This window comes from Malania oleifera, chromosome 11, assembly GCF_029873635.1.
Source record: "Malania oleifera isolate guangnan ecotype guangnan chromosome 11, ASM2987363v1, whole genome shotgun sequence".
Classification (NCBI taxonomy): Eukaryota; Viridiplantae; Streptophyta; class Magnoliopsida; order Santalales; family Ximeniaceae; genus Malania; species Malania oleifera.
Window position 1 is genome coordinate 74037317 of NC_080427.1, and position 144179 is coordinate 74181495.

At 37.5% G+C, this 144179-nt stretch overlaps 1 long non-coding RNA gene across 1 annotated transcript; it reads left to right on the top strand.

The window, feature by feature from the left end:
• The first annotated feature begins 104889 nt into the window (after positions 1-104889).
• Positions 104890-105666, top strand: LOC131168696 (uncharacterized). Its single transcript, XR_009140389.1, has 2 exons — positions 104890-105334; positions 105419-105666. It is a non-coding gene; the product is annotated as an uncharacterized LOC131168696 (long non-coding RNA).
• Positions 105667-144179: the final 38513 nt, after the last annotated feature.

A 144179-nucleotide genomic window follows, 5' to 3' on the forward strand; every position in this document is an offset into this window, starting at 1 on the left:
GGAGAAGCTGAGAGGTTTTGGGAAATAAGGAAATCCAAGGCTTGTCAACGAGGCCACCGCTGCGTCGACGAACTATTTACGTTAATTCGTCGATGAGGATGGCACCTCGTCGACGAGGTTGGCCGAGTCAAAGGTGCTATAAATATCCATTTGAGTTGCTTATAAGTTAAGATATCAATTTCCCTCTCTCTCTCTAAGAACTCGAACTCCACTCTCTCTCTCTCTTTAGATTTCTTCACCGTTTGTTGTTAGAATCAACGATCCGACATTACTACGAGGATTAGGGAAGGATTCTCTTCGAGATTTGTGGAACGGATCTTCGTTTTGAGCATTTTCGGTATTTGACCCAAAATTGAGGCAAGACTCGATTTTCTTTTGTGTTTTGGTAGTTCTATAGAGAATGGAATTGTAAGTATGTTTTGTACTGTGATTTATAGGTTTTGGGAACTCGGTTCGCTGTTTAGAAGCTGTAAAGTTCAGGTTTGGATTTTTGGGGAAAGGTAAAGGGATTATGTTTATATCAGTTATTTTCGAAATCAAATTCGATAGAACTATGGTTCACAGTTGTGTGTGTGTTTTGACTACTCATTTGGGGAAATCTAATGGGTGGAAATTATGAGATTTTCATGTTACAATTTTAGGAAAAAGGGGGCATTGGGTTGCATCTCTGGTTTCGTTAGAAAGCCGTGGATATATTGTGATATATATTGTGTTATGGAGATGGTCGTGCCTTGACTTATTTAAATTGTATGTTTTCGGAAAATCATGATTTTTAGATTACAAAATGGGTGTGGATTGAATTGTTTTATGAACATGCGTAAGTTGTGATTTTGTGAAATGAGATATAGGAACGGGGTTTTGAATTGTTCCAGATTGTGAAAAAGTGTGCGGCTGTATATCCGAGGGTGTGAAATACCACTTGCCATTGACAAGAGTGTCCGACTCTATATCCGAAGGCGTGAAATACTACCTATCCAGCTGATCACCGAAGGGTGTGGATCCACCAATTGTACTAGTACGATGCCATGGGATCCTGGGGCTACGCCATGTGCTGAGGATGCCATGTAATGCAAGTCGGCTTTGGGCAGAAGGGTGTGATGACATTGGGTTACTTGATCATATGTGTGTGTGTGATGAGCACTATACTGGAACTATTTTGTGAAAATATTGGAACTGTATTGAACTGTTTATGTTTTATATCATGATAACACTCAAATACCACACACCGATATAACCTGGATCTGCCTTACTGAGAGGTGTCTCACCTCTATCGTACGTACATGTTTTCAAGTCCTTCAAGTAACCGAAACTAGCGTCTTTATATTGGGAGCGTAGTGGTCGGTGTACTGTGTTAAGTACTTATGTAAGTACTAGGACTGTAACAGGGTTGTCGTTTTGGGTATGTGTTGGCACCCTGGGTTATGTATTGGTATTTTGGAGCTTAGAATCTATTTGTGCAGACTCTGGTATGATCCAATGTATGTATAGAAAGAACATTTTCTGCTGCATATATGTCATGTATGTGAACGTGTATAGGGTGTACAGGAACCCCACAGGGTCAGACCCTCATTCATTATTGTATCATTGGTGTTTTGTATGATACAAGGACAGGTTAGGTTAGTACATAACACCCTATGTCCCATTACCGGGTTCAGGGCGTGACAAGGCAACTCCCAAAGGACCCAGTGTAATAGAAATCAACCTCATGTCCCGAATAAAGACCCTTCTCAAAATTAAAATCCTAATTCCCATTTTTGATAGGTCAGTCCATTAAAAATGTCAAAAAGATTGGTTTGGGTTTGAGTATTGTAAGTTTTTAGTCTAAGTCAAGATTTTCCATATAAAGTTTCTTCGTTTTTAAAACAAGTTGTTAGGCTCTTTTAGTTGCAAAATTAATCACTATCTCTAGTTGAGTCCCCATGAATAGTTAAAAACCAATTTCCCTTAGGTTAGGTATTAGGGTTCGAATCTTAAAATCCCAAAAGTTGACTCCTGTTGAACTGAGGTTCTTCAACTTGGTTGATATCAAAATTAGGATTGAGTCCCGCAGTTCCAAAATTGATCTGCTTATGCAAAAAGGGGTCAATGTCAAAATTAAAAATAAAGTCACATTTCATTACGTAAAGGGGGGTAAGGGAAGCATGTGCAAGAGTTTTACAATGGAATTCAGAATACAAGAAATAAAATGCAAAATACAGGAAAAAACATATAGGGAAACAAACTGAAAAATACAAAAAAAGAAAAAGTGTACAAAGAAATGAAATAGTGCAAAGTCACCTAGGGGTACATACATGCAAGAATTATAAAAAAAAAAGTAAATATAGGAAATGAAACATGCCCTTCAATCCCTACCAACCACCTGGGAGCATCTCTCAAAGCCATCCATTCTCTAGTTGCCACCTTGCTAAACCATGGATCTCTAGGCTCACCTACGCACAAGAAGCAATAAAATTAGTTAATGGGAATTTCAAAAAATAAGAAACAAAAAGCCAATCACACGTGCAAAGTTTGTTAAAAAAATATATATTCCCCGCCAGCGCATGTAATTCTGTTAAGAGAAGAAAATTGGTGCTAAATTGAGTCCTGAGACTCCTTATAAATAGGGAGTCTTGCATTGTAGTTAGGACGAAGAGAATAGTATTAGAAATACCTAGCCAAATTGAGAGAAAAATCAGAGAGCTATAGTAGAAAAGTTCTGCAAGAATTTGGAGAGAAAAGTGAGAATTGGAGAACCTCTAGAGAAGGAAACTCTGCTTAATTTCAGAGAGTATAGAAGAAGAAAGGGAAAGCCGAGGAGCAGAGAGAAGCCAAAGCAGACACCCAAACTAGATACCAGAAAATACTGGCTCAGACCTACCCACCGAAGAAGAAGACCAGAGGAGCACAAGACCTTAGGTAAATCTCCTTTCCCTATCCTAATTCTGAGATATTAAATTGTGCCAGGCAGTGTACTGTGTGTGTATGAATGCAGGTAGTTCCCTTCTTTTTTAGGTTCTCGAACTTGAGCTCAGACCCGAACTGAGATTTGGGTCCCCTGGACCTTGAACCGAACCCGTGGAACTAGATCCTGACCTCCGACCCAAGTCTCTAACCCGAATCAGGGTTCAGATCTTCGGATCTGAACCTAAACCCTTTTAACCCATGCCCGACTCAAGTCCCAAATCCTAAACTGCACTAATGAGTTGAGCCAGATCCAAGAAGCCTAGTTCCCATTTTAGAGTAACCAAACCCATAGCCCTTTTTAAAACAACTGTCCCTTTAAAAAAAAAAAAAAAAAACCTCAACCCATTTTGTTAAATCCCTCAAGCCCATAACTAATTTTAATCCTCAAGGCCACCTGTGTTTTTAAAACTAGCCCGAACCTGCTTTTAAACCAAGCCCATTGAAATTATTTTAAACGAGGCCTCACATGCTTTCGAAAATTATCTCGGGTCCGTTTCTCAAAATCCAACCCATCCAATTTTTTAAAAAAAATTTACCCCAGGCCCACTGTAAGATTTTGAACTTGAGGCCCAAATCCCATTTTAAAACAAACTCGAGGCCCAACCTTTAAAAAAAAAATTTTCCCCAAGCCCATTTAATTTTAACCTCCTCAAGCCCAAACAAACCCCAGGTCCATCAAACCCACTAGACCCCATGCATGCCCTTTCACACATGCCCACAAGCATGCAACACACTTGGGTAATCCGAGTCATTCAACTCCTCGAGTTGACTCATGCGAGTCAACCCAGGTATCCCTCTCTTAGAGAAGGCAAATCAACCCACCTTCAACATTAAACCTGAAACTCGAAATCCCTCTACCCTAATCCCAACCTGAAATCCCAACAATAATCGCATTCATTTCATCACAAAAATCAAAAGAAAAATATCCAAATTATCATCTCAATTTTTCAGGTCGCATTTAAAAATAAATAAATAAACCAATATGTTTTTTGAACATCTTTTTCATGGAGTGTGAAAAAATTTCCTTGAGGTGCGCCCCAATCATCCCCCCATGTGCTCACTGTTCGCCTTTAGCTCCATCGAAGGGATCCAAGGCGGATTGGATCCGGCCATGAGATTCTGAGAGGAGAAGACCAAGTGGAATCTCAGTTCGAGACGAGATCATGGAGAGGCTTGAGGTTTTCATGAGAAAAATCAAAAGGGAATCTAGGGTTTTCTAAATCATTGCAAGTCAAGAACGAAATGGATTAGGCTTTTCGGTTCGTGTTTAGCTAAGAAGGAGAGAAGAAAAAGAAAAAAAAATAAGTTGGAACAGGAACTAAGGATTTAGGACTTGATCTTTGTTTACAAAAAAAGGGGCGACCATTGGTGATCGTCGCGAAGGAGCTGCTTAATGGCCAGAACATGATGGTTGTGCGGGGTGAGGAGACCTGTCTCTCTAGCGGCCTTGTCCTTTAGAAGATAAAGCACAAAGCTACAACGTTGATGAGGCTAAGGCCTCGGTTGTAGAGGAGCAAAGAGAAGAACGCGTTGGCAAGGCTAGGGATTTTAGTCCTAGGGACAGAGAAGGGAAAGAGATGAGAGAGAGTGCCTCAAGAGAAGAGAAATTAAAATGAGGGGGAAATGAAAATTCTCGGTTTAAGTATGTCATGCCTCGAATCTAAGGATGGTGACACATGGATCGCCTATCCTCCACACAATTAAAGGGTGACGTGTCTCCCTTTGAAGCCGAACGATTTGTGCTTTCAGGGAATGGTTAGGATGTCGCCATGACAGTAATATGAGGCACCCCCAGCTGCTCCATCCCCAAGCTGACACGTGGCTATGGCCTTGACCAAGCCTAAAATGGTTGACCCTTCCTTGGACTAATTTTTCAACGAACTAGTTTGGGTCCTCTAAACCGGTATGAAATTAGTTTATCCATTTTATTATATTTTTTTTTATTTAATATTTTAACTTTTTAAAAATTCACAAAAATTCTTTAAAAAAAATTTCAGAAAAATCACAAAAAAAAAAAAAAATATAGGAGGAAAGTTTCAACAAAATAAAATACTTTTGGTTTATTTTCTTACTTTCTTTCATATTATAAGCTTACTTTTAAATTCTAGAAAATGATAAAAATCATAAAAATCAAGAAATACACATAAAAAATTCACAAAAATGTTTTTGCAACTAAAAATTGTTTTTGCATTAAGAAAAATCATAAAAAAAAGGAAAAGATCAGAGAAATGTTTTCAAGCCCACTTGTCATCATTTTTGCCTTAATTCTCTTTTCCTTATTTAAATTGCTCAAAACATGGGGAAAAGTACTACAAATCGTTATTAAAATTCAGGAAAATTATAGAAAAATATAAAAAATATTTTTAGATTGGAAACTCATCTTTTGCAAATTTTTCATCCCCAAATATACTCCAAAAACCTCCTGGAATACTATTTTTCACACTAAGAAAATTCTATAAAAATTTTAAAAATCTCTAGAGCGTATTTTTATAACTATTTTCTCTATTTTCTAATCCCAATGATTTCAAAGGGAGACATGAGCTCTTCAAAGTACGATATGCCTCGGTTCTGATGGAATACTTCTATAGTAATTTGTTTTGTTCACTACTTCTCAATTTTTGAAAGGGGGTAATTTTAAAGGCTTATTAAATTTACTTTGGGATAATTCTTCGATTAATTGGGTACCGTTCATAAGAACGGGCGTGTAGGGGGTGCTTATACCTTCCCCTCATGTAACCGAACTCTTGAGTTCAACTCTAGTAACACAAATTGATTCTACCCATAACTGGGTAGTAATCATGTGTTCGAACCACAGTAAAAGGTTAAGGGAGACTCCATCACACCATGTTTTCCATGAAAATATCATTTTTAAAATTAGACATCATTTTCGTCCCAAGTTAGTGTCTGGAAACGTCACAACAGGTTGGCAACTTCGCTGGGGACGTTGAGAGTTGAGCCAGTAGTTAATCGAAAGTTATCCCAAAAATTAAATTTGATAAGCCTTTTGATAACTCCCACTTGTGCTTAATGTTGAATATGTGTTTGAATAAACTGTTAAAGCATGTATATAGGTTAAATATTTGAATATTTTATTCATGATAAGCATGTGATTAATTATGAATGATTATGAGTACTTCGTCATGCATGTGACTTCGTCATGCATGTGAGTAACTGTGAACATTTTGTTAAGCATGCGACTGGTTGTGAATACTTCAAGTTAAACACGTAATTATTTGTGAACACTTTGTCAAGCATGCAGCTAACTGTACATACTTTTTAAGCATGTGATTACTTATGGATATTTTTCTTGAGTAAACATGTGGATGAATGTGGGGCAGAGAGATTAGGTTAAAATTGAAGAAATTCACACACTCTCACACTCTACACCCAGGCCTTACCTATTAGGATTAGGTAAGAGTGTAATAATGTTTGCTCCTTCATAGCATAGCTTGATAGGACCCGCAAACCACTCCGCTTAGTGCGAGCTTGGTCTAGACCCCTATGGGGGAGGATTAAAGCTCAATCTAGGGACCTATCGTCAATAAGGAATAGAGCTCAACGACACATAATTATCCAGAATCCTTTGCTTAGGATATAGCCTCAGAAAAGCCTATGTAAAAACTTACCTCGGGTATGGGACAGAAGCTCCATACTTCACCATTGAGGTTTCACATTTGTACATATTGCTTTGAATTGTATATTGCTTCTTAATAACATGTTGCATTCATATAGGCATCCAATAATTTACCAAGGTTCCGGGAAAGATCCCTTTCTTTCATGGATGACACGAGGGTTTTCCAAGAGACTGAGCTTGTAGTGCAATTGTATTCCAAAGATCAGAAAAAGCGGTGGGATGATAGCATAAGCACAGAATCAGTGGTGAAGTTATCAACTAGAGTCAGCATTTACACCTGATCCAACCCTCTTGATGAATTGAAAGCCATCTGAAAGGGATGGACGTCTTAGTGCCGTTTGCAGTTCTCTCAATTATATGGTCATATCGGTTTCTTGCTGTATGTGTCAATGAATTTTTCAAATGATCAAAGCATTGATGGAATTCTGGAACCCCCCCATATGTGTGTTTTACCATGGATGGGGTAGACTTGACTCTCACAATCGAAGAATACACTTCACTGTTGCATTTGATGAAACAATGATCACCCTACCAAATATATGCTCCTAATCCTAGAACTTCTCTAGTGAGAGAGTTGTACAATGTCACTGGGGTCAAGACCCAAAGGACTATAAGAGATGATGAGAATATCACTTGGGAATTGTTGAAGGAATTAATAAAAAAAGAAGAAAACAATGAGGAGGCTCAATTGCATTTGTTTGCCCCTTGCCATATACGACATGGTCATATTTCTAAAAGAATTGGGAACCTTTGATTGAGACACTATTTCTTTCGTGGCATAAGTAAAGAATGGAGCTAACCTGACACTTGACATATTGGAAGAAACTTTTCAATCCAATCCCTCAACCATTGCAGAATCAAAGGCCATGAATGTTTAAAGTGTTGTGTTCCGCTGCTCTATGCTTGGTTCACTAGCCACTTGTCCAGTAGTCAAGGAGGATACCATGACATCTTCTCAACACTTTGAATCCCTCTCGCCAAATTTGAAAAAGCCAAATCGGATGAGCTATGTAGCAAGGCTAGCTGGAATGCAAAAATGCACAATCTGGTCAACTCAGGTTTCGTCTAGCAGGCACCATGGATGAACTATTCTAAGATGGTGTATCGGTGTGGAAACCTCTCGTGGGTCCCATTACTTGGCGTTAGGAATTGCATATGCACCCTTGGCAGTTAGGAGGCAGTTGGGAGTGTCTCAGTTCATACCTATGACTCACGGGTTGGCAGATTCAGACTTTGCGTATGAAATAGAAGGTGCCCAAAGTCAGTCTAGAAAGTTCATGGTGGCTTGGAAACATGTGCATTTAATGGGCCCAGGAGATGGAGTCATCTCGATTCAAGGAATTTATGAGGCTTGGTGGGTCAATCGGTTAAACCCTCAACTCAAAAGAGATTCAGGAGCTCTTTCCATTCATGCCGAACCGAGAAGATTTGTGTTTGAAACTACAAGAAGATCTACACCCAACAAAGGAAGGAACCAGGGAAGCCAAAATGGAGGGCCAGCAGACCAAGGAAGAGTTAGTCACCTCCTACCATAAAGAAATCAAGCGGTAGAAAGCCCGCTACATGCAATCTGAGGAGGAGGTAGTCGCTCAGAGGAAAGAAAGACAGGCACTTCGAGCAAAGCTTGATTAGAAATCTAGGGTGTTGGAAGATGCCAGGGCGGAAATTAAGGATAAATCCCTCTATATAGAGGAGATGGACAAACAATGGGATGAATAGAGGAATACATTCAATGAGGTACTAGATAAAATGGAACCATGTTTGGTGAAAGCTAGTTACTGGGAAGCCAAGTTCCGAGCTCTAAAACAAAATATGGCAAGTCTAGCACCTCAAAGCATGAAACTAGTTCAGGATGGCATAAGCTACTCAGCCAGGGGGAAGTCAGGAAACCTAAACTCCAAATATATTTAAATCATTTAGAGCTCTTGTATTTCAAGAGATGTTGTATGAAAATGTCCTTTCCAAAAGAGAGCAAAATCTATAATAATGACGATATCTCTCGAAAACCTTGGTTAAGTACAATAAGATGCATATGTTATTTTGTTTTTTTGTATATTGTCATGCACTAATTGCATCATTGCATAAGCATTTATCGCATGTCATACTCATATGCTGAAGAAGTGACCTTATGTGCAGGGGGAAAGGAGAAGAGTGACACCACTCCGCAAAAATTGAGGTGCTCACTCATCCCTACAATACTAGAAGAAAGACAAGGATCATGGCAGAACATGTGGAAAGCAAAATTATGGGTTTGGAATAGAGGCGGGAAGAGTTGAACGAAAAAATGAGCAAAATACTGGATTTTTTGTTAAATAAAGGAAAAGCGATGCAAGTACCAAATGAAGAAGAAAATTCGGATCCCACCAATCCTCCGAGGTTCACCCCTGTTTAGGGGCAGTCATTTGGACAGCTGCTAGTTGTTACAGAAGATCCACCACCAAACATGACCACATTCATCCCAACCACACCGTTCCTAGGGTTTCCAACGGTTGGAGTGGGTAGTTGCAAATATAGGGGCAAGCAAATTTGCAACCTAGCATCACTGTAACGTGCTCGAAGAATGACTAAGAGCCATTGAGGGGGCCCATGAATCCAGTTTCTTCAGCCCCGCAGACCTTTTCCTGGTACCAAAGATAGTGCTACCGCCGAAGTTCAAGGTACCAAACTTCAAAAACTTTAACGGGACTTGATGTCCACAAACCCATCTACGACTGTACTGTCAGGCAATGGCTGCTTACCGTGACGATAAGAAGTTGATGATGCATTGTTTTCAAAGTAGTCTAATTAGTGTAGCCATTAGATGGTACATCCATCAAGACAGAGCACAAATTCACACATTGAGAGATCTGGCCAGTGCCTTTATAGCCCAATACCGCCACGTGATGGAAATGGCACCAGACCGGATGACCCTGTAATCGATGGAGAAGAAACCTACGGAAACATTCAAGGAATATGCTTATAGATGGAGAGACATGGCTATCCAAGTGAACCCACCAGTAAATGACTAGGAAGCCATCTCTTTATTCGTGAGCATGCTAAAAGACCCTTGCTGCAGACATCTTCTAGGAGCAACTCCCCATGACTTCATGGATATTGTGGCCACCGAAGGAATGATTGAGACCACCATCAGGGTAGGCTAGGCCAAGAGTAGTAGCATTGAGGCTGGTCCTAGAAAAAAGTGGACCAACAAGAAGAAAGGAAAGGAAGCCCAAATGATCTGAGTGTAGTCTAATTAGGGAAATCGATACCCAAAAGGGCGGAACCAATGGCCTAAAAGAAATTTTGTAATGGAACCCATAGTGAACCAAGCAATGCATGCGGGTGCAAGGTCTAATTTTGTAGTTCTCGCACCCATGCCAGCTGGACAAAGCATGTCAGCCCATCTGAACTTGCAAACGTGTGCGGGGAATGTACCTAGAAACTGCCGGAGGGTGGATCCTATCCCCATGACTTATGTCAAGTTATTCCCATAGTTGTTGGAAATAGGGATGATATCTGCCATTCCCACGATTCCTATTACAAACCCTCCCCCACACTGGTAGGACCCCGAAACCCACTTTGCGTACCATGCCAATTCTCCTAGATATACTATTGATTGATGTTGGGCTTTCAGACATAAGGGGCAAGATCTTATGGACGTAGGCTGGCTGGCGTTCGTTGACAAGTAACCAAGAATCCAAAGGAATAGCAAGTTACTTGTCCAGATGGCACACTCTCTACGTGCCAAAATGAAAAAGGATTAGTTCAGAACTGTGTGACTTTAAGAGCCTTCCTATGAAAGCTGGTAGACGATAAATGTGTGGAAATTTTTTGTGTTAAGAAAGCCAACGAGATTTCGACTATCAGGGAAAATCAGTCTGAGCACCCCTAGTTCACAAACCGGTCATTCATTCCTAACATGAAAAAGACATGACAGGTGCCTAAGGCACCAACTCATCTAGTAATCTCTGCCCCCAGGCTATTTCCTTATCGAAGCAACTAGCTAGTGTTATGTAGATACAACTATGAAGCACATGTTGAGGGGGATACCAGCCATATGGTAGGAGTGAAGAGGATTATCCGAAGTGGAAGGGTATATACACTAGAGAACATGGGCTCAGGAAAGGCAGTGGAGCATAACATAAATGTATAAAAGCCATTTCCACCTCAGCAGGCAGAGGAATTCTTGAAAATAATCAAACATATTGAATACAACATTGTTGACTAGCTTAAGAAAATGCCCGCACACATCTCTATCTTGTCATTGTTGGTAATCTCATAATTCCACAGGGAGGCTTTGCTGAAAGTTCTTAACCAAGCTTATATCCCTCAAGACATTAGCATCAACTACTTCAATAATGTGATTAGGGGTCTCACTACTACCAATTATATCACATTTGCTAACGAGGAGATCCTAGCGGAAGGCCAAGGGCACAATCAAGCATTGCAGATTTCCATTAAATGTCGGGACCACATATTTGTGAGAGTACTAATAGATAATGGGTCATATCTAAATGTTATGCCAATGACAACCCTACAAAAATTGCCTATTAATCATTCCTACATGAGATAAAACTACTTGATCGTGCGGGCTTTTGATGGAACTCAAAGGGAATCGGTGAGGTCGATATAAATTCCCGTGCAACTTGAACCTATCAATTTTTATCTAACTTTTCAAATCATGGCCATTACGTCATCTTATAGTTATTTTTTGGGCAGGCCATGGATACATAACACTGGGGCAATTCCGTCGTCCTTGCATCAGTGGGTGAAATTTGTTGTGGAAGGAAAAATGGTATGTGTGCATGGGGATGCATATTTGATGGTGACCAAAACCTCTTCCACCCATTATGTGGAAGCTACTGAAGAAGTTCTCGAAGATTCATTCCGGGCCTCCGAAGTTATCAATGTCACTATGGTGATGGAGGGTTCTCTCGTTCCTAGGCCCCAGATCTCTTCTATGGGGTACAAGGTGGCCTCAGAAATGATCAGATTAGGATTTTGCCAAGGTAAGGGATTAGGCAAGCACCTTCAAGATACCCCGACTCCTTTGCTACTACAAGGGATGAAAGATCAGTATGGCCTCGGATACACTCCCACTCGTGCAGACCGAAAAAAGAAGGCGGCAGAAAATAAAGGGTAAAGAATGAAAAGGCTTATAGGGAAGGTGAATGCCATTTGGGAAACTAAAATCCCACCGATCAGTCACACTTTCAGAAAGTGTAGCCAAAAGAATCTTGAGGCAGAAATGAGGCATCTGGACATATTAGTTTTAGACTTGGAATACACTGAAGATGGCTCGAGCGGATAGGTTCGCCTTTTACCCACAGGAACCAAGTTGTAGAATTGGAATACTTTTGACTATCCAATTGATTTCACGTAATGATTTTATTTTCTTGGTTTTCAATTTTCTTCCCTTCTGTAATATGTGGACAATGTTAGTCCCAGATAGTTTTCTCAATTAATGAAATGAATTATGCTTTCCTTGACATCATTTGCATCTCAAATTCAATTATCAAAAAGGATGTTTGCTTTGATTTCATACAGGAATAGGGGAGATAGTAACACCAGTACCCATGAGCAAGAAATTGATATTAATTTCGAAAACATAGTCAAAAGAACCAAAATTGTAGATGAACTGAACTTATACCCCGAAATGGAAAGAATTTTGAAATCAGAAAAAAAAAAAAAAAAACCAACATTAACTAGTAGTGGCCTCACAGTTACAATAAATCTGGGAACTAAAGAAGAACCGAAACAAGTAAAAATTGGGGCACTTTTGAAGGGAAAAGAAAAGGACAAATTAGTTGAACTTCTAAAGGAATATCAGGATGTCTTTGCATGGTTATACCAAGATATGCCAGGTATGGACACATACTTGGTAACTCATAAGATACCCATTTACCAACTCATAAGATACCCATTTACCAACTCATAAGATACCCATTTACCCCAATTCTAAGCCAGTAAAGTAAAAGTTGAGGAGAATGCAGCTGAAAATGTTAATCAAGATAAAGGAGGAAGTGTGAAAGCAATTTGAGGCCGGGTTTTCGCAAGTAGCCCAATATCCTAAATGGATGGCCAATGTTGGTCCGATAATGAAAAAGAATGGGAAAGTGCAACTTTTTGTTGACTATTGGGACCTAAATAAAGTTAGCCCAAAAGACAATTTCCCACTTCCACACTTAGACGTGTTAGTAGACAATACAACAAGGCATGCTTTATTTTCACTCATGGATGGCTTCTCGGGATACAATCAGACTAAGATGGCCCTCAAGGACAAGGAAAAAACCACTTTCATCACATTGTGGGGAAACTTTTGTTATAAGGTTATGCCATTTGGATTGAAGAATATCGGGGCCACTTATCAAAGGACAATGGTAACCTTGTTCCATGACCTAATGCACAAAGAGATTGAGGTGCACATGGATGACATGATCGTGCAGTCACAGGGTGGAGGTGATCACACAACAAACTTGGAGAAGTTGTTTAAAAGACTGCGAAAATGTTGGTTGAATTTGAATCCAGAAAAGTGTACTTTTGGTGCTACTTCGGGAAAGTTGTTGGGGTTCATAGTGAGCGAAAAGGGGATGGAGGTGGACCCAAACAAGATAAAATCCATTCAAGAGATGCCCAACCCAAAATCCAAAAAGGTGGTTTGAAGTTTCTCAGGCACACTCAATTACATAGCTCAGTTCATATCCCAGCTAACCACCACTTGTCAACCCATCTTTAAGCTGCTAAGAAAAAATAACCCGAAGAAATGGAATGAAAAGTGTCAAAAGGCTTTCTAGAAAATAAAAGAGTACCTCCTAAACCCTCCGGTGCTAGTTCCCCCAGTACCCAGGAGGCCGCTTATACTCTATTTTACAATATCAGAGAACTCTATAGGTTTTAATAGGGGTAGCATGATAAGTTTGGAAGGAAAGAGCGAGCCATCTATTACCTAAGCAAGAAGTTCACAGAGTGTGAGTCTAAGTACTCTAATTTGGAAAAGACTTGTTGTGCTTTGGTCTGGTTGGTCAGCAGGCTGAGGTAATACACTTTGTATTACTTAACCTGGCTGATCACCAAGATGGACCCGATTAAGTATGTTTTTGAAAAACCAGCAGTGACAGGTCGGGTGGCACGGTGGCAGATGCTATTAACTGAACATGACATCACCTATGTGATGAGAAAAGCCATCAAGGGTAGCTCATTTGCAAAATATTTGGTGGATAGAGCTATTGAGGATTACCAGCCTATGGAATTTGATTTCCCAGATAAAGACATCAACTCTGTTGGAATTGGTGTATTCCCAAGAGGGAGTGAATTGAAAATTTAAAACATTCTCTTAGGTCAATTCAGATTCCTTAACTAGTATTGCATAAACCTAGGAACTTTTTATACAATCATAAACTCAATCAAATATTTAAACAATTAAATGCAAACATTCAAATTCTGAAATTTAAAGTGCAAAAAATAAAAGTAGACACAAGAAATGTTATCGGGGTTCATCCAATACTACCTACATCCCTGCCTCAGCTCCCAAGCATGAGGATTACCACTACTACTTTCTTAACGGGTGGAGTCGCACCGGTTACAACCAGGTCAAATTACCAAGGTTGACCTCAACCTTTACAACTTGATCCTTGCGGACTAGATCAATATTGCCTCATACCACGCCTAGAATACAACATATCAATATAAATTTTTGCCAACAATTCAAATGCTTCTACACAAGTAGATATGTACCACAATATACTCAATACAATTACAAATTGCACTTCTGTATGATATGAAAGTATAGGCTCAGTGAAGTCTAAATGTGACTACTCTCAAGATAATGTCAATATTATCAAGCAATATGTGAGAGTGGTGTGAGTATATCTTTGTGTTAAAAATGTGTATATCAATCACAAACAATAACCACAAAGAATTCAATAGCACACTCAGATATCTCTAGAAAAAATATTAAGTATAAAGCATACGAGATATTTGAAATCAAGCTTGTTTGAAAAGTATTTCACATAACACAAGAACAAGCCTCTAAGTATTTGCAATAATAATGCAAGATTCACAAGCTCTAGAGAGTATTCCCACTAAAGAATTATGAATTAAATCACAAGAGAACTCTCAAGCTCACTCTCAATAAAATCAACATCAAACAAATACAATGAGAGTGTGAGCTAATATGAAAATTCTCAATAATACTCTTACCAATAGATTTTAGCAAGTAGGATGAGTAAGAGATGAATTTTTTTCTTGTAAACGATAAAATATGGGTTTTGAAATTCAGAGAGTTTTGGCTAATGATATTTGCTAATCCCTCATTAATCTTTCCAAATGAACTGGTATATATAGACATTCATAAAATTATAACCGTTGAGGGACATAGGAGTTTTTTTAGAAAATATTAATGAAGGTTAAATAAAATTAATCTTGTTTTACTGCAGTTAAAAATGTTCAACCCGAGAGGTTTTGGTCTACCATATTCAAGGTTCGGTCGACCATATTGCTGAGTTTGATCAACTGTGGCCATTTTAAACTAGAGATATGGTCGACTGTATTAAGGCAATTTTGAATCGTTCGAGGTTCGGTCAACCAACGACAGGTTCGGTTGACCATTTTCTAAGGTTTGATCGACCAAGTCAATTTTGAATTAGTGGTTCGGTCAACCAGGTTGTTGCGAGTAAGTCATATGTTAGTTCAGTTGACTGTAGAGGGTAAGTTCATTTCAGAATGGTCGACCGAATAGTCAACATGTTGACTCTGGTAAGTTCAGTCGATCGAAGCTTCTATATAGCTTCGGGTTCGGTCGACTGAAACCCTTTCAAATTTTATTTTAAGTCAAATTCTTGCTAAAGTTTACCCTTGATGCACATGGTATGATTTTTAAGAAAGAGGGGATTTGTGCAAGTGATTGTGTAGGGACCTAGGGTCAATCTAAGGTCTAGGCATTTTAATTTAGCCTAAAAATCTAGCGTTGATTGATTGAAGGTCGACCAAAGTCTTTCCCATGGTCATTGAACTTTTAGTCCTATCATGCATGTGATGCAGATAATACAAACCATATTAAATATTACAGACCCAAAAGAATAAATGCAAATACAATAAAAAGAGAGGTCTTCAATCATTTGCTACTTCAGATGCAATATATGAATATGCTGGGAGTATGTGCTCTTTAAGGTCTTTCTCGCATCCATTTCACTTTCATGTGTATGTTCTAAAAGATTAACCTATTTAAGTATTTAGGCACACACATTAGTAACAAATGGTTTGTCATTATCAAAACCATGGATCGGACTCAAAAAGTCAACAGACTCGATAAGCCAAGAAGAAGGAGATCAAGTACGATGGACGATGTTGTTTGATGGAGCAATCAATGTGTGAGGACATGGAATAGGGGTCGTGCTCATATCGCCAGAAGGGAAGCATTACTCGATCGTGGCCAAACTTACTTTTCCCTGTACTAACAATATAGCCAAATGCGAGGCATGCGCATTAGGTTTGCAGGCTTCCATAGACCGAGGAATCAAGGAGTTGGCCGTAAAGGGAAACTCAACCATAGTTATTCACCAATTGATAGGAGAATGGGAGACCCGAGACTCCAAGTTGATACCCTATCGGGAATACGTCCAGGAGATAATTAAAAAGTTTGACCACATCAATTTTGCCCACTTACAAAGGGAAAATAATTTGATTCATGACACATTGGCCACATTAGCAACTCTGTTTAAATTTGAGTCAGGAGTAAAGGTTGAACCAATTCGTATAAGGGTGTAGTCGGAGCTAGCATATTGTGTATTGATGGAAGAAACTAATGGAAAGCCTTGGTTCCATGACATTAAGACCTTCATTAAAAAAAAATGAGTATCTCGAGGGGGCCTCTAACAATGGCCGAAAAACAATTAGGAGATTAACCATATATAGGATTCTTCTTGGACCGTGAAGTGTTGTACAAAAGAAATCATGACATGACTCTCTTACAATGTGTAGACGTACAGGTAGCCATATAGATTATGCAGGAGGTCCATGATGTAGTTTGTGGTACCCATGCCGGAGGTCACTGACTAGCTCAGAAAATCCTCGGGAGTGGATATTATTGGATGACCATAAAGAGGGACTTAGAATACACACGGAAGTGCCACAAATGTCAAGTTTACGAAGATCGCATACGAGTTCCGCCAGACCAGCTCCAAGACCTATTTGTGCCTTGGCCCTTCACAGCTTGTGGCATTGATGTGATTAGGCCAATTACAATGAAAGCCAGCAATGGGCACCGTTTCATCTTCATGGCCATTGATTATTTCACAAAGTGGGTGGAGGCAGCATCGTACTCCAGTGGTACCCAAAATGTAATTTGCCTCTTCATAAAGAGAGAGTTGATCTGCAGATACGTGATCCCAGAAAGAATAATCTCTGATAATGCCAAAAAACTTAACAATGAGATGATGATAAAGTTTTGTGGTTAATTTAATAAGAAAAAATGTGAGAGGTTGGGCGACCGAACCCTTTGTCTTCAAAACACATCGGGCGCCTGAACCGTGGACTGGTCAACATGTTGACCTGAGTTCGAATGAACACACTGACCACGGGCAACTGAACCACTGAGGTGACCCGTTCTCACCAACTTAGCCAACCAAACTTTATGTTCAAAATGGCCCCCGGCGACCGAACACTTGAGTTCAGTTAACCAAATGATAGACCAAAAAACCAAAACGCAGACAGAACGAAAATACTGAGGTTCAACCAACCGAGCTCTATTTGAAGCACCACCCAAACATTCAAAATTTGCTTTTTTAATTGAGTCTATTAGGACAACTTGTAGAGACCCGAACCCGTAAATAAGGAAAATATGTAAGAAACATAATAAAGGGGAGTTATACTGCAGGGTTCATCGATGAGGGCAGCAAGTCCATCGACGAAGTTCCTTCAGAGTCTCTTCGACAAAATCTAGAGCCTCGTCGACGAGGAAATACCGAGCGGGTTGAAGAAAATATCTAGAGTGGGCTCAGTGACGAAGGTATGGCTTCTTCGACAAATTGTGTGGCGAATTCGTCGATGAAGATGCCGCCTCGTCGACGAGTTTGACTCAGTCAAAAGCCCTATAAATATCCATTGTGGTTACTTAAAGGCTAAGTTTCTCCCAAAATCTCTCCCTCTCTCTCTAACCTGCGGTTTTCCTCTCTCTCTCTCTCTCTCTCTTTAAGATTCTTCGTCATTCGATGTCCGTTTCTAAAAACAGAGGTTCCTGCATGGATCAGAGGAGGAAGTTCTACAACTTTAGCAAATCGAATCATTGTTTTGAATATTTTTGGGTTTTCCCAAAAATTAAGCTAAGGATCTGATTCCGTTTTTGATTAAGCAGTTATATAGTAGTCTAGATTTCAGAGAAGTTATGTTCTGTGGTTTTTAGGTTTCGAGGATCCCGGGTTGTCGGTTTGGATCGTTTTCGTATGTGGTTTCGTTTTGGGTTTAAGGTGAGGGGAATTTTTTTACAACAGTACTTTTTGTAAAAATAAACCGCTAAAAAGTTAATTTATGCTTATATGTATGATTTAACTGTTTATTTGCTAAATTCCACTGGGTAGAAATGTCGGTTTTACTATTTTACGGTTTTTGGTAAAAATGAGGATTTTGGTAGATAATCTCCAAACTTTCCAAAACTTATTTAATTGCATTATTATTAATGTAGAAGATGCTAGAATCCTTAATTTTTCCATTTAAATGACGTTATGGAATTTTTATATGATATAGCAGGTTTTCCTTCAAACCAGTTGGATTTGTGTACTAAAATGGAAATGTTTGGATCTTTTATAATATTTGAATGAGTTATGGGAACTGGAATTCCATTTTTACTATACTGAAATTTGGAAAATAGGTGTCGGTTACATATCGTGCTTTCTACCTAAAAAGGGTAAACCGAGAGAGTGTGTGCCAATTTATACCCGAAGTGATTGAATGAGTTTGTGAAAATAATGGAGTTGCACAGGTTATTATGTTTTCATTATAAATTGTATATATGATAAATGGAAACACAGCTTGCTACCAAAGGATTTGAAATATACTTCAGCAAATGGAGTTGAAATACACTTCAGTGCGGGGGTTGAAAAATACTCCTAAATGCTCGGTTCTGTAGCTGGTAAGTACAGTGCAATTACACATGCAAATCAGTGTGGGTACATATGATAGTCGGCTTGCAGGAGTTTGTAATCACTAGTGAAATAATAGACCGAGGGAGGCAGTCAGACTATAGAATAGATTCTCGACAATGTCTGCACAAATAGGGCATGTTAGAGTCATCAGTGCACAACCCGTACCACGGGGTAAATAGGCATAATTATGTCATACCAAGATGGTCATTGTTCTAATATTCATATACATGATTTAAAGACTTTTATGGAAGAAATATATCGTATTTACATTATTATACCTGCTGCACCACAGTATTGAAAATGTTCATTATATGTACCGAATGTAATTGAAATAAGCATATGTAGTCACACACTTTTGTAATACTTTCCACCTTACTGAGAAGTGTCTCACCCCGTATCTAACCTTTGTTTTCGGGTCCATCAGGACATCAGTCCTAGTAGCTAGAGGGACTCAGGAGATGCTTTTGGGTTTAGTCTTCGTAAGTGTTCTAATCATGTATTAAACTTAGTTGGAGTTCCTTTTTGGAGGGTTGTAATAACAGATTATATTCAAAGTCTGGATAAATGTATTTGAGGATATAATAGTGAGCTCTGGTATAAGTCTAGTAGAAATCCCAATGAATGTTTATGTTTTTCCGCAATATTTACATTATAGATATGTATGATTTACACTCGTATGTCCCTATTTAGGGCGAGTTGTCTATGTATGTTTATCAGGTACAAGTATTTTGTATTTGAGTTAACGGTGCTGGTCCGTATAAAGGGCTGGGTTATTACCCGACCAAACCATGGTTCAGCCATCCGAAAACTCTCGGGTTGCTTATTTTTTACCGAGGTTAAAATTGGTTAAACGAGGTTATTTTTTTCTAATTGGCTTTTAAAAAATTCTAATAATGCCCTATGAGTCCTTATTTGTGCTGATTAGCAAGAAATTAGTGAAATCATTAGCAAAAGTCCTCTTAATCCCAAAAAGCTTATTTTGCCCAATCTTCTTTGAATCCTCTCATACACTCATTCTTTTGATAAATCCTAGTAATGTGAGAGTGCTTATTGTGCCATTGCTTTGTCATAGATTGCTTAAAACTCTTCATACTTTGATTATTGATTGTCATGGATTTTGGAGAGTTAAGCAAAGAGTTTACCCACAGATTTAATTTCATAAATCTAGTGTTTGGGAGAAACTCAATATTTTGTGGATCTTTGCATTGTTATTGCAAGATTCCTGTAGCTATATTTTTGTTGTGCAAAATATTTTATAAGCTCTAATTTTTCAAACAACTCTTGTGCTTATTTCATTGAGAAATATATTTTGAATTGGTTGGAATGGTTGATTAGCATCTTTGAAACCCTAATCCAATATTGAGATTTGATATATATTGTTTCAAAGAAATAGCTTGTTTATACACTCTTGAGCATATTTGTGATCATACTTTGCTTGAGCAATTTGACAAACCTCAACAACATTTTTGGTGTTGTGCTCTTTACTGCTTTATTGTGCATGCTTGGTTAAATTTCTAGTGTAGTTTAATTTTTACTAAAAATATATACTGATTTATTTTATACGCATTAGATTGACCTTAGGGTTGTGTAATACCCCTTTCCCTGAGGGACTCTCTTCCACACGCCCTCTGATTTTCACTAGTGTTAATTACACCTTCTGAAAATAGAGGATGCGCATCTATCTTCAGAACACTGATTGGAAGGTGTGGAGAGTTGTCTCTAGCAGTAATTACGTTCCTATGAAAACTAAGGGTACAATTAGAGTTCCTAAAACTGAGGAAGAATATAATGATGATGATATGAAAGTTGTTAGTTTAAATGCCACTGCTATGAATATTTTGTATTGTGGTCTTGATGTAAATGAATTTAATAGAGTTATGGCATGTTCATCTTCTAAAGAGATATGGGATAAGCTAAAGGTCACATATGAGGGTACTAGAGATGTAAAAGATAGTAGGATTGATATGTTGACCAGTGAGTATGAAGCATTTAGGATGAACACTAGTGAGTCCATTCAAAGCATGTACACTAGATTCACACACATCATTAATTTACTGCATGCATTAGGTAATACATATCCTACATATGAGATGATTAGTAAAGTCCTTAAAGGCTTGCCTCCTATTTGGGAAACTAAGGTTACCACCATTTCTAAGGGTAGAGACCTTAAGCCCATGACATTAGATGAGTTGATAGGTTCACTGATCACCTATGAATTAGCTATAAATAAGAGACTTAATAAACATAATAGGTTAAAAAGGGTGACTGCATTGAAAACTTCCACTAATACATCTAGTGAGTGCAGCGAACCTGATTCTAGAGATGATATGGCCATGCTAACTAGGAAATTCAGTAGATTCTTCAAGAAGAATAGTAAACCATACAAAAGGTATAGGGAGTCTGCATCTGAGGAGGGAGAGTCGAGTAAAAGAAAGAAGAAATCAAATGCTCCTACGTGCTATAAATGCAACAAGGTTAGACATATCAAGCCGGATTGTTCCTTACTGAAAAAGGAAGCTAGGAAAAAGAAGAAAGCCATGAAAGCGGGCACTTCGTGGGATAAACTAAGTAGCAGTGACTCAGACTCAGACCACAATGACTCAGGGGTTGTTAACTCGTGCTTGATGGCACATGATGATGAGGTATTGTCTTCCTACTCTTTGTCTCCATAAAATTCTTTTGATGATGCTTGTGATTCTGATAGCATGCCTACTTTTGGAGAATTGCAATTTAAATATATTAGTGTGTCTAAATTGTTGTATAAAATGACCAAGAAGGATGATGTTTTGAAAAAAAAATGCAAGAATTGGTCAAAATTATTTAAAATGGCAAAAAATTCTCATGTTTCGATTCTTAAAGAAAAAAATTTGAAAATTGATGAGCTTGAAAGAAAATTAGAGGATAGCTCCAAAATTGTTTTTAAATTTACCGAGGGCCAACGTAATTTTGAAAAACTACTTGGAGCCGAAAGAAACTCTCTTAGCAAAGAAGGGCTTGGTTTTAATGGTGTTGAAAATATTAGATGTCCTAATCTTTATTTGGGACATTTCACAAGTGAATCAAAATCTCAAATCCCACCTAAAGATTCAAGTTGTCGATTAAAATGTTTTAAATGCAAGCAAATCGGTCACATTCAATTTTATTGCCGACTTAGGAATAAACATGTAAAATTTAGAAAGGTGTGGGTAGTTAAGGGTGATCTAGTCACTAACCCCTATGGACCCTACAAAATTTGGGGACTAGCGTCAATTACTTAATCTATCTTGTAGGTGTGTTTGAGATTGTCTTCCTCAAAGGACAAGTGGTACCTAGATAGCAAGTGCTCACGACATATGACCGGCGATAAAGCGAAATTTGCATCCATCACTCCCAAGGATGGAGGGTACTTGACGTTTGTCGAAAATGCAAAGGGGCACATCATCGGAATAGGTAAGGTCGGTAAGGATCCTTCCCTAATTATTGATAATGCTCTATTAGTTGATGGATTAAAGCATAATTTGTTGAGCATTAGCCAATTGTCTGATAAAGGCTATAAGGTATCATTTGAAAATGATAAACGCTTAGTGGAAAGTAAATCAGATCATAAAATTCTTTTCACTGCAGATCGCCGTGAAAATGTATATACTACTACTTTTGATAATCTAACTTCACAACAAGTAACTTGTTTTTCTACAATAAATGAAACTAGTTGGTTATGGCATAGGTGCTTAGGACACACTAGCATGGACTTGTTGTCAAAACTAGTGATAAAAGACTTAGTGAAAGGCTTTCCTAAAACACCATTTGTGAAAGATAAAATTTGTGATGCATGTGAAATGGGTAAGCAAACAAAATCTAGTTTTAAGAAAAATAAATTTATATCTACCACTAGACCACTTGAAGTGTTTCACTTGGATTTATTTGGTCCTAACTCTATGCAAAGTCTAGGTGGAAAATCATATGTTTTTGTTATTGTTGATGACTATTCTGGGATCACATGGATGTTATTCCTCTCACATAAAAATGAATCACGTAAACAATTTACTAAGCTATCCAGAAGAATCCAAAATGAAAAAGGGTATAAGATAATTCACATAAGAAGTGATAGAGGCACCGAATTTAAAAATGATGGCATAGAAAACTATTGTGACCTAGAGGGTATATCACACAACTTTTCTGCACCTAGGATCCCTCAACAAAATAGCGTGGTAGAAAGAAAGAATAAGTCATTGAAGGAAATGGGTAGGACTATGCTGAATGAACATAAATTACCTAAATATTTCTGGGTTGAGACTATAAATATTGCATGTTATGTCATGAATAGGGTGTTAATTAGACTTTCACTTAATAAAACTCCATATAAATTGTGGAACAATCATAGACCTAATATTTCCTATTTTCATGTTTTTGATTGTAAATGCTTTGTATTTAGGGATAATGAGCATCTAGGGAAATTTGATTCTATATCTGATGAAGGCATTTTCCTAGGTTATTCTCTTAATAGTAAAGCATATAGAGTTTTCAATAAAAAAAACTTTAACTGTCATTGAATCCATTCATATTGTATTTGATGAATCTAATCCATTTTATAAGAAAGATGATGAACATGATATTGACATTAGAAAATGCTTAGACAAGCTATCTATTGAGAACAATGTGAATGAAAATTCAGAAATAAATGATAAATCATTTGAAGATAATCAAAATGAGAATGAAGTTCAGGAGTTGCCTAGGGATTGGAAATTTATTAGGAACCATCTTATAGATCAAATCATAGGTGAACCTTCCTGTGGTGTAGCCACAAGATCTTCCTTGAGATCTCTAGTGAGTCACTCTACTTTCTTGTCCCAAGAAGAAACTAAAAATTTTAAAGAAGTCATAGAAGATGAGTCTTGGGTGATGTCTATGAAAGAAGAACTTAATCAATTTGAAAGAAGCAAAGTGTGGGCCCTAGATCCTAGGCCTAATGATCATACAATTATTAAAATCAAATAGGTGTATAGAAATAAGAGGGATAAGAATGGGATAGTAACTAAGAATAAGGCTAGACTAGTTACCCAGGGTTATAATAAGGAAGAGGGGATAGCTTTTGATGAAACCTATGCTCCTGTTGCTAGAATGGAAGCCATTTGAATGCTACTTGCTTATGCTGCTTTTAAGAACTTTAAATTATATCAAATGGATGTTAAAAAGTACATTTCTTAATGGTTACATCAATGAAGAAGTGTATGTAGAACAACCATCTGGTTTTGAAAATCATAAATATCCAGATCATGTATATTGGTTGTCCAAAGCCTTGTATGGATTGAAACAAGCTCCTAGAGCTTGGTATGAGAGGCTTAGTGGTTTTGTACTGGAAAATGATTTTACCAGGGGCAAAATTGACACTACACTTTTCATCAAATCCAAAAATGATGATATGCTTATTGTTCAAATTTATGTTGATGATATCATTTTTGGAGCCACTAATGATGAGTTGTGCAATGAGTTTGCCAAATGCATGCAAAGTGAATTTGAAATGAGTATGATGATTGAACTTAGTTTCTTCTTAGGGCTGCAAATTAAACAAGCTAAGTATGAGACTTTCATTTGCCAATCTAAAGACATTAGGGACTTGTTAAAGAAATTTAATACGGAAGATAGTAAAATTCTTGGTACTCCTATGAGTTCTTCCATCAAACTTGATAAAGATGAGCAAAGAATCCCTGTTGATGTGAAATTGTATCATGGCATGATTGGAAGTCTTTTATATCTCATAGCTAGTTGGCCTGATATTATGTTTAGTGTGTGCATGTGTGCTAGGTTTCAGACCGCTCCTAAGGAGTCTCATTTATTAGCAGTTAAACAAATCCTTAGGTATCTAGTTGGAACCATAGAGTTAGGATTATGGTATCCTAAACATACAACTTTTGAGATTGTCAATTATACTGATGCAAACTTTGCCGGTAGTAAGGTTTATAGGAAGAGTACTAGCGACACTTGTCACTATTTAGGACAATCTCTGGTTTCTTGGTTCTCCAAGAAATAGAATTCAGTTGCCTTATCCGCAGTTGAAGCAGAATATATTGCGGCTGGTAGTTGTGCTCAAACTCTATATATAAAACAAGAACTTGTGGATTTTGGGTTGCACTACGATACAGTACCGATTAAATGTGACAATACTAGCGCAATCAATATCTCAAAGAATCCTATCTTACATTCACAAACTAAACATATTGAGATTAGACATCATTTCCTTCGTGATCATGTGCAGAAAGGGGATGTGACACTTGAGTTTGTGAGCATAAATGAACAATGGGTAGATATTTTCACTAAACCACTCCCAGAAGATAGGTTCATATAGATTAGACGTGAGCTAAGTCTAATGCATAGTAGGGATGCCTCCTAGATATTTGATAGATTGCATGAACTTAGGGGCAACTTTCTACCAATCTTAAGTCTAACAATTGATATAACAATTGATATCACTTTAAATTTTTCATTGGTTTAGACTTTATGAATTTGGTTGTGTTTTGAAATGCATAATCTTCATATCTATTGCATGATGATGATTGTATTTATGTTTTATGTCTTGATCATACTGGAATTTTAGGGTTAAGTAGTTGTGGACAAACTATTAATTTTTTTTAAAAAAAAAAAAAAACTCCAAGCAGGTAGTAGACACCCTATTTTTGCCTTAGCCAAATAGACCAAGGGGTTCCCTTTTATTATTTTATTATTATTAGTATTTTTATTATCGTTATTTTATTATTATTTTCTTATAATTATTTTTATTATTTATTATTATTAATTTACTATAATTATTCTGGATTATTATTACTATTATTTTTATTTATTTATTTTTACCTTATTATTATAATAATAATAATAATTATTATTACTATTATATTATTATTATTATTATTATTAGCATTAGTATCTTATTTTGGTTATTATTATATTTATTATCTTCATTTTTATTAGTAATGTTATCATTATTATTATTATTATTATTATTATTAATTTTTACCTTTAATATTAGTATTATTACTTTATTTTTATTAGTATAATTATTATTATTATTTTACTGATAGCATCGTTATTATTTTTATTTTTACTATAATTATTATTATTATTTACTATTAGTAGTAGTATTATTATTATTTATTATTATTATTACCTTATTGATGTCATTATTATTATTATCCTTATATTATTACTATAATAATAATTATTATTATTATTCCTATTTTCATTATTACCATAAGTATAAAAGCAAAAAATAAAAAATAAAATAAAATCAAAAAAGAAAGTTTTTTTTTTAGGGTTTTCAAATTTTTTTTTTATATAGGGGGGAGGCGCACAGAGGCAAAAGCACGGGCGGAGGCCAAGAACAAAAAAAAAAACTCGGTTTTGATTCCTTCTTCTTCTTCTTCTTCTTCTTCTTCTTCTTCTTCGATCTCCCTCATAGCCTCCATCCATCCCAGCCTCCCTCACAGCACACCCAAACTCCGGCCACCATTCATCCTCAGCCAACCACCAGATCCCCGAAGCCGCAGCGACTACAGCCACCGCCCAGCAGCCCCACAGCCTCCCTGACGCCCTCACGCACGTCAATGCCAGCTTCAGGGTCTCCACTGCTGCAGGCCTAGCATCACTCCACAGCAACTCCACGACCCTCGTCTCCGCAAGCCGCGAACGCTGCCATTGTACCCTCGTCGCCGTTGCCCTACGGCCACGGCTCTGTCAGTTCGGCGCCAAGCAGTAGTAGAAGCAGCAACTCCGGACAGCCCCGTCTTTGTCCCCATCAACTAGCAGATCACCGCAGCAGGCCACCCAACTCCGACAGCACCCCCAGTGGTCAACTCCCTGCCTCCAACTCTGCACACACTTGCACACAGCTTCCTTGCTAGGAGTTTCCCGCACCCGCACACACATACACACACACTCACAGGCACACACATGCATAGGCCTTTGTTTGTTTTGTTTTTTTTTTTTTATTTAATTTTGTTTATCTCATGGAACTGTGAAGATTTTCTTTTTTATGACCCTCTTATTTTGTTTTGTTTTGTCTTTTTATATATTATTAATTATTAATTCATTTGTTCTCTCTTTTTTTGTAGGATTTTTTTTTGGGACTTATTTCAATGTTCAAAGATTCTGTTCTCTTGATTTTATGGTATATATGTATATATATGGTGTTGTTTTCGTTATGTAAGTATCAAGTTTATATTTTTATTATTACGTTTACTTTTATTATTTATTTTGTCTGGTGCGTTTGGTTATATTTATCTCTATTATTATTTATGTTTAGCACGTAGATTGTTTCATGATTGTTTGGGTATTTTTAGTTTAGATTAATTTTCACATTAATATTGTCTAGGTTTTGTTTAACACTTAGATTATTTCATGACTGTTTGGGTATTTTTAGTTCAGATTATTGGGTATTTTTAGTTCAGATTATTTTTCACATTAATATTGTTTAGGTTTTGTTTAACATTTAGACTATTTCATGATTGTTTAGGTATTTTTAGTTCAGATTATTTTTCACATTAATATTGTTTAGGTTTTGTTTAAAACTTAGATTATTTTGTTTGGTTTTTTTTTTTTTAGCTTAGATTATTTTTCACATTAATATTGTTTATGTTTTGTTTAAGGTCTAGATTGTTTCATGATTGTTTGGTATTATCATTATGTTTGTATTTGGCATTTCTCATTATTATTTTAGTATATAGGGTATTATTTATTATGATATTTTAAGCATTTTTAGGATCTTAGCATATATGGTGTTTTTAGTATTTTAATATATTTAGTGATAGTATTATAGTATTTTTATTATGTTTACATGAGGTGATATTTATTATAGTATCTTTAGTATCTTAATATATATAGTATTATGGCATTTTATTATTTAACATATATAGTATTATGGTATTTTAATACCTATTTTGATATTTATAATATTTTAGTAGATATGTGTTATTATTAATATTATACGCATTGTGATAGTTTAATAACTTAACTTGTTATCCTATTCATATATATTAAAACCTCCCATACTAGTATTTTTCTATAAAAATTTTATATACAATTTCAAAATTTGAGAATGTATTTTCTTAGATATTTTCTTGATTTATATCCCTATGATTTTAATGCTAGGGTATTAGCCTTCAGGCTTCATGTACCTTTAAGCTCTGAGGGAATATATATGTATATATTATATTTATTTAGTTATTTATTTATTTTTCATGTGTATTTATAAATTTATAAAAGGAGTAATTTAAAGACTTTTTAAATTAACTTAGGGAGAATTCTAAATTAATTAGGTACCGTTCGTAAGAACGGGCGCGTAGGGGGTGCTCGTACCTTCCCCTCGCGTAACCGAACTCCTGACCCCAGCTCTGGTAATGTAGACCCACTCTACCTCTAACGGGGTAGTAATCATGTGTTCTAACCACACTAAAAGGTTAGTGGCGACTCTGACACTCCTTGTTTTCCTCGAAAATTTAAAATTGATTTTTATTTCGCCGCCAGGGGCACACGCGCTCCGAGACGTCGCGACAGCTTGGCGACTCCGCTGGGGAATCCACCTTTTAGTGAGTCGAGCCATTAATTAATTAGAAATTATCTCAAGTTCAAATGTAATAAATCTTTTAATTACTCCTTATTTTGTGAATATTGTAATTCGTAAATAACCTTGATTAATTGTAAATATTTTACTTCCATAATTCACAAACAACCGTAATTACTAAAAAATATTTTGTTTCCTAATTTTTTATTTATTTATTTATTTATGTTTTGAATATTAATTGTAGATATTTTGTTTCCAAATATTTTAAATAAGCATATTACTTGTAGATATCTTGAATAAGCATATTAATTATAAATATTTTGTATACTAATCGTAAATATTTTGTTTCCATATTTTTTTTTTAAGTAAGCATATTAATTAAAAATATTTTGCTTCCAAATTTTTTGAATAAACATATTAATTGCATATATTGTGTTTCCTTATCTTTTGAATAAATATATTAATTGTAGATATCTTGTTTCCATACTTTTAATAGCATGTGAATAAATGTGGGGATAGCGGGATTAGGTTAAATTTAAATTCACACACTCTCACGCTCTATACCCGGGCTTTACCTGCTAAGATTAGAAAGGAGTGTAATACCGTTTGTCCCCACGTGGCAGGGCTTGTGGGGACCTGCGAACCATTCCGTTCAATTTAAACTTTGTCCAAACCCCTTTTAGGTGAGGATGGAGGTTAGATTGGAAACCTTTGTATATAGGGATTAGAGCTTACCCACACATACTTGTCTATAGTCTTCCCTAACTAGGATAGAGCCATGAAGAACCTTGTATATACATACTTACCTTAGGTTGGGACAGGAGCCACATCCTACTCCACATATAGTATGTTGTATATATGTTGTGAGATACCTTATATTATACCATGCATTCTGCATCCATTTTAGACTTACATACTACTTAGCTAGTATTCTGAAAAAGCCCAATAATGAGACGATGACCCATCCTTTCAAAAATGAAGCACTTGGCCCAAGCATTTTAAAATATGGGTCAGCCCAATCCTTTTCAAATAACTCAAGCCCAATTCTTTAAAAACAAACTTGGGCCCGACATTTCCTAAGCAAAAACTTGGCCCAAGTTTGATTTTCAAAAGGGGTCAAACCCAAATTTCAAAAATGGGCTTCGGCCTTATTACCTAAAAATTCGGGCCAACATTTTTCAAATAATCCAAGCCCAATTCCTTTTCAACTAGGGCCTTAACCCATCATGAAATAGCTCGAAGCCTATATTTTAAAATACTTGAGGCCCAAGTGCACACTAAAAGTCCACAAGTCCACATTGAACGAATCCCCCAAGTTGACTAGCCTAGGTCAACCCCAACCTCAGAACATAATCTGACCCTTCATAGAATCTGAGGTACATGGACCATCATCACGGAAAGGAAAGGTTGAGGGAGAAATTGAATTGAAATCGTCACCCATCAATGGTCGTTTTAATCTTTGAAATGTTTCATTAGTGGAATTTTTCTAGAATCCTGGCTAAGTTGTCATTTAGGCCACATCATGTGCATGCACTTCATTTCATACATAGTCATGCACGATAGGTTGCATGCACACTCATATCTTTGTTTGTATATATAAGTGCACTAGTTGCATCCATACATAAACACCTATTGCATACCCTAATCATGCATCAAAACACATTCACTCATGCAGTACATAATTGTACATTTATGGTTCTAAAAAGAAATTTTTTGGTTTTCAGTTCCTAATCAAAGAGGTGGTTTGAGTAATATAAAGCAATAATTGAGACCACCACGCATCAGTATAATACCAGGCGAAGAGTGAGAGAAATGAGTGAACAATTGGAAAATAGAGTCCTGGGTCTAGAACAAGGACAAGAAGAGATAAATGATACGATAAGTAAGGTCCTGGAGTTACTGATGAACAAGGGAAAGGTAGTGCATGTTGATCCCAAAGTAGATGTGGACCCTGCTCATCCCCCAGGGTTCACCCCAGATCATGGACAAACATCAATTCCACCACCTGGTGTCATGGGGGGTCCACTGCCAAATATAACTCCTTTTATCCCTGTTGTGCCATCACAAGGGTTCCCAGTGGTAGGAACTCCTCCGTTTGTACCTTCTGATATGGGGATCAGCAAATCTGAGGTTGAGCGTCATTGTGACATATTGGAAGAGCGCTTGAAAGCAATGGAAGGATCTAATTCTTTCGATTCCATTAATCCAAATGACCTCTGCTTTGTGCCAAAAGTCACCCTGCCACCAAAGTTCAAAATGCCAGACTTTGAAAAGTTTGACGGGACCCGGTGCCCTCGAACACATTTAGTGATGTACTGCCAAGCAATGGTCGCTTACTCAGACGATGAAAAACTAATGATGCATTGTTTTCAAAGTAGTTTGACCGGGTCCATTATCCGTTGGTACATTCAGCAAGATAAGGCCCGGATCCGCACCTGGAAGGACTTGGCCAATGCCTTTATCACTCACTACCGCCATGTGATGGAAATGGCGCCTGATCGAATGACTCTACAAGAAATGGAAAAAAAATCTACCGAAACATTTAGAAAATATGCTTATAGGTGGAGAGATTTGTCGATCCAGGTGGACCCCCCGGTAAGTGACCGAGAAGCCATCTCTTTGTTCGTAAGTACATTAAAAGACCCCTACCGCACACATCTTCGGGGAGCAACTCCCCACGATTTTATCGATATTATGGCTGCAGGAGGAAGAATTGAAGGTGATATCAAGGCGGGCCTAATCAAGGATAGTGGCGCAGAAACTGGTTTAGGCAAAATGTGAACTAATAGGAAGAAGAAGGAAGAGGCACAAATGATATAGGGGTAGTTTAATTGGAAGAATCAGTACACCAGAGGTGGAAACCAATGGCCCAAGAGAAACTTTGGTTTTGAGCCCATGGTAAATCAAACGGTGCATACAAGCACAAGGCCCCAGATTGTTCACCTTGGTCCTACGTTCACCCCGCCGAATCAGCAAGCACAAGACAGGAACGTGACCAGAAACTTCCGAAGGGTGGACCCCATTCCCATGACATATGCCGAATTATTTCCTCAGCTGCGGGAAAGGAGGATGGTATCTGCAATCCCTGGGATGCCCATTGCAAACCCTCCTCCATAGTGGTATGATCCTGGGGTTCATTGTGAGTACCATGCTAACTCTCCCGGCCATACTATTGACCGTTGTTGGGCTTTCAAGCATAAGGTGCAATCGTTAAGAGATGCATGATGGTTAGCTTTTGATGACAAGCAACCAGGAGTCCAGGGGAATCCTTTGCCCAAACGCGAGGAAGGAAGTGGTTAACATATCAGGGAGGTTCCCAAATCAATGGTTTCAATTGTTATCCATAGAGGTTAAAGTGCTGGAGTAGTGACCTTTTGACTATCTAATCCTTTTCAATTGATGTTCTTTTGTTTTCCCCATTGTTATTTGCATTTTGTAATCCATGGACGCCTGTGTCGTGGAATATTTTCTATATTCAATAAAATGAATTATGCATTTAGTTATCTTACTTGCATTATGAGTCTAGTTGTCAAATACTGTTTGCTTATGTTTCATGCGGGAATAAGGAAAGTAATATTGCCAGTATTCACAAGCTAGAAAGAGCTGTTAATTTTGAAAATTCAACCCAAGAGGCGAAAGTAGAGAAGGATGAAACAATCATCAAATTCAGATGTTATGAAGAAGTATCTTACTTTCCAAGAAATTCAACGAAGCGGCTATGCTGTTTTGATAATTTCCTATCAATTCATCACTCATGTTTTGATCAAATGATGGATGGCCCTCTTTGGCTGACCAATTATCCCTAAAAGAACCCAAACAATGATTTACCATTTGTCAACCAAGTTGAACTTGAATGTTAAACCAGTTTTTTTCTTAAAAGTCAGATCACCAGAAATCTAACTGGGGCATGAGTACCTTAGTGTTTGACAAATCATTTGAGACAATAGTCATTACCAAAAGGATGACAGGCCATTGTTCTTCTACCCAAAAGAAAGTCAAAGAAGAAATCCCTTGCAAACCCTTTTTGAGCCTAAAAGATTCATTTCTTGATTAACCCGTCAAAGGATCACACCCCATACTGGCGGAGTTTTTAAAAGATTGGTCCCAATTGAAGTTCAAATGAAAATGAAGTCAAGATTCCTTTATAAAAGGAAAAGTGAAAGTTGCAGTAAAAGAAGGAAAAAAAGATTAAAAGAGAAAGAAAAAAAAAAGTAAAGCAGAAGGAAGAAGAAAGAAAAATAAAGGACATGACTCATATGTGATCATTGACTAGCAAATACCTGTGATAAGATTGATAAATTTTGAGCCTTATTCAAATCTTTCTTTCATTAACCCATACCCTTAGCCTACATTATAGTCCAAATGAAAGTCCTGATCAGATTGGTATACATTGTTGTCTTAAATGACTTGTTATACTCAATGTTGAGTCTGAACTACGTAATGACCTGATCCTGAAAAGGTACGTAGGCAGCTTGTTTAAATAACAAGTTCGGTCAACATCTTGCAAAACGCCTCAACTCGAACTGGGGGCATAAAACATTATTTGGGGTGGTATATTTGAGCCTTAGTTTCCCTTTTATTCTGAAATCCTACATCCCTAAGACTACGTTTCGTCCCAAGTCTTAGAGACCATCTTGAGATCAAAGCATGGGTTGATGGAATTGGGGTAGTTGAAGAGAATGACAGTCGTCTAGGCTAGGAAATCAACGTTATACGACTCTTGAATACTTGTATGAATTTTCTCCTATGATAGCATTGAAACATGGTAAAACATTTATTTTGTGCGGATGGCCTTTTGATTTAGCAAGTTGATGTCATAGTTGCATAATCATTCCTCGTTCCTTAAAAAATAAAAAAAAAAAAAAAAGAACCCTTCTTACTCTTTAAAGCGTTAAAAGAGGATTGATAGTCAAAGAGTTTCAAAATCACCAGTACTTTCTATGAAAAAGATACCTGTGGAGAAAGAGCAGCCTAATTGGGGTAAATGTTATATCAGAATCTGCTTATTCAAAAGAATCCAACAATAGAGTCAAGATTGGTGGCAGATGAATTTAATTGGGGCAAATTTCAAGCTGAGTCTCAGTAGGTCCCATTCAAGCGCCTTCTTATCAGATTGGAATATGAAATCAGAGTCAAGATCAGTTGTAGGTCCATTCAACTGGGGCAGATTTTGTGATTTTCATTTGAGCTGAGTTAATCACTTTCATAACTGGATGAATAAAGAAGATTAAGCCAAGATCAGTTACAGATCCATTCAAATATAGTAAGTTTCATGTAGAGACCAAAGATGAGGTCATTAATCACAAGCGCATTGGGAGAAAAGATTCATGCATTGTCATGCATTACCCCAAATTTCATGCATTGTCATACATCTTATGCATTGCCATGCATTTCACGTATTACCATACATCTTATGCATTGCCATACATTTCATGCATTGCCCTATATTTCACACATTACCACACATCTCATGCATTGCCATGCATTTCATGTATTACCATGCATCTCATGCATTGTCACGCATTTCACGCATTACCATACATCTCATGCATCGCTATTGTGCATTTAATACATTATACAAAAAATAAAAAATAAAAAAAATAAAAAATGCATACATATAATCACAAGTTAGTAACATGCATATCAATAGCAACATGTCACTGCATTATAAGTTAGCAACATGCATACATATAGCAACATATCATTGCATTCTAGCATCACAAACAGCAATAGAGCACCCTTCGCACTTGTCATAAGCTTTCAAATGATTATTTGACATCCTTGATGGAAAGATTCCTATTGTGTTTAATTCTAAGCTAGGGTAGCTGGCCCCAAGCACACATTGATTTACTTGGAAAATTGGGGCAAGTTGACCCCAGACACACATTGATTTATTTTGAAACTAGGGCAATAGATCCCAAAGACAAGGGGATTCATTCATTGACATTCGGACTTTACCCCAAGTGCATTTTCCAAATAGAGTAACAACTTTCCAAACTTTGCTTTCATACCTTGTTACTGGTTAAGGTGGCTCGGATCATCGTATCCGCTACTACTCGGATTCTTACATTCGAAGCAAGCCATCATTGTGTCTCATGGCTGGATTATCGTATCCCTACGGCTCGGATTCTTACATTCGAAGCAAGTCATCATTGTGTCCCATGGCTAGATCATCATATCCCTACGGCTCGGATTCTTACATTCGAAGCAAGCCATCATTGTGTCCCATGGCTGGATCATCGTATCTCTACGGCTCCGATTCTTACATTCAAAGCAAGGCATCATTGTATCCCATGGCTGGATCATCATATCCCTACGGCTCAGATTCTTACATTCGAAGCAAGCCATCATTGTGTCCAATGGCTGGATCATAGTATCCCTATAGCTCGAATTCTTACATTCGAAGCAAGCCATCATTGTGTCCCATGGCTGGATCATCGTATCCCTACAGCTCGGATTCTTACATTCGAAGCAAGCCATCATTGTGTCCCATGGCTGGATCATCGTATCCCTACGGCTCGGATTCTTACATTCGAAGCAAGTCATCATTATGTCCCATGGCTGGATCATCGTATCCCTACGGCTCGGATTCTTACATTCAAAGCAAGCGATCATTGTGTCCCATGGCTGGATCATAGTATCCCTATGGCTCAGATTCTTACATTCGAAGCAAGCCATCATTGTGTCCCATGGCTGGATCATCGTATCCCTACGGCTCGGATTCTTACATTCGAAGCAAGTCATCATTGTGTCCCATGGCTGGATCATCGTATCCCTACGGCTTGGATTCTTACATTCGAAGCAAACCATCATTGTGTCCCATGGCTGGATCATCGTATCCCTACGGCTCGGATTCTTACATTCGAAGCAAGCCATCATTGTGTCCCATGGCTGGATCGTCGTATCTCTACGGCTCGGATTCTTACATTAGAAGCAAGCCATCATTGTGTCCCATGGCTGGATCATCGTATCCCTATGGCTCAGATTCTTACATTCGTAGCAAGTCATCCCTGTGGATTCTTACATTCAGTACAAATCATCCCTGATCGGCAAAAGCAAACGATACCTGATTGAAAAGCCCGGACAGTTGTGTGGCTTGGCTAAAATAGGTGTCTTTTATCTTTGCAGGCTTGTTGCTGCAAAAAATGTAGGAGAGTTCTTGCCGTTACATTAAAGCAACAAAGCTTACAAAGCAGGCCAGCTGTAGACGCCCTATTTTTGCCTTAGCCAAATAGACCAAGGGGTTCCCTTTTATTATTTTATTATTATTAGTATTTTTATTATCGTTATTTTATTATTACTTTCTTATAATTATTTTTATTATTTATTATTATTAATTTACTATAATTATTCTGGATTATTATTACTATTATTTTTATTTATTTATTTTTACCTTATTATTATTATAATTATAATTATTATTATTATTATAATTATAATTATTATTATTATTATTATTATTATTAGCATTAGTATCTTATTTTGGCTATTATTATTTTTATTATCTTCATTTTTATTAGTAATGTTATCATTATTATTATTATTATTAATTTTTACCTTTAATATTAGTATTATTACTTTATTTTTATTAGTATAATTATTATTATTATTTTACTGTTAGTATCTTTATTATTTTTATTTTTACTATAATTATTATTATTTACTATTAGTAGTAATATTATTATTATTACCTTATTGATGTTATTATTATTATTATCATTATAGTATTACTATAATAATAATAATTATTATTATTATTTCTATTTTCATTATTACCATAAGTATAAAAGCAAAAAAATAATAATAATAAATAAAATAAAATAAAATCAAAAAAGGATGTTTTTTTTTTTAGGGTTTTCAATTTTTTTTTTTTTTTTATATAAGAGGGAGGGGCGCACAGAGGCAAAAGCACGGGCGGAGGCCAAGAACAAAAAAAAAACTCGGTTTTGATTCCTTCTTCTTCTTCTTCGATCTCCCTCATAGCCTCCATCCATCCCAACCTCCCTCACAGCACACCCAAACTCCGGCCACCTTTCATCTTCAGCCAACCACCAGATCCCCGAAGCCGCAGCGACTACAGCCACCGCCCAACAGCCCCACAGCCTCCTTGACGCCCTCACGCACGTCAATGCCAGCTTCAGGCTCTCCACTGCTGCCAGCCTAGCATCACTCCACAGCAACTCCACGACCCTCGTCTCTGCAAGCCGCAAACGCCGCCATTATACCCACATCGTCGCCGTTGCCCTACGGCCACGGCTCTGTCAGTCCAGCGCCAAGCAGCAGCAACTCTGGACAGCCTCGTCTTCGTCCCCACGAACCAGCAGACCACCGCAACAGGCCACCCAACTCCGGCAGCACCCCCGGTGGTCAACTCCCTGCCTCCAAATCTGCACACACTTGCACACAGCTTCCTTGCTGGGAGTTTCCTGCACCCGCACACACATACACACACACTCACAGGCACACACATGCATAGGCCTTTTTTTGTTTTGTTTTTTTTTTAATTATTTAATTTAGTTTATCTCATGGAACTGTGAAGATTTTCTTTTTTATGACCCTCTTATTTTGTTTTGTTTTTTCTTTTTATATATTATTAATTATTAATTCATTTGTTCTCCTTTTTTTTTGTAGGATTTTTTTTTTGGGCTTATTTCAATGTTCAAAGTTTGGATTTTGTTCTCTTGATTTTATGGTATATATGTATATATATGGTGTTGTTTTCGTTATGTAAGTATCAAGTTTATATTTTTATTATTACGTTTACTTTTATTATTTATTTTGTCTGGTGCGTTTGGTTATATTTATCTCTATTATTATTTATGTTTAGCATGTAGATTGTTTCATGATTGTTTGGGTATTTTTAGTTTAGATTAATTTTCACATTAATATTGTCTAGGTTTTGTTTAACACTTAGATTATTTCATGACTGTTTGGGTATTTTTAGTTCAGATTATTTTTCACATTAATATTGTTTAGGTTTTGTTTAACATTTAGATTATTTCATGATTGTTTAGGTATTTTTAGTTTAGATTATTTTTCCCATTAATATTGTTTAGGTTTTGTTTAAAACTTAGATTATTTTGTTTGGTTTTTTTTTTTTTAGTTTAGATTATTTTTCACATTAATATTGTTTATGTTTTGTTTAAGGTCTAGATTGTTTCATGATTGTTTGGTATTATCATTATGTTTTTATTTGGCATTTCTCATTATTATTTTAGTATATAGGGTATTATTTATTATGATATTTTAAGCATTTTTAGGATCTTAGCATATATGGTGTTTTTAGTATTTTAATATATTTAGTGATAGTATTATAGTATTTTTATTATGTTTACATGAGGTGATATTTATTATAGTATCTTTAGTATCTTAATATATATAGTATTATGGCATTTCATTACTTAACATATATAGTATTATGGTATTTTAATACCTATTTTGATATTTGTAATATTTTAGTAGATATGTGTTATTATTAGTATTATATGCATTGTGATAGTTTAATAACTTAACTTGTTATCCTATTCATATATATTAAACCTCCCATACTAGTATTTTTCTATAAAAATTTTATATACAATTTCAAAATTTGGGAGTGTATTTTCTTAGATATTTTCTTGATTTATATCCCTATGATTTTGATGCTAGGGTATTAGCCTTCGGGCTTCACGTACCTTTAAACTCTGAGGGAATATATATGTATATATTATATTTATTTAGTTATTTATTTATTTTTCATGTGTATTTATAAATTCATAAAAGGAGTAATTTAAAGACTTTTTAAATTAACTTAGGGATAATTCTAAATTAATTAGGTACCGTTCGTAAGAACGGGTGCGTAGGGGGTGCTCGTACCTTCCCCTCGCGTAACCGAACTCCTGATCCCAGCTCTGGTAATGTAGACCCACTCTACCCCTAACGGGGTAGTAATCATGTGCTAACCATACTAAAAGGTTAGTGGCGACTCCAACACCCCTTGTTTTCCCTGAAAATTTAAAATTGATTTTTATTTCTCCACCCAGGGCACACGCGCTCCGGGACGTCGCGACAGAGGTCATTTTTATACAGGTATTTTTGGAAAAATATCATATTTTCAAACGCCATGCTGCCGAAATTTCTGAAAATTTCCCAAATCTATCTTGTATATTAATGCATCATACCCAATGCCTATGACTACACGTTTTATATGTTTCGTAGCCCTTTTTTTTCTGTTGCCAAAAGGGGGAGAAAAAGGCAAAAATTGGGTACTTAAAAAAAAATTGGGTACTTGAAAAATGTTCATATTGATAAATGTTTAACATTATGCATATTGTCAGAGGGAGCCTTTCAAGGCTATACCCACTTTTTGCATGGTGTATTTGCCATCATCAAAAAGGGAGAAAATGTTGACCTCATAGGTCTTATCCGATTTTGATAATGACAAATATTCAAGTATTTGATGACTATCTAGTTTATGTGCATAATTATATTAGTAGATACATTGATGGCACATGAAGTAAAACCTGAAGACCCTGAAGATTATTTTATGTTGTAATTTATATCATTATTCAATTTGGGTCTATAATAGTAATTGTAGGAAAAAGGTCAGTAATAATCTTTGCATATCATGCATATAGGTTTATTGTAAGCTCATAGACCTTAGAAAAGACCTTAGATCCCTACATAAATGCACAAAATAGTCCCCATAATCACTTATAATATTAGGAGAATAAATTTAAGTGTAAATGGACTTAATAAGAAAAGATGTGAGAGGTCGGGCGACTGAACCCTTTGTGTTTAAAACACATCGGGTGCCCAAATTGTGGACCAGTCAACATGTTGACCTAAGTTCGGCAAACCGAATTGAAATGAACACATCGTCCGCGGGCAACCGAACCGCTGAGATGACTTGTTCTCATGAACTCAGCCAACCGAACTTTACGTTCCAAATGACCCCGGGTGACCGAACACGTGAGTTCGATTAACCGAATGATAGATTAGGTGACCAAAATGCGGACAAAATGAAAATACCGAGGTTCAGCCAACCAAGCCCTGTTTCGGGCACCCAAACGTTCAAAAGTTGCTTTTTTAATTGAGTCTATTCAGGCAACCGAACCGTGGTTCAGCCACTCAAAAACTCTCGGGTTATTTATTTTTTACCGAGGTTAAAATTGCTTAAACGAGGGTTTTCTTTTTTCTAATTGGCTTTTAAACAATTCTAATAATGCCCTGTGAGTCCTTAACGATCATAATTTGGGCAACTTCTATATATAGGGCCTCATTTGTGCTGATTAGCAAGAAATTAGTGAAATCATTAGCAAAAATCCTCTCAATCCCAAAAAACTTATTTTGCCCAATCTTATTCAAATCCTCTCATACACTCATTCTTTTGATAAATCCTAGTATTGTGAGAGTGCTTATTGTGCCATTGCTTTTTCATAGATTGCTTGAAACTCTCAATACCTTGATTATTGATTGTTATTGATTTTGGAGAGTTAAGAAAATAGTTTACCCACAAATTTAATTTCATAAATCTAGTGTTTGGGAGAAACTTAGTAGCTTGTGGATCTTTGTATTCTTATTGCAAGATTTCTATAGCTATATTTTTTTTGTGCAAAATATTTTATAAGCTATAATTTTTCAAACAACTCTTTTGCTTATTTCATTGATGAAAATATTTTGAATTGGTTTGAATGTTTGATTAGCATCTTTGAAACCCTAATCCAATATTGATATTTCATATATCTTGTTTCAAACAAATAGCTTGTTTATACACTCTTGAGCCTATTTGTGATTATACTTTACTGAGTGTTTGCTTGCACAAAATCACATCACTAAGCTTACAATTTCCTACACTGTTGATGTGTGGTTGATTGATTACAATTGGTACATATCTACTTGATTGATAAGCATAATCACTGTACCCAGTTTATTATTGAGAAATACTATTGTAATCCAGACGTGGCCTGGGCTGTAATCCAGCCCGGTAAGGATCGTATGTAAAGGTTAAGGCCAACCCTGTGCTAATTGGTCTGGACGTTAGGTGCCGCTCCACCCGTTAAATGAGTTTATAGTGTAATCCTTGTGCTTGTTAGCCAAGGTGAGGACGTAGGCAGTTTTCCGAACCTCGATAACATTTTTGGTGGGTTGCTTTTTACTGCTTTATTGTGCATGCTTGGCTAAATTTCTAGTGAAGTTTAATTTCTGCTAAAAATATATATTGCTTTATTTTATACGCTTTAGATTGACCTTAGGGTTGTGTAATACTGTTGTTGGTGGATTGACTTAAGGGATAAATTTTAAAATACCAATTGACCCTCCCCCTCTCGGGACTACAGTAAAGCTAAAAATATGATCTTTGCACCTAGCAGATATGTGCAATGCCTTGTTGTGCCCCCTACCCTCCGATGGGATCTCCTCACCAGTGAAAGTTACATAATTGGTTACTGCCAAACTCCCAACTACATGGTTAAAGTTATCAACACTGATGTCTTGTGGAATATATGTCTGACTAAGGATCTTGAGCAAAGCTTCTCAATAAACTTCTGAATTTAGTAAGAAAGATAAAGCAGAGATATGCACAGACATTTTGTTCAGATGATCCACTATGTTGTATTCGTTGTGCTTTATTATTTTCAAGAACTCTTCCACTTCTTTAGGTGGAATGGGCTTTTAGACACTTTCGCTCGATTCACCAACCTTTTTTCAAGCTCAGCTTCTGTAATTGTTCCGGAGTGTACACCTTTCCACTGCAAGTAATTCCCCTTGCTTCCATCACACTGCTAGTTTCTCCTTCAATACGTGTTTCGCAATTGTACCTCCACGACACTACTTGGTTTCTTTGGTATGGAAATGGCCAAAGAACGGAAATCACAAGGTGAGTCGGTACCTCAGTGGTACTAGGGATCTTCCTTATAACAGGCACAAAAGGCCGGTGTGTATACAGGGGGTGTTCCGCTTCTTTTTCCCCAATAGCTAAAACTTCACCACTCCTTCGAACACTCCCAATTTACACACATTTTTCATCCACCAATCCTTGCAGGTAAGTTTGGAAGGTTTTGTAATGCTGCACAAATTTTCCTTCTATCTCCTAGCACGTGTAGATTGCCTTCTGGACAAACCGCCCCTGGTTCTACTTGACCTACTACTAAAAGCTCACCGTATATCCAATCTAACGACATCCGACCAAACTCTATTCTGGGAATCTTTTCTACCTCTTCCTCTACCATTCCGATGTTGTTTCCACCATGATCAGGCAAGGGGTTTCCTTGTATTCTCGGCTGCTTATAATCAAATACTAGCCAGCCCACGTCCCTCAAGTTCTGTACTTTGTATTTAAATGCCCAACATCGGTCGATGATGTTTCCAGGAGAGCTTGTGTGATACTCGTAGCGGGCCTCAGGATCATACTAGTGCAGGGGCCGATTTTTCACGGGAGCTACCGAGATTGCGATCACCATTCCTCTTTCCTTCAACTGGGGAAATAATTCCGCATATGTCATCGAAATGGGGTCTATCCTTCAAAAGTTCTTGGGTACATTTCCCACATGCGATAGTAAGTTCGGATAGGCCAACATGTTTTTTCGAGCCGGCGTGGGTGCGAGAGCTGTGAACTGAGTAGTGTAAATTGGGGCTTTGCGCCCACATGCATTGTTTGGTTCACCGTATATTCCATTATGAAATTTGTATTAGGCCACTGGTTCTGGCCTCTTGAGTGTCGGTTCCTTCGATTAGACTGCCCCTGAATCATTTGGGCCTCCTCTTCTTTCTTTTTGTTGGTCCACTTCTTGCTTGGACTAGTCTTGGCATTACTATCCTTGACCCGGCCTGCCAGAAATTTGACCTCAATCCTCCCTCCCGCGGCCACAATATCCATGAAATCATGGGGAGTTGCTCCTCGAAAATGTCCACAGTAGGGGTCTTTTAGCATACTTACAAACAAAGTGATGGCTTCTCGATCACCTACCGGGGGATCCACTTGGATTGCCACATCTCTCCACCTATAGGCATATTCTATAAAGGTATCTATGGGCCTCTTTTCCATCTCTAGTAAGGCCATACAATCTGGCTCCATCTCCATAACATGACGGTATTGAGCCCGTGAGATCTCCCCACATGCGAATCCGCACCCTATCTTGGTGGATATACCATCTGGCTGCCGCACCGATTAGACTGCTCTGGAAGCAGTGTATCATCAGTTTCTCATCGTCAAAGTAAGCTGAAATTTCTTGGCAATACAATTGGAGATGAGTTTGGGGACACCAGGTCCCATCAAACTTTTTAAAGTCCAGTACTCTAAACATTGGTGGTAGCACTATCTTGGGTACCAAACAGAGGTCTGTGGGGTTGATGGACCTGGATGCATGGGTCCCTTCAATAGCTCTTAATCGTTCCTCGAGCACATCGAAGCAGTACTTGGCTATGGATTTTCTTGCGCCTACCCCTATATCAACGGCTATCATTAGAGGTACCCTGACTATTTGGAACTTGGTACTGGTGCCGCTAGGATGAAGGTAGCCATATTTGGTGGCGGGCCCTCTACAATAGCTGGCGGCAGCCCAGATGCTTGCCTTTGAACTAACGTGAAACCCAGAGCATGATCGGGATCTATATTGTTCTCGACATTTGGCACCTGAACCGTCTTCCCCTTGTTTAGTAGCAAATCCAGTATCTTATTCACTTTTCTACTCAGTTCTACCTGTCCCTACTCTATGCCTAGGATTGGGCCTTCCAGCTACTCTACCATTATTTTAGTCTCTTTTTTTTGTACCGTAGGGATGAGTAGGCATCTCAATTTTTTCTAACTAGTAATCACTCTTCTTTGTCCTCCCTATACAGGAAGTCCTTCTTCTGAATGATGATAATATGCAATGAATTTTTATGCAAGGATGCAGTTAGTGTGTGGGCATATACAAACAACACAATTATGCATGCAGCCTATGCACTTTGACCAAGGTTCCTGGAAAAATTGTCATCATTTCATTTCAACACTTCGCTTCATACAATATTTTGGAATAAATACAAGACATCTTTAAATGGATTAAACAGATGCAGGATTTTGGTTCCCCTGCTTGCCCCAGTTAATGTGGCTTAGGCCTTCTTGAGCTAGCTTCGATCTTTGACATGCTAAACCATCCACCTTTTGATTTAGTGCTCAGTTCTAGGCTTCCCAATATATGGCTTGTTCTATGAACGGTTCCACTTTATCTAGTGCCTGGCTGAATATTCTCCTCTATTCATCCCACTTACTGTCTAATTCTCATATGTAAAGGGTTTTTTCTTCAATCTCAGCCTTGACGCCTTCCAGCATCTTGGATTTTCAATCCAGCACGGCTCGAAGCATTCGTATCTCATTCCTCAGAGCCACCACTTCCTTTCTGACTGCATGAGCCGAGTCTTTTGCCGTTTGACTTCCTTGCGGTGGAAGGCGAATAACTCTTCCTCCTTATGCCTGGTCTATTGTCCCTCTATTACGGTGCTTATGGCTTCCCTTATTGCTGGATGCACTCTTTCTTTCGACTGTCAATTTGCTATTGGAGCTTTGGTCTGAATTTCCAGTACTTTTGGTACTTTCCCACTCAGATTCACCTTGTTGGCCCACCAAGATTCATAATTCCTCTGGACACTCGAGCGCTGACTACCCGACTCTACCAAGCATACATGTTTCCAAGACACTGCAAATTCTTAGATTCTCTTCTGATTATCACCTTCTCCATATGTGAACAACGCATTTGCTAGTCCGCGTGTCTTTGGTATGAACTGAACCTCCCTTACCTACCTTCTGAACATGAGGGATGCATAAGTGATCCCTCCCAAAGGACCTAGTAGTGGTAATCAAGGAAAATTCTCGCACCTATATATCATGTTCGAACCATCCATCCACGGTGCCTACCAAACTATCCCTGAATCAACTAACTTGTGTAATTTTGCATTCCATTTAGGCTTTCCAGATTGTTCTTTCCATTGGGTCTCCTTCAACTCGGCCAAAGGAATCCTGATAGCTAAGAGAATGTTGCGAAAGCCTCATTGGTTAGGTGATAAGTGGCTCACGATCCAAACATAAAGTAAGGGTATGCAACATCTTAAATGCTCATGTCTCTTCATTCTGTAGTTGTTAAGGGAGTGAAAAGTTTTCGCAAGAATGCCTTATACCGAATCGACTCTTTTCTACACTTGTGCGATGAACAAAACGGTCGCTTGATCAATAGTATTCAACTCCTTTGGAAAAATGACTACTCCGTAAATGGCCAGTACCATTATGCGTATCTGAACTTCTTCCCTTTCTTCTATTTCCATCATTTCTTTTAGCCATTTCCAAGAGATTTTCCTGAATTTTGTGCCTTGCTCTAAAAGTGTTTTTAGAATCTTGACCTCGGTGGCATCAAACAACTCCTTCACAAAGGAAATGCTGGCGTCATATACATAGGTTTGGTACGGTGTCTGTAGTTTAACTAAATGCAGTAGTGAAGTATATTCTTCGATGGTTGGTGCTAGGTCAACCCCGTCCATCATAAAGCAGCAGTATGGTGGGTTCCAGAATTCAACTAATGCTTTTATTGCCTGAATGTTCACCGATACATGCAATAAGAACCCAATGAACCCATATTCCTAATAGAATTTCAACCGCCGTGCAGGAGACCATTCTTTCCATATGACTATCAACTCGTCCAGTGGGTTGGTTCTTGTGTTGATGCTAATCTAGTCTGGCAATTCAATGACGAACCCCTGATTGAGACTGTCCGTCCACTTGGCTCGCTAACTTTCTGAATACTACTACACTGCAGACTCGTTCTCATGGCAGACTTCCGAGCTTTCCATGATGACTCGGTATTTTTTTGAAACCTTGGCAAAGTATATGTGATGCCTACGTGTATGCAGCATGTTAGCCATGATATCACACAATTTCAAAACAATTATATACACTCATGAAATCATGCTAAGAAGGATCGAGCTTCTATCCTAATCTGGGGTAGGTGCATACAGGTTTCTCCAAGGCTCTATCCTAGGCAAGGTATTTTGGATAAACATGTTTGGTTAGGCTCTAACCGCTATGGACAAAAGGTTTCCAGATTAAGACACCATCCTCCCTCACAGAGGTCTAGACAAAGCTGGCACTGAGTAGAGTGGTTCGCAAATCCCCATAAGCTCTACCACATGGGGATTGGCACAATTACCCTCCTTTCTAATCCTAATAGGGAAAGCCCGGGTATAGAGCGTGAGGGTGTGTGAGTTAATTTTTAACCTGACCCCTCTACCCCACATTTAATCACATATTTATTCAAAAACATTATTCATAGTTGAATACATGTTTAGTCAATAGATCTCATTCTTATTCATACAACAATATATACAAGTAATCACATGCTTAAACAAAAAAGTAGTTACACTTAATTGCACGCTTACTTAGGATACTCGTAATTAAAGCAAATTAATTAAACCCATATAAACGGTCACATGCTCTAAGCACAATATTCAAAGAGTGTATGTGCAATCAAACATCCATTTTGTATAAACAATATGTACAGAATGGAAAGGAGTAGTGAAAAGGTTTGTTAAATCATAAAATATGGGATAATTATCTACTAATTATTGGCTCGACTCTCAAGCATCCCCAGCAGAGTCGCCAAGCTGTCGTGATGTTCCCAAACGTGAACTTGGGACGACCCAAAAATGATGTGATGTGTGGATTTTGAAAGAAAAATATTTTTGTGGAAAACAATGGTATAATGGAGTCGCCACTAACCTTTTGAAGTATGGTTAGAACACTTGATTACTACCCAATTAAGGGAAGAATCGGTCTGTGTTATCATAGTTAGGCTCAAGAGTTCGGTTACATGAGGGAAAGGTATTAGCACTCCCTACACACCCGTTCTTACGAACGGTACCTGATTAAACAAAAATTATCCCAAAGTTAATTTAATAAACCTTCTTATTTTACGCCCTTTCAAAAAGTGTGAAGATATGCTCAAAATGAATACTAAATAGATATTCCCTCATAACCGAGGCATACCACACTTCGAAGAACTCATGCCTCTCTTTTGAAATCATCGGGATATGAAAATCGAGAAAATAGAGTACAAAGTACGCTCCCAACATGTTGAAATTGTGTAGGATTTTCTAAGTATGAAAATACTATGTTGGGAGGTTTTCAAATTTATTTAGGGATGAAAAATTTGTAAAGATAAGTTTTCTAATTCAAAAATATTTTTTCCTATTTTCCTATGATTTCTCTGAATTTTATGTGATTTTTCCAAGTACGAAAGCAATTTTAACCTCCAAAATATTGTTTATGTCCTTTTTGATTTCTTATTGAAATAACAAAAAGTCAATTAAGCAAAAACAATAAGAATCAAGTCGTAACTATATTTAGGTTTTTTCTCTTGAATTTTCTAAATTTTTGTGATTTTTCTAAGTGTAAAAACAAATTGGGTTTGCAAAAACATTTGCGTGAATTTTTTTTCATATTTTACGTGACGTTTTAACACAAAAATTATTTTAAACAAAGAAAATTGTCTTAAAACATTTTTAGAAATTTTCCCCTATTTTCTAGATTTTTTAGTAATTTTCCTGAGTTTTTTTATGAACTTTTGTAAATTTTAAATGAATTATTTGAAATTTAGAACAAATAAAATTATTAAAAGAAGAAGAACCAAGTAAAATCTGTTCAGGGGGAAGACTGGTCAAGATTTGACCTGTTTGAGGAAGACCGGTTTAAGGTCCGGGTCAGGACCATGCTTCATGTCAGTGTCCGGGTAGTGGGTGCAGACGGGCGTGGATTGTTGAGTCGTCATTATCCAGAGCGTTTAAGAAGCAAAGAGATCTGACTATAAATGAGTGATCACGTGAAGAGCACTGAGCGTCAGGGGGACAAGCTTGCCATGTGTTAATGAGTGGTCAGAATTTGCAATTGTAATTAATGAAGACCTCTGACAAGGCAGTGATCATCACCATTGATGCGTGGAGGAACTGACATGCGTTATGATCGGGTGAGGGCACGCAGGCGAGGTGCAAGTGGGAATGGTGGCCAAATCTCAAACGTCCATCGAGGGGCGATCAGACGGCTGACAGGGATGGTCGTTTAGCATTAATGGAAAGGGGGACAAGGACACCACGCGTCAACACATGCGGGTGGAGGACAGGAACGCATGCCAATAGCCATTAATGCTTCTATCACCATGAAATCACAGCCATTGATGGTATGCAAAGATTTAAGGGTGGAGACTTGATCCGCACAGATTGCTATTATGGCTTTATCTGAGGTATAGATTGAAAACATTGATCCAACAGCTCTGAGAGGACCATGTTACTTTTAGCATGTGTGGGGGATTGGACCTCCACGTGTCGCTCATTTGTAAGGAACAAACACCATGTGTCATGATCCTAACATCACCAGGCTTTAAGATATTTAAACCAAATTTTTTGGCTTTTCCCATTTTCACCTTCCTATTCTCTCGAGCATTCTTCTCTCTTTCTCCTTCGTTCTTCCTTCTCTCTTCCCTCTTCAACTCAGTTCTGCATGAAACCCTAGGTTATCCTTTTCAGCTCTCCCTCTCTTTCCGAGTCAGAACCCTAATCCACTCTTTCTGCAATCCTGAGCCTCAACTCTTCTCTCCTCATCTTTCTCTATATTTTTATGAATTCGAAACCTTATTTTTTTTTTCTCATTTCTTCTCAATCTCTCCCAACCTTTCTTCGCGAATTAGGAACCCTAAGGTTGCTCTGTAACTTACCTAATACTTGCGAAAGTCTATGATTCCCTCGGTGATCTGGAACCTTAGGGTTCCAGATCTGTTCCTCCATGAAAACTCTCTGTATCTGAACCTACTGAGGCTTTACAAACATAGACTTTAATCTTTATTTCTCTCTATTTCTAATGTCCTAAAATTTTCTTCAGCTTCTTTGATTCGATTTCTTTTTCGCAGATCACTCAAAAACCTCAAATTTCCTGTCTCCTTTTCCAAATCCCGACCAAATATCCGATGGTCGGATCGTAATGGCTTCATAGCCTCTCAGGGACGTTAGGTGAGCATGGTTGTACTTCGAGCTGAGGAAAGAGAAACCGAAGCCTCAAGGGTACCTCCAAAGATGCCACGAGAGAAGATAAGCTCCTGTTTTCTTCTATGTTATTTATTTTTCGTTTTGAATTTTTGTCTTTATTTTGAAGTTTGATGTGATGTGTGTCATTGGCTGTGTTGATCCTGATCTAGTGGTTCTAGAGTGCTTAGTTCTTCGAGTCTAGGGTTCGGGTCTCAAGTTGGCTGGGTTAGGTTCTCAGGTTAGGTTTAGGGTTAGGTGGGTTTCAGGTTACTAGGTCATAGATGAAGATGAGTCAACTCATCTTCACCCAGTGAGGGGGTGAGTGAGTTGACTAGAGTGAGTTAACTCAACGAGTTGTGAACTTGGGTGCCCCCGAGTGAGTCTGCCACGTGTGACTAGACACGTGTAGGTGTTGGGTTAGAATGACTTTTGTGGGCTTTAAAAGCTTTTCAATGGGCTTGATTAGGGAAAAGGGTGGGCCTCTAGGTATTTTCAAAAGTGGGCTAGCCCAGTTATATCTTTAAAACAAGGCTTAGGTGATTTTTTTAAAAATGAGGGTAAGGCCTAGTTAACCTTTTAAAATGAATGGGCCAACATACTTTTACTTTTAAATGAGGCCCACGATTTTTAATTCAAATGTGGTTTGGGCTTTGGGGCTTTCGAGAGTTGGGCTGAATGGTTGAAGTCTAGAGGGTCCACACTCAGGTTCGAGCTCAAAATTGGGTGTGAGGTGATTCGTTTCCAAGACCCAAACCCTATTCGGGTTCAGGTAATTTCTCAGTATTGGTCCAACCTCAAATTCATATTCGGGTCTGAGCTGAACATTCAAAGATCCAAGGTTTTGTCCCGAACTCATGTACGGGTCTGGGGGATCTCATGTTCAAAACCTAATGGGATTAAAGGGCACCTGCATTCAACTTATATCCATCATAACATTATATGAATCAAACAAGAAAGGAGGGGGATTTATAAATTTCACCTTAGGCTTCCCTCTCCTCCAGTCTTCTTCCAGATGTCTGTCTGTGTGCGGGTGGTTGTCTGAATCTCTGGTCTTGTTCTCTACTTCTTCTTCTTCTAGCTTCTCTGCTTTCTTCCTCTCATTTCTCCTTTACTCTTTGATTTACTCCTTCAAATTCTACATAACCTCCCAATCTCTCTCAATTCTTGCAGGGTATCAATATGCTTTCTGATCCTATCTCTAATTCTGTAGAGTGTTATCGTGCTCTCTTCTATGCTCCTTTGCTACAATGAGACTCCCTATTTATAAGGAGTCTAAAAGTGCTTTTTGGCACCAATCCCCTTAATAAAATTCCCATCTAATGAACTGTGGTAGGGAATAATTCCCTTTAACAACTCGCACATGTGATTTTTGCATTTTATTTCTTATTATTTTGAATTTTAGTTAACTGATTTTGTGCTTCCTATGCGCAAGTGCACTTGGTGGTCTAAGTGGCAGCTAGGGAATGGAGGGCATGGCATCCTGTTGTTTTTTTTTTTTTAATAATTTCTTTCTGCTATATTGTGATGTACCCCCGAGTTGCTTCACCTTACAACTATAATTTTTACAACATTTATTTTCATTTCTCTGTGCTTGGTACTTTACTTTATTTTTGTATACTCTTTGTGTACCCCCATGCAACTTTCCCCTATAACTTTAATTTGTACAAATATTTTTCTTTTTTGCAAGTACTTTCTCCATTGCATGTTCAAGCACTCACGTGTGCGCGTGTACACACATGTTCTCTTTCCTAAATAGTGATGCATGCATTTCTTCATTATAACTCCTATGTTGACCAATTTTGACCAAACAAACACAATTAATAGGATATGATTTCAATAACCAAACAAGACAAGTTCTAAGATTAAAACCCAATTTAAAACCAAAAAATCATTTTGAATGACTTCAATTAAAAATCCTCAAACTCAAATTTTGAAACAGAAAATCTCAATTTTCGAAAAAGATAATTGTAAGAACCCGAACCATGATATGAATATATATTAAACAAGAGAAGGGTAAAATTGGGATTTGAGCAGGCTTCGTCAACAAAGTCAGATTTCATCGACGAAGGCCTTGTACTGCTCATCGACGAAGTTCAAAGGCTCATTGACGAGGAGAAACCGAGGAACTTCAGGAAACCGATAATATTAGTTTCGTCGACGAGGTTCTGTCTCGTCGATGAGCTGTCTATATGACCTCGTCGATGAGGATGCCATTCGTTGATGAGGGCGGCCGAGTCAAAGGAGTTATAAATATCAATTTCTTTACTTCCTAGCTAAGAAACCTTAAAAATCCTCTCCATCTCTCTCTAGAACTTGAGGATCACTCTCTCTCTCTAGATTTCTTCCCTGTTCATCACCTGATTAATAAATCCAATGTTACCATGAGGATCATTGAAGGATTCTTTTTGAGAATAGTGGATCGAAATCTCATTTCGGAGATTTTTGAGTTTCAGCTTAAAATCGAGGTAAGGCGCGATTTTCTTTTCTAATCCAATAGTTTGGTAGAGAACCAAGTCGTGAGTATATTCTGTACTGAGTTTTGTAGGTTTTGAGAACTCGGTTCGCTGTTTAGGAGCCGTAGAGTTTGGGATTGGTCTTTTGGGGGAAAGGTAAGGGAATACAAATTATGTTGGTTATTTTTGAAATCAGACTCAGTAGAACTGTGGTTCACAGTCCTGTGTGTATTTTGGTTACTCATTTAGGGGGATTTGATAGGTAAAATTATGGGGTTTTCGTCTTACAGTTTTGGGAAAAAGGGGGTATTGGGTTGCATCCCTAGTTTTATTGAAAATCGTTTGTATATTGTGATTTATATTGTGTAATAGGGATAGTCGTGCCTTGACTTTGTTTAAACTATATATGATTGGAAAATATGATTTTCAGATTACCAAATGGGTGTGGTTGGTTTGGTTATATGAGCATGCATGGTTGTGTTTTTTTGAGATGCAATAGGAATTGGGTTCCGAATTGTTCCAGGTACGAAAGAATGTCTGACTCTACATCCGTGGGCATATGAAATCGCTAGACCATATTTGGTAAGAGTGTCCGGCTCTATATCCGAGGGCGTGAGCCTTACCGGCTGATCACCGAAAGGTGTGGATCCACCATTTTGCATTGCTATGATGCCATGGGAGCCTGGGGCTATGCCATGTGCCAATGGCCCCGTGTATCACGGGTTGGCTACAAGCCAACGCCAGATATCGTGAAATGGCTACGGGCCGAGAGATGTGACGACACCGGGTAGATCATGGTCGTGTATATGCATGTGTGTGCGGGTATGCACTGTACTAGAATTGTATTTTGAAAATACTAGAATTGCATATAACTGTGTATATTTTGCTGTCATGATAATACTAGAATGCCACACACCAATATAATATGTGTTTGCCTTACTAAGATGTGTCTCACCCCTACTGTATGTACATTTTTATAGGTCTTTCGAGTAACCGAAACTAGTGTCCTGGTGTTGGGAGCGTAGTGGTCGATGTACTGCGGGTAGCACTTGGGTAAGTGTTAGGACTTTTGTTTCGCGGGTTGCCATTTTGGGATATGTTTGGCACCCGGATATACATTTTGTATGTATGGAGCCTGGACTCCGTTTTGTATAGACTCTAATATGGTACTATACATGTATAGAAAGACATAACTTTCGCTATATTTCTGTGATATTGTGAATGTGTATAGTTTGCCTGGGAATCCTACGAGGTCAGACCCTCATTCATTGTACTATGTCATGTGGTGATTTGTGTGATACAGGGACAGGTTAGGTTACTTATTCACCCTCGGGTCCCATTATCGGGTTCGAGGCATGACATCTTCATATTAGAGCTAACCAGGTTGCTAGGTCTTGTAGACTTGGTTTGGTGTAGCTATAGGTACATACCAGAGTATAGGAAGTTGAAAATGGGTAGAGTAGGTCGAGGGTTGTTTTATTGCTAGACCGAGACTTGTCGGTGGTGTTCTGTGTTTTCCCTGGAATGACAATTTTAGTGAAATCACGGAAAACCATTGAGGACTTTCGTGTCAGTGTGATAGGACAGGTCTAGGCCTACGAGATGGCAGTTAACATGATTGTGTGTCAATTGTTGTGTTAATTGTATGTGATATAGGAGTCCTAATCAATTCCTATTCTGTTTCAGAATGGAGCCTAAGGATAATAACTTGGGGAGTGACTCCGAGGAGACTGCTAGTGATGAGTCTCCATCAGCGCCTCGGGGTTTGACAACGCAGGTTATGTGGGAAATCGGGTGGAGTTTCAGGAGATGCGAACGCTCTCCTACTACTACGGGGTGTACCATCGAGAGGTTCACACGTATACACCCACTGATGTTTGCAAGGGAACCCAACCCGATTATAGCATAGGACTAGGTCAAAAAGACCGAGAGGATTCTAGAAGTCCTCCATTATACAGATGAGTAGATAGTCTTATACGCTACCTTCCAGCTATCTGGGGAGGCGAGGCGTTGGTGGACTGTGGTGAGTCTACTAGAGAGGTAGAGAGCCGATGTTACTAGGATGTCTTGGAGCCATTTCAAGGAGGTATTCTTCGAGAGATATTTTTTGGCCTCCACTCATGATGCAAAGGCAAATGAGTTTTTGGCTCTGTCGCAGGGAGATATGACGATGCAAGGGTATGCTGCTCGGTATATAGAGTTATCCTACTTCGCGTCGTGCTTGGTCTCAAGTGAGTACAAGAAGGCTCGGAGGTTCGACAAAGGTTTGAGGAAGGATATTCACAGGCTTGTGGGTATGCTTCAGATTCGCGAGTTCTCGGTTCTGGTAGATAAGGCCACGGTGATTGAGATTGGCATCCGAGAGGATGAGGTGGATCAGGAATCGAGGAAGAGGACAGTACCTTCTGGTTCTCGGTCGGGATCTCGTCAGGGGTCATGGAAGAAGAAGAGCAAGGGCTCGGGTTACCGTCAGAATACCGAGTGCCAGGGTTCTCAGACGATCCAAACTAGTGATTGCTATACTAGGTGCCTTAGGTGGCACAAGGGTGAGTGCCGGTTATTTGGGGGTAACTGCTACAACTGTGGTCGGTCAGGCCACATGGCTCGCGAATATCATGCACTGAAGAGAGATATGCCTGCATCTAGTGTGAACCGAGGTAGCAATCAGATACCTCGGGGAACCGTTCAAACGAATACAGCTCCGGCTAAAGTATACTCTTTTACTCCAACGGATGCTGAACATGCAGGGCACGTAGTGACAGGTACCTTATTACTGCTTTCAAATAAAGCTTCTGTTTTGTTTGATTCAGGTGTGACCCATTCTTTTGTATATATGAGTTTTGTTAAACTATGTGGGGTGGAGACCCAGGTCATGAATGAGGTATTATTTGTTGCTATGCCATCTGGGAGTATATCATTCTGTAGGAGGATGTTAGCAAACTACCCAGTGTTAATTCAGGGAAGGTTGCTACCGGTAAATTTTATGGTATACAATATGTCGAGGTTCAATGTCATTCTGGGGATGGATTGGTTGTTCTCCAGTTATGCTGTAATCAACTATCGTGGGAAGGTAGTAGTTTTCAAGCCTCATGCGGAGTAGGAATATGAGTTTGTAGGATCATGTGCGTGTTCGACACCATAGATTCTATCGGCACTACAGGCGAGCAGGTTACTTTTGGATGGATGTCAAGGGTACCAAGCTTGTGTGAAGGAACCTCCGCAGGATGAGTTGAGACTCGAGGGTATTCGAGTAGTTAGTGAGTTCTTGGATGTTTTTCTAGAAGATTTACCCGGTTTGCCTCCGAATCATGAGGTGGGGATTGAGAAAGAGTTGTTCCATGGCAAGGCACCGATCTCTAAAGCTCCATACTTGATGGCTCCACCGAAACTTCAGGAATTGAAGGAGCAATTGTAGGAATTACTAGACAAGGTCTTCATTCGACCGAGTGTTTCTCCTCGGGGATGTTTAGTATTGTTTGTGAAGAAGAAGGATGGGTCGATGTATATGTGCATTGATTATCGTGAGATTAATAAGGTGGCTGCGAAGAACCGTTACCTATTGCTTCGTATTGATGATCTCTTTGACCAGTTGCAGGGAATGCAGGTCTTTTTGAAAATCGACCTACGGTCAGGGTATCATCAGGTGATGGTTTGATCTGAAGATGTTGCGAAGACCGCTTTCTGAACCAGATATGGCCACTATGAGTTCTTAGTTATGCCTTTTGGGTTGACGAATGCTCCAATGGTGTTCATGGATCTGATGAACAAAGTTTTCCATGAGTACCTAGATCAGTTCATAGTGGTGTTCATCGACGACATTCTGGTATATTCGAAGAGTTTGGAAGAGCATGAGAACCATTTGAGGTTGCTACTATAGATTCTGCGGGAAAGGAAGTTGTATGCCAAGCTGAAGAAGTGTGAATTCTGGTTGGATCAGGTTGCATTCTTAGGCCATGTGGTGTCTGGTGACAGTATATCAGTTGATCCTAGCAAGATTGAAGTTGTGGTTGACTAGGGAAGGCCGAAGAGTGTTTAGGAGGTTCAGAGTTTTCTTGGGCGAGCAGGTTATTATCGTCGGTTCGTAAAAGGGTTCTCTAAGTTGTCTGGCCCTTTGACACATTTAACCAGGAAGGGAGTGAAGTTTGACTGGACCAGTGATTGCGAGCAGTGTTTTCAGGAGTTGAAGCACCGTCTGGTTACTGCTCTGGTTTTGACCATTCCTTCGGGGGATGGCAATTTCGTGATTTATAGTGACACATCTTTGAAAGGTTTGGGCTGTGTGCTTATGCAGCAGGCTAAGCTAATTGCTTATGCTTCTCGGCAACTAAAAGATTATAAGAAGAATTACCCTACGCACGATCTAGAGTTGGCTGCTGTTGTATATACACTGAAGATCTGACGACATTACTTGTATGGGGTGCAGTGCAAGATTTTCACTGACCACAAATGCCTCAGGTGTTTCTTTTCGCAGAAGGAGTTGAATATGAGGCAGATACGGTGGCTTGAATTGATGAAGGTTTACGATTGTACCATCAGTTATCACCCGGGGAAAGCTAATGGTGTGGCTGATCCGTTGAGTCATAAGTCAGATCTTGTGGCAGTGTCTGCAATTGTAGCTCAGCATCACATCAGACAGGATCTAGAGAGCCTTGGTACTGAGTTGGTGTTTGGTGATCATCAGACTTTCATTGCTAGCTTGGTGATTTAGCCGACTTTGTTTAAGCGTATTAAAGTCGCACAAGCTAGTGATGTAGAGTTAACTGAGACTATGGAGAAAGTGCAGCAGGGATTAGTTGTGGATTTTAACATCTCTGATGAAGGTGTGTTGAGGTTTGGAGCCAGGCTGTGTGTTCCAAACGACGACGAGATCAGAAGGACAATTCTAGAGGAAGCGCATCGTTCTTTGTATACGGTACATCTTGGTAGCACGAAGATGTATCTGGACTTGCCCGAGACCTTCTGGTGGAGTGGTATGAAGAGGTAGATTGCTCAGTTCGTGGAGCAGTTTCTAATGTGTCAACAAGTGAAAGCTGAACATCAGAGGCCGGCAGGACCGTTGCAGCCCTTAGCTATTCTAGAGTGGAAATGGGAGCATATTTCCATGGATTTTGTGACCGAATTGCCACCAGCTCTCCAAGGGAAAAATGTCATTTGGGTGATCGTGGATAGATTGACGAAATCTGCTCATTTCATACCAATGAAGGTTAGCTACCCTTTGGGTAGGCTAGCAGACTTGTATGTGCACGAGATAATCAGAATCCATGGGACCAGTGTCCATTGTGTCAGATCGAGATCCAAGGTTTACTTCTCGATTCTGGACGAGCTTGCAGGAAGCATTAGGGACGAAGCTTATTTTTAGTACGATGTTCCACCCCCAGACTGATGGACAATCGGAGAGGGAAATACATATCTTGGAAGATATGTTGCGGGCTTGTGTGTTAGACATTGATAGTAGCTGAATACAGTTTATGCCACTAGTGGAGTTCACCTACAACAATAACTTCCAGGCTAGCATTGGGATGGCACATTCGAGGCTCTATATGGTCGGAGGTGTCGAGCTCCTCTATATTTGAGTGAGGTTGGTGAACGTCAGGTGTTAGGACCTAAACTTGTGCAGTAGGGGTCTGAGAATGTGGGTTTGATCCGGGAGAGGATTAAATTAGCTTAGAGTTGGCAAAAAAGTTACGTAGATGTTCGCCGCCGTGAGTTAGAGTTCGAGGTGGGAGGTAAGGTATTCTTGGGAATCGCTCTGATGAAAGGGGTGATGAGATTAGGGAAGAAGGGCAAGCTGAGCCTGAGGTATATCGGACCATTCAAGATTCTAGAATGAGTGGGTTCGGTAGCTTACAGGATTACCCTACCTCCAACACTCTCGAGGATCCATGACGTGTTTCACGTATCTATGCTAAGAAAGTACGTACTGGATCCTTCACATGTTATTAATTATGAGAATGTGGAGATTGGGGATACTTTAGCATATGAGGAGATACCTGTTCAGGTTCTGGACCGTAAAGTTCAGAAGCTTCGCACCAAAGAAATACTGTTAGTAAAGGTATTGTCGCGGAACCACGAGGTCGAGGAAGCCTCTTGGGAATTGGAAACGAAGATACACCGGAAGTATCCACAGTTGTTCTAGTGTATGTGTATTACCCTACTTTTATGGAATAGGTGGTTAGTCTTTGGGAGTGTGTGTATTTGTGAACTCCTATGATGATATGTGTATGTAACCACGGTATTCCTCCGCCATAAGTGAGGGTATGTATATATTGTGATGGGGCTACATTATGGGAGTCGCCGATCTTTCTGTTCTAAAGTCGAGTGCGTGTATGTATGAGTTCGAGAATGAGAGATTGCAAATTTTGAGGACGAAGTTTTTGTAAGGAGGGGAGGTTGTAAGAACACGAACCAAGATATGAATATAAATTAAATAAGAGAAGGATAAAATTGGGATTTGAGCAGGCTTCGTTGATGAAGCCAGATTTCGTCAACGAAGGCCTTGTGCTGCTAATCGACGAAGTTCAGAGACTCGTCGATGAGGAGAAGTCGAGGGATTTTAGGAAACTGGTCATATCAGGTTCTTCGACGAGGTTCTTGTCTCATCAACGAGCTATTTATATGACCTCGTCGATGAGGAGAAGTCGAGGGATTTTAGGAAACTGGTCATATCAAGTTCTTCGACGAGGTTCTTGTCTCATCAACGAGCTATCTATATGACCTCGTCGACGAGGTTCTTGTCTCATCGACGAGTTATCTATATGACCTCGTCGACGAGGACGCCATTCATCGATGAGGGCGGCCGAATCAAAGGGGTTATAAATAACAGTTTCTTTACTTCCTAGCTAAGAAATCTTAAAAATCCTCTCCCTCTCTCTCTAGAACTTGAGGATAACTCTCTCTCTCTAGATTTCTTCTCCATTCGTTGCCTGATTCGTAAATCCGACGTTACCATGAGGATCGTGGAAGGATTCTCTTCGAGAATAGTGGATCAGAATCTCATTTTAGAGATTTTCGAGTTTTGGGTTAAAATCGAGGTAAGAATTGGTTTTCTTTCCTAATCCTATAGTTTGGTAGAGAACAGAGTCATGAGTATATTTTTTACTGCGTTTTGTAGATTTTGAGAACTCGGTTCGTTGTTTAGGAGCCATAGAGTTTGGGATTGGTCTTTTGGGGGAAAGGTAAGGGAATACAGTTTATGTTGGTTATTTTTGAAATCAGACTCGGTAGAACTGTGGTTTGCGGTCCTGTTTATGTTTTGGTTACTCATTTGGGGGGATATAACGGGTAAAATTATGGGTTTTTCATGTTATAGTGTTGGGAAAAAGGGGGTATTGGGTTGCATCCCTGGTTTTTTTGAAAACCATTTATATATTGTGATTTACATTGTGTAATAAGGATGGTCGTGCCTTGAATTTTTTTAAACTTTATATAATTGGAAAACATGATTTTCGAATTAACAAATGGGTGTGGTTGGTTTGGTTATATGAGCATGCATGGTTGTGTTTTGTTGAGAAGCAATAGGAACTGGGTTCGGAATTATTCCAGGTACGAAAAAGTGTCCGGCTCTATATTCGTGGGCGTATGAAATCACTATGTCATGTTTGGCAAGAATGTCCGGCCCCATACTCGAGGGCGTGAGCCTTACCGGCTGATCACTGAAGGGTGTGAATCCACTATTTTGCATCGGTATGATGCCATAGGAGCCTAGGGCTATGCCATGTGCCAGTGGCACCATGTATCGCAGGTTGGCTACGAGCCAACGCTGGATATCACGAATCAGCTACGGGCTGAGGGGTGTGACAACACCAGTAGATCATGGGCATGCGTATGCGTGTGTGTGCGTGTATGCACTGTACTAGAATTGTATTGTGAAAATACTGGAATTGCATATAACTATGTATATTTTGCTTTCATGATAACACTCGAATACCACACATCAATATAACCTGTGTTTGCCTTACTAAGATGTGTCTCACCCTTACTGTACGTACATTTTTACAGGTCCTTCGAGTAACCGAAACTAGTGTCTTGGTGTTGGGAGCGTAGTGGCCGGTGTATTTCGAGTAACACTTGGGTAAGTGTTAGGACTTTTGTTTCGCGGGTTGCCATTTTGGGATATGTTTGGCACCCAGATGTACGTTTTGTATGTATGGAGCATGGACTCCGTTTTGTATAGACTCTGGTATGGTACTGTACATTTATAGAAATACATAACTTCCACTATATTTTTGTGATATTGTGAATATGTATACGGTTCGTGGGAACCCCACGGGGTCGGACCGTCATTCATTGTACTGTGTCATGTGGTGATTTGTGTGATATAAGGACAGGTTAAGTTACTTATTCACCCTCGAGTCCCATTATCGGGTTCGAGGCGTGACTATAATAGAACTTTGTTTTTTGTGAAATCAATTAGAAGACTTGAAGAAATTTTGAAAAACTCAAACCAATACTCAACTTTCAATCTAATCAAAATAGAAGGACTGAATCCTTGGGAAAAAACACAAATTTAACTAAAAATTCAAAGAAATTATTTTCAAGATTGAAACCACGGACTCTAACTTTGATTTCAAGACTTAAACCTGATACCTTGTCTAAACAAGATTAGTATGGGGGGTCTCAACTAAAAGGGCCACTAAAGGAGATTGATTGCAACCAAAGGGATCCATGTTAGGATTATAAACAAGAATCAAGAAGACTTAACATGACTTTGAGAGACTTTTTTTTTTTTTTTTTGGGAAAAATTTTTAAGGAACTCGACTAATTAAAAGGACTCAAATATTTTTTGGAAATCATGGGTACACAGGATCTTAATTTAAAACTCAGGGTCATTCAGAGCTTAAAGGTGTAATGGTGGGATATAACAAAAATTCTTTTTTGAAGTTTAAAATTGGACAATGATAATGTGTTATATTAGCTTGGAGGTGAATTAGAAATTTAATAACAAGATTACAAGTTGGCCCAAATATTGCCAGATAGGAAGATGCATGTATGTATTGGTGATATATGTAATAGATGGCAACTCCTCATTTCTCACAAGAATAGTGGGAGGCATTGTTTTGAATCAAATACTGCACATAGTGATGTGGCCGATTTTTTTTATTTTTATTTATTTTTTAATCTAATTGGACCCAAATGGTGCACTGATAGACCAAGTGAGAAGTGCTTCCTTGTAGAAAGAACATCATCTAGATTGATCTATGTGATCCAATAAGCACTGATTGAGCAATTAGTCATCCATTGCAGTCATCTAGGGCTATGACAACCAAGTGTATAAAATGTGGTTGACCAACAAAAGGTTAATGAAGATAGAGGATTATTTCCCTTTAAACATAATATTAGTTTTAATTCAACATAGTATAATTTAGCAAGTAGTTGCATCTCTCTCACCAACATCATCTGTTCTTCTTTCTCCTTCCCTATAATCATCATCATTCTCACATTTTTTGTGCTCTTCTACCTTCTCATCTCTATCTTTTTCTACTTTTACATGCATTTCTTTTTATTTTGTTCTCCCTTAAGTCTTAATGGTAGCACCAAAATCTACTCCCCCTTTTTCATTTTCAACCCTTTGCCCACACACATTCTCATATTAAAAAATTTCTTTGCAAAAAGTATGAATGAAAGACTAGTGTCGACCAACAAATACGAAAAAGAATGAAGGTTTTCTTCCCTTACTGTTTGAAGGAGCAAAAAATCTCTTATCTCATTAATATTTTTTTTTTCTCAACTTTCCTTTCCATCAAACAAGAGATTTTCCCTCACCTACTTCTTTTTCCTTTCCTTTTGCCTAACAAAGTGCAAAGAGATGTGGATGATTATTGTAGACACCCTATTTTTGCCCAAGTCAAATATAACAAAGGCACCGTTTTACTATTATTATTAGTATTATTACTTTTAGTATTATTATTATAATTAGGATATTTTTACTATTATTAGTATTATTATTATTAGCTTTAGTATTATTACTATTATTTTTATTAGTATCATTACCATTATTATTATCATTGGTTTATTATTATTAATATTATTCTTATTACTATTATTATTTTAGGATATTATTATTATTAGGTTATTTGTATTATTATTATTATTATTATTATTATTATTATTATTGTTGTTGTTGTTGTTGTTGTTGTTGTTGTTGCTATTATTATTACTATTATTATAAAAGATAAAAAACAAGAAAAGGGGGCACTTTAGGGTTTTGATTTTTTTTATAAAAGCACGATACACACGGCTATTTTGGGTGGGGGCGGAGCTAGAAAAGAAAAAAAATACGCACAGGCAACCCCCCATTCCTCCTCTCTCTCATTCTCATCTCTTTCTTAAGTTCCCTTCTCTATTTTTTTTTTTTTTTTTTTTCTTTCAGATATAACCATCTTAGCCGCTGAGAACCTCTCCCCTCTCCCAACTCCTTCACGACTTCTCAAACCAGCCACCATCACCAGCCCTCAATCCTAGTCGTCACCCCCTTTCCATCACTATCGTTGTAACGCCCCAAACCTTTAAACCCGGGTCCGGTGCGTTATACTTGATAATATCCTGATAAATCATGATCCATAACATACGCAACGGAAAACATAACCATAATCTCTATACAACATATACCACAATACAGTAATGCCAGAGTTTACTACCTTCTACCTATAATCCATAAAATTCATCCATCACTTGCATTTCCATAAATACATACATCTCCAAAACATTTCAGTATTTTCACAACCGTCCCTTTCTCAACAGCCATAAAACATAAAGAGATAAAATATAAATATTTATATTCCCTAAAACTAACATAGGAACACACCCTTTTCTTTTTTTATTTCCCAATAATGCTATAAAAACCTTGAGCTCTCAAAGCTCGATCTCGAGGAAATCCTGAAAAGATAAATTCATATTCAGGTGAGACACATCTCAGTAAGGGAAGAAACCATATATTAAACACAGCGTGTGGCTAACATGAGGTATATAACAACATAATATTTAACATTTAAAAATCGTTAACACAATTTTTGAAATCATTCTTTGATCCCAATCAAACATATGCAAAAGATTTAACTCACAAGATTATCCAAGGATAGGGGTGATTACCCGCCCATATAAGTAGCACCCCTCTGCTCTGATATTTAGGCAACCCTAAGGTCACTAATAAAGCATACCAGGACACTCACCTTACTCAGTAAGCCCTCAAGTGATAGATTGATCTCGTACTCACATCGTTCATACAAAAGTTTACCGGCGAAGACTCTCAAGAATAGAGAAATCTTCTTGCTCATACAAGTAGGTTCCCTTTGCCCTAGTACGTTTTGCAACTACTGTCACATCTGAAGCTACTAGTTCACTCGCCGTTCTCAGCAAGCCCTCAGGTGAAGAGTGCGCCCCACCCAAAGGTAACATGTTTTACATACATAAATACTTCTAATATCATAATACATCATTCTTTTTTGTCATTATTCAATCATACACATTTGTTCATGTTCATAACTTAAACATTGTATTTCATTTCACTTTAAGTGACTCTTTCCCATTTTACATTTCACATTTCATTTTTATTCCATTCATTTCCCTTTTTCGTTTCATTTCATTTCATACCCAACATCTTTCAGCTGTTTTACTCAGTATCTTTCAGCTGTTTTACCCAACATTTTTCAGCTATCATACATTTACCCAACATCTTTCAACTGTTTTACCCCACATTTTTCAGCTGTTACACATTTACCCAACATCTTTCAACTGTTTTACCCAACATTTTTCAATTGTTTATATGGTTACATTAACACACACAAGCAGCATAGTCCATATCATGTTTTATTCACAATGCATTACTTACTTAATTAACCTGTATTTCATACATTTAACATATATTTGCACAGAATCTCATGCCACACTGTTTAACAATAAAATCCAAACACTACCTGTAAAATAAGCCAATCAACATTTAATGTTTATATATTGAAAATACCTTTCATTTCTTATATAATTATCCTGAAAATATTTTTCTACTTTCATCAGTTCATTTTCGCATATACATATCTAATAAACAGTCCAAAATTCGAAAAAAAATATAATTTAAATGGCTGGCATTTTACCCATATTGAAACATATACACGTATATATAACATAATTTATTTTTTCATTAAATTTATAAAAATTTTTGTTTAATATATTTTTTTTCCTTACCTGGTTTCTTGAACTACGTCAATAGGGACCTCAAAAAATACCTGTAGCGCTCACCCGGACCTTGAATCAAAAATCCTAATTCCATGTAATTAATCCTGAAAAAAATATTATTTTAATATTTCCTAAACCCATAAATTTTAAATAAATAAATATACCCTTAAATTTAGTCAAATTACCAAATTTATCAAATCTCACTCTCGTTTTAGAGTGGGACCTAGAAAATCTCAATTAAAAAATTACCTATGTCAAAATGACGACGATCACAACTAGGACCCCACGGTGGTGTCTGATCGTCGACTTAATAGCAAATTTAACAAGAAATTGAGAAATTAGGAGAAATATACCTTTCCTCAAGAATGGTGCCTACGCCGCTCCCACGATAAATACGCTCTAGTAGAAATGTCGGTGGCGGAGTTAGGAATCCAACAATACCTTCTGTTTCCTGATCGGTCGAGTATCCACCGAGAAATGAGAGGAGAGAAAGAGGAGACGAAGACGGAGACGGCGGGACAAAATGAGAGAGAGCGCAGAGCTCTCTCCCTCCCTCTGCAATTTAGGAAGCTTTAGGCTTCCTTATCAATTTTTTTTTAATTTTTTTATTTTTACTTACTTTATATATAATATAATAATATTATATTATATATATATATATATCTATATACTTTAACCATTATATATATATATATATATATCATATTATTTATTTAATACATGAGATTTAATAATACTTAAATAATTAATTAATTCATAATAATTGTATCTTTAAATTATTTATTTATTTATTTATTTAATAATATTTAATTAATAAATAAAATAATTAATAATTACTCTTAAATTTTTTTTTTCATACTATTTCTTTTTACTTGTTTATTTAATACTTTAATTTAATAATATTTAACTAATTAATTGATTAATAGTTTTATTTTATTAATTAATTTTTTTATTTAATTTAATTTAATTTATTTTGTTTTTTTTGGATTATTACAGTCGCAGCCACGACCTCCATACCCGACGAACCAGCAGGTAACCTCCAACCTGCAACCCAGACAGCCCAGCACGTCATCACCGCCGCCGTTGCCAACACCCCTCGCCGCCGCCTCGCTCCTTATCCTTGTCGACGTCGTCGCACCAGCCGTACGGAAGCTTCACACGGTTCCTTTCTCCCATGGCTGGAGCTTCACAGCTCCGTCAGTCACACGCAGCAGCAGCAGTTGTCGTCACCGCTCCCTGCAGATCCAGCTACGCCAGCTCCCCGCCCAATAGCCATCACGTCCACGGCCAGCCACCAACCACCCAACTCCGGCGGTATCCCCAGGTGAGCTTCTGCATGCCGGTCACCGCACACACATGTGCACACAGCTCCCCACTGTAGGATCTCCTTGCATGCAAGACACACACACACACACACACATATATCTATATATATATATATATATATATATATATATATATATATATATATATATTTTTTTTTTGATTTTATTTGAGTTGTAAAGGGTGAATTTTTAATCAGTGACTTTTTTTTATATTTATATCCAACATCAATTTATTTTTTGCAGCATTTTCCTCCTTTTTGTAATAATTTTTATTCGAATTGTATATATACATATTTGACATCAATTTGTTTTTTTTATTATAGGTTTTTTTTCCTCTTTCTATGATAATATTTATTCAGGCTTTTATTTTTAGAGTATTCACTATACATGTTAAATGATGAATATATATTAGGATACAATATTTTTAGGGTATTTATTTAGGCTGTTTGTTATTATGACATATGTTTAATGTTTAACATTTATATGTTTAGGGATGTACATTAATTTTGGTGACCAAACTGAATAGGTATATATTATTTTTAGAAATAACTTGTTTCCATAATTTTACTATTTCTTTTTGCCTTCTCATTGGTTTCTGTATTTTAACTTAAAGTTTGATTTGTTTATGAAGTTAATGATTTACAAATGTGTGTGTTGTGCATATCCTTAATTGTATGTTAATATTAAAGATAACTATTATATTGTATATTACCTTTATTACTATTATTAGTAATATTGTTATTATTACTAATTATTATTATTTAGTATTATTATTTATTGTTACCATTATTGCATTTATTATTATTAGTGTCGTTATTATTATTATTATTATTATTATTATTATTATTATTAGTTACTATCATCATTATTATTATTCCATTTTGAAGTATACACATATTCAATTGCATTATTTTTAGTATTTGTATTAATTTGTTATTATTTTAGTATCATGATATTTTTGTTATTAAATATTTTCGATTTTTATCCATATGATTGCAATAAAGAGGGTACAAGCTTTTTAAACTTCACGTACCCGGTTTTGAGGGAATATATACTATATATATTTTTTTGTGTATTTAAAAAATTCACTAAAAGGAAGTAATTTTAAAAACTTTTTAAATTTGCTTAAAGATAATTTCATAATTAATTAGGTACCGTTCGTAAGAACGGGCTTGTAGGAGGTGCTCGTACCTTCCCCTTGCGTAACCGAACTCTCAATCTCAATTTTGGTAACGCATACCAATTCTACCCTTAATTGGGTAGTAATTAAGTGTTCTAACGACACTAAAAGGTTAGTGACGACTTCAATCTTCCTATTTTTTTCCCGAAAATTTAAATCACATTTTTTATTTCGCCACCCTGAAGCACCCGCGCTTCAGGATGTTGTGACAATTATAACAGACGGGTTGCTGTCCTTTTCTAGTTTCACCGTATTAGGATTTTGCATTCTAAGCTAACCAACGAAAGGAAGACAAGTACTTCATGTAAACAATGAGAACCTTAAAATTAATTAAATCACCCCTCATATATTTCATCAAAATTAATTAAAACAAAATATTAAAACCATATTTCCATAAATTTGACGACCCTTTTCCTTAGGGTATGTCTGAGCTAAGGATTTTTTTTTTTTTAAAGTAAAGGAAAAAAGAGAAATATAATTAAGGAGATTCGGTCATTTCTTAATATATTTTTTTCTTTATATCAATATTATTAAAATAAAAATTTTTTCTTATATGATTATAACTTTTTTAAAAATTAAATAGTAATAATTTATAAAATTGAATTTGTATTGTCTAACTTGGTATACTTTTCATTATTTTAAATTTATTTTATTTATCTAATATTTCTTAAATTTCAAACATGTCCTTTCCCTCCTCTAGGATAAATTATTATTTTTGTTTTGCTGCAAATATCACTGAAAGACTGCTGTGCTTTTTATTTATTTATTTTTTTTTAAATAGTTGTTATTTTTATAGTTTTAAATTAAAATTCTTTTTCCTCTCCTGCTGCCTAACAAAGTGCAAAGAGACGTGGATGATATTAACAGACGGGTTGCTGTCCTTTTCAAGTTTCACCGCATCAGGAATTTGCATTCTGAGCTAACCAACGAAAGGAAGACAACTGCTTCATGCAAACAATCAAAACCTTATCGAAATTTTCTTTCAAATCTCACTGTCATTTCACTTATGGCTCTGTCTTTTTCCCTCGCACATGAATCGGAGGGGATTGTGGCAGACACTGCGAGACCAACACGAAAACCCAATGAAATCGTGGGCGTGAGAAAGAAGATTCCTACCAAAGTCAGCACCAAAATTGCATAGTGGATTCTCCTACCCCCAATTGCACATTTGACGAATTTGGGTTGCAGATTTTAGATTCAATGTTCATTATGATTTCATGTAACTTTGGAAGTGCCTATTTAATGCGCACTTAATCAATTTTAACGTTTCAAAACTCCTCAAGTTTTCTTTTCATTTTTGTTCTCTTTTTGTTTTTTACGAGTATGTCAACGTCGGATAAACTCTTTTGTCTTGCTTATGAAAACATTTATCTTTGTCATCAAAGATTCACTTAGTGGAGCAATGAAAGTGGAGTAGCCCATCTCGCAACGCACACTTATCCTTTTCTAGTCCCCAAGATTAAAATTGAAACATTTCCAAAGTGAAATATTCATTCTAAACTATTTTTCGAAACAACAGCAATAATTTCCTAAGTCAATCGCAAACATATCAATATGGAACAATTGACTATAGTATAGAAAATGTGTACAATGCACCATAGATTCTATTGTTGGGGTCCAAAGCGGTCTGAATTATGTTTGTGGAAAGCTTACTACCTTCTTCTTTTTCTATAATTTGTTATTTAATGGGAGTCACGCTAATTAGGATGCACTTAGGAACTCTCTTTTTTGCTTAAATGCTAGCATAAAGAAACTCTACCCATCATTGGTTCTTTGTGCAACGAGCCAACACATTACTTAAATTCCATAACTTGGTGCTATGGGTTCGAACCAAAATATAGTGATCCCTTATCATGAGACCATTTAATTACATGCTCCTAAAATATCGGACATTCGTTTTATCCGAGCTTTATAAAATTGACTATTTAAGTCCATAAAACTCTAACATTGTTAACATTTGAAAAAAAAAATGATAAATGTATTGAATTTTGTCAGCTTCCTTGTAGCATCAAACCCAAAGATCAAACTTTATATTCTCAAGCGCTGTTAAGTTGTACTAAAAAATACAGATTTCTATGCCTTATATATATATATTCATGTGAATTCAAATGAATCTCGATTCTAAGATTAAGTTTAGGAAGAATGAAATAATAATTGTGACAGAGAATGATTTTATTTGAAGGCAAATTATCATTGAGAAGTCTACATTGTTTTAGCTAATTAACATAATATTCTCAAATTTACCAAAAAAAAAACTTCGATTTCTATCCTTTCCTATTTGTTAGAATGACACCAAATTTCATTTTAACATGCTTTAAAGAAATATATGTTTATTATAAACTATTATATTCGTGTACAAGAACAATTCAATTCCTGCCATAACTTAAAAATTATTTTTCCGAATCCAGTATTTAGGATTCTCCCTTTTTTTATTTTTGTTACCATTTCCAAGCACTAAGGTGTCCATATCTTAATGATACGGACATTTTGTGAAACACCCATATAATAATAATAATAATAATTATATATATATATATATATATATATATATATGAGAATGTTAATTAATGAGATTAGATTAGTGGGGATTATCTTACATCTCAATGATTAATGGGATGATCTTATGCATCTTAATGATTAAGGCACGCATGTTAGTCCCTATATGATTAGTGACATTATCTTACATCCTAATGATTGAAGACAAATCCGCCGATGATTAATCACATTATCTCACACACTAATGTCAATTACTGACCCCATGAACTCTATACCCAAAACAATATTATAAACAAACAAAGAGGGCGTGACTGATTGATGCCAATACGAAGATTTTTAGACATGTATTCAGCATTATATAATTTCAAACCTAGAGCTAGCTAGCAATAGCATGCATGATCATGAGTGAGAGATTCCTGTGATTTGCCTTCCACTTTAGACCCCATCTGCCCCTGCCTCCAATCATACATCTCCTCGTGTCAATGCCATTCTGCAACACAACAAAAGGTGAAACAAGTATTCTGCAGTCTATGATGAAATATGTAGCTCATCACGGACCAGGGGAGTAGCTAGAATCCCATATTCTCCTATATATAGAGGATGCATGGGACTTTTGATAATTTTAAAGGTTCTTAATTCTATGTTTGGAGGGACTTTTGATTTGAATTTACATTGAATTTCTATAAGATATAATATAAAATTGTATTAAATTTTATTTAACTTCACCAGAAACTAAATTCAAAGTTCGAAATCCATGTTTTTAGATGCAGTGTAAGAATAGGACATTTTCTTTAGAGTTATCAAAAATATACACACATCAAATCAGATAACAACAATAGGGGAAACCATTATTTTGTCATCTATGACAAAATATAGCTTATAAGAGGTCAGGGATTAGATCATATTTCTACCTTTTACAAAAGAGCGGAAGATATTCAATTATTTTCGGTAGAGGTTGGGACTTTTGATAGTTTTAAGTACATTACTCTTATAAGAGCTATTGATCGAATAGGCATACCTCGAGTATTTAAGGGGCTAGAAGAAAATAAATAAATAAAAGATTTCCAAGCAAATATGAGTGAGTGAGTGTGTGTGTGCGCGCGCACGCACGTGTATCATATAATATGTTAAATAAACAATATTTAGTATTGATTAGAAGTCATATCTATGATGATTTTTCATAATTTTAGATCTATCCCAACAAAGATTGTGTTTGGGGCAAATATAGAATGATCCAGATTATTCAATTTCATAGTGTTTGTACAATCCTTTTATACCCCCAAAGATATAAAATATGCTAGATGACCAATCACATAACATGCTAAAGAAAATTAGCCTAAAAAAGGAAGGTGCATTGAATTAAGAAAATGTATTTATTTATTTATTTATTTATTTTTTATTACATAGGAACTCCAGCCACCAACAAGTCCTTCGGACCCCCTGGTGCGGCACCAAACCTACAGATCAGCATCCTCCCCCTAGGTTTCACTGATCAGGTAAAGTCCGAAATGCGGACATGGCTTCCATGCATCAGTTGGACGTTCGGCCAATCCAACCCTCAGGACACATCTCCATTACCATCCACGGTCCCCGCTAGCTCACAGAACGAACTCTCACCATCCACGGTTCCCGCTAGCTCACAGAGTAAATTCTCACCATCCACAGGTATCGCTGGCTCCATGAGTGTATCTACTTGTAATTGAACCCCCGATGCTCCTTCTTATGTGCTGATGTCTTTCCACCACGCCATGCTCATGGGGGCAAGGAAAGGTATTTATCAATATAAAGGAAGTTGATCAAGTAGATAATGGTTTAAGTCAAAATATAATCAAAAGTAAGGAATTGAGAAATTGTTTGTAACCCCAAGTTTGACTAAGTGGACTGGAGGGAATAAATATTTGCTTTATTTATCTTATAATACACCTCTAAAAAAAATACTTAGACAATGTGATCAATACACCAACTTGGCCTCTGTGCCACCTTATCCTCTTCCTTCCATCTTCTACTCTCTTTATATATATCTCTCCCTCCCTCCCTCTCTCTCCTTACCCTATCTAATCTATTTCCAATCACCTTCCTTCTTTTTTCTCTTTTTTATAATTTGTACGAGTCTATATCCTATTTTCCTATCTTATAAGACATCACTTACTATATAGGTATCCTACATTTGTCTGGAGACAATTTGAGTTCCTACACCACTTTCACAATGAAAAAAAAAAAAAACCTAAATCTTACTTTTGGGAACTATTTATTGGTAGCTCACATATTTGGATCCATTGTAGCAAAGATTGTGTTTGGGGCAAATACTGGGTGTCCTAGAATATATGACCGTGGGGATAGCTAAGAAACTTGATATTTTCAAAATGTATGCTTATTATATTTATAAAAAAAAAAATCAATAAACATAAACCTTTTATTAGTACTAATTTCTTAAAGCAATATAAGAAAAGGACGTCCTAGGGTCACGAGGCTCCTCATTTTGTGAGGGTAGGGGGAGGGTTGTTATTGCTGTCGCGACATCCCGGACCCTGCCAAAGACCACTCTGGCAAATGGGTGCGGCTGCAAACTGGAAAAAATGGATGTGTGATTTTGAAAAATATTTTCGTGGAAAAACAGTGTATGATGGAGTCACCACTAACCTTTTGGAGTGCTGATAGAACACTTGATTGCTACCCTGATTAGGGGTAGAATCGGTCTGCGTCACCAAAGTCAGGTTCAGGAGTACAGTTATGTGATGGGAAGGTATTAACACCCCCTATGCGCCCATTCTTGCGAACGATACCATATTAATAAAAAATTATCCCCAAAATAAATTCAGTAAGCCTTTAAAATTACTCCCTTCTAAAAATTGAAACAATGAAAATACTATATAGGTATTTCCTTAGAACCGGGGCAATCCAATACTCGGAAGAGTCCATGCCCTTTGTTGCAATCATCGGGATGGAAAATTAAGAAAATAGGATACAAAATATGTTCCTGAGGATTTTGGAATTTGTAGGTTTTTCTAAGTAAGAAAATACTATTCCGATAGGTTTTTGAAATTTGTTCAGGATGGAAATGATTTTTTGTGCCTAAAAAATATTTTTGTGATTTTTTCCAAGTGTGGAAACATTTTTTTATGATTTTTTTGTGATTTTTCAATATTTTTCCCGAACTTCAAAATACCACAAATAAAAACCATGGAAATCAAAGTATGAAAATTTTTTTTTGGAATTTTCTGAGAATTTTGTGATTTTTTTGTGAATTTTCTGGATATCTAAATAATAATATACAAATGAAATGGAGAAAATCGGCATGAACTAGTTCGGGGGAGGAGCCGGTTGAGCACTGACCGATCTGGGGGGAAAACCGATTTAAGGTCTTAGTCAAGACCATTCAACGCGCATTGCCTTCCACGTGAGTTTGTATGTGTTCAAGTGTATGTTAGAATGCATGAATGATGCATGATGCATGTGGGAGCATGAATGCATGACCATGTGTATGCATGGATGAGTATGTGCATAAATGTGTGTGCGTGCATGGATGTGCATGTGTATGAATGCATGTGCGAATGAGCATATGCATGTGCCTACATGCATGAACAAACAATGACACCGACGCATGAATATGCATACACATGTGAGGCACAAGTGATCATGCATGTGCATGGTGTGTGAATAGGTATGCGTGCATATGCGTGCGTGCATGCATGAGTAATGACATGATGTAATGCATGGACTAGAATACTCATGTCATGCATGCATGAATGGACAATGACCTACATGATGATTTCATGGGTGATATCGAGATGCATGAGGTGGATTGCATGCACGTATGCCTATGAGCATGTGACTGTGCATTGCACGCATGTACAGGCATGAGCACGTGAATGTGTGCGCTTGAGTGTGAATGCATGCATGCATGTGCATGAATGTGAATGTATGTGTATGTGCGACTGCATGCATGCATGCATAGGTATATGAATGCATGTGTATGCGTATGCATGTGCATGTAAGTGTATATGAATGCATGTATATGTATGTACGTGGATGTGGGTGAATGTGAATGCATGCATGCATGTGTATGTAAGTGCGCGCATGAATACGCATGGATGGGTGCGCATGGATGGATGATGGTGTGTGTGTGTGTACATGGATGTATGTAAACAACATGTGTAAAGTGTGTGTGCATAAATGTGTGTAAATAACATGTGCAGAATGCATATGCCTAAATGTGTGTAAATGACATGTGCAAAATGTGTGTGCATAAATGTGTGTAAATGAAATAATATACAAGTAAATAAATGTTAGTATGCAAGTTAGCATGTGTTAGTATACAAGTTAGAGTACAAGAAATTAAATGTTAGTATACAAGAAATTAAAAGTTAGTATACAGAAAATTAAATGTTAGCATATAGGAAATTAAAAGTTAGTATACAAGAATTTAAAAGTTAGTATACAGGAAATTAAATGTTAGTATACAGGAAATTAAAAGTTAGTATACAAGAATTTAAAAGTTAGTATACAAGAAATTAAAAGTTAGTATATAGGAAATTAAAAGTTAGTATACAGGAATTTAAAAGTTAGTATGCATGGGTTAGTGCTAGTATGAATGCAAGAAAAGAAATAAAATGTTAGTAAAAGTTAGTATAAGTTAATACGTAAATTAGTAAGTTAGTTAGAGTGAGTATATAAATTAGTAAGTTAGTAAATTAATGTGTGAAAGTGTGTGTAATAGTGGGTGAACAGTGTGTGTAAATGAGTGTGTGTAGTATGTGAAATGGGTGTGTGTAGTGTGTGAAATGGTGTGTGAGTAGTGTGTGTAATGGTGTTCACTCAGACATTTTCACAAACACCTCACAGTCATACCAACATAACCGAATGAGAGTAGTGTATGAATGTTGTGCATAGGTGTATGAAAGCATGTGTAATGTGTGTGTAAATGCATGTTAGCAATGCATGTGGAAGTGTTCAAACATTGTGTGTATCTGGGTATCCAAGTGTGTGTATGTAGGTGTACAGTGTGTGTAAGTGGTGCCAAACTCAAGCTCCACGACTCAGCATCTCACTCAAGCATTTCATCAAACAGCTTGCACCTATTTGATCAATTCCCACATTATGAGTTCATACACTGCAGAAACAGATCGGAGGAGACCCAGCATCCTCAATCAAAAATAGAACTCTAGAGTTGTTGATGCTCGGAACAGGAGGCGGAGCCGTGGTAGTTGGTGATGCCAGTAGTGGTGGCTTGCGACTGTGAGCTGCGGGTGAGGGTCAAATCTGCAACTCCAGGACATAGCTGATAGGGCACTCCATTTAGCAAGACTGCACATTCTGAGAGGTGGCCAGCGCTAGGGTTGCTGCTACTGATGGTCATGGGTAGTGTGGAGAGGCGGAGGTGAAACTGTGAGGAGGTGAGGGAGAGTTACAGGTCTGGTGGAGCTCGCGGCCAAGGGTGGTGCTAGTCTGGATGGAGGTTGTGGGTGGTCACGGCTGCGATTGGTGATGTGGGTGTTTGTGGGAAGCGACAATGAGAGGGAGGCTAATAGTGGTTGAGGGTGTTGACTCTGTGAGTCTAATCCTATTTTGATAATGACAAATCACTTGGTATTTGATCTGTGCATTGAGTTTGTGAACAGGAACCATATTAAGCATGCACGGAAAGATAACGAGTCATGGAAGTCACAAAGTAAAGCTAACAAATCTTGGCAAGATCCATGGAACTCAAAGAGTACGAGAATCAAGATACAAGCAGAAAAGTTCAAGATTATCTTGGGAATGGGTATTTAGAACTCATGTACTTATATTCTCATATGATTTAATTTGAGGCTCAACATAAGTTAGAATTATTTTAGGATTCAAGCATTTCATGTATATCATTAAGGAACCTTCATGGACTTAGAAATGTTTTTTTTTTTTAAATCATGGAATATATGTTTTATAAAAGGCCCAAGAAAAAGAGTAAAGTATTTTTTTTTTTTAAATTAGAAAAAGGAAATAAAAAAATGGGGGGACTTTGGTAGCCTGAACTCCACCTCAGTAGCCTCAAGAATTTCTTCAGGAGCCTGAAGATTAAGTTCAATAGCCTGAAGAATTAATGGGAAAACGTAGAAAGTGGCCGAGGCACCTCGGTCGCCTGACCTTGGAACCTCAGGCTCCTGAACCCACTTCAGGAGCTTGAACTTCCCTCTTTAGGTGCCTGACCCTGTATTCCAAGCTAATTTTTTTCAAAGTTTTAATGACTTCAGTCGCCTGGGCTTCACCCCTCAAGCGCCTGAACCTACGGGGAACTTAAAATTGTGATTTTTATTAAAATAACTTGCGAGCTATTACTTTGATCCAATGGCTGAGATCAATCCTAAGGGTAAGATACTATATATACTGAATATCTAAACCCTAGAAGGAAACTAAGACACACAACAAGAGGAGAACACATCTTATTGCAATATTGTAGAGAAACTTGAGCTGATTATCTGCACTTCATTCTACTTTCATTGTCTTTGGGAAAATCTATTCTGAAAATCAAAGGGCATTCATTCATTCAACTATTCTTCAATCCAGTATTGAGGTTTGATCTTTCAAGTTATTATTCTTAAGAACTTCTCATCTCATTACGTGTTCTTGATTATTATTAGAAAAGTTTTGATCTTGAGTGTGCACATACGTATAAAAATTGGTTTTAGAAAAAGATCATTACTTGAGAAACCTTGTTTAGCTTGATCGATTGGTTTATGATTCAAGAGTATATAAATATACATATATATCATTCATAGAGCTTATTATTGAAAAACCTATTTTGATTGAAAGGTTCATCTTGAAACTACCTATACATATACATAGTTATTCTAAACAAGATCATTACTTGATTTAGGTTGTGTGATTGATTAAAAGGTTTGATTCAAGTGTGTGTTTGCTAAAAGATCTATATTTTAGATATATTAACGCTTGATTAAATATCCTTGGTACTTATAACTATACATTCTATTAAGGGATATTTTTTGAAAAACAATATACTTAGTTTGTGATTGAATACTTGAAAGAAAAACTTTGTGATTTTGATTGATTTCATATTCAAGACAAAGTTTTTGTTAACAAGTTCACATCAAATATATTTGCGCATTTTTGCAAAGTGAACCAAGAACCCTAGTATACTCCAAAACATTTTAAATATATCTTTACTTGGGAGTTTTGGTTAAATAGGGATTTGTGTGTTGAAGCATATCATACATAAAACGATTGTATCGTTTTCATACATTCATGAGCTTCAAGTTTAATCATATGTTAATGTGTTAGAAAATTGAATTGTACTCAAGCTTTTGTTATAAGCATTGTTTTGAGTGTTATTTTTCAAATTCTATTATATACACGGTTCGATGTGTAAACCCGTGTGAGAGGAGAGAGTTGTATCTCTTGTAAGCAGCGGAGTAGGAGGGAGTTGTGCCTCTTGTAAGCAGCGGATTGTAAGGGAAGTTCCGTCCCAATTTAAGGAGTAGGGATTTAGTGAATCCTTGAGTGGTTGCTCAAGGCGAGGGCGTAGGCCAAGTCAGCTAACCTCGTAAAACCGTGTTTGTCCTCTCTCTTCCCTTTACTCTTTATTTTCAGCACCGCATTTAAATTGTGTATATTGCATGTATAGGTTGGATAACCTTACACATAAGTAATTGAGTAAGAAGAATTCATTGGTAAATATATAAGAAGGGTTTAAGAGGTAAATAAGTGTCAAAGAATTTTTTAAATACCCAATTTACCCCCCTCTTGGGATTACACCTGATTCAATAGAGGGTGATGGAGGTAGAGAGACCAAATGGAGGTTTCGTAGGGACAGTGATGGTGGTGACGTTGGTAATGGAGCAGAGATGATGCTGAGAGAGGATGGAGCAACTGGAGCTAATGGGGAATGATCGTTGCTAGGCGGAGATAGTGGGTTCTAGGGGAGATGGAGAGGTGAGAGGGCGGCGGTGCCGGTGCTGGGAATGAAGTTGGTGGGAGAGGTTGAAGGAGTGTGGTGGCTATGTGTAGTAAAAATTTGCTGATGGTGGTGTTTGTGGAGATATTCAGCTGCTCATGAAGGAGACATGAAGTAATTCCAAGCAATGCTTGCTTGAACTTTTCTGAAGTAACTGATTTCGTCAGAATATCCGCTGCATTTTTAGATGTATGAACTTTCTCCAACACAAGTTCATCAGAAGCAATCAATTATCGAACCCTATGGAACCTCACATCAATGTGCTTGGTCCTAGCATGGTATATTTGATTCTTCACTAAGTAAATGACACTCTGACTATCATAATGCAGCACCACACCATCTTGTTGTAACCCTAGCTCTCTAACTAAACTAGTAAGTCATAAGGCCTCTTTTGCAGCTTCAAAAACTGCCATATATTCTACCTCAGTTGTGGACAATGCAACCAGAGACTGTACCATGGATCTCCAACATACCGGTCCTCCTACAAGGGTAAACACATATCTCGTGACCTTTTGTCACCCATATCTTTAGCATAATCTACATCAACAAACCCTATAACTGAAGGACAACCTTGTCGCTTGCGGAACATGATGTCATATCCCGATGTACCCCACAAGTATCTGAGTATCCATTTTATAGCTTCCCAATGCTGCCTTCCTAGATTAGAGAGGTACTTGCTCACCACGCTTACCGCATGTGCCAAATCTGGCCTCTTACATACCATGACATACATTAAACTCCCCACAGCACTAGCATAGGGGACCTTTGACATATCCTGGATTTCCCCATTTGAACTTGGGCAGTCTACAGTAGACAACTTGAAATGATTCACTAGAGGTGTACACACCAGTCTTGCATCAGCCATGCTAAACCTCTCCAACACCTTCTACACATAACTGCCCTAAGATAGCCATAATCTCCCTGTAGTCCTATCTTGGTGAATCTCCATCCCAAGTATTTTCTTAGCTAAACCAAGATCCTTCATGTCAAATCCCTTATACAACATGTCCTTTAATTGATTCACCTCTATTAAATCTCTTGCACCTATCAACATATCATCAACATAAAATAACAAAAAAATAAGTAAGTCATCATCAAGTTTGTTTACATATACGCAACAGTCATACTCACACCGTTTATAGCCAATCTTCATCATGTATGAATCAAACCATTTATATCATTGCCGTGGAGACTGTTTCAGCCCATAAAAAGATTTCTTCAACCTACAAACAATATTTTATTTTCTTGGTTCAATGATTCCCTCTGCCTGTACCATGTAAATTTGTTCCTCCAAGTTACTATAAAGAAATGTTGTCTTCACGTCCATTCCAAATGGAGATCGAAATGAGCTACCAACCCCAACACAACTCTGATAGAAGTATGTTGGACCGCTGGAGAAAATATCTCATCATAATCTATCCCCTTCTTCTGTGAGTATCCTTTTGCCACCAACTGTGCCTTGAACTTCTCACCTTCCTTTTCTAATATTGCCTCCTTCTTCCTGTACACCCATTTGCACCCAATTGATCTCTTTCCATCTGGAAGCTCCACCAACTCTCAAGTTTGATTTTTACTTAATGACTTCATTTCCTCAATCATTGCTCCCATCCATCTATCTTTCTTCTGGCTATGTAATGCCTCTTGAAATGTAGTTGGATCGTTGCAACTCGTAAGAAAATCATAAAACACTAACTCTTCAAACCCATACCTTGGTGGAGGCCGAATAATGTGTCTAGATCTTCTTAACAAAATATCGTCAACTTGCTAGCTTTCCAAGCTAGAGCTCCCTGCAACCACAGGACCATGATCATTTTCGTTGCCCTGAGCTTCCAACTCCACCTGTATGATATGTTCATCACTGCCCCAGCTTTTTGGCTCCTATTTCTGTTCATCAAACTCTTGAGTATGCTTCACCATAGCCTTCTCATCAAACACTATATCTCTACTGATCACCACCTTGTTTTCCACCGGGTCCCATAGCTTATACCCCTTCACGCCCTCTGGATATCCCAAGAAGATGCAACGATGAGACTTCGGGTCAATCTTAGACCTTTCCTCACTAGACACGTGGACATAGGCTGGACACTTGAATGCCTTCAATTTGGATTAGTCTACTACATTTCCCATCCAAACCTCTTCTGCCACTTTACCTGCTAGTGATGCCTTTAGTGATCGGTTAATCAAAAAACAAGTCATACTAACTGCCTTGGCCCAGAAGTTCTTCGGTAGCCCTACATTCAATATGAGACACCGAGTCCTATAAGCAAGAGTCTGGTTCATCTGTTCTACCACATCATTTTGCTGAGGTGTCCGGCGAACTGTAAAATGTCTATTGATGCCTTGCTCTTCACAAAACTCCATAAACTAAGAATCAGCGTACTTGGTCCCATTATCTAACCTTAAGTATTTGATTCTCCTCCCTATCAGGTTTTCCACTTCAGCCTTCCAAATCTTAAACATGGAAAACATACTAGATTTTTTATGCATGAAGTAAACCCAAACCTTCCATGAGTAATCATCAATGAAACTCACATAGTACACATGTCCACCCTTTGATGCAACTCTTACTGAGCCCCAAACATCTGAATGTACATAGTCAAGAATTCATTCCGTCATGTGAGTAGTTGAACTGAATTTTGGCTTATTCTTTTTTCAAAGAACACAAAATCTGCAAAATTCCAACTGACATTAAACCTTTCAACAAATTTCTCTTGTGTAGTTCTTTCATGCCATTTTATCCCATATGCCCAAGGCGCATATGCCACAAGATTGTCTCATCTAATTCAGCATCCACGATTGCAACTCCACCTACAACGGTAGTTCCCTACAACGAGTAAATATTTCCATCCAAGTTTTGCCCTTTCATTACAATCAGATTACCTTTCCATACTATCAAGACTCCACCTTTGGACTTGTAATTAAAGCCATTACAATCCAAAGTACCAAGAGATATCAGACTCTTTCTCAACTCAAGTATATGTCTTACATTACACAACGTTCTTAAAGCAACATCACACATTTTTATCTTTACATTTCCTATGCCAATAATCTTACAAGAAGCTTTATTACCCATAAGAACTGATCCAGAATTTACTAACCTGTAAGTGCTAAACCACTCCTTATTTGGAGTCATGTGATAAGAACATGCCAAGTGAAGTATCTAGGAGTCCGTCAGATTATCCGACTCCGCTGAAACTGATAGAATATCACCATCCGATGAATCCTCTTCTTGAACAATATTCATATATTTAGAAATCCACTCATGCTTAATAACATTTCCCTTCTTCCAATCTGGACACTCCGATTTCACATGCCAATTTTTACCGCATTTATAACACCGAATTTCCTTCTTCTTCTTGGATTGATTCCAAGATTTTTTATTAGACCCATTTTCATACTTTCCTTTGCCTCACTCATTACAACCCTTTACCACAAGTCCTTCCCCTTCATCACATGTTTTCAACCTTTGATTAAAATTTAACAAAGCACTTGTTACCCCTTCCAAATCAAGTGCTTCTTTTCCCCACGTAAGAGTGGTCACAAGATTTTCGTAGGTATGAGTTGAGGGCGAAGAATTTAACAGCATCAAAGCCTTATTATCCTCATCAAACTTCACATCAACTCTCATAAGATCACTTATGATTTGATTAAACGCATTGAGGTGTTGATCTAGACTAGATCCTTCTATTATCTTAAGCCAATATAAACGCTACTTAAGAAAAAGTTTGTTATTGAGGGATTTAAACATGTACCGACTTTCTAACTTTTGTCAAATAGTCGCTGGAGAATCCTCCCCCATCACCCGATAAAGAACTTCATCGGCCAAACACTAGCGTATTGTCGACGCTGCCTTTGCTTTCAAATCTACCCATGTTGTTTCATTCATTCCTTCCGGTTGAGTGTCAAGCAGAGCCTTTGCCATTCCTTGTTGCACAAGAATATCTTTCACTCTCCTCTTCTATAAACCAAAGTTTTTGGTTCCATCGAATTTGACAATATCAAATCTTACAGAAGACGATCCCAATGCAATAACAACAATTGCTCTAATACCAATTTGTTGTGATATGGATCGTATAATGAAGATACACAGCGGAATAAACAATAACAAGTGAATGTAAATAACACACACAACCAGAACAAGATCAACACAAAGATTTACATGGTTTGGCAAAGCCTACATCCACGAAAACAATGGCACACAAATTTCACTAAGGAAATCAAAATGTACACAGTACACTTCTCTAATGATCACTCTCTCTGTCAAAATATGCCCAAATGACATATATAGAGTTTCCTCGGAGGTTTCCCACCATTTGCCCAACCACTGATCAACATTCAAAATTCAAAAATTCAGACAAACTACCGCAGCCCAGGTGCCCCTCATTGATGAACACAGGGGCTTCATCGATGAGACCAAGAAGAAATTTCATCAACGAATACAGGGCTCTCATCAATGAAGCCAGAAGTCTGAAATTTCTTACTCTCGGTAATTATTCGTCGACGAGTTTCAGAGCCTTCGTCGACAAACCTCTATTGTTCCCTCGTCGACGAGCATAGGCCCTTCGTCGACAAGTCTTGTTGTGCCACCCCCTTCATTTTTTCCTCCTTCCTTCCTTGCTTATCAAAACAGAAGTATAAGAGCCACAAATAACAGAGCTCTAGTTTCCAAAAACATTATTGAAGTTGTGCATAATCTAGACTAAATGCTTATAGATGTCACATAATTTTAAATTTGTTAATTCATATTTTACTTCTTTATTGCAACCAGTGAAGATCATTCTGATAAATGCTTCCTTGATCATTTCCACCAATCCATTTTAGGCCCATGAATGATTCGACACTATTTAAAGTTTCAAATACAAGTACAACTTGGATTAAAATTTTCTAATAAATGAAATTAATGAAGATTATAAAATCTAAAGTTCACATGTTAGATGTGCAAGATAGTACCAAGTCTACTTGGGGCATCTAAAAAGTTATAGGTTGAAATATCAAATCTTAAGGATGGATAGGAGTACAAGACAAGAGATAATTAAGTTACCTCTTTCCACTCATACTCACTGTAAGCCTCTAATAGACACAAAACAAAATATTGAAAAACAAAACAGCAGTTTAGTGAAGTGTTCCTTGCCAAGTTTCTAATCTCCAAACTTTGGATGCATTGATTTGTGAGTGAGTTGGTAGAACCTTCCGTTTCTTTCCACTAGTCATTGCCAAGTGCAAAAAATAAATGAATGCCATAGTTTTCATGCTGAACGACCAAACATTGCACTAACAGTTCTTTACATAAGAAAGAAATGCAAAGATGAGCTTGGCTTTAAATTGCTAAGGAGCTTAAAAGACCTAGAATGTTGATACAGGATCCAAGTTAATGTGGCTTAAGGCTATCTAGGAGAGGACTTTTGTGGTCATCTGACCCACTCTCTGCATTTAGTTTGGGTGCAACTCACTCAATGAGATTAAACTAACATAAGATAATGTTGTGTTAAGATAACCTAGCTAAATATTACACAAAAAAAAAATATATAGAAATCCTTTAATTCATGCACACAAAATGGAATAAAAATGAGATGAAATTGGTTTTTATATATGTCATCTAATTTTTCACTACATTCCACTCTCTCAACTCTTTCTATTGCAACACACCAAACAAGTCATTATGGATGGAGTACAATCGAATGGAAATGAATTAGATCATATTATTTCCATGTGTGTTTATTATTCATGCCTCTGCTCATTCTATTCCGTGAATCAAACTTGACGTAAAAATTGCGGCAACCTCCACTCAAAATTGAAATTTACTTTGTACTTCAAGAAAGGATAGGCACACAAAGCAAATTGAAATTTCAAATAATAGACATTTTATTGCACAGGATTGGAGAAAAGGGTACCTTCCACTAGACTCTGCCTAATGCAACAAATAAGTTGGTTGTTTGGAATCTGAGAAAATGGAGTTCAGCATAAAACATTGTTGTCTCCTATGTTCCCACATTTTCTTAGCAACCACCAAAGATGTCAAGTGTCGATGAAGGATTTGTGAGAGAAAAAGGAAATAAATAAATAAATACGACCCGTATATTTTCTCTCAAAAACAATAAGGATGAAATTTGTGTTCAAGAACTTCAAGGCTCACATCCTATGGTATCGCGCATGCGCGCACGCATGCACACACACACACACACACAGGGAGAGAATGTTTTAAAGACATATACCACGTGCACACGAGTATGTGTGAAGGTGGGCTACGGAAGGAGTATGTTGAAATTGGTGCTCTGATACCAAATTTTGATGCGAATGCGTGATGGAAAACCTTGCAAACTCAAAAGCAATCAGTATATTCCTCATTGAGTGCTTGCATTGATTGTTTCGGATTCAATTGTGTGGTTTTCGCTGCCCATTCGCATCAACAATTGGTATCAGAGCGCCAATTACAATAATTGGTATCAGAGCGCCAATTTCAACAATTTGTATCAGATCTATTAGTTACAATGGCTGAGATATCTTTGGTGAAGTTCTATGGAATAGGAAATTCAACACATTTGCAGAGGAGGGTTAAGGACTTGCTGGTGTAGCAAAGTATGGTGAAGGTACTATAAGGGAAGAAGCCAAAAGGCATGAATGACACAAGTTGGAAGGAATCAGAAAAGAAAGTTGTGTTTACTGTCATGCATTGTATGGCCAATGAAGTGATATATCACGTCATGGATGAGGAATTGGCGGCAACGGTTTGGCTGACTAGAGAGCCGATACATGTCCAAGTCATTGATGAAAAAATTGTATCTTAAACAAAAACTATATTGGCTTAAGATGGCAGAGGTTCAAACTTGACTCAGTAAATCAACACATTTAGTTAAATAATTAGTGATCTGAAGCGAGTTGATATAAAGTTCGAGGAAGAAGACAAAGCTAGCGTTGATGCTATTTGATTCCCTACCTACATCTCTTACATAAGAGAACCTGGTTACGACTCTGACATGGCGGGAAGAAACCTCTGGTGTTGGGAGGATATCATGAGTGCATTGTTGGGGTTCCATTAGAGGAAGAAAGCCGACGATGAAAGTTCAAAAGGTGAAGGGCTCGTGGCGAAGGGTAATCATGATCGTGGGAGAGGCAAGTCCTAGAGCAGATCGAGTAATAATAAAACTTAGTCAGAGCTTAGGAGGAGGAAGGACTTTCACTATTTTAAGTTCGGTAAACTTGTGCATAAAAAACCAGAGTATTCGGAGTGGAGAAGGGGGAATGAAGAAACTCAAAAGGGTTCATCAAAATATGTGAATGTAGTGAAAGAAGTAGACTAGAGGAGCGGTGATTGTGATATACTTTATGTTTCATTAGGTTCAGAACGCCTCACGGATTCTTTGATCCTTAACTTGGGATGTTTTTTCCCATGATGCCAAACAAAGCCTTTTTCACCACTTACAGATTCGTGAGTTTTGGTTCCATTCTGATGGGAAATGATGTTGTCTGCAAAGTTATCAAAATTGAAGATTCTGAATCAAGATGTATGATGGTGTGATAAGGACATTATGTTGTGTAAGGCACGTACCTCATCTACGGAAGAATGTGATATCGTTGGGCACTTTGGATTTTAAAGGGTATAGTTACAAGTCAGAAAGTGGGACAATGAACGTGTGTAAAGGCATCTTCATGGTGATGAAGGGATATAGGTTAGTAGGGAATCTCTATGCACTACTGGGTAACATAGTTGTAGGTGGAGCTCCAGTTGAAAGTTCTTAGTTAAATAATATCGTTTTGTGTAAAACAGCCATACACAAAACAGAGGGTATTCTTAACTACATTGTTTTGGATGTTTGGGGACTGGTGATAGTAGCATCACGAGTTGGAAATGGATTTTTTATGAGTTTATCATGAAAAGTCTAGGGGCACCTCATGCGACACAAGTTGGAGATATTTGCCCCGTTTAACTTGTGACTGAGGTGGAATATCAGACTGGGAGAAAGTTCCTCAGGTCAAACATTGGAATTGAGTATGCTGGCATTCAAGGAGTTTTGTGAGCATAGCAGGTTGTATGCAGAGCTTGCAAGGAACTTCTTGGTAAAGTTAGCAAGTATAATGTGTTTCTCTATTAACTGATTGCCAAGGGTATCACTAGATGGGAGAATTATAGGAGGGGTTTGGACATGTTATCCAGTAGAGTTCTTTGGTTTGAGAGAGTTTGGAGGTCCAACAATGCACGTTTCTAGTGAAGTGAGATCAAAGTTTGGTGTAATGTTCAGATGGTACATATTTTTGGGGTACAAAAAAGATGGGTTCAAGCTGTGTGATCCAATAGCAAACAGGGTAATGATCAGTGGAGACACGGTTTTTGATATTAAAGTTGTGGTGTAGCATTCTTAGGTAGATGAAGAGCAACAGATGCTAGAAAGCTGCAGCAACAATAAGCATTTTGTGCAGTTGGAGTTAGAGACTCAAGGCAGAAGTGCAAGGAGTTTTAACTTAAGAGACCTGTAGTATCATAATATAAACTGGAGAAAAAAGAAGATTGTGATATAGGTGGATGATGGGGATCAATATACTCTAACCATTTCCTTTGCAGATATGGTGACCTGTGGACGACCTCTCGATGTCCACTATTGTTCATAACTGTTTTGTAGGTACACATGGGATTATTTGAAGACTTTTGATAGAAGATTTTTTGTTGGAATTGGTGTGATCCCAAGAGGGGGGTGAATTAAGTTTTAAAATATTTTGGCTAAATTAAACATTTACGCCAATTCACCACATATCGTATCTTATTCATAATATAAATGTGTATGTAAAATAATTAAACTGTGAATGCAGGCATACACGTGTGCAACATATCTCATTTAATTTAAATAGGCACACATATACTGAATTTAAAGTATTGTAATTTAAATGAGATAAGAAAGGAGAGACACACAATATTTGTTATCGAGGTTCGACCAAACTAGCCTACGTCCTCGCCTTGGGCATACCCCCCCAAGGATTACACTATCCCCGCTCACTAAAATGGGAGGAGCAGAAGCCGTTTACATCCTCTCCTTATGGGGCGAGGAAAATCTCAGCTCAATTACAAGACTGACCCCAACTTATCTTACTTATGGGGATGAGACTCCCCAGTTAATTTTTAGGCTGAACCCAACCGATACAATAAAAATATTTTTCATGCAAAAATATGCTTCTGAATAGAAGCAGAGATGTACAACTTTAAAGCTCTAAAACATGCACTCTCTTATGATATGAAATGTGCTTAGTAGAGTAAGGGTGTGTTTTGCAAAATATTTTTGCAATCCTTGAACATAATATGTATGATGAAGACTTCAAAGATTTAAACGCTAAACCAAATATTTCTCCAAAAAGTATTTTCAATAAGACGTAGGAGAACCTAGGGTTATAGTTTCAAAAACTTTACACAAAACATAATATATGCATTTAAAGATCTATGTGCAAATCAAAACAAGAAAAAACCCAAATAAAATACTCTCTTGTAAAAATGATTTACAATAATAAATGAAAGAGAGTTTTAGAGAGTAAAAGATTTTCCCCAAGAAATAGTTTTTGCAATGAAAAATAAGTCGGGGGAAGTTTGATTAACAAGAGATTAAAAATATTTTAGAGAAAATATTTGCTAATCAAAGTTACTAATCAAAGCAAATGAGGGGGTATGTATAGTTTTTCAACAAAATATGACCGTTGGGGATATAACGGGAATTTTGGGAATTTTTTAATTATGCTTAATAAAAATTAACCCTGTTTAATCCTTAATAACCCGTGATAAAAATAGGCCAACCTAAGAGTTTGGTCAATCAAGCAATAGGTTCGGTTGCCCAAACAGACACATGAGAAAAAGTAACTTTTCAATGTTCGGGTGCTAGAGGACAGGTTCGGGTCGCTAAATAAGGCGATTTTCCAAAATGTCTGAGGTTCAATCAACTGAACTTAAGTTCGATCTACTAAACTGCTCAGTTCGATCGCCTGAGGTAAAAATGAACATGAAGTTCGGGAGCCCAGGGAAGGTGGAAAAGTTATGGCCAAGGTTCGGTCGACTAAGGAAGTTCAACTTATTTTGGTTTGGTTACCCAAACCAAGTCAAACATTTGGCCAGTCAACAGTTCGATCGCCCGAATCCCTTTCAAACTTAACATTTTAGGTCCTTTCTGAGTTTAAAGTTATATGCAGGGACCTAGGGTCTTTCTACAACCTAGGATTTTTTTAAAAAGCCCAAAACTCCAGCGTCGGTCGACTGAAGGTCAACCGAAGTCAGGTTTGGTTCCCTACGGTTAATCTATGGTCCTTTCTGAGCATTAAGTCATATCATGCAAGATGTATGCAGTTATTATAGACCAAAATAATAAAACATAAATGCATATACAATTAAAAACATGTCTTCTTCTTCTCCTTTGCTCTTTGACATCATGGAATGCGCCAAATTTGTGCTTTAAGACTTGCCCTGGCTTCCATGTTCTCTTGATCTTATGTGTGACTTGGATAATACCTATTCATGCACTAAAACACACACATAAGAAACACTTGTGTTTGTCAACATCAAAACAGAGATCAGACTTAAAAAGCCAACACTTTTTGTTTGAAGACCTTATTGTTATGTTGATTTTATATTTTGCTTGGATATTTTATTTCAAGACTATTAGGTGCATGAAGACTCAAGTGAAGTGTTGAAGCAAGATCCACCTCAAGACCCATGTGGGCCCCACACATAGCTTGTGGGCTTCACACGAATTGTGGGCCCAACAAGGTTATGCTCCTTAGGCCTTTCACAATTTTGGACGTCCCTTTTGACATATGTCTTCATTTAATTTGTAATAATGCAAGACAACTAATTAAGCTTGCATATTTGTTTAGTAAGTTGGAGAGTAGTTATTGTGTTAGGATTTAGTGAGAGGTTGTCTCCTACGCTTGTGTGGGAAATGTAAGCTTGTTAATGTCTTATCCCCTCATGCTAGCTTTATATCTCTTTATTGTAAGAACTCTTATGGCAGCTTATGTTTGAATATTGAAAGAATTCCATTGTTGAAGCTTGAAACCTTTATCCAATATCTTGATTGTGTAGTGAGAGGCCGCAACATTCACTCTAGATATCAAGTGGTGAGATATTGCTCTATCTAGCGATACCATCACCCCTTCCTCCCTCTCGCACACACGGCCTCCTCTCTAGAACACCCACACAGCCACCCTCCATTATACACCCACATGGCCACCTTCCCGACACATCATAGCTAATTTCATATCGATGTTTCAAAACTTGTTCAAAGGACTTACAATGCGGTCTAAACTCGTGTTGAACAACATCAAGTCATCCAATTAATCTCTTAGTAAATTCGATACTTGTTTGAACCCTTACTTTATATTGTGTAAGCCTATGTATGAAGCCTAAAATTCCATATTTGATAAGCCATTTGAATCCTTAGATTTCAATATTGATACTTGCTAGCTAGTATCAATTGTGAGAATATTAGATTGTTAACTTATAACTTGCAATCATGGTTTTGGTATTAACATCTTTTCGCATAAAGCCTGATTCCTTGATAAGAAACCCTTGGGACTTATCTTCTAAACAAAATCATACGCTTTTTCAAAAATCCATCAACATGTGAAATGTCACATAATTTATGGTGTTTATGTTAGTTAATTGAAATCTTAAACCAAAGTGTTTTGAGTGTATGTGCTTGTGTGAGGGTTGAACTATAGGTCTAGGCCAACCATATATGTCCTACATCAGTGGATTTATACACTCAAGGCAAAGATGACATTATTCATATTGTAAGGAGTTCTAGCTCGGGAGACTAGCATGTTTATAGTGGGCTTAGATGCACTATCAGGCCACCACCCAAGTATAAATTTGATGACCCGATGTCTTATGCATTCATCACTACCAGCAAGGTTCCTACTACTTTTCAAGATACGGTGCACATCAAAGGGAAAAATAGGTGGATAAGTGCTATGGCAGAGGAGATGGAGCTACTATACAAGAATCAGGTGTGTGAGTTGGTGGAGCTTCCAGAGGGGGGACAGAGTGATATGATGCAAGTGGGTAATTATTCTATTGTTTTATGTGAATGACATGTTAGTTGGTAGGAAGATTTTGGCTGAGGTTAATCAATCAAAAACTCTGTTGAGAATGGAATTTGATATGAAGGTTTTTGGTGCAGCCAAGAGGATTCTTGGGTTGGAGATTTACAAGTATAGAGCTATAAGGAGATTGAGGATATCTCAGGGTGGCTTTTTGGATATAGCCTCCGAGAGATTGTGGTTATCTTAGGGTGGTACATCGGTGGAGAATCAATGTAAACTGTCTACCTCTTAGTACCCAAGGATAGAAAGTGATGTTTGAGTCATGTCAAGGGTTCCCTACACTAGTGCAGTAGGGTGTTTCGGCATACACTAGAGCGATATGTCAGTTGTGAGACTCACATATACAGACTACACAAGGGACTAGCTTAGATGATAAGAGGCCTACAACAAGGTATGTTGTGGGAGGGCTTATTTGTTGGGAGTCCAGGGTACACTACTTGAGCATCATACGATTGAGAAAATCTGCTGATTGAAATATATATATATATACATACATACATATATATATATATATACATATATACATACATACATACACACATATATATATATATATATATATATATTGTTTGACTGATATCTTTGTTCGAGCACGTTGATAGAATACCTTGTGACACAAAGATTATACAAGTTTACACTCTTACGTACGCATTACACTTATAGTAAATATATTTGAGAGTTGATATATTAAACCACATTAAGCTTACATATTAAATCATCTTGTGGTGTATGTGATTGAGCATATCTGGGTACATATCTGCTTTACTTGAAAGCATAATCATTGTACTAGTTCATTGATTGTAAAAATACTGTTGTATTTCTAGGCACGGGCCTGAAGAGGGAGACTATCCCTTTGAAATAGTCCCAGATTGGCTTAGACTCGGTTAGGAAAGCTAGGTACACCATCTTGTTAAGGTGCAGGTTGAGGTCAGCCCCGCTAATTGACCTGGTTGTAAAGGTTGAGATCAGCCCTAGGCTAATTGACCTGGCTGTAATCGGTACTGCTCCACCCTTAAGTGAGCCGTTAGTGGAATCCTCTGACTTACGAGCTAGAGGCGGGGACGTAGGCACAGTTGGTCGAACCCTAATAACATATTATGTGTTTATTTATATTTCCGCACTTTATATTTACCGCACGTATATGTTTTCGTGTGAATGATGCGCATAATTTGAATTTCCATATATTATATTTATCTGGGCATTAAAGATTGCTTAGAAAGACCCTAGGTTGTAATATCCTGCTAACATCTAGTCTTACCTAGGAGAAAAGTTTGGAAATTCCAATTCACCCCCCCCCCCTTCTTGGGAATGCACCAATTCTAACAGGTGAACAATGGTAAAATTAATAATGAAAAGAGCCTCAAGAAGCTTTTCCCAAAAATCCCACAAATACCATACCATGTATCTTCTAGAGCAAACCCAATCGACCACTACCTAAGAATCACATTCAATCTTCTAGGATATTGCACTTTTACACTGGATATAAGGTGTGAAAGGCACAAAGAAGTGAAATGTTGAACACGAAAGCAAATTAAGTGATATGAGTTTCCAAGGAAATGGCATAAAATAGCATGATATATATAGTAAAAATAGGATAGTGGAGAAAAGGAGAGGGGGGGGGGGGGGACCTAAACATTACATCATCAACCAAAGTGAGTTGGAAAGAATCAACTCTTCTGAGTTCTGAATGTGACACACTTTGCCGCTAATCAATAGTTCGGTCTATTTTTCAACTTAACCACTGCCAAGAATATTAAAACAAGGTTGCATTTTCAAAACATCGTCTGATTTGGCTTACAGCCCATATATATACTCCTCTCCACAACCTCTTTCCATAAAATAAGCAAATTTAATCACGTACCAACCTCTCTTTAACCTAGCATGAAATGTGCATTGTATTGAAACCATTTGATTCACCTAAGCACCAAGGCAATCAAGTGCACAATTATTGTAGTGACAACTCGTATTGTCATCCAAAGCAATGGGTAGCAATCAAACAGAACATTACCAAGTTATCGACATTTACAAGATCCTGTGTATGATGAGGCCAAGGGGAATTATGGAGAAGTGGCCAAGAGTTTCACAAGGGCCAAGTTTTAGTCTATTACTGTGTATGAAATCCTGTGTATGATGAAGCCAAGGGGGATTATGGAGAAGTGGCCAAAAGGGTCTCATAAGGGCCAAGTTTTAGTCTTTTAGGCTGTGTATGATTCATAAGATCCTTCAAGATTTAAGAAATATGATGCCCATCGTATCTCAATCCATGCTTATTTTGGGACCAAAAAGTAAATGTCCGTAATATTACTTTCCTCAAAAATCTTATAACGCCAACCAAAGAATGATATTCCTATGAGATAGACACGTTCTCGCAAATAGGATTCCTAAAATATGTCATTCCTATACTGGCATCTTAGAATTCTTCGAGAAAATTGACACCTTAGCATTGAGCCCCACAAGCAGTGTGACATGTAAGGAAATTTGGTAATGTAATTGACAAGACCCAACCATAATCAAGCTGGTAGCTGGAATTAGCAACAATGGAGATAAAGTTAGCTTGCTCATGAGCAATGTTTTGCACAACTAATTAGGTCACTAGGCTATGAGAAATCAATATTATAAAGAATATATTGAAGGAGTAATGGGACGATTTGCAACCACTAAAGAAGACTATGCCAATTAAAAAAAAAAAAAGAAGCGTAATGAGAACAAGCAGTTAGGTTACTATACTAACAAAGGTTCATATAATCATAAAAAAAAATTCAAAAGATAAAAGGAATGATAATAACACCTTCCCTTGTGTTAAATTTGGAGAAAGACATTTTTCTATATATTATTCAACATTACAAGGGTGTATATATATACATGAGTCAAGGAACAAGATCCCAAATTACTCCTAAATATTTGCTCTATAATAAGTATACAATAATTGAAAAAATGGAAAGTGTAGATATTTCTCTAATACTCCCCTCAAGTTGGAGTATGGAGATCCGTAATGCCCAATTTGCGTGATAAGTCTTGGAAATGTTTGTAATCCAAAGCTTTGGTGAAGATATCGACAAGCTGACTGTGGGTAGGAATATGCTTAGTGAAGAAGAGGCCAGCTCGTAACTTTTCATGAACAATATGACAACTGATTTCTATATGTTTTGTACGTTCATGGAAAACAAGATTCTAAGCAATATGAAGAGCCGCTTGGTTGTCACAATATAAGAGCATAGGCTGGGAACGCGATACACCAAAATCATTTAAAAGAATTTTGAGCCATCTAAGTTCACATGTAGTTGAAGCAAGTGCGTACTCAGCTTTGGCGTAAGAGCGAGAGACTGTAGTTTGTTTCTTAGTGCGCCAGGAAATTAGACTAGTGCCCAACTAAATGAGAAAACTAGTGGTGGAGCGGCGAGTAAGGGGACAACTAGCCCAATCCGAATCAGAATAGGTTGAGACTTGAAGAGTGTTGGCAGTAGGAAAAAATAAGCCTTGGCCTGGAGATGCCTTAATGTATCGAAGAACACGTACAACAACATCATAATGTGGTTGTCTAGGTTGGTGCATAAATTGATTGAGAATGTTGACTAGAAATACAATGTTGGAACAAGTGATTGTGAGATATATCAAAAATCCAACGAGTCGCCAAAACGAGCTTGGATTGGAGAGAAGATCACCATCAGTATTATTGAACTTGAAGTTTTGTTCCGTGAGAAAGTTGGCCGGACGAGCACCAAGATGACCACTATCAGTGAGGATGTCAAGAGCATATTTTCGTTGATTAAGAAATATGCTAGTGGGATAGCGAGCAACTTCGAGGCCAAGGAAATATTTTAGTTTGCCAAGATCCTTGAGTTTGAATTTTTGAGCAAGCATGGCTTCGAAACTGCTAATATTGGAGAGATCATTGCCTGTCATGAGAATGTCATCAACATAAACAAGAATAAGAGTAAAAGACTAACCCTGAGAGCGGGTGAAGAGAGAGTGATCGGCCTGAGATTGGGTGAAACCCTCAGTAAGTAAAATAGAAAATAATTTAGAGAAACAATTGCGAAAGGCTTGCTTAAGGCCATAAAGTGATTTCTGAAGATGACAAACACGAGTCTTCCCATGTTTGCAATAACCCGATGGAGGGGTCATATAAACCTCCTCATCGAGGTCACCATGGAAAAAAGCGTTGTTGAAGTCCAACTAAAGAAGATGCCAATTTTGAGATGCAGCCACTGCAAGAACACACCTAATAGTAACTAGTTTAGAAATAGGAGCAAAAGTATCATGATAATCCAAACCTTCTACCTAAGTGTAGCCTTTGGCCACCAAGAGAGTTTTGTGTCGCTTTATGGATCCATCGGCCCAAATTTTTGTTTTGAACACCTATGTACAGCCAATTGGTTTTTTTTTTTTAGGTGGAAGGTGTTAAAGAACCCATGCATGATTGGCTTCTAAGGCTTGGATTTCAGAAGCCATGGCATGACGCCAATGTGGTTGTAGCACAGCTTGAGAATATAAGGTGGGTTCGAGATGTTGGGACATAACAAAAAGAAAAGTCAAATGTTGATTATAAAAATGATGATAAGATAAAAAAGAGGATATACAATGAACCGTACCTGAGGAAGATCTTGAAACTTATGAAGCTGAGGAGGACTTTGGTAAAAGAGGGCAGATATAATCATCAAAGTAAGACCGATGTGTGACAGAGCGTTTGGGCCATAAAGAGATGGGTGGAGGGGGTGGTGGGGAAGGGGGTGAGGGTAAGGGTGTTGATGAGGATACCAAGGGAGAAGGAGGGAGAGATGAGGGGCTAGGGGTAGGTGTGGTTGGTTGGGTAGGTAAAGTGTAGGAAGAGTGTATATCAGGAATAGGAAGGGGAAGGACTGGAGAAGATGTAAGAGTTGGAGGTATGAGATGATAGGGAAAAATATTTTCTTCAAAGGTGACATCCCGGGAGATGAAATTTTTTTTGTTTTCAAGATCGTATACATGATAAGCCTTATGATGAGTCGGATAACCAAAGAAAACACATCGAAGAGCACGAGGAGAGAATTTATTGTGATGTTGGCGAGTGATTTGGGCATAGCACAAGCACCCAAACACTCGTAAGTGTGTATGCGATGGTGGTTTCTGAAATAGAAGTTCATAAGGGGACTTATGATTGAGGTTGGGTGAAGGAGTATGGTTAATTAAATAAGTTGCTGTGAGAATGTCACCCCAAAAAGAGATGAGAAGATTAGCTTGAAAATGTAAACACTATGCCACATTAAGAAGATGGTAATGTTTACGCTCAGGAACACCATTCTATTGATGTGTATCCACATATGTGCGTTCATGAAAAATGTCTTGATCATGGAAAAAAGTTTGAAGGGGAGTGGATAGAAATTCTCTACCATTATCAGTGCGCACATGCTTAACAGTGCAATTGAATTGATTTTTAATCATGACACAAAAATTTTTAAGGCAAGTGAAAGCATCAGATTTCATGTGCGTAAGATAGACCCATGTAGCACGCGAGTAATCATCCAGGATTGTTAAAAAATATTGTGCACCAAAAAGTGAAGTTGTAGGATAACCACTGCATATATCACAATAAATCCGATTAAAACAAAATGTGCTTTTATTTGTATTCAAAGAAAAAGGTAAACGAGTGTGCTTTGCTCGAGCACAAACATCACAAGGCAAATGAGAACAAGAAATATTTAAAGTTTTCAGAATACATGAAATAGAAGGGTGACCAAGACGTTGATGCCAAAGAGTAGTGCCAGAAACACGCTGAGAGTGGAAAACTAAGGCGGAGGGAGGTTTATAGTGGTAAAGTCCATCCCGTACTTCACTCATTCTAATCAGCCTCCTCGTTGATAGTTTCTAAAAAACACAAAATGTAGGAAAAAACATAGCAACACAATTGAGATTAATAGTAAGTTTGCTAATGGACAATAAATTAAATATAAATGAAGGCACATAAAGAACATTAGAAATAGAGAAATTAAGAGAAAAACGCATAGTGCTTATATGAGTTATAGGAACAATGTCACCATTTGGAAGCTTAATGGGACATAACTGATTAAGAAGTTGAATATTATCAATAGAAGACAAATTGGAAGTCATGTGATCGGAGGCACCTGAATCAACAATCCATTCAGAATTAGAAAAGGAAGCAGAATGACAAGAAGCAAGGTTACCAGCAAAATTGGCAAAGTTGGTGTTCGAGGGCGATAAAAGATCCAAGAGTTGACGACATTGTTCGCTGGTGAGATCAGGGACAGCAATCTCAGAAGAAGTTGAAGAACCTGTGACAGTATTTGCAACCATTGAAGAACTAGATGTGATGTTGGAAATAATGTCAGATCAATTCAGATGAATCAAATCGCCGAATCCGGTTAGATCTAATCTCTGCGACAGCCAAAAAAAATATAAACCTTTGATTTGATAATCTCGCCATAAGAACTAAAAGGAAATTTAAAAATTGCTTAATCTGAGAATGCCAAAGACAAGATTCGACGCCGGAGAATGAAGACGACTAAGATCTGAGGTTCGAGACCTGCTGGAGAAGACAAAGATGACGAACATGAGATGACACCGGAGATTGAACGGTGCACTGAGATGAGGCCGGAGAAGGTAGGTCTAGCCGGAGACTACCCAGAAGTTTCTAGAGACTAAGATGAATTGAAACGCCTAGAAGAGATGATCGGAGCGACGACATCGGCGATTACTGCGCGAGAGAGCCGAGAGAGAACTGTGGAAAAATGCCAGAAAATAGAGATGCAGTCGAGAGAGGACCACGTGCATGTGAGTCTGAAACATGCCGGAGACAACGCCGGAGATAGATTAAAACTTAGGTGAAGGTGGATCACTGGAAACAATGATAACTAAGAGGGAGAACTGAGAGAGCCGCGACATTGGAGGGAAACTGAGCACGAACAATAATCAGCCAAAAATGATAATCAGACAGAGAGAGAATTCGCCGCCAAAAATCAAGAAATACTAAGGAATAACTATGATGCGGGGACAAGAAAAACATAGAAACAAGATTTAGAAAACAGAGGAAGAGTGAGAGAAGGGTGAGAGAAAGAGAATGGCGACGACATTGAGGAGAACGATGTTGAAGATGTTGTCGGAGTTGGGTGACGAGAACCAACGGCGATGGAGTTCGAGGGTGGTGACGCCCATCGGGAAATAGAGAGATCAGTGATGGGAATAGAGGCCAACGGAGGAATATGGTTTAGGGTCACTGATGATGAAGACGACCGTGGGCAGGAGAAGCAGGGTTACAGGAGATTAGGGTTGCGGCAGCGGCGTCGTTGGGCTCTGATACCATGTTACATTTGGGAAAAGACATTTTTCTATATATTATTCAACATTACAAGGGTGTATATATATATATATATGAGTCAAGGAATAAGATCTCAAATTACTTCTAAATATCTGCTCTATAATAAGTATACAATAATTGAAAAATGAAAAGTATTTCTCTAATACCTTGTCATCAAATTTCTTACTTTCAACTACTCACTTAACTTGTTCTTATATATGAAGAAATACTCCATTTCCTTCTTCGGATTGTCTTAGAACTTGAATATCATAATGCTAAGTGTTTATCGGAAACATTAAATGATTGGAATGACTACGGGCCCATTAGGAAGATCCACATCAAACGCATTTGCCCCATATTTGCGTGAAATTCTGCACACTGCAATCTTCTCACCCTTATCCTGTGCTAGATGATTACTTCATCACTTGATCTAAAAGCTTAACTTGTCACTACAAGCCACTAATGTATCAAGCCTTTACCACTTCCTTGCACATGCAGCCTGGTTGCAAATGGGGAGGTAAGCGAGTAGTGAACAACATCTGCTGAGGAGTAAGATCATTTTCAAAAAATAATCAATAAACACATGCAACAAGAATAGAAATCAAGACCAAGACCATCGCTCTGGTATTACACACTAAATCACCACTTGACTTAAAGCTTAAGTTGTTTAGTTGTCAGCTGCATATCCAGCCTTACCAATAGGAATCAAAAAGAAATTTATCTTCTAGGAAATACTGCCACTAATTCTCCATCTTGATATCATTTGCATTTCCAATGACCATCACTAGCTTCTCTATATAATAATGGTTCATTTTCGTCAGCTGTTGACAGACCTCTTCTAGGAGCTCCTTTAGTTTCAGCACAAGTAAACATGGGCCTAACTGCGCACGCTTTACTAAGCCCACAACCTAATTCTGGCTCTAACCATAAAATATTTGCAAAGGACTGCTGCTCCATATGTTCACAATTTGGTTGTAAACAATTCAGGTTGTTGTAAGAGTTAAACCCATTGCCAAATTTCGTTCAATTCGAGAGACCTCAATAGGTTGAGCAAACTCCAGTACACAGTCTCCATTTTTCCATTAGTTTGGTTAAGGAAATGGCACACAGTGATCTACTGTAGCTCGGTTGCCAGCACAACCCCTAAAGAGTTCTCTAGAAATGGTTAAGGAACTTTTGAATTTCTATCTGATGCTAATGCATTTTGAAGAAATGATAAAAATCAATAAATAAATAAATAATTTCTTTTTTTGGCAGTCTAAGAATATATATAGTAAAAGAGGGCGACACCTCCTTTCTTTATTAAAAAACCTTTCACTTATGATAGAATAATACTATCATTCTAGTAAAACAAGTTACAAACAAATAACAACCTAATAACTCTAAATAATCTAGATAAAATAAAAAAAAAATTAAATAAACCTAACCCACTAAACAAAAATCGAGAGATTGAATTAATGACGAAAGAAAATTACTCATATGGACCTGTGGAGCATAACGCTAGGTAAAAGTTTATAGAATCTATAATGTTTTGCTGCTGGTTTTCCGTGGTTTGCTTGTTTGATAGGCTTCTACACACCCAAACACATCGAGAAATCATAAAAAAAATTTGTAAAGAATGTTCTAACATGTTATCACTATTATAATTTTCATGTAGTTTTAGCTAAATTTATCTGCTCCACTAGCATGCAAGGCTGAGGCAGTTAGAATTTAAAAAAAGAAATGTCTCATTAATTAGAACCACGAGTAAAACATCCCAAAAATGCTAAAAGAAGTATTTTTTTTATAAAAAAAAATACACCACTACGAGTACAGCATGTACAGAAAAAATGCATTGTAAAAAAATCTATAAATCAATCATCTAACTCGAGTTATGATACAGTAATTATAGACACCACTTCTTCATAGCATAAATTCATTAATTATCAAATTAGAGATTTGCCATTGAATCAATAATTGATTCTTGTGTTTTAATATGCTCAATACATTTCACGATCATGTCTAGAAGATGAAATTGCAAATTTGCACTAATCAAAATCCTTTGGTATTTAAATTACCCAATTTTGAAATTTTGATTGGGTTTCTTTTTATTGGGTAATGTTTTTTTGCCTTAATAATCTGGTAACCCTTACGTTTAGTGCAAGAAAGGGATCCGCTGCCCATGTCTTGGGACTTTCATATTTATTTTTGTCACTGGTAGTCTTTCTAAATTATGCTCTCTTTTTATTCAGGAAAAAAGAGCTTAATAAACTAGATCAATACTTTGGATGGAATCAAAATTCACACAAATTCAAATCTAAACCTCTCCCAAACATTAGTGTTTTTAATTTTTGACACGAATACCTGCTAAGTTGCTTGAGTTGTTGGGAACATATCTAGCATGCCGTTAAATTTTAAAACTCATGAGATATGCACATCACTACACCAGAGTGAGCAAACTACAGAAAAATCCAAAATTCTTGTATGTAAGACTTGAAAGGAAGAACTGAAGATGAAGAAGAGAGTGGAAGTGGGTGGGATCCAGTTACCTGGATAAGGGTGAGCTGTGGAGCCGTGAACTTAAAAATCAAAATAAGAGCCCAGCCCAGCCCAGCCCAGTCCAGTCAGGTATGCCTGCAAATCTGAGAAGGAGTCCAGCCCATTCACAGCTCAGCACGCCTGCGAAACAGAGAAACAACCCAGCCCCTTACCCTGCAAAGCCGAGCTCCTACAGCACGCAGCACAGCACACCTGCAATTCAGAACATGGCCATGCCTAGCCCCACGTGGCCTTGTTCCAGCGAAGAAAAATGCAGCCCCGGGAAATTCGGAAAGAAATCAGATGAGTACCCTTTATACCAATTTCTCGCAAATCCGTTCTGGACTCAAAATCGAAACTGATTAGGATGACAGGGGGGAAAGGAAAATTATTAATAAAAGAATATTACCTTACCTTGATTTTCTTCTTTCAATCCTGTACGAAGCTGTATCAGGTAATTTTTCGTATCCCACTATTATGCTTGGTGCCTTCTTGTAACCTCTGCAAGCCTACGAGCTTCTTGGGGCTTTCTTTAGGACTTCAACCTTCACACAATAGCATTTGAAAATGGAAAGAAATAACTCAAAAGAGAGAGATATTTTTGGACTGAATATGCTTTTATTAATTGTTCTTAATTTGCCCTCCCCGAACACAAGGATCGGAGTTCCCTTATTTAGGCAAGCAACTACGAGAGGATAAGCACACCTTACTTTCTCAAAAGCAGATGCCCATCGAACAAGACATAAAGAAAAAACATAAAGTAAAAGCTAAATTTCACTAATCTCAGGGCACTAATGATTACTTCATCGTGCTCCTTTCTTCCTAGTTCTACAAGTACTATGTGAAGATCGCTCTTCATGGCATGGGTTGAAGGAAGATGATGCTCCCAATTTTTAATTTGATTAATAATTTTTCTAGCTTCAATAGCAAATTTTGCTAAAGATGCTTCTTCAAATTTTTGGAGAAATTTTCCTTCAATAGCAATCAAATTTTCATGATCCGTGAAGAAAATACAATCTAAATCTATTCTAACTTCGAGAAGATAAATCCCCCATAAGGACTGAACCAAATCAAAAAACTTTCTATGTTTTTGGAAATCTTCCCAGTCTGGTTCCTCTTCATGAAAATCTGAGACCGCTCAGTCTTTCCAATCTTCTGGAGAGAGATTTCAAAATAAAACCTTTCTTTATTTCAATTCAATGGGTTCGATGTAGCCAATCCACCATAACCGTCTTGGATTAGTGAAATTTAGCACATGTTTTACCATTGATGGAAGAAATTCAAAAGCTTGTCATGTTTTGCTGAATCCAAAGAATTGGACTTCTCTCGTCCTTAAGGCCTTTAGTACTGCTATTAGCAACTCGGGATTAATATTTCTAGGTAAGTGTAATTTTGGAATACACAGACCACTTCTCATCCAAAACTTCTTCAACTCGAGATATTATGAAATACCTACTATCACTCTTGTAGTAAAATTATATTTCTTTAACTAAATATCCATTTCAACTTTGAGTTTAATCTGCTGATGAATGAGTTTGGATGTATTTTCCCTACTCATAGATATGAAGTTTTCTGAAATAATGGACTCAAATTCTTCCATTGTTTCTACCACTTCTCTTAAATTAACTAAAAAATATGTATTTGCTGGGACTGCTGGATTATTAATTATCCCTTCTAGAAAATCTTTTTTTCTCTTCATAATTTCTAGAGTCCTTCCCAGAAAATCTTCAATAACAAAATCAACTTCAGTTGTTTCTCTATCCTTCCTGGATTCTGAAACATTTCTGTTGATTGTAACTAAGTCATTTCTCTGTCTACCTTCTCCTTTTACCTTCCTAGATCTAGGGTTTTGAACACACTGGGTGTTGTAGTGTCCATATTGATTGCAGACGAAACACTGAATATGACTTTTGTCGCTGGACTTGTCATCCTTTCTGGACAAGGTTTCCTTCTTCATTTGGTTTTGTTCCAGGACTGGAACTGGTCGTTCTATTTTCTGAGAAATACTTCTTCTTTCTTTACTACATCCTTCTCCTTTTCTGGGGTTGAAAGTTATCTGCCTCTCTCTATCAACAAATCTGGCAACTGGGCAATTTGTCACCTTATGCCTTTCTTGACAAATTGGACATTTGAACTGGTTGCTACTCTTGCTGCTACTGCTCGCCATTTGATTTGTAAGAATTCAAATATCTAGTTAGAGTATCAGCAATAATATTATATTTTCTCTTAATATGTTCTACATTAAAGGAATAATATTGTAACTCATTCCTCCACCTAACCAATCTTGCTTGAATGTATCGTTTTAATTTAATTCCCATTAAATGCTTTACATAGGAACTATCTATTCTAACGATGAACGGTTTACCCAAGAAAAGTTCATTAGCCCTAATTCCTTTAAGGACTGCTAACAACTCCTTTTCATGAACTGGGTAATTCAATTCTGCTCCATTAAAACACCAACTCCAATATCTACTGAGGTGTTTAGTTTAATCAATCTTCCTGATTTTTAAAACACATCCTCATGCAATATATGAAGCATCAGTCTCTAGAATTATATCTAATTTTGTACCATCTGGATATTCTAATTTTGGAAAATTCTTGGCTTCTTTCTTTAAGGCTTTTACTACTTCAATATCCTCTGAAGTCCAATTCTAGGGATTCTTTACTAAAACATTTTTCTGAATTGGAGTTGCCTTTTCTGCCAAATTTTTTATAATTTTCTAATATAATTCAATACTCCTAGAAGGCATTGACACTGCCTTCTATCTTTGAATTCATCAGGAAATTCACAAAACCTTTCTGCTATATGAGGTTAAAGTTCCTCTTCACTTCCTTGAATTTTTAAACCTAGAAATTCAATCTGAGGTTTCATCCAAATGGTTTTTCTTTCTGAAAGAACCATTCCTTCTTTTTTGAACACTTGTGCCACCTACTTCAAATGTTCCATGTGATCCCTAGTATTTTTACTAAATACTAAAACATCATCAATGTAAATTGCAACAAATCCAATCATTCCTTCAAACGCTTTATCCATCCTTCTCTGGAAGATTCCTGGGGCATTCTTCAATGCAAATGCTATAACTAGCCATTCGAAAAGCCCAATTGGCGTAGTGAAGGTTGTAAGAGCTACTGCTCTTTCCTTGACCTTTATCTGCCAGTACCTTGATTTGAGATTGAATTTTGAATAAACTAAGGGTTTCTCCCTTCTTATTCTATTTCTAAGAGAGTCCTGATTAGGTAAGTTATACCCATCGTCTCTTGTTTCTTTATTCAAATCTCTATAATCAATAACCATTTTGGCTTTTCCTCTTACTTGCTCTGCATAATTTGTTACCATGAATGCAACACTCCTGTGCTCACTGGTACTGTGCCTAATTAGTCCCAAATTTAATAATTCTAGAATTTGTTTCTCAAATTCCTTTATCATTTCATTTGGTTAACTAATCCCTTTACTCTTGATAATCGTATATGGATTTTTTAGCACAGTATCAGCTTCTAGCATGACCTTCTGTCATAATTCCTGCGGATTCTCTGACCAATTTTTTGAAAGCATCTTCTTAACTTCTTCAAGATTACTTTCTTCTTCTTCTAATTGATTTTTCATTAGGATCCTCTTTGATACCAATTCCTTCCAATTATCAAGTTTCTCCTCATAATCAGACCTTCTCTCCTCAACAAACATATAATTCCTTATATTAGTTCTTGAGGACTTAGGGATGAAATGGTTATCTAGGACTATTCCTTCTGAAAATATCGTAAATGGCTGATATTTTATAAGAAACACAATTCCTAACAGAAAATCATTTGCTTAATTCTTTCTGGATTTAATCTTAGTGTAGGCAATGCAATGAAAATGGGTTGGATAGCAATGGAAGTTATCAAGGAAGTGGGTTGTAGGGAGGAGGACTGTCATGACGATCTAAAAGGGCTATTTGAAAAAATTGAGGAGGGGAAAAATTCTACAGATAGGAAGGCTGTCTCATTATTAATCCTAAGATTTTATCATGGAATGTTAGGAGAATGAATAATATGGTGAAGAGAAGCTGAATTAAATATGTTGGAACTATGAAAACTAGATATCCTATGCATGCAAAAAACCAAAATGGAAAGCATAGGAAACAAGAAATTAAAGTTGATATGGAAAAATAGTCAAAGTGTTCATTCTTGAAAGCAATTGGGTACTCTAGTGACATTCTAGTGGCTTGGAACTTCACTTATTTTAAAAGCAACGAAATTATTAGAGGTAGTTTCTCCATCACAGTCGTATTTTAGAATGTCCTAACAAGTTGGGAATGGATGCATACAGTGGTTTATGGTCCGCATGATGCTATGGAGAAATTGTCCTTAAGGGCAGAATTGGTAGAACATAAGGAAAATTTCACACTACCATGGTGCATTTGCGGAAACTTTAATGGGATTAGATTTCTCAATGAAAGAACAGGTTGTACCCAAATATCCCAGCCCTTGAGTCACGTCTCTGCATTTATATCAAAATGGGAACTGATTAATTTACTGCTTAACAGGGCGGAATTCACCTAGGCCAACAATTAGGGCACACTCCTATAATGTCCAAGCTTGACAGATTCCTGATTACTTCAGATTGGTTGGATAAATTTCCCTAGACTTGTCAAATGGCATTGACTTGTTGCATATCAGATCATAATCCCATCATGATTGATTGTGGGGGTATGAAATGGGGAAGTGCTTCTTTCATATTCAACAACAGCTGGTTAATGACATATCAGTTACAGAGAAAAATGGAGGATTTGGTGGGAGGACATGATCTTTAGTGACACAACATCGTATGTATTGGCAAACAAAAAAAAAAAACCATGAAGGCTCATTTGAAAAAAATGGAGTAAAGAGTATATGACATCTGAATCACAGTTTAAGGCTTCAAGATTATTAGAGGTGGACTATTAGAGTAGAAAGGAAGGGCAAGGTCACTTAAATGAAGAAGAAAAAGCAAAGAAAAAGGAAGTTAATAAAAATCTCCTTTAGTTGCTAGATAGGGAGGAAGAACCCTAGAGAATCAAGTCAAAAGAATTGTGGCTGAAAGTTGAGGATAAAAATGCCAGATTCTTCCACAAAATGGATTTATTAAATAGAAGGAGGAAATTCATCACAAGGTTGGTTATCCATAATAAGGTATGCACAACCTAAGAAGAAATAAACTCCAGAATCACAAAATACTTCCATGACATTCTTCAAGAGCCCTATGAATGAGTGGAGGCCTAGACTTAAAGAGGATGAAATTGCATCCTTATCAAGTAAACACAAGGAAGTTCTTGAGAAACCATTCTCGAAAAACAAGATTTGGAAAGCCATTTTATCGTTAGATGGGGACAAATCGCCATGCCCAGACAGGTTCACCATCTTCTTTATTCAGAAATGTTGGGGATTCTTAAAGGAATATTTCATGGATGCTTTCAAGGAATTTCACAATAAAGAAAGATTTGAAAAAGCCTAAACACCACCTTCATTTTAACCATCACAAAGAAGGGTGGGGCTAAAAATATAAAAGACTTCAGGCCAATAAGTATAGTGGGTACTTTTTATAAAATCCTAGCAAAGGTTCTTTCTAATAGAATTCAAGGGGTTATACCCTTGGTCATCTGTAAGTAGCAAATGGCCTTTGTTGTAGGAAGACAAATCCTTGATACAGCTTTGATTGCAAATGAGGGAGTTGATTTCCTGTGGAAAAACAAGATCAAAAGTTTTATGTGTAAGCTTGATTTATTAAAGGCTTTTGATTATGCCAATTGGAAATATCTCATCAACATGCTTAGAATAATGGGATTTGGAGAAAATTAAGTGGAAAAACTAGATAGAATGGTGCATCTCAACAACATCTTTCTCGATTTTGGTCAACAAAAGGGCAATTGGTTTCTTCAAGAACACAAGGGGTCTGAGACAAGGTTATCTCTTTCACAGATGATAAATAGAAGTTTGAATACCAGTCTGTTGAAGGTAATTATTCTTCATAATTCATCTCACTCCAACACATTATCCGACCTCCTTTTTGCATATGATACATTGATTTTCTATAGCAACACTAATTCTAATTTCAGAAACTTAAGGGCCATACTTCTCAATTTTGAAGCAGTTGCGGTGATTTATATTCCTTTGTAATCATTAGTTTCCTTATCTTTATTAAAGCAAGAGGTTACTGTATGTGAGGAAGATTGAAGCAAGACCTCTCACCCACACATTTGCACAAGAGACAAAAGAGAAGTAAAAGGAGGAGGAGGGGTCTCTAAGATCACCCATGCAAATAAAAGGAGGAGGTTCCATGTCCTTAGCCTTGCACACATGCCCCCGTGCACATGGCCACCCCTACCTCTTTATGATTTTACTTTATAATTTCTTACTTTATTTTGTTTTCATTTCATTTTAACTGTATCCATCTTTGTGCTTTATGATTTTTAAATGTGTTGTTTAGTCCCAGGGAATGTCTTTTACGCATATATGTCAATTTATATAAATGGTGTTATTTATTTATTGAACTGGTTTATATTGTGGAAATGAAGGGATATTTTCAACTATATTGGTGTGAGTACAATACACAAATGCTATTTTTAGTTAAATGGAGAATGGGATGTTTTCTGTATACACTAAAACTCATGTTGGCCACACACTGATATTAACTTAATCTGCCTTACTGAGATGTGTCTCACCCCAATATACAAATCATCTTTCTCAGGACCATCTCGAGATCAAACTTAGTGAGCTTCGGGGCGGGGTGATAAGTAGTTTTGTGAGTGTCTATAAGAACTCTAATGTATTTAAGTTATGTTTGAAGTTCCTGAATATGTAATATTGTTGTATGGACTGAGATGGTTCTCTCATTTTCTGGTTGTAATATGGAAATTGGGAGACTCCTATGTATGTTAGTAGTTCAGAACTCTGGTAATGTATTTGCAGGATGTTTCATTTATTTCCGCTACTTTTATATGATAACTATGGTATCAAGAATACAGATGTTACTAAAGTAGCACCACAAGCCCCACGTGGCGGGTCGGGGCGCTACCATTATCCTGTGGAATAGGCATAGCTGAACCACATAAAATTTGTCTCGTATATATTAATTTTTTAATTATTTTCTGCATTTTTATTATATTAAGAAATGAGCGGGCCAGCCTTCAGGCCTAGCCGATATTGTCCACTTTGGCCTTCAGTCTCACACAGTTCGAAAACGCACCCAATGAGAAGAGAACCAACCGTCTTAAATGGCAGAACTCCTCCCGACCTCCCAACCGATGTGGGATTGCTTTCACAACACTCCCCCTTAATCCCACATACGAGGTCTTCAGGACCTGAATGGGCCACCAAGAAAGGAGCGAGTCCATATTGTCCGTTTTGGGCTTTAGGCACGCACAATTTTAAAACGCGTCAAACCGCCCCGCCGGGGGGGGGGGGGGGGGGGGGGATGTGGAACCGAATTCTCTCTCCATTGTAGCCTACATCTGCATGTATCGTGCCCTCTTCTGCATCAACGCCGGCCTCGCCAGCCTCCTCGTCTCCGTGAGACTTGCATTGGGAGGGAAGAGCGTTAGGGGCGCATCGTTCTTTATTCGAGCTTTTGTATTATCATCGCCGCCGCAGAATTTCAGACATTGCTAACGCCCTTGTCGCGAATGCGGTGCTAGGTTGTTCCTGTTTCTTTGCTTGTGTGCCTAACCTAATTTCTGGCCTTGCATCTGCGTTTTCTTATCTTTTCAATTGCAAACCAGCTGCGAGCCTGTGATCAGTAGTCCCCTCCAACACACCAACTCAAACTTATACTAGAGTTGCTGCTACGGGTATTAGTTTTGCTTTAGAATCTTAATATTATAAATCGTGTTATTGGAAATGTCATTCTCAGTCAACTACAATTCGCCCCCTCTATCGCTGGAATTTTTGCTTAATTGTTATTCTGAAGCTTATATATTTGAGGATGTTTGGGAATATGAATGGAGATAGTGGTTCATGAATTTATAACTTAGTGCTGATTCATGTATTTATGCCCAATAACTGTTCGTGTTTTTGTGTGAATGAGTTTATGTACGGCATGTTAGTGTGTGTGAACGTGAGGGCTTGTGAGTGAAACAGTTGTGCAGGTGAGCTCATCCTATGAAGTTGTTTCGTTCGATTTTAGAGCTCAGTGCATATTCGAGCGTTTATGCTCACTAAGTGTTTGCGTTTTTGCGTGAAAGAGTTTGTGTATTGCATGTTTATGTGAACGTGTGAGCTTGTGAGTTAAAGTGTCGTGCAGGTAAGCTCATCCTATAAAGTTGTTACATTCCGTTTGAAAACTTTAGTGCATATTTATGTATTTATGCTCAATAAGTGATTCTGTTTTCCCGTAAAAGAGTTTGTGCATGGCATGTTTTTGTGTGAACGCGTGGGCTTGTGAATTAAAGTGTTGTGCAGGTGAGCTCATCCTATAAGGTTGATATATTCATAAATTTTTCCCATAAACAATTCATCTTTTTTTTTTTTTCATTTGTTTAATCCACTAGCATAAAAAGGGTAATACAGATTCGTGCGTCAAATTTGACCGTCTTCCACTGCAATTTTGAATTATGATGGGTGTGGAACTTTTCTTTTTCTTTCTTTTCTCTTTTCTTCTTTTGAATTCTCGTTCAGTTTGTAATTCGAACCTACTATGTGTCTTAGAGTCCTGTGATCCTAACACATGATTTTGGTATATGATTATTGACTTAGAGGTATGACCGGTGGATGTGACTATATGCTAATTATAGGAATGACTTCGGTATATCTCTGTAACGTTGTGATTTGTTTTAATAGTTCTAATAGTAGTGTTTTCGAACTTAAGATGTATGATCATTAGACTCTTGGTGGTTACTCGTATGTGACCGAGGATACTTTGAAGAATGATTTTTGAAGAAACACTAGTTGTGCATCCTCCCTCCCCTGGTATCGTTATGGATATTAAGTGAGCAATCTTGGGAAGCATTTAGGGGCAAGCTCTTAATATTCTTGAAAGGTGTCTTGAGCTTCCATGTGGGATTGGGAACCCCACGGATGATTCATTTGGCAATGCGATTATGTGAGTCTTTGGCCTAGAGGTTTGGTTGTATGTCCTTCTTAGCCATTGACTATACAATTGGACAATATCATCTAAAACCCTAATTGTAATGAGGAGATGAGAGTCACTCTCAATATTAGTGGAATGTGAGTTATTTCTTTTGTTGTTCATGTCCAAGTTTCTTTGGTGATGACTTCAATTGGTTCAAGGGTTGTTAGACCGTGAGACATTGCCTCTGGATTAAACATTTGAGTGTTTCCTTAGTTAATGATAACCTATGGTTAGGTTAGACTTGATATTGTTTTGCAGTTGCACATGTGTAAGTTAATGATAAGTATGGTTAGGTTAGACTTGATATTGTTTTGCAGTTGCACATGCGTAACTTTTTGACACTCTAGAAGGATTTTGAGAAGGGCGATTTTTTGTCATTAAAAACTCCATGTCTGTGACACCAAGGAAAAGGAGTGATCGTTGTGCTACAGTTTCAACAGGAGGAAATAATTTTCCGACTCATCAAACTCCATTGATTTGCAAATATTTCCCTTTTGTTTTTTCCTTTCAGTTTACTGGCAGAGGGGTCATGAAAAATAAACAATTGCTGTGTAAAACAAATAATAATTGTGTGCTTTATTTTATCATTAGTGTTGCTTTTGTAATATTGGGTGTCATTTAGTTTACAAAATTCAAAAATTTTCCATGGAATAACATTATTGAGAATCTGATAATGGCGTATTTTTGTTGCAATTTGTGTTATAAAATTCTCAAATATGAATTCAAATTATTCATTTCAGTGCTCGGACAATTTGACAGACATTTCATTGTATGATGATAATGATATTTTAACAACAAATTCCTATTATGAATATAATCCAAATTAAATCATGATCTAAGTTTTATCCGTTGTGTAAAATCTCAAGATTTAAATCATTACGTTAGAATAATATTATTAGCGGAGACCCTATGCTATGGACGGGGTATATTTCAAAAACTGATCCTATATAAAATTATTATATTACATGCCCATATAAAATATTAAAGTTTAATTTTATGTATTAAATTTTAAAATTCAACCGTGTGATAAGATATAGGCATAGTACGGTGTATATTTTAAATCATGTCATATAAATACATTAAATTATAAGTTCATAGAAAATTTAAAATTTTAATTTTGTGTTAAACTATAAAATTTAACTATGTAATTAGATACAGCTCCGGAATTTTTGCTTCATGTGTTTCAACGTTTTCCTTAAGTTTAAATTTGATAAACTTTAGGATCACATTTGGAACTTGTACACGTTAGAGCAATCAAAGAAAAGCATAAAAATAATCTAATTTTTCATATTTAACTATGAAAGAAGGAGAGTGAGAAAGAAGAAAAAAAAAAAATACCAAATTATTAAATAAAAATTTGATTTTAAGTATCACTAATATTTGATAGTTTTTCTTAACTTTTACTTATATTAGGACAAAATCTGTTGTATGTAATATTGGTATGAGAGAAAATATGATGGAAAATAGGTTTCTCGTTAGACAATTTTGATTTTTAAGCATGTGTAGTATTTGTTTTTTTTTTTTTTTTCCTTAACTTTTAATTGTATTAGAACATGTTTTTATTTTTAGTAATATTTGGTATAAAGAGAAATATAACGGAAAATAGGTTTTCTTTTTTGATTTTTCTTTCCTTTATCCAAACAAAATCTTTTATCTGAATGGATCTTAAGTGTGAGCTGCTTTTTACTAATATCTTTTAAATATTTTGGAAAAGCCTGGTAAAATTTATGATTTAATAAGCTAATTAATAATTTGAAACTAATTGATAACTATATAATAAATTTATAATTTAATTTTCGCAACAACTATAGATAAATTAATTAATATAATCGAATCATAATTGGATTCAAATTCGTATAATGAAAAGTAGATGTGTAAATCAATTTGAGTTGACATGATTGTTGTTAAATAATTTGAGGATGAAAGGCTATTAATTGCAGGGTCAACCTCTATTAATTGTCGAGCCGGCTGCCGCTTCTCACTATCTCGCCTGTGAGGTTGTGCCTCATGCGTAAGGGTCCTGAGGCATATAGCCAGTTGCCTGTGACTGTGAGGTCGTGGTCGTGCCCCGTGCGTCAGGTCATGAGGGTCCTGAGGCACAGAGGCAGTGTGGGTGACTGGGTGAGGCTGAGACTGAGAGTGAGGGAGAATCGAGAGATGAGAGATCAACAGCCAATGGCAGCAGGAGATGGGCGCTGGGTAGGTTTAGGGTGCTAGGGTTTTGAGATGAAAGGTATACTCCAAGAGGGGCTGAATTTGATTTTTAAGATTTTAGTTACAAAAACTTTAGTTAAGTATTAGTCTTTTTTTTTTTTAATTAATTTGTTACAATCACACAAACACAATAATTCTAATCAGCGACCGTACTGTACCAATCGGGAGTCCTAGGTATATATGAATGTAAATATAAGATAACAATTCAAATCCAAATTTTAATACTTCAATAGATAAGAAAATTTCAGAATCAGATTTTCTTTTCAACAATGAGAAATGATAATCTCAAGATACAATATCAATAAGTCAATCTGAATTATCTTGCAATGTTTTCCTCAATAAGATAATCACTCACACAAGCTTTACCTCAGTTGTTATATTCTGAAACTCAGTAATTAAATCTAAGCTGAATTTTCAATCCAACAACCAATAAAGTTCCTTGATTCAAATGTAATCAAAATCAGTATTCCAGCAGATTCCTAATATCCAGCAAATTCTCAACAATTAAGTAAGCATACACACAGTTTATATACTTTCAAGAATGTAAAAAGATTAAGGAAAGAATAGTTGAACACCAGATTTTTTACAAGGTTCAGCCAGTGACCTACATCCTTACCTCAAGCAGCACGCTGTGAGGATTTCCTTTCAACTTCGTTACCAGGTGAAGCAATCTTTTCTCCGTTCAAGGTGTAGATCCCTCTCTAACGAGAACAACCCTCTCGCTAGGCAACGATTCAACAATCCTGAACCGTCAAAAACAAAAACAAGGAACAAACTTTGTTTGTACAATGAAATACTCTCAAAGAGCAAATTTCTACAATGCTATAATCAATATACTTTAATAAAAAAAAAACAATAAAGAAGTTGAAGCTCAAGATTGTATCACTAGTATTCTAATTAAAGATTATGGATTTCGAGAGTTTGAATTAGAAATTCGTGTGAAATTTCAGCGAGAACACAACAACACTTTCAGAATAGTTTTTAGCAGTATAGATCAAAATTTTGAATTGTATGTGAAATTAGAATAACTTTCCCAAGAGGGGGCGTGAATTGAATTATTTAAAAATTTAACCTCTTTTCAACTTCTTACTTGTTTTAATACAACAACAAGAAAGTAAATCAATCAGCTTATGATCACACCACAAAGTACTAAAAAATTAAAAACACAATACAACCAACCAAAATATGAAAATCAATCAATCATTCAAGAATGTTATGATTTTGGTAGCAGCCCTGTAGTTGTTTGCAAATCTTTCTTTGAATGGAATTTTATTCCTCTTCTCTTAATCAAGATTTCCGCAAATTAACCAACGTATTCCCTTGTGGGTTTTCGCAAACGGTTAACTAAAACGTACTTTCTAAAAATCAAGAGTCTTATTTGAATTTTGATTTTAAGCCCTGCAACCTGTACTTAGCATACACAAGAATATATGGTGCAGAAAGTAAAAAGAGTAAGGAAGGGAGAAGAACACCGAGATTTTACGAGTTCGGCTTATCCACAACCTATGTCCTTGCCTTTGGCAAACTACTAAAAGATTCCACTAGCTTAGTTCCTTTACCGGGCAGAACAACACCTTTTACAACCACTCTTTCAAGTAGACTAGAGCCCACCTCTCCAAACAATATTCCATTGTTCAGTCAATGATCCAACAAGCCTGAAATCATCCAATAACTACAAGAGAAACAACAAGTAGATGTGATCAAAGAGTGCTCACACACATAGTTGATTAGTACAATTCAAATCTATATACTTCAGAATTTAAATATCAAAGATTGAACTACAATTTGAAGCTCAAGATTAGAATTCATCAAGTCCCATTTTCTCCAGATGAGAAATCAGTATGTAGAACTCAGGGATTGATGATCAACACTTTCAAAATGTTAGCACTTTCAGATTGCAAGTGGTTGAGCAAGTAGTGACTTTGAATGCAAGAGAGCTTAGAGCAGATTTTTCAATTCTTGGTGTTATTCAATTTGTAAAATCATGTATTTATTGGCCAATAAAGTTAGTTTCGTGCTACCCAAGATTACTTGGAGTGTTTCCCAAGTTTTAGGAAAATTTGGAGCACAAGAAACCAATTTTAAAACATTTAAAATATTTTTAAAAAATTGACCATTAACAGTGTTTAGACGACTGAACCTTCGGGGTCAGTCTTCTGAAGTTCCTTACAGCTTTGAAAATCTTGAACTGGACACAGGGTCAGACGTTTGACGTTGGATTCAGACTTCTAAAGTTTCGGGTTCAGACGACTGAAGTCAGGGTTCAGTCTTCTGATGTGCTTCTACCTGTTTCTGTGTTTCACCAATAAATCTTCTAACGACTAAACATAATCTTCGGTCTTCTGAAGTAATTCTTCAGAAGATTGAGCTTAAATTTCAATCTTTTGAAGTTGACTCTTCAGTCTTCTAGGCAGTGACTTCAGTCTTCTGAACTTTGCATTTTCTTGGTTTTTATTTTTTTTATTTTTTTATTTTAGTTTCAAAAATTTGTTTTGCTCTCTTTCTTTAATCTTTCATAAAACATTTTCCAGATTTTTAAAATAAGTCTCTAAGTCCACGTATTTCCCCTAAAGAGCTTCAATTGATATTTCAATAGATATTCAACTTTGAAGTACTTATATTGCTCATCCTAAAACCTTATACTCTAAGCTTAAATTTTCCATGACGCGGTCACTTAAAAATCCCTTGGACTTTAGAAGAAAAAAAGAAATAGGTGCCGAAAAACTATAGCAGTAATAAGCATGTGGTGCAGGTGGAGTTAGAGACTCAAGGTGGAGATAACAATGTGTAGAACACAATGAGTTCTAGCTTGGGACACCAACAACATCGCAATATAACTAGAGACAGACCCCAAATGCACTATCAAGCCACTGCCCAAGTATAGATTTGATGATTCAGTGTCTTATGCACTTGTAACGAGTAAGGATCCTATTGCTTTTCAAGAGGTGGTGCACAGCCAAGAGAAAAGTATATGGATGGGTTCTACGGTGGTGGATATGGAATCACTACATAAGAACCAAACGTGGGAGTTGGTGGAGCTTCCAGTGAGCAAGAGGATGATAGGATGCAAGTGGGTGTATGGAAAGAAAGAAGCGATATCAGAAAAGGAATGAGAGAAAAGACTCGGTTAGTAACAAAGGGTTACTCACTGAGGAAAGGAGTTGATTATAATGAGATCTTCTTCCCTGTGGTCAGACACGCTTCCATCAAGGTAGTGTTGGGATTGGCGGCGCATTTTGACATGCATTTGGAGCAGATGGACGTAAAGACAACGTTCCTCTAAGGTAATTTCGAGGAGTTAATTTACATGGTATAACCAGAAGGGTTTAGTCAACCTAGGTAGGAGCACTTGGTTTGTAAACTAAAAAAATCACTTTATAGACTGAAGCAGTCTCCAAGGCAGTGGTACAAACGCTTTGACTCCTACATGATCCGAATTAGGTACAGGAGGTGTGAGTATGATTGCCACATATATGTGGGGAGTTATTGTCCTTACAAGGCTTAGAATTTTATTTTTGATGATAACAAATCAAAGGAACTTAACATGTTTTGTTAAGATAAGTTTTAGGGCTCAAAAGCTTTTATAAAGAGATCAAGCTTAAAAGTTCTTATAAAAGATCAAGTTCCTAAAAGATCAAGCTCAAGTGGTTAAAGAAGATCACATATGCTTAGAGACATGGCTCATAATAAAGCAAAAGTCAATTGAAGGAAGAAGCTCAAGAGATATACAAAGAATGGAAGTCAATAAATGAAGACTTAGTGATTAGAAAGTTCAAAATTTTAAGAAGTCTCATGTAAGTACTTCAAACGATATCAATATAGATGCATAAAGCTCTTAGTTTAATTACTTGGACCTAGATACCTTTTAAAATACTTGGAAAATATTTTTATAAGGTCAAAAGTTATTTCAAAAAAGTTAAAATTAATTTTTGGAATGAAAAGCACTAAAACGGGATTCTCCAAATTCTTATTTTTTTCTATATCTATATTGATGTGCAATTTTCTCTATCAATGGTTTCTTATCTTAAAAGTGTTCAACATGAAAGTTGTGGGATTTTCTATTAACTCTCTGTTGATATCAAGAACGTCCAATTTGGAGTTGTATAAAAAACGTTATGACCAAAATACAAAAGGGTGGTCAAAGCTGACAGCTCAGGTGACGACTGTGCATGCACAACCGACTAATCAACAGACATAATAGGCACAATCGACCGACCCTATGAGTACAAGCGACTGAACCTGTACTAACTTCAAAAATATGCTGATTTAAAAGGCACACATGACTGACCTTTGGGTACAAGCGACTAACCTTTGTAAATTTAAATTTAAAACAACGTGGGAAACTTTCCAAAAGTGATTTCTTGGCCCCCAAACAAAGTGAAAACTTGGGAAGTACTTAAAGTAACTTGGGGAATACGTTTATACACTTTTTAACTCTATAAATACAAGTGAATTCCAATAATTAAACACCAACAACAATCAGAAAATCAGTTTATACTCTTACATTCAAAAGCTCTATTATTGAAAAACGTTTTTCTAAAGTTTTGCTATGTTCTTGCTGATACTACTCACAATTCTTGTCCTCTACTTGAAATTTTAAATCTAAGAAAGAACCCGGTGATAATCATCTAAGCTTCATCTTTCTATATTGATATTTGATGAAAGTATATTGTGATATATTGTACCAATCAGCTTTTTTGAGAGTGTGGTACATAAAATTTTCTCTTGTTATTTTTGACGATTCAGGATTGATTGAATTGTTGGCTAACCGAGTGTTGGGTATCGCTTGGAGACGAGGGCTACATCCTACTTGAAGGAGTGTGTAAATGGTTTGCTCTGCCTAGTTAAAGGAGTGGTATAATGAAATCCTTGGGTGGTTTACCTGAGGCGAGGACGTAGGCGGGTGTAGCCGAACTTTGTAAAATCTCGATGTCTTTCTCTTCCCTAAATCTCTTTAATTTTCTACATATATAAATTGCTTGGATGCTTACTTAATTGCTAGAATTTAATTTATTATGGGGAATTGCGGAAACCTTAAAGGGAGTGCGTTGATTGATAAATATCAAAGTTTGTAGAAACCTTAAAGGAAGTACGTTGATTGATAAATATCAAAGTTTCTAGAAACCTTAAAGTAATATGTTGATTGATAAATATCAAAGCTCATTAAACTTATTGATTGAGTTCAAGTAGCTTATTTGATATCAAAATCTGAATTTTGGAAGCTTGCTGAAATTTCTATTTTGTTTCATATTGTGAAATCAAGCTTACCTTGTTGATTGGATTGACATATTCAAAAGGATTGTTGGTTGGACTTGTGAGGTTGCAAATCAAAATCATTGTAATTGTGTAATTGTTGAATATTAATTTGTTGGGTTAACTCTTAACTAAAGAAACTTGTAAAACAATGAGGCTTCAAAGAAAATTTTAAAAACCCAATTCACCCCCCCCCCCTCTTGGGAATACACCTTACTTTTCAGTAATCTTGATCATTCACTCATTTTTCTGTTGCTTTATGTTGATGACATGCTAATTGCTGCGAAGAATATGATTGATGTAAATCAGTTGAAAACTTTGTTGAATAAAGAGTTTGACATGAAAGATTTGGGTGCATCCAAGAAGATTCTTGGGATGGAGATTCACAAGGACAGAGTTGCAGAGAGATTATGGTTATCTCAGGGTAGCTATATGGAGAAGGTGTTTTAGAGGTTCAATATGGTTAATGCAAAACTGGTGAGTACACCGTTAGCGAATCATTTTAGGTTGTCTACCGCTCAGTGCCCAAAGACAGACGATGACGTTCGTGACATGTCAAAGGTCCCTTATGCCAGCACAGTGAAGTGTTTAATGTATGCTATGGTTTGTACGACACCAAATCTAGCACAAGCTGTTAGTGTGGTAAGAAAGTTCTTTTTGAATCCAAGTCAACAACATTGGGATGCAATCAAGTGGATATTTAGATACTTGAGGGGTACTACAAACTATGACATTATGTTCAGAAGAAAACAAGGTAATCCTTCAGCGGTAGGATATGAGGATACTAACTATGCATGTCATACCTCGAACCCGAAAATGGGACCCAACGGTGAAAATGTAATCTAACCTGTCCCTATATCATATAATCATCCAAGATATAGTACAATGTATGAGGGTCCAACCCCGTGGGGTTACCAGGCACCTTATACACATCCAAAGACATGCAACGGAAATAAGGCCTTTCTACACAAACATGGTACCACACTAGAGTCTATACAAAAGTAGAAACAAGGCTTTATCATACAACATACAATCGGGTAACCAATATATCTTAAAACGGCAACCCAGAAAACACAAGTCCTAGCACTTACCCAAGCGCTACCCATAGTACACCGACCACTACGCTCCTAACACAAGAACGCTAGTTCCAATTACTCAAAGGATATGAAAAATATGTACGTACAGCAGGGGTGAGACACCTCTTAGTAAGGAAGAATGCAAGTTATATCGGTGTTTGGCATTTGAGTGTTATCATGACGTAACACATATACAGTTAAATGAAGTTCTAGTACTAATTACACAACAGTGCATACACGCTCACACACATAATAAAGCAATCCCGGTGTCGTCACACCCTTCAGCCTGAAGCCGGCTCGTGATAATCCGACATTGGCTCATAGCCAACTCGTGAGACACGGCGCCACTGGCACATGACTAGTCCTAGACTCTCATGGCATCGTATCGGTGCTAAACTGGTGGATCCACACCCTTCGATGATCAGCCGGTAAGGCTCACGCCCTCGGATGTAGAGCTGGACACTCTTGCCAAACATGACCAGCAATTTCATATGCTCTTGGATATAGAACCGGATACTCTTAGTACCTGAAACAAATTCGGAACTCCGTTCCTACTCACATTTCAACCAAACACAACATAAACATGCTTGCTCATATAACCAAACAACCACACCTATTTGGTAATCTAAAATCATGATTTTCCAAACATATACAGTTTAAACAAGTCAAGGCATGACTATCTGTATAACACAGCATAAATCAACATATACATTTGGTTATCAACAAAACTAGGGATGCAGCCTGTCTCCTCCTTTTTCCCAAAACTGTAATCATGAAAAACTCATAGTTTTCCCTTGTTAGATCCCCCCAAATGAGTAACCAAAACACACACAGGACCGTGAACCACAATTCTACCGAGTCCGATTTCGAAAATAACCGACATAAACAAATTCCCTTTACCTTTCCCCCCAAATGGCAAATCCCGAACTCTAAGGTCCCTAAACAGCGAACCGAGTTCCAAAACCTACAACCAACAATACATAATATACTCATGACTCCGTTCTCTACGAAACTATCGAATCAGAATTGAAAACCGAGCCTTATCTCGATTTTACGCCAAAACCCGAAAATGGCCGAACTGAAAATCCGATCCGTAGAACTTGTAGAGAATCCTTCCACAATCCTCATGGTAACCTCGGATCGTTGAATCAAACAATGAACGGCGAAGAAATCTAGAGAGAGAGAGAGTGTATGGCAAGTTTCTAAAGAGATAGAGAGAGGATATTTAGATTTCTTAGATGAGAAGTAATGGAAATTCCTTTTTATAGCCCTTGACCCGGTCGCCTTCATCGATGAAATAGCATCCTCGTCGACGAGCCTGAGATTCCTGATTTTCCAAAATCTCTCAGCTTCTCCCCGTCGACGAGCCTCTGAACTTCGTGGACCAACAAAACAAAGCCTACGATGATGAAATTTGGCTTTGTTGACAAAGCCTGCTCAAATTCCAATTTTACCCTTCTCTTTATTATTTAAACCCACATATCACGGTTCGGGTCCTTATAGTCTCCCCTTTTTACAAAAATTTCATCCTCGAAATTTGTCATCTCTCCTCCATAACTCATTCATAAACCAAAATATACACTCGACTTTAACAAAGAAAACAGGTGACTACTACAACGCAGCCCCATCATAACACTGACTCACTCGAAAAATGAGCAGCTCAAGAGCTATCCCAAGTATAAGAGTTCTGTCATGTAATACTAAGCCCAAGGGCTAGATCGTCTCCTCAGGGAATGCGTTTAATCTCAAAATTTTACTTTCTTCCAATCGAAATTAAAAAAGTACTGAACTCAGTTCAGATTCAGGTTTTCAAGATTGTGGAGATTTAAATGAAAACACAAATTAAAGTCCTAAAACTATCACGCACGAAATTAAATAACAATAATGAAAACCCTAGTCTACTTAAGGAAACACTAGATCATACTAACTAAAAATGGAAACTTTAAACATGGAATTAAAATAACAATAATGAAAACCCTAGTCTACTTAAGGAAATACTGAGACATGCATTAATTAAAAATGGCAACCTAGAACATGGAATTAAAAACACACAATGGAAACTAAACTAGACACATACTAAAAAAAAACCGAACCTACTAAAAATCGAACCTTTAGCACAATTAAGAGATCAAATCAAGACTCATAATTTAAATGCAAACATGAATTCAACGAAAATTTAAAAAACGTAAACAATAATGGAACACAATAAAAACACAACCTTTACTAATCATAGACCCTAACTAAATCGAATTTTGACAAAAAAAAATATCTAAATTTAATTAAGAATGCTAAATTAAAATAACTATCAATTAGATAAACAAAGAGATTAATTTAACAATAATGAAATACCCAACATTACTCAACTTAAACAAAAAGAAAGAAAACTCCAATAACATTAAAAAAAAAAAAAAACTAAACTTTCTTGAATATTCCAAAATTCAAAGAAAAGTAAATAAAAGAAAGAAAGAAAGGAAAAGAGAGAGAGAGAGAGAGAGAGAGAGAGAGAGAGAGAGAAACAAATCCATGGAGCCATGGCAGCAGCTGCGGCTGTGTGTGGGTTGGTTCGCGGCTGTGGCATGGAGTAAGGAACAGCGGAAGAGTGGCTCACGGATCTGCTGGTGCTGTTGGCGGCCGCCGGAGAGAACAACAAAGTGCAGCAGGAGCTTTTTGTGCTGCGGTAACAATGGGCAAAAGAGGTTTAAGCGAGAGAGAGAGGGATAAAGGGAAGGAGAATAGAGAATAGAGAAAAGAGAAAGAGAGCAAAGCAGAATTTAAAAGAACAAAAAAAAAAAAAAAAAAACTAACTAAAGAAGAAGAAGAAGAAGAAGAAGGAGAAGAGGAGAATGGGGAGCCCTGGGGGCTGCCTACGCAGGAAGAGGAAGAGAAGGGTTAAATAGGATAGGGGGAAAGCCCTAGATTCGGATAGGAGACCCGACCCGGCAACTTGACCCAATTGGAGTTGACCCGAATTGCTATATTTTTTCATTTTTTTCATTCTCTGTTCATCGCAAATATGAATCTTCTGGAGCCCATATCTTACAAAACTCAAAACATAAAAGTTGTAGATAATCTTTTCCTATTTCTTTAGAAATTCGAATCGTTTTGATCAGAGCTCAGACAAAAAAGTTATGCATGAAATACGAACAGGTATCGGTTTTGGTTCCCGGGAATTTTTCTGCGACAAAAAAATACCAAAACTTCATAAATAGTGCAATAAAGTTCAAGAATGATGATTTTGACACTTTATTAAAATATTGGATAATTTTGGACATTTAATTAAAAATATAAACCGTAAAGCCCGGGTTAAACATCCAATTACGCAGTTTCGACGCGTAATCACACCCCCCAACTAACGTTTTGCTAGTCTCTAGCAAATGACGTGAATGAATCTCAAGGTGGTATCTACAACTACATACTCCAGTAATCATGAAATCAATGCACATGCGACATAACTATACCACTTCACATACAAGAACATAACTGAATTTTACACAAGCTCATTCATATTTAATGCACATGACTCCAAAGCACGTCACTCATGCAAGTTTCATCGTTTATATGTGATTTGAAAGTAGTATACTCACATGAAGTTAATCAATGGCACATTCAGAATTAATGCAATCATATAAGTTTGAGTATAAATAGGTAAACTCTCGAGGTGTGTGTGATGTGTGTGACTCAGTACACCTAGTAGCTAGTGGACACCTACAGAACGGTCGCTTTGACTCGGTCTAACTGGTATACCCTCAAAAACACTCAAAGGAATGGGTTCACTCATCATATGTGAGGAGGAGTGTCGCGATCAAACATCCCACATATTAAAAGGAACAACGCTAAGTATATAGAGTGGACTAGTCTAGAAAGGATCTAACCTATCTATGAGGTGTCGGGTCCTTCACCCTAGCATCTTCTCACCTACTCGCCATATCCAACTGAGACCACCCTAGATCAACTTACTCACAAACTTGTCTTGAATGCATCTGAGGAATTAATTAGTTGAAGAATCTTCATACGTGGAAAATATGTGTCGTCCTTGACTTTTTGTGATATGTATTTGGGCTGGCATTGACATTTCATTTCATGCGCATGTGTATTGCTTATTCTTTTTTTTTCCTGCTCATTCTTTATTTTCTATCTTTTCTTAAGCAATAAGGACAATATAACACTTCTTTTGTAATCTTCAAACAATCAATGGGAATTGAGCTCGAATAGGAGTTCATGAATTAAGTCTATCTCTAGGGGTGGCTCAGCCTTCACATTTTGAGTAGGTTACAAGACCTAGGTTTCTATCTCCCCACTAGGTGTCACCTCTAGGTTAGCAAATCAAAAATAAAGACTAGTGTACAAGGAATCATCCAAAAAAAAAAGAGAATTGAGTTCTATGAACTCTGATTTGATATTAACGCTCAAAAGGACGATAAATAGCTCAAGGATATCTCACAAGGTGTCAGTCTCCACGGGTGCTCTCTCAGTGCTCACAGGAAATCCTAAGTGCTATGAATCACGTGAATGTGTTTAGTCAGCCTCGCGAGATGTCGTATAAATACAGAAAATTATATAGTCAAATTAACACGAATGTACTACCCATCAATTTTTCATGGAGTCATAAGATCATATAGAGAGAAACTACGCATGATTGACTCAAGTGTGTCATTCATAAGTTATATGCAAGTATGCGAAGGGTATACAAAGTGTTAAGCATGACATAGTGCAGTGTAATTCCTCAGTGCTCCTCCTTTCTTTCTCTCTTTCTTTGATTTTTTTTTTTGATTTTTTTTGATTTTTTTTGATTTTTTTTTATTTTTTGTTTTTAAAACCCAGTACGTGTACGTGCACAGTGTCACATGCGAATGCTCATCCCCCCCCAACTAAAGTGGAACATTGTCCTCAATGTGAAAGCATTGGGGAAATAGAAAATACTGTGCACGAGAAAAGTAAGGTGTACCTGAGTGGCGAAATAATGGAAAATAAAGATCGAACTACGAGAAAATAGACCTGAAAACTAACTAAAAATAAAATAAGATAAAATAAAAGGAAAATAAGGGAAAGAAAAACATCACAATTGTCTTGGCGGAGGCTCTGGAGGAATTTCTTCTGGTGGCCACAGGTCTATAAATTGCACCGGCGGTTCTCCAAATTTAAGCTGCCACAGTGGATCAGTCTTCATACCTGCATGAAAATCAACCTTAAATGAATAAATGCGTGTCAAAATACCAAACAATACGTGTGTAGGTCGACCGTCATGTGTGGACAAGAAAGGGTCTTTATTCAACATCGGGTCTAGGAAATGTGCTTCCTTACAAACTAACGTGTGATGGGAAGCTATTGGAGCAATTACCTGTAGTTCTTCAAAAGCATTAACATTAAAAATTTTACCTGGTTCTTTAAAAATTATATGCTCACCAGACTGGTCATCCTTTTTATCGGGTGTACATATCATCATACCACGGCAAAAGTCTGCCTCCACATTAAGCTCCTTAACATCTGATTCAGGTGGGAGTGACGGTTTCACGGTTTCTGAGCTCGAAGTATGAGGTACCACAAGTTGGTACTCTGTATGAGTATCAGTCTCATCATCACTAAATGCTCCGCTTGTGGCCCCGTTTCCTCTGATTTTTCGTTGAATTCATCTATTTCAGTCTTAACTTCCGGTGTTGGGACAACTATTTGCCCAGCAATGAGCATTTCAGATTGGGGATCGTCTTTCTCGCTACTGAAGGTGATGGTGGCCTCTGCTGTCTCAAGAGAAACATCATATATTTGTTGTTGCGGTTGCTGGTACTCTTGAGAACTAAGCTGAGGTTCTGCGAGTGTTTCCTCGTTTTCTAAGATGTCCAACTGTGTGCTTATCGCATTAATGGTGTCCCGCAATTTATTATTATGATCGACTTGAGTTTGCATGAACTGCTGGAGCATGCTCGCCATCTGTGTTATGCTATCCTCGAAAAGGTCTGACGACGTATAGCTTGGAGAGATCTGTTGTGGCTGATATTGAGGCGGAGGGTTGTTTGGGCATTTTGGTGGCTCGTATACATCTCCACCACTGATTGTGCTGATGGGATGTGCATTTATGGGTGCCTGAGTGCATCGTGTGTTACACTGTGGGACATTGTCAGTTAAGTAATCAAAGAATGATAATACCTGATCTGGATCCTCGTTGACGGGCTCTCCATTAGACATAGTCTAGACAAAACACTTGCAATCTAGGGTAAGAGCACTATAAAAATAATCAGCTAACCTCTATGAGTCAAACCCGTGATGTGGACAAGTGCTTAGTAGATCCTTGAATCGTTTCCAGCAAGCCTTAAATGTCTCGTCATCCTGCTGCACAAAATTAAAAATCTGTTCCTGCAAAAATTGAGTTTTCTGTGAGGAACAAAACGCATGCAGAAATTCACGCTCCATATCAGTCCAATTAATGATAGAGTGCGGTCTCAAGGAATGAAACCAAATTAGTGCCCTATCCTGCAAAGTAGCAAGAAATAAATTTAGTCTAGTAGATTCGTCAGCTTTAGCATGAGAGAAAAACATGTTGCAGGTTAACTCAAACTCTGCTAGGTGCTGATAAGGGCACTCAGATTTCGTTCCGTAGAACTCGGGTAGCAACGACGTCCTCCCGCTCTGCATTATGAAATTAAGCTCGTCATAAGGCAAAACAGTGGAAGAGGATGCAGTGGCATATTCAAGCTGCAAAAAATCCATTATCGTGCGCAGTGCAGGTGCAGCCATTTTTCAAAACTCAAAATTTTTTTCTGTTTTTGTTTTCTATTTTTTTTATTTTTCATAAAACTAACAAAAATGACGGGAAAAACGCAAATTTGAGACTAAGACCGACATTCCCTAGCAACGGCGCCAAAAACTTGACTCACTCGAAAAATGAGCAGCTCAAGAGCTATCCCAAGTATAGGAGTTCTGTCGTGTAATACTAAGCCCAAGGGCTAGATCGTCTCCTCAGGGAATGCGTTTAATCTCAAAATTTTACTTTCTTCCAATCGAAATTAAAAAAGTACTGAACTTAGTTCAGATTCAGGTTTTCAAGATTGTGGAGATTTAAATGAAAACACAAATTAAAGTCCTAAAACTATCACGCACGAAATTAAATAATAATAATGAAAACCCTAGTCTACTTAAGGAAATACTAGATCATACTAACTAAAAATGGAAACTTTAAACATGGAATTAAAATAACAATAATGAAAACCCTAGTCTACTTAAGGAAACACTGGGACACGCGTTAATTAAAAATGGCAACCTAGAACATGGAATTAAAAACACACAATGGAAACTACACTAGACACATACTAAAAAAAAACTGAACCTACTAAAAATCGAACCTTTAGCACAATTAAGAGATCAAATCAAGACTCACAATTTAAATGCAAACATGAATTCAATGGAAATTTAAAAAACGTAAATAATAACGGAACACAATAAAAAAACAACCTTTACTAATCATAGACCCTAACTAAATCGAATTTTGACAAAAAAAAAAATCTAAATTTAATTAAGAAAGCTAAATTAAAATAACTATCAATTAGATAAACAAAGAGATTAATTTAACAATAATGAAATACCCAACATTACTCAACTTAAACAAAAAGAAAGAAAACTCCAATAACATTAAAAAAAAAAAAAAACTAAACTTTCTTGAATATTCCAAGATTCAAAGAAAAGTAAATAAAAGAAAGAAAGAAAGGAAAAGAGAGAGAGAGAGAGAAACAAATCCACGGAACCGTGGCAGTAGCTGCGGCTGTGTGTGGGTTGGTTCGCGGCTGTGGCATGGAGCAAGGAACAGCGAGAGAGTGGCTCATGGATCTGCTGGTGCTGTTGGCGGCCACCGGAGAGAACAACAAAGTGCAGCAGGAGCTTTTTGTGCTGCAGCAACAATGGGCAAAAGAGGTTTGAGCGAGAGAGAGAGGGATAAAGGGAAGGAGAACAGAGAATAGAGAAAAGAGAAAGAGAGCAAAGCAGAATTTAAAAGAACAAAAAAAAAAAAAAAAACAAACTAAAGAAGAAGAAGAAGAAGAAGAAGAAGAAGAAGGAGAAGAAGAAGAAGGAGAAGAGGAGAATGCGGAAGAGGAGAATGGGGAGCCCTGGGGGCTGCCTACACAGGAAGAGGAAGAGAAGGGTTAAATAGGATAGGGGGGAAAGCCCTAGACCCGGATAGGAGACCCGACCCGGCAACTTGACCCAATTGGAGTTGACCCGAATTGCTATATTTTTTCATTTTTTTCATTCTCTGTTCATTACAAATCTGGCTCTTTTGGAGCCTGTATCTTACAAAACTCAAAACATAAAAGTTGTAGATAATATTTTCCTCTTTCTCTAGAAATTTGAATCGTTTTGATCGGAGCTCGAACAAAAAAGTTATGCATGAAATACGAACAGGTATCGGTTTTGGTTCCCGGGAATTTTCCTACAACAAAAAAATACCAAAACTTCATAAATAGTGCAATAAAGTTCAAGAATGATGATTTTGACACTTTATTAAAATATTGGACAATTTTGGACATTTAATTAAAAATATAAACCGTAAAGCCCGGGTTAAACATCCAATTACGCAGTTTCGGCGCGTAATCAAACACATACATATATACCCTCACTTATGGTGGAGGAATACCGTGGTTACAAACATAAACCATCTCAGGAGTTCGCAATAACATACACTCCCAACGACTAACCACTTATCCCAACCCAAAGTAGAGAAATGTACACATACTCAGAACAACTGCGGATACTTCCGGTGTATTTTCTTTTCCAATTCCCAAGAAGCTTCCTCAACCTCATGGTTCCGCCACAATACCTTCACTAACGGTATATCTTTGGTACGAACTTTCTGAACTTTACGGCCGAGAACCTGAACAGGTATCTCCTCTTACGCTAAAGTATCCTCAATTTCCAAATCATCATAATTGATAACATGTGATGGATCCAGCACGTACCTTCTCAATATGGATACGTGAAACACATTATGGACCCTCGAGAGTGTTGGGGGTAGTGCAATCTTATAAGCTTCCAAACCCACTCACTCAAGAACCTCGAATGGTCCGATATACCTCGGTCTCAGCTTGCCCTTCCTCCCAAATCTCATTACCCCTTTCATTGGAGTGATTCTCAGAAATACCTTACCACCCACCTCGAACTCTAACTCACAGCGGCAAACATTTACGCAACTCTTCTGCTGACTTTGAGCTGATTTAATCCTTTCCTAGATCAAACCCACCTTCTCAAATGCCTGCTGGACAAGTTTAGGTCCTAACACCTGACGTTCATAAACCTTATCCCAATATAAAGGAGATCAACACCTCCGACCATGCAAAGCCTCGAACGGTGCCATCCCGATACTAGCCTGGAAGCTATTATTATAAGCGAACTCTATGAGTGGCATATACTATAACTAGCTAACACCGAAGTCTAACACACAAGCTCGCCTAGAATCAAGAAGTAAACCTCGGGTCTCGATCTGATACAATGGACACCGGTACCCATGCATTCTCACAATCTCATGCACGTACAAATCTTCTAGCCTACTTAGAGGATAGCTAATCTTCATCGGTATGAAATGAGCAGATTTCATCAACCTGTCCACGATCACCCAAATGGCATCCTGCCCGCGAAGAGCTGGTGGCAATCCGATCACAAAATCCATGGAAATATGCTCCTATTTCCACACCGGAATAGGTAAAGGCTACAATGGCCCTGCCGACCTCAGATGTTTAACTTCCACCAGTTGACACGTCAGATACTAATCCACAAACTGAGCAATCTGCCTCTTCATACCACTCCATCAGAAGGTCTCGCGCAAATCTTGATACATCTTTGTACTACCCGGATGTACCATATACAATGAACGATGCACTTCCTCCAAAATCGTCCTACTGATGTCATCATCGTTCAGAATACATAGCCTGGTCTCAAACCTCAATACACCTCATTTAAAGATGTTAAACCCTGTAGTCAATCCCTGCTGTACCTTTTCCACAACCTCTGTCAACTCTGCATCACTAGCTTGTGTGTCTTTAATATGCTCAATCAAAGTCAACTAAATTACCAAGCTAGTAATGAAAGGCTGATGATCCCCAGATACCAACTCTATTCCCGAGCTCTCCAGATCCTGTTTGATGTGATGCTGAGCTACAACTGCAGATACGGCCACGGGTTTTGATTTCTGACTCAATGCATCAGCTACTACATTAGCTTTCCCTGGGTGATAACTGATGGTGTAATCATAGTCCTTAATCAACTCAAGCCATCGTCTCTGCCTCATATTCAACTCTTTCTGCGTGAAAAAGTATCTGAGGCTCTTATGATTAGTGAAGATCTCACACTGCACACCATATAGATAGTGTCGCCAGATCTTCAGTGCATATACAATAGCAGCCAACTCCAAATCATGCATACGGTAATTCTTCTCATATTTTTTCAGTTGTCGAGAAGCATACGCTACTACCTTACCCTGCTACATAAGCACACGTCCCAAACCCTTCAGAGACGCGTCGCTATAAATCACAAAACCACCATCCCTCGAAGGAATGGTCAAAACTGGAGCAGTAACCAGCCAGTGCTTCAACTTCTGAAAACACTGCTCGAAATCACTAGTCCACTCAAATTTCACTCCCTTCCTAGTCAATCAAGTCTGAGGCCAAGAAAGTTTAGAGAACCCTTCCATAAACCAACAACCCGCCAGTCCTAGAAAACTTCGAATCTCCGGCACATTCTTCGGCCTCACCTAGTCGACCACAGCTTCAATATTGCTAGGATCAGCTGAGATACCATCCCCAGTCACCACATGGCCTAAGAACGCAATCTGACTCAACCAGAGTTCACACTTCTTCAGTTTAGCATACAACTTCTTCTCTCGCGGAATCTGTAATACTAACCTTAGATGACTCTCATGCTCATCTGAACTCCTCGACTATACCAGAATATCTTCAATGAATACCACCACAAACCGATCCAGGTACTCATGGAAAACCCTATTCATCATATCCATGAACACCGTCGGAGCATTTGTCAACCAGAAAGGCATGCCCAAAAACTCGAAGTGGCTATATTTGGTTCGAAAAGTCGTCTTTGCAACATCTTCGGATCGAACCCTCACCTGATGATACCCTGACCGTAGATCAATCTTCGAAAAGACCCGCGCCCCCTGCAACTCGTCAAAAAGATCATCTATATGAGGTAAAGGATAGTGATTCTTCATAATCACCTTATTGATCTCACAATAATCAATGCACATCCGCATCGACCCGTCCTTCTTCTTCACAAACAGTACTAGAGCTCCCCAGGGCGAAACACTTGGTCGAATGAAACCCCTGTCCAGTAATTTCTGCAACTGCTCCTTCAACTCTCAAACACCTATTGGAGCCATCTGGTATGGAGCTTTAGAGATTAGTGCCTTGCTAGGCAACAACTCTATCGCAAACTCCACCTCTTGATCTAGAGGTAAACTAGGTAAATTTTCTGAAAACACATCCGGGAATTTGGTGACTACCCGAATATCCTCGAGCCTCAACTCATCCCGCGGTGGTTCCTTCACACAAGCTAAGTACCTCTGACACCCATCCAAGAGTAATCTCCTCGCCTGCAATGTCGATAGAACCTGTGGCATCGAACGCACACACAATCCCACAAATTCATACTCCTGCTCCCTAGGAGGTCTGAACACTACTACCTTCCTACGACTGTCAATCACAGCATAACTAGAGAACAACCAATCCATCCCCAGAATGACATCGAACCTCGACATATCGTATACCACAAGATTCGCCGGTAGTAGCCTCCCCTGAATTAACACTGGGCAGTTTGCTAACATCTCCCTATAGAATGATATACTCCTAGATGGTGTAGTAATAGACAACACCTCGTTCATGACTTGGGTCTCAACTCCACACTAGACCTAGCAAAGTGGATAAAAATACATTAATCTGAACCGCATCCAACCCGTTTTAACCGACTTATAATCAATCGCTTGCTAAATGAGTCGAATATGGTTTTCCATTTTCATATCCTCCCTTTTAGCGGGTTGGGTCAGGTTTATCCGGCAGATATCCACCAACCCGCTTAAAAGCCTATTAGTAATTAAATCATAAAAGCCCAACAACCCATTGCCCAAGTGCCAGAGGCCATAGCCCAGTGCCCACATGGCCCGTAAGCCATACAGACACAGTTGACAGCCCCCGGCCCCGTGCGGCCCCTCCCACTCCTAGCCCAAGGCCAGCTCAGTCCCACTGATTCTCAAATAGCTAGACTCCATAGAAGAACGAGCCCTAGACCTTTTCCGGCACGAAACCCTTCTTCTTCAACCCTATTCTCGCATGAAACCCTTCATCTTCCACACTTCGAACTAGTATGAGCCGTTCGCCGCTTCACGAGTTTGTCAGGAGCTTACCCTTCGAACCAGCAGCAAGATCTTCATGATTTGGTCTTCCACATTGCAAACCAGTATGAGCCCTTTGCGAGTTCGTCAAGAGCTTGACTCACTCGAAAAATGAGCAGCTCGGAAGCTATCCCAAGTATAGGAGTTCTGTCGTGTAATATTAAGCCCAAGGGCTAGATCGTCTCCTCAATGAATGCGTTTAATCTCAGATTTTAACGTTCTTCCAATCGAAATTAAAAAGGTACTGAACTCAGTTCAGATTCGGGTTTTTCAGAATTTTGGAGAGTTAAACAAAAACTTAAATTAAAGTCCTAAAACTAGCATGCTTCAGTTTAAAGAGTACGTAGGGATGGAAACTCTAATCTACCTAAGGGAACATCGAAACACGTGCTCATTAAAAATGGTAACATTGATCATGGAATTAAAGCACATAATGGAAACTCAATTAGACACAAACGCATATACTAAAATCGAACCTTTGACAAAACTACAAAAATTAAATCAAGCATCATGTTGTAAACGCAAGCACAAACGCAACGAGAATTTAAAACACATAAACAATACGAAGCGCAATAAAAATATAAACTTAAATAAAATGGACCCTAACTAAACCGGAACTCAACAAAAAGAGTAAACTTTCTTGAAAAAAAAAAACAACTAATTAAATTCTTTAAAACAAAGAAAAAAAAAACACATTTATTTATTTATTTATTTCATAACGAACCCAACCTTAATCCGATTAAACAAATAACTTAAACAACGAAAACTAAATACTAAAGCAAAACACACTAACATCATATTAATATTCAGTCAAATACTAATTAAAGAACAAAAGATAGAGAAGCAAAACTAATAACTTAAAAATTAAAATAATAATTAACTACATAAAAAATTAAGAGAGAGAGAACAGAGAGTGGCTCGGTTGTTTTTGAAAAGCCTGGGAAGATGATGGCCTCTGCTGCTGTGTGTAGCTTAGGAGGCAGGTATGAAGCTGTGGAGACTGGAGCAAGATGCAGGAAACAGGGCTGGTGCTTGGCAAGCTGCTGCGAACAGGAACTGCTGTGCGGTGGAGCTCAGCTGTGCTCTGTTTGTTGTAGCTGGTCAAGGGTGAAGTTGCTGATGGTTCTGCAAGGTGGCGCTGCTGCTGCTTGCTGGTATTCTGGCTGAGGCTGCTGTGGCACTGTCGTGTGGAGTTGCTGGTTGTGCAGAGGGCTGAGGAGGAGGCTTGCTGTGGTGGGTGCGTCACGGGTTGCAGCAGAGGGGCTGCTAGTGTGCCACGAAGCTGGGGCAGCAGGTAAGGAACAGGGAGAGGGAGAGACTGCAAGAGATTAAGGAAAACAGGGGAAGAAGGGAAGGGAAACAGAGAAGGAGCAAAGCAGCAATTGAAAGAAAAAAATACAAAACCAAAGAAGAAGAAGAAGAAGAAGAAGAAGAACAGAGGAGAGCCGAGGAGAGGAGAACCCCCACGGGGCTGCCTGCGCAATGAGAGGAAGATAAAGAGATTTAAAGGAGGCATTGGGTGCCCTAGACCCGGATAGCACTGACCCGACCCGTTTGGAAAGGGTTGACCTGGCAACTTGATTTTTTCATTTTTTTTCATTCTCTATTCATCGCAAATCTGACCTTTCTGGAGCCTGTATCTCACAAAACTCAAAACACAAAAGTTGTAGATAATCATTTTCTCTTTCTCCAGAAATTTGAATCGTCTCGATCGGAGCTCGGACGAAAAAGTTATGCATGAAATACGAACAGATGTCGGTTTTGGTTCTCGGGAATTTTCCTGCGACAAAAATTATCAAAACTTAATAAATAATGCAATAAAGTTCAAGAATGATAATTTTGGCACTTTATTAAAGTATTGGAAAATTTTGGACATTTAATTAAAAATATAGACTGTAAAGCCCGGGTTAAACATTCAATTACGCAGTTTCGGCGCGTAATCAGAGCTTTGTGAGTTTGTCATTGACATTTCGAACCAAAAGGAGCTCTTCACAAGCTCGTCTTCAAGCCTTTGTGAGTTCATCTGCTTCATCCCCTTCGAAGTTTGAATTCGCAACTCTTCTTCTTCTTCTTTCGTAGCTCTGCTTCTCTCGCTTCTCTGTTATTGCATATTATGACATTACATATTTCTACATATTTTTCTGCTTCTACACAAACAAGAAGGTAGAGCAATGAAAATTAACTTTCATGAGAAAGAAAAAAAGAAAAAAAAATAGTTCAGTATTTTTTTACTGTTGTGTGTTTTGCTTTCCACTACGGTATTCTTGTGCAATTGCTTGCAGCTGGTAGCTTACATCCCGTGAGCAACAGATAGAGAAGCCTTTGACTTGTGCTTGGATGTCCCAATTAATAGAGTAATTATTATGATTTTTAGTTTAAATGTTGAAGCTTTATGTCAATTTTGTTTTGATTTGGTTTTTGTTGGTGGTCGGCTTTTGAGTTCAACCTAGTTGTCAGGTGATTTTATTTACCCTTGGGTGTACTTGATGGAAAGAAATAATGTGGCAGCTTTGTGAATTCTCTCTAGTAAATTTGATTATGAAGTGAAAAAATAAGGAATCATCTGTAGTTTATATCTTGAAATTATTTATGCATTTAAAAAAATTTACAGAAATTGAAATTTAAGTCTTGAAATTCATGTTTCCACCAAAACCGTGCAAAGCGTTGGATCATTTGCCTCAAGTCCACAGTTGGGCTTGGGTGTCAATAGTTTTGCCCCATTGCCCATCATTTGTCAATAGTTTTGTCCCTGCTTCGGCACTTTAGACTTCCTAATCAAATCAGGACACTCATTTTCTATTTCCTTTTGAAATTCTTTTTGGGGTTACCTATTGACTGCTACTATTTAATATAATTTATGTATGTTTAAAAAAGTTTTGGTTAAACTCATTTTACCTGCCATTATTGGTTACCCTTTATATTAATCTATGAATTATTTTATTGTGTGATAATTTGTTTATTTGTTTTTAATTATTTTGATGCTTCAAGAGAGTGCGTTCTCTTCTTTAAATATCTCTGTTTGAATGATTCCTTGCATAGTTGCATTCTCATGTATTGCACTACACAAGGAACTATGCTTCATGGTAGGAAATTGAATCTATTTTATTGCTATTAATTCCAATTTGGTTAACGTGTCCTTATTTTTGTAAAATAATTTGTAAAATCCATATTCATTAAGTTAAATGCTTTGTTGTTATTGGTGTAGTTAAAATTTCTTAGCTACCTAAATTGGGAAAAAAAATAAGATTCTTTCATTTTTATCTCCCACTTTTGTGATTTTTTTTTTCTCCTTTTTTAATTCTTACCAAACACCCATTTATGAAATTATTTACAATTGTCACTCACACAATCAATTAATTTTTTTTTTTAACAGCAACTTTATTTAGTTGCTTCTAGCTTATAAATTTGATGCAAGTTGTTTCTTCAATTTTTTTGCTCAGTCAATTTTCAATATAAAAATTGTGGTCATTTGACTCATTTCATTATGTTCAATGCTTACAGTTGTACTTATATGAACCAGGAGTTGTTAATTAGTATAAATGATTGAATGATTGATATAATTACTAGAAAAGTTAATACACAAACTAATTGCAAGTTGTCGTATACAACTTAAATTATTATGACACAAAATAAATTATAAATAAAATTATACATGAGAATGACGGATTATCTGCCCATCCCCTATGAATAATCCGACGTGAAACCGCCTAATTCGCCATTTAAACGAGTCGAATATGGATTATGATTTTTTCACCCAATAATCCACCTTATCCGCCATGGATTATTCGACCCGATCTGCTTTGCTAGGTCTACTCCACACCGTTTAATAAAACTCATAGACACAAAAGAATGGGTCGCACCCGAATCAAACAAAATAGAAGCTTTACTTGAAAGCAATAATAAGGTACATGTCACTACGTTCCCTGTATGTTCAACATCCACTAGAGTAAGAGAGTATACTCTGGCCGGAGCTATATTTGCCTAAATGTTCCCCGAGGTATTTGATTGCTCCCCCAGTTCACACTGGATGCAGGCATGTCTCGCTTCAGTGCACGACAATCGAAAAACATATAACCTAATTGGCCACAGTTGTAGCAGTTACCCCCAAATGACCGCCACTCACCCTCGTGCCATCTGTGGCGTCTGGTACAACAACCACTTGTTTGGCTCCCCTGAGAACCCTGGCGCTCGGTATTCTGATGGTAACCCGAGCCCTTGCTCTTCTTCTTCCATTATCCCTGACGAGATCCAGACTGAGAACTAGAAGGTGCTGACCTCTTCTTCGGCTCCTGATCCACCTCGTCCTCTTGAATACCAGTTTCAATCATAGTGGTTTTATCCACCAAAACCAAGAATTCATGGATCTGAAGCATACCTACCAATCTGCGAATGTCCTTCCTCAGGCCCTTCTCAAATCTCCGATTCTTCTCATACTCGCTTGAGATCAAACACGACGCGAACCGGGATAACTCTATATACCGAGCCGTATACCCCTGTACCGTCATACTCCCTTAAGTCAGAGCAGAAAACTCATCCACCTTCACATCACGTACAGAAGCTGGGAAGTATCTATCAAAGAACACCTCCTTGAAATGGCTCCACGTCATCTCCACCGGACCACCCCTCTGCTTCTCCAGTAGATTCACTGTAGTCCACCATCGACCCACCTCCCCAAATAGCTGGAAGGTAGCATAGAGGACTCGCTGCCTATCTGTGCAATGCAGGACCTCCAAGATCCTCTCAGTATTCTCCACCCAGTCCTCTGCTATCGTTGGGTCATATCCCCAGAGAACGTCAGAGGATGCATGCGTGTGAACCTCTCAATGGTGCACCCCACATCAATAGGAGAGCGTTCACGTCTCCTCACACTTCACCCGATCTCCCGCAAAACCTGCCTTGTCAATCCTCGAGGCATACTAGGAGACTCATCACTTGCAATCTCCTCAGAGCCACTTCCCAGATTGTTATCCTTGGGCTCCATTCTAAAAACATAGTAGAGTTCTATCAATACTCCTATAGGACATACAGTTAACACAATTATCTACTACCAATCATGTTAACTATTCCCTGCCAGGTCTAGGTCTGTCCTATCACACCGACACAAAAGTCATCAATGGTCTGCCTGCTCTTACTGAAATTGTCATTCTAGGAAAAACACGGAATACCACCGACAAGTCCCAGTCTAGCAATGGAACAACCCTCAACCAACTCTACCCACATCCAACATCCTATACTTTGGTATGTACACACAGCTATGCCTAACCAAGTCTACAAGACCTAACAACTTGGTTAGCTCTGATACCAAGTTGTCACGCCCCGACCCCGAAAATGGGACCTAGGGGTGAAAATGTAATCTTACCTATCCCTATATCATACAATCATCCAAGATATAGTACAATGTATGAGGGTCCGACCCCATGGGGTTATCAGGCACCCTATACACATCCAAAGATACGGAGCGGAAATAAGGTCTTTCTACACAAGCATGGTACCATAGCAGAGTCTATAAAAAAGCAAAAACAAGGCTCTATGATACAACGTACAATTGGGTGCCCAACATATCTCAAAACGGCAACCCAAAAAACACAAGTCCTAGCACTTACCCAAGTGCTACCTGCAGTACATCGGCCACTACGCTCCTAACACAAGGACGCTAGTTCTAGTTACTCCAAGGACCTGAAAAATATGTACGTACAGCAGGGGTGAGACATCTCTCAGTAAGGAAGAATGCAGGTTATATCAGTGTGTGGCATTTGAGTGTTATCATGACGCAACACATATACAATTAAATGCAGTTCCAGTACTAATTTCACAACAGTGCATACACGTACACACACATGATCAAGCAATCTCGGTGTTGCCACACCTTTCGGCCCAAAACCAGCCCGCAATAATCCGGCCTCGGCTTGTAGCCAGCCCGCGAAACACGGCACCATCGGCACATGACTAGTCCTAGTCTCCCATGGCATCGTACTGGCGCTAAACCGGTGGATCCACACCCTTCGGTGATCAGCCAGTAAGGCTCACGCCCTCAGATATAGAGCAGGACACTCTTGCCAAACATGGCCAGCGATTTCATATGCCCTCGGATATAGAGCCGGACACTCTCAGTACTTGGAACAAATTCAGAACCTCGTTCCCACTCGCATTTCAACCAAACACAAAATAAACATGCATGATCATATAATCAAACAAACCACACCCATTTGATAATCTAAAATCATGGTTTCCCAAACACATACAGTTTAAACAAGTCAAGGCATGACTATCCCTATAACCTAGTATAAATCAGCATATACATTTGGTTTTCAACAAAACCAAGGATGCAGCCCGTCGCCCCCTTTTTCCCAAAACTGTAATCATGAAAAACCCATAGTTTTCCCTCATTAGATCCCCCCAAATGAGTAGCCAAAAGACACACAATACCATGAACCATAGTTCTACCGAGTCCAATTTTGAAAATAACCGACATAAACAGATTCCTCTTACCTTTCCCCCAAATGGTAAATCCCAAACTCTAAGGCCCCTAAATAGCGAACCGAGTTCCAAAACCTACAACCAACAGTATAAAATATACTCACGACTCCGTTCTCTACAAAACTACTAGATTAGAATTGAAAATCAAGCCTTACCTCGATTTTACGCCAAAACCCAAAAATGGCCGAATCGAAAATCTGATCTGTAGAACTTGTAGAGAATCCTTCCACGATCCTCGTGGTAACCTCAGATCTTCGAATCAGACGATGAGAGGAAATCTTGAGAGAGAGAGTGTATGGTGAGTTTCTAGAGAGATAGAGAGAGGATATTTAGATTTCTTAACTGAGAAGTAATGGAAATTCCTTTTTATAGCCCTTGACCCTACCGCCTTCGTCAACAAAATAGCGTCCTCATCGACGAGGTCATATAGGCAAATCGTCAACGAGATAGTGACCTCGTCGACGAGCCTGAGATTCTCGGTTTCTCGAAATCTCTCGGCTTCTCCTCGTCGACGAGCCTCTGAACTTCGTCGACGAGAAGAACAAAGCCTTCGTTGACGAAATCTAGCTTTGTCAACGAAGCCTACTCAAATTCCAATTTTACCCTTTTCTTTATTATTTAAACCCTTATATCATGGTTCGGGTTCTTACAATGCAGGGGACTTGAATAATATAAGGTCTACGAGAAGGTACGTATTAACCCTTATGGGAGGGCCTATTTGTTGGAAATCCATGGTGCAGTCATTGGTTGCTTTATCTACTATGGAATTGGAGTACATGACATTGGCTGAGGCTATAAAGGAAGCGTTGTGGCTTACCTGGGAATTCAGCAAGGTGGAGTTCAACTGCATTATGATAGTCAAAGCGTCATCTATTTGGCAAAGAACTAGGTGTATCATGTGAGGACCAACCATATAGATGTCACTACAAAAAATCAGGGTATTAGTGACGGATAAAATCCATCACTAATAGTCATAAATTCGTCACTAATAGTATTAGTGACGAATTTATAAGTAGTAGTGACGATTTTCAAATAGTTGCTATATGTGTCATTACTACTAACTTTTCGTGATGAATATAATTTTCGTCACTAATAATGGAGTATTAGTGATGGATTTAATCCGTCACTATAACCCTAACACTGTCACTATATAGTATATAACAGTTCAACTCAAATTCGTCACTAATAGTAGGGGTATTAGTGACGAACTATGAATTCGTCACTACTAGTAGGTGTATTAGTGACGAATTTATTATTCGTCACTACTAGTAGGGTATTAGTGACGACTTAGATATTCGTCACTACTTGGTTTTATTGACGAATTAGAAATTCGTGACTACTAGTACGGTATTAGTGATGAATTAGAAATTCATGACTACTAGTACGGTATTAGTGACGAATTAGAAATTCGTCACTACTAGTGTGGTATTATTGGCGAATCAGAAATTCGTCACTAATAGGAGCAATATTAGTGACGAATTTGAATCCTTCGCTAATAATTAGAAAAATTACTTTTATACTAATTTTATTTAATCATGAATTCTTATATAAAAATCTATAATTACATTTTCGAATATATAAACTGAAACCATAATCACTTCAAAATTCCTAAATCATTCAAAATTTTGAATTTAAATACAAATTCAATTAAAATGAAGAAATAACATATGTTCAGATAACAAAAATTATTTAAAAATATTCAACATTCAAATACAAATACTAATAAAAATTAAAATTAAAATACAAAAACTCCATTTGTTCAAATAACAATAAAAGTTATTAAGAAATAGTCAAAAGTTGCATCTGACGACTATAGTGCATGCATGCATGACATCATGTTGATGTTATGATAGCCGCGAATCCTACAAATTGAGGAGAGCTGATGCTAAGTATAATCAAGAAAAATAAGTATATGATATAACAAATTGGCAAAATTTTTATAATTATGCATATTACATAATTTGTACGGTAGTAATATCAATAATGAAGAATATAACGTTACGTTCGAGAGCATAGATTTCAAACATTTGAATGGATTTGGACAAATTTTAATACAATTTAATATTACATTTCATTTAAATTCAATGTAAATTTAAGTCCAAAGTGTCCCGAAACACTAGGAGCATAAAATTATATTGAAATTTAATAAAGTCTATTTAAATCTAAACTTAATATGTAAAATGCATACTCTAGAATGTAGCATGAGATTGGTTTATGGGGGATTTGCACAATGACTCAATGAGGTATTAGCATTGCCTGGGGAAGGGGATGCAGCGAATAAATCTAGCCAGGGACACGTGTCCAATTAGCATGCTTTACTGTTTCGTAGACAAGCATTATTGCTCTACTTGAAATAAAAGTCTAAACAGTGATTGTGGGGTTTGCAGAGGAGGTAAATGGGAAGATTCATAGAGAAAAAGGTCATGAACTGGCATGAGCAAGTGTATATCTTTTCAACCCTTAATGAGAAAATATAAGAACTAAGTAAAATTTGTCAGTCAAATGGATATGAAATTGGTCATTTTTTTGGTAGCTGAGAAAATTATGGAAAATAAAATATGCCCTAGACGCTTGCATTGGTGATCTCGTGCATGGATCATTTTTTTCCTTTTTTTTTTTGTTCTTTTCTATAGTGACATTGCAACCCATATGTCCAGATGAATCCCTAATTATGTCTAATTTAAATAATTATGAAAGTGATGCTCCATGTGAGTTATGTATATATTCAACTTATGTGTTTTTTAAATTTTCAAATCGGCAGCCAAGTGTATATAATATTTTCAATGATTTCGGCACGACGATGAATGCTTTAAGCTTACTGGACCAAAAATATATAAATGAATGTCCGTTCTAAATGAACTAAGTCTACATTGCCTCATTTATTATGATTCCTAAGTTTCACTTATCATTTCAAAAATAGTTTAACATTAAACTAAGCTTATCTTTTGTTTAGGACTTTGCAAAATTTTAACGCAATTTTGGTAGCATGCTGTCTGTAAATTGGACGTTTTCCAATAAAACCTACATCTAATAGGATCAAATAGATCATTTATAAGAAGTTGAAGGCACACGAGAACATATATCCACTACCAGCATGCAATACACATCAATTGCATCCGCCATGTAGGAGGCATTCTAGACTAGCATGAAATCATGTAGCATATTCATGACAGTAATCCATGTGACCATATATTAAATTCAGAATATGAACAACAGAGAATAGTGGATAGTATTGAGTTCAGTGTTGTATTGTTATTTATCCAGGCATTTGGACATGAACGTTATGAGATGATGGGAGCATTTAATTTAAATAATTATGAAAGTGATGCTCCCTGTGAGTTATGTATATATTCAACTTATGCGTTTTTTCAATTTTTAAATCCTCAGCCAAGTGTATATAATATTTTCAATGTTTTTGGCACGGTAATGAATGCTTTAAGCTTACCGGACCAAAAACATATAAATGAATGTCCGTTCTAAATGAACTTAGTCAACATTGCCTCATTTATTATGATTCCTAAGTTTGACTCATCCTTTCAAAAATAGTTTAACATTAAACTAAGCCTATATTTTATTTAGGACTTCGGAAAATTTTAACGCAATTTCGGCAGCATGTCATCTGTAAATTGGACGTTTTCCCATAAAACCTGCATCTGATAGGTTCAAATAGATCATTTATAAGAAATTGAAGGCACACGAGAACCTATATCCACAACCAGCATGCAATACACACTAACTGCATCCGCCATGCAGGAGGCATTCTAGACTAGCATGAAATCATGTAGCATATTCACGACAGTAATCCATGTAACCATATCTTAATTTTAGAATTTAAATAGAAATTGTTATTTCGAGTCATCCAATAATATGCTCGCTGAAAAGCTTTTAAATGAGTTAAACATATCCTGAAAAATCGATGTGAGACCCAAATAGACTCATGTCAATCTCACCTACATAAGACATGAATCTGCTTTGCCATTATCATACTATATACGAAATAACTTGCATCCAAATCATCTAATTCACTTCTTTCATATCATGTAAGATCTATACCCATATAAGTATAAAAACATAATTTAACATAAAACTCAATTTGTGATCATAATACCTTATAATTAATCAAAGTAGCCACCTGCATCATCTGGTCCAGATTGGAGCATCCTTTCCTCTAACCATGTTAGCCTATCCATCATGACTTGCATCTGGGCTCGAAAGCTGGAGACCTTTGATCTCAATTCCGCGTTTTCCGTTTCCATCATTTGCATCCATCGAGCCATCTCCTGCTTATCATACTCGGCCTCTCGACGCTGTCGTTCCATCTCTGCACGAGCCGCAACACCCATGGATGATGATGCTGTTGGGGCGATGTAACCACTTCCAAGACCTTTCACCCAACCCCCCACTAGTTGCCTAAGCACCTGGGAAGTGATCTCGAAATCTGTTATATGCTGACTCTCCTCTGAAATAGGTGCATCCCTCAGCTCAACCATCCGTGCCTAATTTCAATCATGAAAATGATAAAACGGAATAATTAAGACTACAACTTTGATGTTTTGAATAAAGTAATAAACTAAATATTTTGCTTCACTTACATGTCTGTCCTGCGCACCCTCGCACCATTCCCCTTATCACCGTTGGTGTGTTCTCTAATACAGATCCGACAGCGATTCCTCTGTGCCAGTCTCGGGATCATGCTACATTATCATATAAGACATAATTAGTATTATGTCATGTAATGGTCAGATAATTTTATATATTGTAATTACCTAGCGATGATTTACGAATAGCCTGGATCCACAGCAATGCATCATAAGGAGTTTGCTGCGGTTCATAGCATTTGTTTCACATATGGCCTACAAGGAAGATGTAATGACGACTTATTAGTGACATCATTGTGAAAAATTAGTGATTATAATACAAACACATCAACTGATAGTGCGGGTCACGGAAATGGCGACACATCACATCCCAATCCTCTTGGGATATCTTATCGTATGGCTGCGCTTTTGCTTCATCTCCCATCGCTCGAAAATGAGAGCGCATTCTCGAGCGATAGCTTTTAAATTTATTACACAATTGGACGTCGACCGCCCTCCTCACATGGTCATCCTCGAGGATGTCCATGTCAAAGTCCTCCTGCATATATGGGTAATACAATTACAATGTTAAATAGTTGTTAATTGGCTAGTATATTAAAAGTAAAAAAACATTTAAATTAAAAACAGCTTTATAGAGTTTGGGAACTTACCAAAATGTGCATGCAAAGAACCATGTACTGCTTTTGTGTCACCTGCGGCCAGCTGAATGCGGTGACTGGAGCATATTGTCGGCGTATAATGCCGAGCTCCCTCCTCCACTCGGTGCACCAATCGTTCAGCGGGGCGGTGGTTCCTAGAGGAATGTCAATCCGAATCCATTGTTTAGTCCTATCTAGGTGCTTCTTCAGTGACATGTTCTTCACTGCACCACAACGTGACCTGACCGTGGACATAGATGCTGAAAGTAGAGTTAATTTAAGAACAACATTATAATCATACACATGAATAACTATCATCAATAGTTGACATGTAAATAAATTAATCGTATCCATACCAACACTACTCATGAGGGTCGGAAACTCACCCTGCGTGTCAGTCGCATAAGTGGTATCCATGTTTGGCCAAGGTGCCGATGGCTCAGACAATGGTGCTTTCGCATCAGGACCGATGGGGTCCCCCGGTCTGGAGGATGTCAGATCATCCTCATGCGATGTACTCGTGTTCCTAAAAGGATTTCTCCAACGTTGGCCTCCTGGTGCCATATCTGCAAATTAATAGACAAGTAAATATAAGAAGTACAAATATTAGATGGATGCAACATACATATATTTTTAAGTAATTTACACATATCAGATACATAGTGACAAAAATAGACAAGTACATATATGAAGTATGAATATTAGATGGATGCAGCATACATCTATTTATAAGTTATTTGCACATGTCAGATACATAGTGACAAAAATAACATGCTTACCCCCCTATACGTCCTCAATATCGGTATCATCTTCACTTTCTAAAGTGTTTTCCTCTTCACTACAGTACTCGACCCCTATTTCATCTTCCCCATCAGTTTCCTCATCATTGATGAAGTGAATGTCTACAGAAGGTTCAATTGTAATGCCAGCAGTCTCTACGTGTTCTGCATTGGCACCATCTCTATGCAATGGTATAGGATCAGTGCCTTTTTCGACATCATCTGCAGCAGATTGTGCTGCTGCATGGACAAATGGCTCATATTCTTGGAATGTCTCACTGGCACTCATTTCACTATCTGCAACTTCTGTAATAGCGTACAAACTTCAGGGAGGAATCTTTTGGGCCATATGCCATTCACCCTTCAATTTGGTGTCTTTAAGGTAAAACACTTGTTCTGCCTGCATCGCAAGCACGAAAGGGTCATTTTGATACCAAGTCTTACTAAAATTGACACTGGTGAAGTAGGCATCGGTGTTTATCCCAGTCTTTTTATTTCCGGACTTCCCACCAGGTACACTTGAACAAGTGGACGACTCTGTTTGCTTCATAGCTAAGCTCTATAATGTCATCCAGCACACCAAAGTAGTCAATTTCTTCATCTCCTTCTGTGCCTAGCACCGTAACCCCATAATTTTGGGTTCTTCTATGCAGTTCGAGGGACTTTGTATGAAATTGTAACCCGTTAACAATGCAACTGCTGTAGCGGTTAACTCGTTGATCGGGGCCACATGCCAACGCGTACAAATCTTTACTTGCTGTTGGTTTCTTATTGTAATACATGACTTTCATCTATTAAATAAATAGGAGTTTAGAAGAATAAACCATCAATAGTGAAAACATACAGTGCTTCTCACTCAAGCAGTTTTTGTTACTCACATGACTCCTTAACTAGCCAAGAGTTCGGCTTTATGTTCGCTATATGCAATAGTAGTACATGTTAATGTCAAGTAAGTATATAATTATGCATATGTAAATACAATGCAAAGTAAGGAGTTTGGAACCACGTACTCAATATATGGAACAATTTTATCACAATTGTTGAGAACGTAAAAATGAGCCTTTTCTAGGTCGTCCATATCAATGAAATCGTAAACTTGTGCACCAAGAGGCCGAACATTTTCTCAAAATATAGAGCTCCTGGGTTTTTCATCTTCGGCATTAATAGCATGAACGCCTGCATTTTGCTCATCACGAGTGAACATTGTGTCAATATTATGTAGATACATTGAGTAAAATGTAAGACATTCACTATCAATGTACGCCTCAATGATTGAACCTTCTGGCTGTGCCTTTTTGCGCACGTACCCCTTCAAAGTGGACAAGAACTTGTGCATTTTACGTAGCATTATAGACTTGTAGACATAATAAAGAAAAATAAAATAAAAACAAGAAAATCAAGTGATCATTATACAAGAACTTTATACTTTAACTCTCAATAGGATACATTCAACGAAATTGAACCGGTCCTCCAATTATGACCTCCCTTGGTAAATGGACAGTTAGGTGGAACATCCCATCGAAGAGTGCAGGCGGAAAAAATTTCTCTAGCTTGCATAGTATGATAACGATGTCATCCCTTAACCGTTCAAGTACGTTTATGCTCAATTTTTTTGAGCACAACTGCCGAAAAAGAATCCTAACTCAATCAACACCGAGTGAATATCTTCAATCAAGTTTCCACGAAGGAAAAAGGGTAGAACCCGTTGTAGAAGGACGTGACAGTCATGACTTTTCATTCCTAGCATCTTCCCTTCCTTCGTGTTTATGCATCTGAAATAAGGATAACTTTCCAAGAGGGGGGGGGGGTGAATTGGATTTTTAAAATTATTTCAACTTTAATTCTTTATTTTATATCAACAATCATAACAAGTAAATAAAAAAACAATTCAACCACAACCAATCAACAAGATAATCAAAATCTTGTTCTTTGTATCAATAGCCCTGTAATAAATTGTAAAGTACGTTGAATTTATGTAAGCCCAGTGTTACTCCAAACTCACACTTCTTTTTTGTGTTTAATTTTTAAACAAACTTTCAAATTAAAAAGTTTAGGATGATCAACCAACGTAGTCCCTTTCAGTTTCCGCAATCAATGCTGATCAAGCCAAAACGTATTATCCTCCGGTCCATTTAACAACCATACACTCATAATTTAACAATTTAAAGCATACATGCAGGTTGTAAGTATTGCTGAAAAATAAAGAGTAAGGAAGAAGAAAAAGACACAAGGTTTTATGAGGTTCGACTTATACCCAACTTACGTCCTCACCTTTGGAAAACTACCAAAGGATTCACTAGTTCAGTTCCGTTGACGGGTGGAACAATACCGATTACAATCACTCCTTCCTTCAGGATAGAGCCTGCCTCTCCAAACAATATTCCCTCATTCAGTCCAACAATTCTACAACCTTGAATCATCTACAAACAAGAATCTAGATATAGAAAAGTTTATGTACAAAAGACACTCTCACAGCAGAGTAGGTTAGTACAACATTCAACACAAGTATACTTCAAAGTAATTCAAATATAGAAGGATTGAAGCTCAATACTGAATTTAGATCACCAAATATCTTCCAAGTATTGAAAGATTTAGACTTTGAAGACTCTACTTCGAAATTTGTATCAGCAGTAACTCAGTAGTTGAAGTAGGATGAACACAAGAGAGTTTGTGAGTTTTTTGAGAACTTTGATTGCTGGAAAATTTCTTGGTGCTGAAAATCTTTGAAGTTTGGGGCTATTTGTAAAAGTTTAAAAATAATTCCTTGCTCCCCAAGTTTACATGAAGTAATCTCCAAGTTTTTAAAAGAGTAGTTTCCAAGAAATCCATTTAAAAAAAAAATCTACCCATTAGAAATTTTTAAACAAACGTTTGAGTGGCAGTCGCCTGTCATAAAAGAATTTTAAAACACAGAACACTGGTAGTCGCTTGCCAGAACCCAGGCAATCGCCTAGCATGACGACCCAGATGCCTGGCTATGTTTAGGCAGTTGCTTGACACCCTACAGCCTCTTTGAAAATTCTTCATTTAATTTGGGCAGTTGCCTGCCATATGAAGGCAGTCGTCTAGCCCTTCTGTTTTTTTAAAAAAAAAAAAATTCTTTTTAAAAACCTTCTTTTCTTTGATTTGAAAAACATACTTTAGGGTTTTTCTAAAAATGTATTTCTAAGTTTTCTTTTGATTTTATGAGAGCTTCAATTCAATTTATATTTGAAATTTACTTGAAGTACTTACATACAAACATCCTTAAAATCATATTCTTTTGATCTTCAAGTAAATCCTTATTCTTCTATCATCTTTGAGCTTTTAATCATCTTTCTTTCTTGATCTTTTTGGATCCATAAACTTTATAATCCTTTTGAGCTTTATCACTACCTTTAAGTTTTCCCTTTTTCTTGAAAAACTTTCACTTGAAATAAACCATATTAAACATAACATGATTTGTTATCATCAAAATAAGAATTGTAAGCCCTGTTAGGCCAACAATCTCCCCTTTTTTGATGATGACAAATCGAGAGCAAAAATAATAAGAAATAATACTTATGGCTCCCCCTTTCAACAATCATGATATACTAAAAATATTTATACAAACCATGTCACTTGCAAAATGATCATACCCATGGATATTCATAATCTTACAAGTAATGAATCCATGCAAGATAGTCCATACATATTCATAGTTTTACAAACCATAGCATTAATTCATTTTTGCACTTCCTTCTCTCAAACATCTCCCCTTTGGACATCAATCAAAAAGGAGAAGAGAGTGATAAAAAACAACATAGTGAAGTGTTGTAATACATAGTACTTGTAGATCAAACATAAAGAACATACTATCCGGTGAAGCATTAATACATAGATAAAAGTGTTTAATACCATATAGATGAAACACATCAATCGAAGGCTTCCATAGACCCACTGTCATCTTCCTCTTCTTCTTGTTCACGAGATTTTTTCAGCAGATTCATCATCACTCGATGGAGTAGAGCTGATATCCA